Here is a 144,179-nt window from a genome sequence, read left to right on the forward strand (position 1 = left end):
ACCCTAATTTTGATAATCTTTCAGGGTATTGTAGTTTCCCCATTCCAGTTATTACTTTAGTTGCCCTCCTCTGAACCCTCTCCAGCTCTGCTATGTCTGCCTTGTTCACAGGAGCCCAGAACTGTACACAGTACTCCATGTGTGGTCTGACTAGTGATTTGTAAAGTGGTAGCACTATGTTCTCATCACGGGCATTTATGCCACTTTGGATGCAACCCATTATCTTATTGGCCTTGGCAGCAGCTGCCTGACACTGTTTTTTACAGCTTAGTTTGCTGTTCACAAAAATTTCTAGGTCCTTTTCCATGTCAGTGTTACCCAGTGTTTTACCATCTAGTATGTACAGGTGACTTGCATTATTCCTTCCCATGTGCATAACCTTGTCAGTGTTGAACCTCATCTGCCACTTCTCTGCCCACACCTCCGATCTATCCAGATCCATCTGTAGCTGTATAGTGTCCTCTTCCGTGTCAATTACTTTACACAGTTTAGTGTCATCTGCAAAAAAAATTATTTTACTGTGCAAGCCTTCTACAAGATCATTAATAAATATATTGAACAGGATAGGGCCCAGTACTGACCCCTGAGGTACTCCACTAGTTACAGTGACCCACTCTGTGTGTCTACCATTAATAACCACCCTCTGTTTTCTATTACTGAGCCAGTTACTTACCCACAGACATTTTCTCCCAGTCCGAGCATTCTGATTTTATATACTAACCTTTTATGCGGTACAGTGTCAAATGCTATGGAGAAGTCCAGATATACGACATCCATTGATTCGCCGCTGTCAAGTCTAGAACTTACATCCTCATAGAAACTGATTAAATTAGTTTGACATGACCGATCCCTCATAAAGCCATGCTGATATGGAGTTATTTGCTTATTTTCATTGAGGTGCTCCAAGATAGCATCTCTTAGAAAACCTTCAAACAGTTTACCCACGACGGATGTTAAACTTACCGGCATATAGTTTACGGGCTCTGTTTTTGGACCCTTTTTGAATTTTTGCACCACATTTGCTATGTGCCAATCCTGTGGAACACTCCCTTTCAATATAGAGTCCTTAAATATCAGAAATAAGGGTCTGTCTATGACATTACTTAAAGGGGCTCTGCAGTTTGTTTAAACTAATGATCTTTCCTCTGGATAGATCATCAGCATCTGACCCTCCAGGAGCGCAGCGGCCTTCTCACTGTTTACTGCAGGCCCAGTGACGTTACGACTAGTATCAACTGGCCTGGGCGGGGCTAAGCTCTGTTCACTTGAATGGAGCTTAGCTGCGCCCAGGCCAGTTGATACTAGTCGTGACATCACTGGGCCTGCCGGTAAACAGTGAGAACCGCTGCCTTCTCAAACAGCTGATCGGCGGGGGTCCCGGGTGTCGGACCCCCGCAGATCAGATGCTGATGATCTATCTAAAAGATAGATCATCAGTTTAAAGAAACTGCAGAACCCCTTTAATTCTCTTAGGATACGGAGGTGTATGCCATCTGGTCCTGGTGATTTGTCTATTTTAATCTTTTTAAGACGCCGCTGTACTTCTTCCTGGGTTAGACAGGGCACTTTTAATGGGGAATTTACTTTTACAATCTGAATTTCATCTGACAATTTATTTTCTTCTGTGAATACAGTGGAGAAAAAAATATTTAATAGCTTTGCTTTCTCCTCATCGCTCTCTGCAACTCCCCCCTCATCACTCTGAAAGGGCCGACACCTTCAGATTTATACTTTTTACCATTTATATAACTGAAGAACATTTTAGGGTTAGTTTTGCTCTCTTTGGCAATTAATCTCTCGGTCTCTAGTTTGGCTGCTTTTATTTGTTTTTCACATATTCTATTTTTTTCTTTATAGTTTTTCACTGCTTCCTCACTACCCTCCGTTTTTAGTGATTTACATGTTTTCTGTTTGTCATTTATTGCTTTCTTTACAGTTCTATTTATCCATATTGGTTTCTTCTTGTTCCTTAACTTTTTATTCCCATAAGGTATGCACCTCTCACAATTAGATTTTAGGATGCTTTTGAAAATATCCAATTTTGTGGCTGTATTTTTATTCTTGAGGACTTTGTCCCAGTTAGTTAGGCCTATGGCCTCTCTTAGTTGGCTAAATTTTGCGTTTGTGAAGACTGGTATTTTTGTTCCTCCCTGAAAAAACACACTTTTGAATGATAATTGGAAGGTTATTACTTTATGGTAACCATTTCCCAGGTGTCCCCCCAACCTGCACATCTGTTGTTCTGTCAGGTCTATTGGTTAATACTAAGTCCAGTATGGCCGTCCCTCTAGTCGGGTCCTGAACCAGTTGGGAAAGGTAATTGTCTTTGGTTATTGCCAAGAACCTGTTTCCTTGATGAGATGTACAGGTTTTAGTTTCCCAGTCAATATCTGGTGTGGGGTTTCGCTCTGGTAGATAGGTTAAGCGGGCACAGTACAGAGGCAAAATACAAGTTCTTAACTCAAAACGTCAGTGTTCATTCACACTTGAGGCAATTGCACAAAACAGCACATAACTTTGCAGTCTTGGTGTTAATTCACACACAATGGAAAGTTCATATAACACAAGTCACCTTGCTGGCAGTTCTACCTCCAGTCGTCCACAGCAGGCTTTAGGGGGCCTGTTTCCCAAGCATGCGGCAATCGGCCCTCCAGCACGGCACAAAGCCTCAGATCCCAAAAAACAGAAACCTCTCTGCTGAGCCCAGCTGCCTATTTAAGGACAGCCAGGTGCTGCCTAAACCCGGACCGGCACTTAAACTCTGGTCTGGTATTTGACCTCACCTGGCTGGAAACCAGCCCATCCGCACATGCCGGGAGGAAAATACCTGCCTTGCCAGACACAACCTCTTAACTGTGTCACACTGGGTAGTTAAAGTCCCCCATAATAACAACCTCATTATGATTTGCGGCCTTGTCTATCGCGTTTAGTAGTACATTTTCTGTGGACTCTGGTATATTAGGTGGTTTATAATAAACTCCTATTAGAAAATTATTATTGTTTTTGCCTCCATGTATTCTTACCCACAGTGACTCCACGTGTTCATGTCCCTCACTTATATCTTCCTGGACTGTGGGCTTTAGACAGGACTTTACATAAAGGCAGACCCCCCCTCTCCCCTCCGGTTTTGGCGATCCTTTTTTAAACAGACTGTAACCCTGTACATTAACTACCCAGTCAAAGCTGTACAGGCAGGTGGCTGTGGGACACTGGGCTGGGAAAGCCGCTTGTAATTACCGTGTGCAAACAGTGTTTTAAGGAAGGTAGTAAGATACCTTTTTCAGTTAGAGCCCAGCCGGGCAGGTGTTTATTTTGTATGATTTATGTTGGTTTTGCCAAGTTGCCAAATAACAGCTATGTTTGGACCTTAAACTTGGTGTCTGGCGAAGATACTTGTGTGAATGACCCCCGGAGAAGAGCTAACCCCCCCACAATATGTATATACATACTTTATACCAACCAAGTTCCTCCTCCTGGGCTGCTCAGCTTAAAGGTTCTAGCAGAAGAAATACATTCCCATCTTTATGGCATATCAATGTCTGATAGATGTTGGTCCTACATCTGGGACTTGCAGCCATTTTCACAAAAGGATCCCCTGATGCTTATCTCATCAGGTAAGGAATACAGGTGGAGAATAAGCAGAGGGGTGGCTGTAGAGGTCAAGGTGAACAAAGAGAGCTGCCCACATGAACAGCCACGTCTCTTATTTGTTCTCTACCTGGATGTGATGACCAGTGAGACAGGATGGGGGTCAGGAAGTATTCTAGGAGTAAGAAAAAAAAAAAGTGAAAACAGTTTCTTCCTTCTATACTACTAACTTATGATTGTTTCAGCTTACAGGGCTAGACCATGGGAATGATTACATTATTCTGATTTCTGACAACTAGATACTTTGTGTGGGTTTAAATCAATCACATTTATTTGACATTCAAGCCAGTTGGGATGTAGATATTGATGAAGATGATGATCTACACAAAGTCACCACCACAATGCTGCACTTTATGGCATGATATGCAGAAATCTCTGATGGGTGGAGTTCTCATCTCTATGACTTCCATGTATCAGGAGAATTGGGGTTCTATGGCCCTTTTCAGCAATGCAAAGGAGCGACTTAGTATAGTAGATGGACTGAAAATCTGATCACCCAGTTAGTTTACAGACTGAAAGCCAGAGTATGCAATCCTGCCCTTATGATAACATTTGTTGTCTGCGCTTTGGCCTTATTCTGCTTCCTTACAAGACATTTTCTGGCTCACAATCACCGTCCACATTAATGTTCCATCTTAAAGAGGTATTTCAGTTATATTAAATTATTCCATATCCACAGGATAGGGGATAATTATTAGATTGGTAGGAGTCCAAATACTGGAAGCCCCACCGATCATTAGAAAGGGGGTCTGTACCCTGTGGAGCCCCACAAATAGAATGGAGCGGCCACTCCATTCATTTCTATTGGAGTTCCGGATATAGGGGAGTACAATGCTCTGCAGTCTCCGGAACTCTAAAAAGACATGAATGGAGCAGCCACATGCCGGCCGAGCTGGCCGGGGTTGCATACAGCTGCTCCGTTTATTTTGGGGGGGCCCGATGGCCCCTGTTGTCGTGATTGGTGGGGGTCTCAGCAGATAACTATATATTCCATAGTCTTGAACAGGTTTGCCCAAGAGTATAACATGTATAAAACAGTTTTACTAACTTAAATGAACCTATATCTGTGTAGTACCTGAAGTTTACAATGTGAGCAGCAATCCACAGCATATATTAAATGTTTTGCAATGAATTTTTCCAATTAATTGCAATCTTAACATGTTGGTTTGCCATTTATGAGCATGGCCTGAGGGTAAGGGATACATTTGGTATTGTTTATTCACACTTTTTAAAGACATACCAGAGAATAGGAATGTAGGTCTCTATCACTTTTTTGTACAGGCAACTGTAGCTTTCAGACAGTAGCAAGGTCAGAAACCAAGCAGGAGGTGTCAGGCCTAGGGTTAATGCAGGAGCATGGTTATGGGTAAGTCAGAGGTCAGGACTGAGGTACTAGGTTCCGAGTACTAGGTATTAGTACTAAGGTCAGAATCTAGGAAACACAAGTATCTTGCAGATTAGGAAGGCTAGGTAAAGATGAGGTCCAGTAAAGGAACAGAGTCAAGAGACAAAGGGCCAGATTTATCATTAGCTCAGGTCAGAATAATGGAGTGAAAAAGTCCTCCAAAAAGTCCCAAACGCTAAAACTGCGCACAAATTTGCGACTTTTTTCTGCTCTGCACTATGCTCGCCAGTTTTCTGAAAGTGGGCGTGTTTTCTTATGTAAATGAATCTCTAGACAGATTTACTATTGGGACTATTTAAAAAGTCGCCAAAAAGTCGCAATTTCACTCCAGTGAGGACCATGCTTATCTTATGAGACTTTTTAATAGAACATGCGACTTTTTCATAAAAACGTGCGACTTTTTCGTAAAGATGTGCGACTTTTGTAAAGCTGCTTACTGACGGATAAACTGCTACCGTCAAACCACATTTATTACAGTCTTAAAGGGCCGATCATAAATCTGACTTGGCTAAAACTGACTTTAGCCATATGTGAAAGTGGAGTGAGCTGTCAGTCGTGATAAATCTGGCCCAATATCTGTAAAATATATTACACAATGCCAAACTGTCAGGAGCCAGGACAGGTTTGTACCCTGATCTCCAGGGTGTGAATCAGAGTTGGATTTAAAGGGGTTGTCGCACAAACTTCAGATTCAGGTGCTAGTTGGAATACTTTGCCATGTACTTAAAAATGTAGTGAGACATTGTTATTCAATAAAACATATGTCCAGTAGTACCTGCTGTTTGCTCTTTTCCTTATTTCTCAGTCAACCTCTGTAACATCACTGAGGTGGTCACACATGCTCAGTTCCAGTCTTCAACTGCCACCAGCCATACAGTATCTACCGTTAGAACATGTGACCATTACAAGGAGAGAGCTGCAGAAGAAAGGACACACCCCGAGAAAGGAAATGCCCCCTACAAAAAGGACACATCCCATGAGCTGCCACCCTGAAGAGAATCTAGCAGAGTAATTGGAGAAATTATTGTGAAGATTTCAGGATCCAGCCGAGGTACAGGGATGATCCTAGCTTTGTCATGTACTATATGTCTGATCTTCATTTTTTACATCAATCATGGGATATCCCAAGCCTTGATGACATCAGGGAACCTGCCCAGTAAAAGGCATCACAACCCTACTAAGGTAAAATAAGGTGTCTGAACGAGAGATGAATGTAACACATAGCCATATAATAAAATGCACACATAAAATCCACTAATGTGTGATAAATTGAATCCTGCCGTTACCTTACAGGATATTAGAGGAATGAAAACGGCACTAAATTCATCATAACGGTGCATTAAATCCCAAATTGATTAACCCAGATCAAAAATAGTTTTCTATCCAACCAAAACTGGAATTAAGGGTTCATTTCTACTCTGAAATCTACAGCTGTGACCTGTCTTACACATTGACAACTAGAGGGCGCTCATGTACCACGTGGAAAAGCGATGTGAACTGCAAAACCAGAAATCGAAGGATTGTACGATACGGAGGAGAACTTTATATTTAGAATGTATTTCTGGGTGAAAAGTACCCCCTGTTATGGGAACTACATGAAGTAAATCCTGCACAATTTTAGAAGGCTCATTTCTGTGCAAGGTACGGGAAGGCATGATAAAATAGCACTAGTTGACAACGCTATAAATAAAATAGAAATTCTCACATAACTTGGAAGGTGGAGGATCCAGCTAGAGCTATCATGGCCACTTAGAAAGCATGCAGTGAATATGCAATGTTCTTTAGAAACATTTCTAACCATGGTACAAAAGGATCCTTAGAAACTCCTCAAGTATTTTTTTTAAGTGGTTGTATGAGAATAGAGAAAACATAGCGGTTTTGAGAAAGCGAGCCACTTTTGTCCACGTACAGTTTAGTATTGGTAGGGCAATACCAAGTGCAGCTCATGCGCAAGAGTGGCACTGTTTCAGAAAAGCAGCAGCCGTGTTCAGGGTTCACCAGAAGAAATGACCCACCCTCTGTGTATAGGACTATAAGGGCGCGGTTTTACTATGGGTCCATTATTGTCAGAGCTTGGGCCCACCAGAGGATCCTTTGGTAGGCCAGTCTGACCCAAGCCATGTTTGGTTCTCATCCTGTTTTTTTTTTGCATTAAAAGGGTATTACTTGCAAGGACTTTGATATACAGTATGAGCGGTAGGTTATACTGAGGACATTGTGAGTAGCCTAAGGCCATAGACAGCAGGTTTGTCAGGCTTCATTCACATCTCCATTAGGGCTCATTCAGATGGCCATATGCTGTCTGCAAAAATGCGGATGTTTTTTGTGGACAGTTCATCACATCCACAAAAAAACGGATTGTATTTCACATTTTTGCGGATCCATAGACTGACAAGTATAGGACATGTTCCATTTGTTTTGCGGAGCCTTGGAATGGAAGAAAAGGGCCCCATAGAAGTAAATGGGTCAGCATCTAATCCGCAAAAAAAAACGGATATGACCGTCTGAATGAGCCCTTAAGGTAGCCGCTGTAATAGGAACCTGTGGGTTTATGCTGTAAAAATAGTGCTGAATGTTACATTTCTGCAACTGTTCTACTCATTTGAATGGTCTTACAGAAAATGTGCTTGCTGCCAAAACAGATGAACGGAATTTCTGCAACCGGCCCACCAGAAGTCTATATGCCCTTAGGTGTGCCTTGTACATAACTGCATTTCTACACTGGACTCTGTAGGCAGCACATCCTGCACTATATGCATATTTTTAAGACTTACTGATGAAGGGAGAGTTTCCCGAAACGCGTTTAAGGAGCAGAGGATTGTTGGAATACCTACCACTCGTAACGGAGCTAGAGGATTACCCAGAACAAGCCGGGACCATTCAATACAAGCCGCGACCACGTGACAGCCTACGTCACCTTACAGATGCGCAAACCACGCCTCCCGGCGTCCCTAGCAACACGGGCTACACCGCCGACTCCCGGATCCAAGACAGCCGCCCAGGGAGAACAGATCACCGTTAGAGGACCGAAGACAGCAGCGCCGGGTGAAGGGTAAGTGACCTCTGCAGCCAGAGAAAGTGTGGGACGCCGCACCCAGGCACAGAGCACCCCTTCCTCCCACAGTACCCGCATGAGAATCACAACATCATCTTATGATACAATGTACTAATGCACATGTCTGCGGCTCTATGAAACTTAACTGACCTACAACATTTAGTCGCATCACGTACCCTCCATTGAACAGCACGGATCATAAAAGGAGTCCTAAGGCGCAATACCCATTCTCATAATCATTTACCTCCTATCTAGAGAATATTATCATAAAAGAATAAGACTACCTTACATAAGGAGCAATACGTATTATTCTGAGACTATTATTTCATGAATAGACGATTCTACTCATAAGGACATTTATTATTATTTTTTACCCTCTTTGTTTTTCTAGCGCATCATTTTTCTAGCGCACATTTTATATCCATATATTCATATTTTTCCAGCGCATCATCTTTGTAGCGCACATTTTATATCTGTATATACTCATATAGATTTTATTCCCATAACCTCTTCAATACCAGCTAGTGACCCACCCATCTCTACAAAAAGGACAGCTAGCCCAATCCCCCAATACGATATTTTATTGAACATATTTTAATACACCTTACAGTCACTTTACAAATAAATTAATATATTGACCCAAATCAGAGTGTGCCTGCTTACTCTTTTCCTTTCACAGAAAAAAATTAGGCTTATTTTATACGAGTGATATAGAATGAGTCAGGGTCTCTTCAGGGGAAAAAAAACGGATGGTTTCAGTTTTATCCGTGGTTGCGTTCAGCGTTTCAGTTTTTCCCACATAGGTGCAATCAGTTTTTAATGCGTTTTTCATGTGTGTTAAGAAAAACTGAAGAATAACACTCATCATCTCCTAGCAACCTTCAGTGAAAAAGGCATTGTATCCAGATGCCTTCAGGTTTTCACACAAGCCCCATTCATTTCTATGAGGCCTTTGTTTTATTTTTCTCTGTGGGTAGAAATAACTTTGTAATGAAGGAAATTTTAAAAAATCTCATTTTTGCTAAATTGCATATTTTTAGATCATTTCAGTTTTTTCAAAGCACAATGGGGCTTAGACTTAATAATGTGTCTGCGCCAAAGAGCTGTCTAAAAAGTGGAGAAATTTGGTGCAATTTGGCGCATCTAGGGTTTCTACACTTTTCTCAACATGCTTGACAGTGTTGTGGGGCTTACTGGAAAAAGGCATGGTCTAAGATGAGCCATAATTGACATTTTATCATCCAGCCTGAGCCCCTGTGATGAATTCGGTGCAGGTCTAGGCAGCCTGAGCCATCTTTAGGATTAGTAAATCTGGGCCAATATGTCCTATTCTTCACAAATTTCAAAAACTATTATTTTTCAGCCTTCAGATGACTTTTCCTTCTCTACACAATCTAGCCCAGAAGCTCTTTATCTGTTAGGGCTCAAGGACATTAGTCTGTAATTCCACACTCAGACTGAGATGTGCCCATACTGTACCTGTTACATTTTATATATCAAATATGTGGCCACAGGATGAGAAAGGCGCTCATAGGGTAAATAGGTAAAGATGAAACAGCGTTCTTCAATTTAAGATGAGTATGTGCTGCTCACCTGTTTAGGTTGCACCGATTGGGTGCAACCGTGATGAAGGTCCGCTGGATTAGCTAGGTGTCAGGTTGGAGCTGCCGCGTCCAAAGGAACCAAAGGGCGAGGGCCAAGTCGCCACTTCGTTGAATACTAGAAATACTGACAGTGCCTGTCACGACCTATGTGGTCTGGCAAGCTGGTGGACGTAAGGCGCAAATCACAACCGATTTTGACAAGTACGGGTTTATTGAGAGACAACGCGTTTTGGGGTGCGCATGACCCCTTTATCAAGTCTGGTGTGCTGCAGCTGCAGGTGCAGCTGGATGTTTGCTGTTTGTTTAATGCTCCCCGGTCACTTTTCCTGACAATGTACAATGCTTTGCCAGAGATGAAATAGATGTGGCTGAAGCGCTGTGGCTTTTCTGATATACTTGGTTAGGCAATGCTGTTGCGGTGGTGAGGCTGATGTAGCTGGGGTATTGAGACCCGGCTACTGCACGTGGTGCGTGCTGTAAGGACACAGGGAGTTACTGCCTTCGTTGCTCTTAGAGCGTCATTTGCATATATAAAAACATCATTTTTGTCGGCAATGTGGGCACATGAACATGGGACCAACACAGATGTCTTCAGCTGCCAAGCGCACATGGAACAGGTCAGCCAGTTGCTGACAGATGTCGTTAAAGGTATGTATTTGATGTGTGCGAACCCTATACTCGTTTTGTGGTTATACTTACAGATTTTATATATTCCATTAGCTTACAACACATATCAGCTGAGACACACTCCATTTACAGTTTTTAATAGATTTTTTTTTCACACATTAACTTTCAGTTCACGCAAAGAATACAGCGCAGTTTCTTAAATTCTACAAAAAAAATAGTCTTTGATCATTTATCTTACACCTTGACAGGAGCCTTATAATCTATTTAATTATGAAGTCCGTATATTTATATATATATGATATGTAGAACTGTACATTTTGTCGTATGGACACAGTGCAATCCAAACGCATATATTTTTCTTTGAAAAGAATAAGGATTGATCCTTCAATACTATATATATTGATCTATGGTTTGGATGAGGCTTAACGTGCACCAAGCTCCCTTAAAACGGTAGAGGTTGGAGGGGGGGGGGGGGGGGGGCTTATGTATGCATTACTCAGAACTGTGTTCATAGCAGAAACCTTACACTTATATACATTAGTTTAAGCACAGACATTGCAGTGTCATGCTTCCATTTAAAAAAAGCCAATTTTCATTACAAGAGCATGGCATCTACAATGTAAGATATTGCTTTGCAAATGTAGACAAGATCACGGGTTGGCTTTAAAGAGTGTGAGAGTAATGGCGACTTGTTTTGTGAACTCAAAGTGAGAATCAGAGTCATCATAAATATACCAGCCAGTATATGACATTAAAGAACAAAAAGGTGAATGGAAACAGCGCCCTTGAGTAAAGGTCAATCCGTTTGGCCTCAGAGGGAATGACCGGCTTGGAAGGAGGAGGCTTTTTGATATTCTTCGCTTGAGATTTTCCCAGACCGTTGTTGACTTCAATTGGTTTTCCATAACAATCATAATTGGACAATTCAAAATCTCTGGGCAAGCTTCCAACGATGCTGAAGTCATTGGACCTCAGATCGGATTTAGAAGTGCATACTTTTTTGCATCTATTTTCTCCAACCTGGGAATAATAAACAGTAAGCTAAATTATTGATCTAAGAAGCTCTGAAATAAACATCAAATACAGGCGTGCGTATACTGGGGGAAAAAAAAGAATTTTCTAAGATGCCTTTGCACACTGACATCTAGACTGTAGCAGATGGGATCAACAGTAAAAGAAACCTTCCTCATAAAGCTCTATGGAATATACAATATAAAATAAATCTAATAAAAGATCAATCATATACGGGTAAACACCATTTCTGAGGAGTATCCAAGGGTAGGCTACTAAATATACTGTAGGGGTATATGTCTTACATTTCTTATGTGTAAGCAATAAAAAGTTGTGAATATCTGTAAAAAATATATAAATTCCTTTTCCATGCATTAAAGAGTCACTGAACTTTCACACAATTTTATTTAATAGAGAATGGTGTAATTAGCACATTTCTAAATCACTTCATTGTAAAAAAAATATGTCTCTATCCAGCTGAAAAAAAAGCTGTAAAGTGATGGCCACTAGAGTCCCACTGCCACCTGATTTGCAGTCCACTGCCATTTCTAGTAACAGACAGCTCACAGGAAATGGGGACGTGTCAGAGCTAGCTGAGCCAGATAGCAGCCCTGCCTGTACACAGCTTTTGAAGATCAGATAAGCCTCTCTGTGTCTATAAGTCAGATTTTGCCCTCCTTAGCAGCTTTCTGAGCTCTCTAGAAGAACACAAATATATTTGGAAGTAAGGGAAGGGAGATTACTGCAGTACAGTACTGGCAGATTCTGCAGAAGGGAGATGCCCCTTGCTTGTTAGAGAAATGCATCCAGCTGTACAGATGAAAGAGGCAATAATATGGCTGAGAAAGACAAAAAAAAAAAATTCCTTCAGTTATGATTCTACAGTGAAGCACAGCCATTATGCAAACTTTTTTTTTTTTAACTCAGTTATGCGTTAAGGTTTTAACCCTTGTATTAAACACACACACATAACATGAAGTAACATTTCTGAAGCATCTTCCCATGAAATGTATGAATAAATTGACAAGTGGGTGTTTCCTTTCTGTCAAAGGGATGTGAATCTGCAATCCGCCAATGGTGGCACTGACTAGACAGTAGCCGACTGTGTAGGGGCCCGCCTCTAACTGGCAATGCCCAGTTGCAAATTCATTGACAAACTACTAATAGGAATAACTGGGGAATGGTACAATGTGAGGTTATGAGAAAACATGTTCCACATTTGTTACATTAGGGTGAATACAAGCATTTACTAAACCAGACATGTCAGAAGAGGTAACAGGACACTGTAAAATATACCGTATAATCTGGAAGAAATATTGACATCTATCTAAATGGTCATTTCATGCTTTATTTTAAGAAGATACATACTTGCAATGTGCTGATATGAACTGGTGTCCCGGTCCCATTCACTGTATTCTTTTTCGCAGCATTGGGTCCCTTTCCTTCTGCTTGCTCAGCCTTTGCAATTTTGGCTTTCTCAGCTTCAATCCTCTTGGGGCTGTTCAGGAGGACCTGGACTACAGCATACTCAACAAGGGAGGCAAAGCCAAAAAGGAGACAAGTAATAAGCCACACATCAATGGCTTTCACATAGGACACCTTCGGCAGTTCTTGTGCCAGGGTGGTACACTCTGATGCCAAGCTCAGAACGGAAAATATACCTGGAAAGTGAACAAAAAAAAAAAAAGTAGTAGCACAGTTCCAGTTATTTCTATGGTGATGGCATTTTCTGTATCACGGTATGTAAAACCAATGAACTCTTACTGCAGGTCCCTGTATCCTATAGGCATACAGTATATTTTTTGAAGCATCAGAGGAAACCAGGTAACTAGCTAAAATGGACACAGGAACACAGAGAACAGATATACTTCTTGTAGATGTTACACTGCTTGAATCTGGAATTGGGATCCCACTGCTGCAAGCAGCAGCCTGCACTAATCAATTCTACTAGCACTATTCATTTGTAAATGTCTTTTATGACCTCTTTAGAGAGATATATTAAAGGGGTGGTCCCATTGCAAGAATATATCCCCTATCCTCAGGATAGGGCTAAGTGTCTGATCATTGGAGGTTCAACTGCTGGGACAGTGGGCCTGTGTGTCTCTGTTTCATTGGAGAGGAAAACAGACATGCACGCTGCTGCTCCATTCAGCTCTATTGGGCAGCCGGCGACACCAAAGAGCTTGCACTTGGCTGTACTTGCACGGACCCCGTTCTTGTGACCGGTAGGGATGCCAGCAGTCAGACCCAGTTATGGTCTGATGACTGGGTCTTGCCACAAGAAAGTGTAAAACTGCTTCCACCGCTGCCCTATAAAAAGGCTCTAAGAGGCAACTTTTGGGTAGTGTACCTTTTAGTGAGAGATTATTTACTGCTAGACGAGCCTCTATCACGCACTCAAAGACATTTTGCCCAGACTGACAGACCACCATTGCACTAAGAGAAAAGGGATGGTCGTTTTGATGAAGTTCTTGCCATCTAGGCTATAATGACCTAGCTTGTTAGGATGTGTCGGAAGCAGTCTTTATGCAAGGACACAAACATTGCAAACTGGCTCTGGATGGCCCAGACAGTCCAACAGTAGAGAGGATTGTTTGATCTGCCAACAAGCATGAGCAGCTCCCTCGGTTTGGTTATCCACCATTATTGCCAGGAGCTTAGCAGAACAAACTTTGGTGTCATAGTACCCATTATGTGTCCCAACATTGACAGCTAGCCATCATCGCCTTTGTTTGTAGTGATGTCGTGAACGAGAAACCTGGACTGCTACAGACTGGAACTGTATTGTCTTTGGTGATAAATCCAGGTTCTGTTTGGAATCCAGCTATGGCCAGGTTTAAGTATGGAGGCTTCGTGGTGAGCGCTTCAATCCTGCCTTTGCGGTGGAGCGACACACTGCCCCAACTGCAGATAAGATGATATGGAGAGCCACTGCATACGACAGTCAGTCACCATTAGTAGTGATATGAGGGGCACTGACAGCTCAGGCTGCTTTCACACTAGCGTTCGCTGGTCCGCTCGTGAGCTCCGTTTGAAGGAGCTCACGAGCGGACCCGAACGCAGCCGTCCAGCCCTGATGCAGTCTGAATGGAGGCGGATCCGCTCAGACTGCATCAGTCTGGCGGCGTTCAGCCTCCGCTCCGCTCGCCTCCGCACGGACAGGCGGACAGCTGAACGCTGCTTGCAGCGTTCGGGTGTCCGCCTGGCCGTGCGGAGGCGTGCGGATCCGTCCAGACTTTCAATGTAAGTCAATGGGGACGGATCCGTTTGAAGATGCCACAATGTGGCTCAATCTTCAAGCGGATCCGTCCCCCATTGACTTTACATTGAAAGTCTGGACGGATACGTACGAGGCTATTTTCACACTTAGCTGTTCTATGCTAAAAATAATGCAGACGGATCCGTTCTGAACGGAGCCTCCATCTGCATTATTATGAGCGGATCCGTTCAGAACGGATCCGCCCGAACGCTAGTGTGAAAGTAGCCTCAGCTATATGTGCGGGACATCCTGCAGCTACCTAGCAGCAGTGTTCCCTCTAATGGCAGGGCTTGCAACTGTCATTTTTCAGCATAATAATGCTTAACCACACAGAAAAGTTTTTCCAGGAATGTCTCTGCCAGACTGCAACACTTTCTTGGTATGCCTGGTCGCCAGATTTATTGACAATCAAGCATTTATGGAAAAAAAAAAAAAACCTCACAAAAAAATAAAGAGAAATAATATTAATGATAAGTTTTTTTTAAAAAAAGGACATGTGCAGCATTTATATAGTCATAGCAGCCCTATAGATCATGATACAAAACATGAACAAGACAGTACGACTCCACCAATATAAAGGTTAAGCCTGAGAAAGAATACTTCTTTAAAAAAATAAAATGTTCATTTCAAAGGTTATTTTCATACAACTAAGTGGATACATGTCGTACAGATTCAATGACACTTAGAACCTAAGCTAATCAGTGTGAAGGACAGCGCCTGATGAAAGACCATTTAAGCTACCACACGAAGATTGGACACAGTGCACGATACAGACCGTCATAGACTTGTAATTTGGGACTGTAAAAAAGGCATATAAATACATTTTATTAAAAGAGGTTGTGTCATATTGCTAGGACCCGCAACTATCTTTAGAATGGAGCCCGCATGTGTGACCGCCCTCCATTCATCTCTTTGGGACTGACGAAAATAGATAAGCGCCGATTCGGCTATTTACATCAGCCCCATAGAAGTCAATGGAGCAGTGGCCGCTCTTGGGCGGTGTGCTTAACCATTCAATTCTATGGGACTTCTGAAAATAGCTGATTGCTCTGCTTAGCTATTTTCGACTCTCGCACAGAAATGAATGGAGAGCGTCTGCACACGGGCAGTCCGTCCACTTTCCTTCACTTTGTAGGCTCCGATTTAAAGATAGCTTTGGGTCCCAGAGGTGGGCCTAACAGACATTGGTGGCATATCCTAGCGATATGCCACCACTGCTTGAGATGATACAACTTATATAAGTAAAATACTAGCCCAAATATTTTATCTATGGGAAAATTATGATTGCATTATTACATAATATATACAAATGATATGGCTGGGGATGCTATGGAACCCTAATAGCCCATGTCACAAATTTTACTCTCCTGTTGCCTGTGGCTGAACGCTCAAACTTATTAATAGTGTTGAGCGAACTTGTTTTTTAAGTTCGGCGTCTAAATTTCGGCTTCGGGTTATCGAACAATCCAGTTATGGATTCTAAATTCCATTATGGTCCGTGGTAGCGGAATCCATAACGGGATTCTTCGATAACCCGAACTTTAGACACCGAACTTAAAACACACGTTCGCTCAACACTACTTATTAAACAATGGTTACAGTTTTACATATTTATTGTCAAATGATGAGGCTAGAAAAAAAAACAACGACATTCCACAGATACACAATCCATCCATAGAAGAGGTAAGTGAATATACAAATCGTACACTTAGCTGCCACTCCTTAATGATGAGTGATGATCAAGTGATGGATGTCCATGGCACACTGATGTCCCACATGCAAAAAACTTATGGAAGACACACAGATGGGAATGTTTTACGTATGGAATGGTCTGAGAATGAAAAAAAAATTGTCAACATGTTACAGTATATGCATCCATTTATTTACAAAATGCACCACTGTTAAGAGGAATAATAACAGTCAAATCAGGTGTTCTATAAAAATATACAGATCATCGTTAAAATATTGTGAATTTATCAATATTAATTGGATCTTGTAGAACACAGAACAATAGTTTGTTTCATATTCTTTTTTGTTGCCACACCTGGAAAACTGAACCTTGGAATTCTACTATATGTTGCCATAAAGGCAGACACAGCAAGATTTTTACTGAAAAAAAAAAAGACAAAGAATGAGAGAGAATAAGAGATAGAAAGAGAATCTGAGAGGAACTTCTATGCCTTAGGCTACTTTCACACTAGCGTTCGATCGGATCCGTTCTGAACGGATCCGATCATAATAATGCAGACGGAGGCTCCGTTCAGAACGGATCCGTCTGCATTATATTGGCATATAAAAGCTAAGTGTGAAAATAGCCTCGGACGGATCCGTCCAGACTTTCAATGTAAAGTCAATGGGGGACGGATCCGCTTGAAGATTGAGCCATATTGTGGCATCTTCAATCGGATCCGTCCCCATTGACTTACATTGTAAGCCTGGACGGATCCGCACGCCTCCGCACGGCCAGGCGGACACCCGAACGCTGCAAGCAGCGTTCAGCTGTCCGCCTGTCCGTGCGGAGCGGAGGCTGAACGCCGCCAGACTGATGCAGTCTGAGCGGATCCGCATCCATTCAGACTGCATCAGGGCTGGACGGAAGCGTTCGGGTCCGCTCGTGAGCCCCTTCAAACGGAGCTCACGAGCGGACAGCCGAACGCTAGTGTGAAAGTAGCCTTACTGGGTTTCATGGAAGAGAAAAAATAAAATAAAAAAATAATATATATAGGATTATTGTTAGGCAGGCAAAACTGCTCTTGGTTTCTGTGAAAAATATATGCAAATGAGCAAATCTTAATTCTGCTAGAAAGGTAATTTACATATCTTTGGGTTTCTGGGAAAGACATGTAAATTACATTTCCTGACAAAAAAGAAAGGAAAGCTAAACCTCTCTCATGCAACCAGATGTTAGACATGCTACTTTGCACATATTTTCCCCAGAAATTTTGAGAACAGTTGCCTAGCCTACAGTACTCCTGTATACTAGGCGGTCTCCATAATAAATATAATACAAGACCAGAGGCCCCCCCAAGGCTTCTCCGATTGGAATGCCGAATCCGGCATTAATTTATATTGAAGTGTATTAGTGTTGGATCCGGCATTAAGTGTTCCGGCAAAACTGATCCGGCTTTCCGGTCTGCGCAAAATGCAAACATTTTTTATAGCGGACCCGTTTTTCGGATGACACCAGAGACGGATCCGGTATGTCAATGCATTTTTCAGACAGATCCGGATCCGTCTGACAAACCCCATCAGTTTGCGTCCGGATTGCCGGATCCGGCAGGTAGTTCCGGCGACGGAACTGCTTGCCGGAATCCTCTGCCACAAGTGTGAAAATACCCTTAGAAAAAGTTATTTGCAGATGGCTAAGGCTACTTTCACACTGGCGTTTGGTGCGGATCAGTCTTGTATCTGCACAGACGGATCCGCACTGATAATGCAAACACTCTGTTTGCATTATTCATTCAAAAAAGAGTCTAAGTCAAAACGGATCAGTCTTGACTTACATTAAAAGTCAATGGGGGGCGTATCCGTTTTCAACTGCACCATATTGTGTCAGTGAAAAACCGATCAGTCCTCATTGACTTGCATTGTAAGTCAGGACTGATCGGTTTGGCTTCGCTTAGTCAGGCGGACACCACCAAAACGCTGCAAGCTGCGTTTCAGTGACAGTCTAAAAAACGCAACGGAGACCAAACGCAGCAAAATTGATGCATTCTGAACGGATCCTTATCCATTCAGAATGCATTAGGGCTTAACTGATCCGTTTTGGGCTGCTTAGGGTACTTTCACACTAGCGTTTTTCTTTTCCGGCATAGAGTTCCGTCCACAGGGGCTCTATACCGGAAAAGAACTGATCAGTTTTATCCCCATGCATTCTGAATGGAGAGTAATCCGTTCAGTTTGCATCAGGATGTCTTCAGTTCAGTCGTTTTGACTGATCAGGCAAAAGAGAAAACCGTAGCATGCCTGAACGCCGGATCCGGCATTTTTTCCCATAGGAATGTATTAGCGCCGGATCGCATTCAGAATACCGGAATGCCGGATCCGTCGTTCCGGCATGCGCATATCGGTAAAAATGAGAAAAATGTACAAGACGGATCCGTCGGTCCGCATGACAAGCGGAGAGACGGATCCGTCCTCGCAATGCATTTGTGAGACGGATCCGCATCCGGATCCGTCTCACAAATGCTTTCAGTCAGCAGCAGATCGGCAAATCCGGCGGCCAGTTGCGACGACGGAACTGGCCGCCGGATCACACTGCCGCAAGTGTGAAAGTAGCCTTACTAGAGCCCTGAAACGGATCTCACAAGCAGACCCAGAAACAACAGTGGGAAAGTAGCCTTAGACGTTATTCTAGTTATGCTTGAAGGTCTGTTTAAAAGGTTATTTATTGATTTGGTATGGCTAGAGTACATTAGCTAGTGTGAGACACTCATCTTTTTTCCCCCAATTGGAAAGAAGGCTGAATTATGCATTTTTCACACAATAGCCAGCTGTGTCTTCTTTTCCTGCCATATAAAAGTGGACCCTCATGAGTTGGTGTCGGTCTGAAAAGTTGTAATAAAATCACTTGTTTCTAGGCTACAAGCACTGGATGGAATTTGTAATAAAAACAAACAAAAAAAAAAAGTTTTTTTAGCCCAAACTACAATTAATAATAAAAATATTCCAAATGTGTCTATAGTCACAGTCTATGGGAAGTTGCATAATAAACCAAGCATAGTGGCAGGCAGGGACTGCAGAGACTACTGAAAAAGTACCTTCTTTATGGTAAATGCTGCGTTTAGCAGAAAAAGCACTTTGTTACAATATGCTAATGAGCAGTTTGGTACATCAAAGGGGACAGTGTCTGACTTTTGTTCTGCCCCAAAGACAGGAAGCTCCTCCTTTCTTTGGTGATTGACAGGGCCAAGCATCTGAATCCTGCCCTCTCCTGGAACGGTCATCTCACACCTGTGGCTTATTCACAGTACAGCATCTGGTTTCTGCTCCACAGAAAAGTACCATGCTGCATATGCACTGAAATTGTGGCACTTCGCACAGGCATGAGATTATGAAACCAGGTAAAAAAACAGCATAAAACTGTTCAAAAGGATATTGGAGCAAAGTGCTTTTTTCTGTTGACTGCAGCAATGCATTACCATTATAAAATCACTGTTTTAATAGTCTTTGCAAGCCCTAACGGGTACTTTGCGAACACCTGCTGCGAGACTCCCTTTAAATGCTGCACAGCTAGCAGTTGTCGCTATTGAGTAGATATATAGGAAATGTTATTTATAATAACTGCTAACGGTAGCAGACACAGAGGGTTGAAACCGTAAGAGAAATTGATGCAACCAAGTGCAGTTCTGCAACAATATTTGGGACTGTTTAGCTATTTTTGACACTCTTGCCACTTTTCCAAAAAGTGGGTGGGAGGAAGCGGGAGATCCGCAGCCAAAATCATTTAACAACATGTGTGCACATTACTCCAAAAATCTACTCCGGCTCCTTTTAGATTTCTATTCTGCCGCATGTACAGCAGAAGTTGTGACAAACTGATTAAGAGCAGTGCACCTTTCAATAAATTTGTCAGATCTTCAACCAGCTGGGCTTTTACTAAGGCCCCTTTCACACGGCGTTGCAGAAGAGGTCCGGATGAGTTTCGGGTGCATTGAGGGAAACCCACGCGATTTCAGTCAGTTTTGTCTGTGTTTGAAAACGTTTTGCACGCGCGTGATAAAAAAAAACTGAATGTGGTACTCACACCAGAACCCGGACTTCTTCACTGAAGTTCGGATTTGGGTTCCGTGTTCTGTAGATTTTATTATTTTCCATTATAACATGGTTATAATGAAAAATAATAGCATACTTTAAGGCCTCTTTCACACGGGTGTCATGTTTTTTGCCCGGATAAGAGGCGGGTGCATTGCGGGAGAATGCGCAATTTTTCCACGCGAGTGCAAAACATTGTCATGCGTTTTGCACTCGCGTGAGAAAAATCGCGCATGTTTGGTACCCAAACCCGAACTTCTTCACAGAAGTTCGGGCTTGGGATTGATGTTCTGAAGATTGTATTATTTTCCCTTATAACATGGTTATAAGGGAAAATAATAGCATTCTGACTACAGAATGCATAGTATAATAGTGCTGGAAGGGTTAAAAAAATAAAAAAGTTAACTCACCTTATCCTCTTGTTCGCGTAGTTCGTTCCCGGTCTGTTCTTTGCTAGCTGTGGGCTTGGGCTAAAGGACCTGTGGTGATGTCAGATCACATGCTCCATCACCATGGTGATGGACCATGTGATTGGAGCATGTGATCTGACATCACCACAGGTCCTTTAGCCCACAGCTAGCAAAGAACAGACCGGGAACAAACTACGCGAACAAGAGGATAAAGTGAGTTAACTTTTTTATTTTTTTTTAACCCTTCCAGCACTATTATACTATGCATTCTGTAGTCAGAATGCTATTATTTTCCCTTATAACCATGTTATAAGGGAAAATAATACAGTGAATAGACTGTCACCTACAACCCATGCGTGAAAATCGCACCGCATCCGCACTTGCTTGCGGATGCTTGCGATTTTCACGCAAGCCCCATTCACTTCTATGGGGCCTGCGTTGCGTGGATTATCGCACTGCAACGCACAAAGAGGAGCATGCTGCGATTTTCACGCAACGCATAAGTGATGCGTGAAAATCACTGCTCATGTGAACAGCCCCATAGAAATGAATGGGTCAGGATTCAGTGCGGGTGCAATGCGTTCAACTCACGCATCGCACCCGAGCGGAATACTCGCTCGTGTGAAAGGGGCCTAATACAGAATGCAAAGTAAAATGTCCCTTGAAGTAAAAAAATAAAAAAATTACTCACTTCATCCACTTGATTGCGCAGCCGTTATTGTCTTCTTTCTTCTTCTCGGAGGACCTGCTGAATGAAGATAGAAGAACCTTCTATCTTCATTCAGAAGGACCTACACTGACGTCACCGCGCTCACGTCAGCACAGGTCCTTTTGTAGGTCCTACAGAAGAAGAAGAAGAAAGAAGACGATAACGGCTGCGCGATTAAGTGGATGAGGTAATTATTTTTATTTTTTAACTTTAAGGGACATTTTACTTAGCATTCTGTATTCAGTGAATAAAGTGAATGGACCTCATCCCAATTTAACATCATCTCCTTAGCAACCATAAGTGAAAAATCGCATAGCATCTGCACTTGCTTGCGGATGCTTGCGATTTTCACGCGGCCCCATTCACTTCTATGGGGGCCTGCGTTGCGTGAAAAACCCAGAATATAGAACATGCTGCGATTTTCACGCAATGCACAAGTGATGAGTGAAAAACATTGCTCATGTACACTGCCCCATTAAAATGAATGGGTCAGGATTCAGTGCGGGTGCAATGCGTTCACGTCACACATTGAACCCGTGTGGAAAACTTGCCCGTGTGAAAGGGGCCTAAGACAGGTATGTGAAACAACCCTCAATGTCTTCATAAATAAGCTTGCGCTTTTTTCTTTTTATTAAATAGGACCTTTCACCACTCCTGACAGGCCTGTTTTAATAGCCTCATGTATCCCCATATAATAACAGTTCTGGAACATATTTTCTTATGGCCCTATGTTGTGCCATTACTCTATTATTTCTACTAGAAGTTATGAATGAATTGCTAGCAGTCTGCAGTAAGGGTACAGAGGGGTGGTAACCAGTTAGGGGTGTGTGCACAGTCTGAAAATGGCAGCACTGATTGGATGGTCAGTCTGTGCAGGTACACCCCCCCCCCCCCCTTCCCCAACTGGTTACCTTCCCTCTGTACCCTTACTGCAGACTGCTAGCAATTCATTCATAACTTCTAGTAGAAATAATAGAGGAATGGCACAACATACAGGCATAAGAATAGATGCTCCAGAATTGTTATTACATGGGGAATGCATGAAGATATTAAAACAGGCATGTCAGGAGTGGTGAAAGGTCCTCTTTAAATATGTATATGTATTCTCTTGTATGAATGAATGCATAATTTAAAATGTGTCGGATATTAATACATTTTAATGTAGATTACCTAATGGAACTCGGGCAGCACTAGCATCAGGGTTGATCCAGAAAGAAAGCCACGAAAGGACAACTATAAGCAGGGTGGGTGCATAAACACCCATCATATAGAATCCAACCTGCCGCCTCAAGGTGAAGATGACCTCTACACAGGTGTAGTAACCTTGAATAAAAAAATGGAAAAAAAAGATTCAATTTTGTTATCTCCATCATAAAGACTTTACCTATGTTTTTATTACTTCATTAAATCTAAAATAAAAAAAAGAGACATTAAAAATACAGAGGGAGATTTATCAAACGGGTGTAAAGTAGAACTGGCTTAGTTGGTCATAGTAACCAGATTCCACCTTTCATTTTCCAAAGGAGCTGTGAAAAATTAATGGTGGAATCTGATTGGTGGGCAACTAAGCCAGTTCTAGCTTACACCAGTTTGATAAATCTTCCCCACAGTATCTTACCTTGTTTTGCTCTTCAACTTACTCCTGAGAGCAAAATACCTCTCATACGCTTTACTGGTGCACAATAAAAAAAATGTTGGGCCAATCTTAGGCCTTGAAGTTTTTGGTGCAGAAATTGCACTGAAAATCAACAGATTGTATTCCAATGCAATAATATAGGCTTCTACAAAACACCATAGACATGCATCCCAAAAATCCTTGGGGGCTTTAGGATGTGCAGATCTGCAATAATGGGGGGGTGGGGGTGGGGGTGGCAATGCGTCTTATCGTCAAGCGCTAATAATAGTGGTGAGTGAAGTGTTCCGCTAACCGTACTTGCTGCTCACTTTTCTTCTGGGTCTTGCTCTGCACTGTGTCGTTACTGTGCACAGCATCAGGAAGTAGTGCACGTAGGCGCGCCCTATGACCAGACGCTGAGTGATGTCAAGAAGACAAGGGAGCAATGAGTGCAGGAAGAGCATGCGGTCCGGAGCAGGAGAGGCAAATTAATCTATTATTTTTGGCTAAAGCAACTTGGGGGTCTGATCTGAGAAGGAAAGGGGGTCTGATACTGAGGTCTAATCTGATGGGGGTCTGATGGAGCTTGGGGGTCTGATCTGAGGTCTGATGGAGCTTGGAGGTCTAATATGAGGTCTGATGGAGCTTGGGGTCTGATCCTAGGTCTGAGGAGTGAGGGAGTCTGATACAGAGGTCTGAATGGGGTCTGATAAAAAGTATTTTTTCTCATTATCCTCCTCTATAGCCTAAGTGCGTCTTATGGATTGATGCGTCTTATAGTCCTAAAATTACAGTATGTGTTGTGGACTTTTGCCACAGCAATAATAAAATTGAAAATCTGAGCTAAAGTCTACTACATTGGACAGTCATTGATTATAATAGCTTTCTGTGCAGCTGCCCATAAAAATGAGCTAACTAGAGCTGAAAAAGCGGCAAAGTGCTTCCAATAAGGCACTGCCGCCTCATCCTAGTAAGAGGTAGGCGATAAAACAGTAGGAATGCTATAGCTTAAATGCTGGTGGTAGATACAAGCCATATACAGTACCACTGATATATAAAGAGAAAAAAATAACTTAAACGTTAACACTGGCTTCCATATAGTCATTGAACTTTTTCTTTCTTTACTGTACAAAAGAGAACTACACTCAACAAACATTGATTTCTGTGTCAGGCAACTGGACAACTTCATCTGACCTTTGGACAAGGCAGTAGAGCCTAGCACACGCTGGGTGAGATCAATGCTCAAGTTTCTAGAGATCATCATACAGGGAGGTATGACCAACATGATTCTCTGCACTGACTACGTAAAGGTTTTCATCAAGTCTCAATAATTACTCGGCTTTGAGTTGAAATATTCATAAGGAGGTGACTCTAGGTATGCCGGCATCTTAATGTCTGCATATAGACATATTTAACTGCAATAAGTGGTTGCAATAGCGAGTATTCATGAAAATATGTGTGATTAAGGTCCCGCTAATGATATCTGGATACCAATAAATCTGGTTGTAGCTGGGGGAAATCATTACTGTGAATATTTCATGAAGAGAATATTTAATAAGTGCGATTTAGGAGGATGTGAACAGAAGGTGGCCTTGATATCCTGTACATCAATTAGATAGTTTTGGCAATTTGTTAATCTTTTTTAATATAGGATGGGAATGTGAGTTTACACCAGGGATTGACAACCTTCAGCAATGCAGCTGCTGTTGAAAGACAGTACCCAGAATATTTTACTAATTTATCACTGTAAGCAACATCATGTCTCTAGGAGAAGTGAGAGCTTAAGTGCTTACTGGATTCATACAGTTTGACTTTGGTCAGAAAACAGTGACTTCCTGTATTTTTAAAGGGGTTCCAGGGTTAGAAAAACATGGCTGCTTTCATTCAAAAACAGTGCCAACCCGTCTACAGGCTGTGTGTCGTCTGTAGCTCAGTCCCATTTACTTTATTGGAGCTGAGCAGTTTTTGGAAGAAAACTGCAATGTTTTTTTTTTTTTTTAATCCTGGACATCCCCTTTAATAAATTGTTAGGGTTAGCATTATACCATAGAAGGTACCTCCCAACCACAGCAGATGTATGAGCTTCATTGCCGTGTATTATGTTAATTACATTAAATTAGAAATGGCCTAATAGCCATCTGTATATGGCAGGTTTGGAGGCCATTCTTCGGCCACAGCAATCCCTCAGCACCCTGCCATTGTGTCACAAGGGCTAATGGGATAAGAGAGAGGAAGACCTTTCCCTCTCTCCAACCACTTAGATCTGTGGTCAGCACTGACTATAGCATCAAAGGGGTTAAACATCTGGGGACAGCGTTATCTCCATTCCCAGCTATTAGAGTGTGGAGCCAAAAGGTGTAAGTCAAAAAGCATGTGATGGTGAGCACAGCCCTGAGCCTGTACTATAACTGCCGTAATAGTACCTTGGTAAGCATTAACTACTTTCCCATCAGCAGGATGGGAATGGGTTAAAAGGAGTACTCTGGTAATTAAAGATTATCCCCTATGCACTAAATAGGGGATAGCAAAGTGACCGTGGATCCCCCGCGATCCTAAGAACGGGAGCCCCGTATTGCCAACCTGATGCATGCCCTGCTGCTCCATTACTTCTCTATGGGACTCCAGGAAACAGCAAAGTGCTGTACTTGGCTAAATTTTAGTTAATTGAATACCCCTTTAACCACTTCCCGACCGCCATTGATTATAAACGTCCTGGGCGGTCGAGTTCATCTATGATCGGACGTTTTAGAACGTTCTTTCAGAAATGGCAGCTGCACGCTAATCCTGCAGCTGCCCAGAGTGGGAACATTCCTGGGTGTCCCTGCCTTCTAGATCACTGTATACACAGCGTTGAATTAGCGCTAGCAATGTGCCACTTCCTGTCCCGGCAGTCATGTGACTGCCAGGGCCGGGGGAGTGCAGGAGCTGTCGGGGTCTTCCATAGACCACGATCAGCCCTGCACTGAGGCTGTACAGCGCAGTATTATGCTGTACAGCCTCTCTGGGGGGTGTATTTCTCTTGTAACTGGGGCTAATATATCAGCCCCAGTTACAGGAGAAATCAATAGCATAAAAACAAAAAAACAAAAAGGAAGTCAACCTGTTCCGGACATAGGGCGCCCTGATGTCCCGGTACCTAAGGACACAGGGCATACCGGTACGGCCTATGTATTGGAACCCGGTGCCTGCTCAAACCATTGAGCAGGCACCTGGGGACAATGCGCCGGGGGGTCCTGTGGCCCCCCATGTAGGCGATTGCAGAAAACCACAGGTCAATTCAGACCTGCGGTTTGCTGCGTTTCCGGGTTATTCGAGTCTCTGGGGACCCGATAACCCGGAACAGGATGGTGATCGGTGGTGTGATGATACAAATCGGATTCCAAAAAAGTTGGGACACTATACAAATCGTGAATAAAAACTGAATGCAATGATGTGGAGGTGCCAACTTCTAATATTTTATTTAGAATAGAACTTAAATCACGGAACAAAAGTTTAAACTGAGAAAATGTACCATTTTAAGGGAAAAATATGTTGAATCAGAATTTCATGGTGTCCACAAATCCCCAAAAAGTTGGGACAAGGCCATTTTCACCACTGTGTGGCATCTCCCCTTCTTCTTACAACACTCAACAGACGTCTGGGGACCGAGGAGACCAGTTTCTCAAGTTTAGAAATAGGAATGCTCTCCCATTCTTGTCTAATACAGGCCTCTAACTGTTCAATCGTCTCGGGCCTTCTTTGTTGCACCTTCCTCTTTATGATGCGCCAAATGTTCTCTAGGTGAAAGATCTGGACTGCAGACTGGCCATTTCAGTACCCGGATCCTTCTCCTACGCAGCCATGATGTTGTGATTGATGCAGAATGTGGTCTGGCATTATCTTGTTGAAAAATGCAGGGTCTTCCCTGAAAGAGATGACATCTGGATGGGAGCATATGTTGTTCAAGAACCTGAATATATTTTTCTGCATTGATGATGCCTTTCCAGACATGCAAGCTGCCCATGCCACACGCACTCATGCAATCCCATACCATCAGAGATGCAGGCTTCTGAACTGAGCGTTGATAACAACTTGGGTTGTCCTTGTCCTCTTTGGTCCGGATGACATGGCGTCCCAGATTTCCAAAAAGAACTTCGAATCGTGACTCGTCTGACCACAGAACAGTCTTCCATTTTGCCACACTCCATTTTAAATGATCCCTGGCCCAGTGAAAATGCCTGAGCTTGTGGATCTTGCTTAGAAATGGCTTCTTCTTTGCACTGTAGAGTTTCAGCTGGCAACGGCGGATGGCACGGTGGATTCTGTTCACTGACAATGGTTTCTGGAAGTATTCCTGAGCCCATTCTGTGATTTCCTTTACAGTAGCACTCTTGTTTGTGGTGCAGTGTCGTTTAAGGGCTCGGAGATCACGGGCATCCAGTATGGTTTTACGGCCTTTACCCTTACGCACAGAGATCGTTCCAGATTCTCTGAATCTTCGGATGATGTTATGCACAGTCGATGATGATAGATGCAAAGTCTTTGCAATTTTTCGCTGGGTAACACCTTTCTGATATTGTTCCACTATCTTTCTGCGCAACATTGTGGGAATTGGTGATCCTCTACCCATCTTGGCTTCTGAGAGACACTGCCACTCTGAGAAGCTCTTTTTATACCCAATCATGTTGCCAATTGACCTAATTAGTGTTAATTGGTCTTCCAGCTCTTCGTTATGCTCAAATTTACTTTTTTTCAGCCTCTTATTGCTACTTGTCCCAACTTTTTTGGGATTTGTTGACACCGTGAAAATTTGAATCAACGTAATTTTCCTTTAAAATTATACATTTACTCGCATTAAACGTTTGATCTGTCATCTACGTTCTATTACAAATAAAATATTGACATTTGCCATCTCCACATCATTGCATTCAGTTTTTATTCACAATTTGTTTAGTGTCCCAACTTTTTGGGAATCCAGTTTGTACACCACCAAACACCATCCTGCGATCCTGAGAGGTGATGTGACATCACCTCTCAGGATCGCCTCTCATTGGTCGACTGGGAGCCGAGGAGAGAGGAGTGCTTCGTCGGATCTCCAGCCAGCACCCCCCATCTGTAAAAAGCTCAGGATTGTCAGCCAGCACCCCATCTGTGCCCCAGCACCCCAAGGTATTTAGGGAAAGGTTAGGCTAGGCAGGGAGATTTAGGGAAAGTTAGTAGAAGAAAATAAAAATAAAAATGTACTGATTGCATCACCCTAAATTGTGTGTCTGGGGTCCACAGCAGTTTATTATTATTTTTTTGTGCATACGTTGACTGTGGCTGGCACTCTTAGCGTCCGGCCACTGTTAGCGCATCGCACACCCCACCGCTGATCAACTTCGGACGGTTGATCAGCGATCTGTTTTTGTCTGCTAGGTTTAGGGTAAGTTCGCGAACACCCGTGCCCCCACACACACCAAATAAAAGTTCATCACGCACGCACACACACTCCCCTTTGGCCCGAGGAGGCATACGCCCAGCTTGCCACAGAGTCAGAGAGTCCTAGTGAGGACGAGGATGACCCCACTTTCCTTTGGTCATCCGCGTCCTCCTCATCTAGCGATGATGATGAGCCCCCAAGGCGGCGGAGCAAGGCGACCACCATGCTAGGGACCCTGTGGCCCATCCTAGTACGAGCAGCTCTGGGGCTCGTACCAGATTTCCGGCCCACCAGTTAAGTCCACCGGAGCCCCCTGCTGGTGAACTTGTCTGGTATACCCCAGAGCGTTTTGAGCCCGTGATTCCTGATTTTGTAGGCGACCAGGAATCCAGATTTCCACACTGGACTTCACTAAATATGACTATTTTAGTCTTTTTTTCAGTGACCACTTTGTAAATCTAATGGTGGAGCAAACAAACCTGTACGCCCAACAGTTTGTTGCTCAACACCCAGGCTCCTTTTTGGCACTGGACCCCAGTCAGTGCAGTAAAGATGAGGACATTTTGGGGCCTCGTGCTGCACATGGGCCTAGTCAAGAAACCTAGCGTCAGGCATTACTAGAGTGGGGACGTCCTCAACCAGATCCCACTTTACAGTATGGCCATGACAAGCTTCCAGTTTGAGGCCATCCGAAAAATGCCTGCATTATTTAGATAATGGAGCATGTCCCTCCCAAGGTGATCCTGCCTATGACCGCCTGTACAAAATCAGGCCAGTCATCGATCACTTTGGGGCCAAATTTGTAAAGGCCTATGTACCTGAAGGGAGGTCGCAGTTTAGTCTCTCATTGCTTTCAAGGGGAGACTCCTTTTCCACCAGTATGTTCCCTCTAAGCGGGCGAGGTATGGCGTGAAACTGTACAAACTTTGTGAGTACCTCAGGGTACACTTACAAGTTTCGTGTGTACGAGGGGGGAGATTCCCGTATTCAACCCCCAGAATGTACCCCCACTCTGGGTGTTAGCAGGAAACTTATGTGGGACCTTATGCACCCACTGCTAGATAAGGGTTATCACCTGCACGTGGATAACTTTTATACTAGTATCCCCTTGTTCCAGTCCCTCGCCGCCAGATCCACGTCCGCTTATGGGACCGTGCGGAAAAAATCAACCTAGCCCCTCCAGGTAGCCCCTCCCTTACCAGTAGAGACCTGTTGCTGGTCAGATATAAGGACAAGAGGGATGTCCTTGTACTGTCCACAATTCATGGAAACGGCATCACCCCTGTCCCTGTGCGAGGTACCGCGGTAACGGGCCTCAAGCCCGATTGTATCGTCGACTACAATCGGTAAATGGGAGGAGTTGATTTCTCTGATCAAGTCCTCAAGCCATGTAACGCCAGGCGCAAAACCCGGGCATGGTACAAAAAAGTTGTGGTCTACTTGGTACAGGTTGCCTTGTACAACTCTTTTGTGCTGTCCCGGAGCGCTGGCAACACAGGGACATTCCTTCAGTTCTATGAGGCAGTCCTCAAGGCCTCTGCATTATTGGTTGCTTCAGGGAGTACCACACTGCCATGGAGTACTAAATTTATATCCCAATTTAGCAACTGACAATTGGATAAAAGCCTATGGTTCTCAGACTTGAGACACTAAAACTATAAAAAAAATAATTAAAAAATATTTAGTAAAACTAAAATGAATAAAAAAGTAGACATATTAGATATCGCCGCGTCCGTAAGAATCTGCTCTATAAAAATACCCCATGACCTAATCGCTCAGATAAAAAAATAAAAAATGAAAATGGTGCAAACGTTTTTTTTTGGCACCTTACATCTCAAAAATTGTAATAGCAAGCGATCAAAAAGTCACATGCCCCCCAAAATAATGCCAATGAACCGTCCTCTCATCCCGCAAAAAATGAGCCCCTACCTAAGATAATTGGCAAAAAAAAAAAAGACAGACTATGGAGATACTAAAATGTTATTTTTTTGGTTTATAAAAAGATAATATAGTGTAAAACAAATACATTTACAAAAAGTAGACATATTAGGTATCGCCACGTGAGAATCTGCTCTATAAAAATACCCCATGACCTAACCCCTCAGATAAACACGGTAAAAAAATAAAAAATAAAAACAGTGCCAAAACAGCAATTTTTGGCAAATTTTCAATTTTTATCCGTTTTTTTTTCAAATAACAAAACAAGGGTTAACAGCCAAACAAAACTTTATATTTATTACCCTGATTCTGCAGTTTACAGAAACACCACATATGTGATCGTAAACTGCTGTATGACCAAACGGCAGGGCGCAGAAGGAAAGGAATGCCGTATGGTTTCTGAAAGGCTGATTTTGATGGCCTTTTTTATTTTGGCACCATGTCCCATTTGAAGCCCCCCGATGCACCCCTAGAGTAGAAACTCCATAAAGAAACGCCATCTAAGAAACTACACCCCTCAAGGTATTCAAAGCTGATTTTACTAACTTTATTAACCCTTTAGGTGTTCCTCAACAGTTTATGGCAAATGGAGATGAAATTTCAGAATTTCTATTTTTGGTAACCTTGCCTCACAAAAATGTATTAAAGATAAAACAAAAATCATATGTACCCTAAAAATAGTCCCAACAAAACTGCCACCTTATACTGTAGTTTCCAAGATGGGGTCACTTTTATGGAGTTTCTACTCTAGGGGTGCATCAGGGAGTATTCTAAATGGGACATGGTGTAAATAAACCAGGCCAGCAAAATCTGCCTTCCAAAAACCACACGGCGCACCTTTCCCTCTACGTCCTACCATGTGCCCGTACAGTAGTTTACGGCCACATATGCGGTGTTTCTGCAAACTACAGAATCGGGGCAATAAATATAGCATTTTGTTTGGCTGTTAACCCCTGCTTTGTTACTGGAAAAAAATGGATTAAAATGAAATTTAAGAATTTAAATTATTTAGCAAATTTTCCATCTCCATTTGCCAATATCTCTTGTGCAACACCTAAAGGGTTAACAAAGTTTGTAAAATCAGTTTTGAAGACCTTGAAGGGTGTAGTTTCTTAGATGGGGTCACTTTTACGGAGTTTCTACTCTAGGGGGGCATCAGGGGGGCTTTAAATAGGACATGGTGTAAATAAAGCAGTCCAGCAAAATCTGCCTCCCAAAAACCATATGGCGCACCTTTACCTCTACGCCCTATTGTGTGAATATAGCATTTTGTTTGGCTTTTAACTCTTGCTTTGTTACTGGAAAAAATTGATTACAATGGAAAATTTGGCAAAAAAATCTAAATTCTGAAATGTTATCTCTATTTGCCATTAACTCTTGTGGAACACCTAAAGGGTTAACGACGTTTGTAAAATCAGTCTTGAATACCTTGAGGGGTGTAGTTTCTAGAATTGGGTGGTTTATATTAGGCAAGCCTCACAAAGTGACTTCAGACCTGAACTGATCCCTAAAAAATTGGGTTTTAAAAAATTTCTGAAACATTTCAAGATTTGCTTCAAAACTTCTAAACTTTGTAACGCCACCAAAAACTAAAATGTAATTCCCAAAATGATCCAAACAAAGTATACATATGGGGAATGTAAATGAATAACTATTTTTGGAGGTATTACTATGTATTCTAGAAGTAGAGAAATTGAAACTTGGAAATTTGCATTTTTTTCAAAAATTTGGGTAAATTTTTTTTTTTTATATAAATAAAAAATATATATTTTTACTTCATTTTACAAGTGTCACAAAGTACAATATGTGATGAAAAAAAAAAAAAATATCTCAGAATAGCCTGAATAAGTCAAAGTGTTTTAGAGTTATCACCCCGTGTGACACTGGTCAGATTTGCCAAAAATGGCCTGGTCCTTAAGGTGAAATATGGCTGTGTCCTAAAGGGGTTAATTGTCCACCAGAGGTCTTGTATGACCTTATGGTGGGGGGGGGGGGGCACAAAGTCTAAAATACAAAATAAAAAAAAGAAAGTGTTTTATAAAAAAAAACAAAAAAATTCATATGTAGAAAAATAAATAAATCCACAATTAAATTCAAATAAAATAGACATACAGGGAGTGCAGAATTATTAGGCAAGTTGTATTTTTGAGGATTAATTTTATTATTGAACAACAACCATGTTCTCAATGAACCCAAAAAACTCATTAATATCAAAGCTGAATATTTTTGGAAGTAGTTTTTAGTTTTAGCTATTTTAGGGGGATATCTGTGTGTGCAGGTGACTTACTGTACATAATTATTAGGCAACTTAACAAAAAACAAATATATACCCATTTCAATTATTTACTTTTACCAGTGAAACCAATATAACATCTCAACATTCACAAATATACATTTCTGACATTCAAAAACAAAACAAAAACAAATGAGTGACCAATATAGCCACCTTTCTTTGCAAGGACACTCAAAAGCCTGCCATCCATGGATTCTGTCAGTGTTTTGATCTGTTCACCATCAACATTGCGTGCAGCAGCAACCACAGCCTCCCAGACACTGTTCAGAGAGGTGTACTGTTTTCCCTCCTTGTAAATCTCACATTTGATGATGGACCACAGGTTCTCAATGGGGTTCAGATCAGGTGAACAAGGAGGCCATGTCATTAGATTTTCTTCTTTTATACCCTTTCTTGCCAGCCACGTTGTGGAGTACTTGGACGCGTGTGATGGAGCATTGTCCTGCATGAAAATCATGTTTTTCTTACCTTGCAGACTTCTTCCTGTACCACTGCTTGAAGAAGGTGTCTTCCAGAAACTGGCAGTAGGACTGGGAGTTGAGCTTGACTCCATCCTCAACCCAAAAAGGCCCCACAAGCTCATCTTTGATGATACCAGCCCAAACCAGTACTCCACCTCCACCTTGCTGGCGTCTGAGTCGGACTGGAGCTCTCTGCCCTTTACCAATCCAGCCATCTGGCCCATCAAGACTCACTCTCATTTCATCAGTCCATAAAACCTTAGAAAAATCAGTCTTGAGATATTTCTTGGCCCAGTCTTGACGTTTCAGCTTGTGTGTCTTGTTCAGTGGTGGTCGTCTTTCAGCCTTTCTTACCTTGGCCATGTCTCTGAGTATTGCACACCTTGTGCTTTTGGGCACTCCAGTGATGTTGCAGCTCTGAAATATGGCCAAACTGGTGGCAAGTGGCATCTTGGCAGCTGCACGCTTGACTTTTCTCAGTTCATGGGCAGTTATTTTGCGCCTTGGTTCTTCCACACGCTTCTTGCGACCCTGTTGACTATTTTGAATGAAACGCTTGATTGTTCGATGATCACGCTTCAGAAGCTTTGCAATTTTAAGAGTGCTGCATCCCTCTGCAAGATATCTCACTATTTTTGACTTTTCTGAGCCTGTCAAGTCCTTCTTTTGACCCATTTTGCCAAAGGAAAGGAAGTTGCCTAATAATTATGCACACCTGATATAGGGTGTTGATGTCATTAGACCACACCCCTTCTCATTACAGAGATGCACATCACCTAATATGCTTAATTGGTAGTAGGCTTTCGAGCCTATACAGCTTGGAGTAAGACAACATGCATAAAGAGGATGATGTGGTCAAAATACTCATTTGCCTAATAATTCTGCACGTAGTGTATTTGGTATTCAAGCATCAGTGATGGATAGCTCTGTAAAAATATCACTTAATCTACCCCATCAGGTGAACGCCATAAAAAAAAAAAAAATAAACTAGCCAAAACAGCTTTTTTATTTACCTCACCTCCCAAAGAACAATGTTAAGTCGATCAAAAAGTCGTATGTACCCCAAAATGGTAGCAATAAAAACGTCACCTCATCCCACAAAAAATGATCCCACCACACAAAACCATAGCCAGAAAAATTTAATAAATGTGGCTCTAAGAAAATTGCAACACTAAAACATGATTTTTTTGTCTAAAAAAGTTCTTATTGAGTAAAATGTTAAAAAATAAATAAAAAAAAAACCCAACTAGATATATTTGGTATCATTGCATCCGTAACGACCAGATATACAAAAATATAACATGATCTACACGACAGTATTTTTTCACTGTCCGCAAAACGGGGTTCCGTTGGTCCGTGATCCGTGATCCGTGACCGTTTTTTCGTCCGTGGGTCTTCCTTGATTTTTGGAGGATCCACGGACATGAAAAAAAAGCCGTTTTGGTGTCCGTTTGGCCGTGCGGAGCCAAACGGATCCGTCCTGAATTACAATGCAAGTCAATGGGGACGGATCCGTTTGATATTGACACAATATGGTGCAATTTCAAACGGATCCGTCCCCATTGACTTTCAATGTAAAGTCAGGAGTCCCTTTTATACCATCGGATCTGAGTTTTCTCCAATCCGATGGTATATTTTAACTTGAAGCGTCCCCATCACCATGGGAACGCCTCTATGTTAGAATATACTGTCGGATATGAGTTACATCGTGAAAACTCATATCCGACAGTATATTCTAACACAGAGGCGTTCCCATGGTGATGGGGACGCTTCTAGTTAGAATATACTACAAACTGTGTACATGACTGCCCCCTGCTGCCTGGCAGCACCCGATCTCTTACAGGGGGCCGTGATCAGCACAATTAACCCCTCAGGTGCCGCACCTGAAGGGGTTAATTGTGCGTATCATAGCCCCCCTGTAAGAGATCAGGGCTTGTGCAAATTGTAGCCTCTTTTTCCTATTCGTAGTGGAGATTTGTGGTACCCGGTGGAGTCTTCTGCTGTTGTAGCCCACCTTTCTTTCCCATTCTGACATTCAGTTTGGAGTTCAGGAGATTGTCTTGACCAGGACCACAACCCTACATGCATTGAAGCAACTGCCATGTGATTGGTTGACTAGATAATCATATTAATGAGAAATAGAACAGGAGTTCCTAATAATTCTTTAGGTCAGTGCATATATATATATATATATATATATATATGTGACAAACAGCTTTTTTGTGAGTTCCCCTCCCCAAAAATTAGATAAAAAGATACTACCAGAAAGCCAAATGTACCCCAAATTGGTGCCAATAAAAACTACAGCTTGTCCCACAAAAAATAAGCCCTCACGCAGCTCAGTCAACAAAAAAATAAAAAAATTATCACTTTTTAAAACCATGACAGAAAATTCCATGTTAGAAAATCCAGGTGCCGCTCCTTCCCTTCTGACCCCTGGCATATCCCCAGATAACAATTTATGACAACAATTGGGGTGTTACTGTATTCAGAAGAAAATGGGTAGCAAATTGTTATCTTTTGTGGAAAAGAAAGTTTGGGCCTAAAGTACCATTTTCACATTTTCAAAAAATAAAAAATTACATTTTTCTTTTTCACAGCCAAATGGTTATGAATTCTATGAAACACCTGTTGGCTCAAAGTGATCACTACAATCCTTAAAAATTCCTTGGGTAGTGTAGTTTACAAAATGTGGTTACTTTTTGGAGGGTTTCACTGTGTGGGTACCTAAGGGTCTCTTCAAATGCAACATGGCACCCTAACACCATTCCAGCCTTCTGAGCCCTGCTGTGTGCCCATACAGCGGTATACGACCACATATGGTGGGTTTCTGTAAACTGCAGAATGAGGGTAAATATTGCGGTTTTGTTTGGTTGTTACAGGAAAAAATTGATTAAAATGAAAAATCTGCAACAAAAAATTTCACATCAATTTGCTTTAAATTCCTGTGGAATACTTAAAGGGCTAACAACACTTCTAAAACCAGTTTTGAATAGTTAGAGGGGTGTAGTTTTTAAAAGGGAGTATTTATGGGTGGTTTCTATTATGTGAGCTCCTTAAAATGACTTCTGAACTAAACTGATCCTTAAAAAAATTGATTTTGAAAATTTTCTTTAAAATTTCAAAAATTGCTTCTAAAATTTTAAACCTTCCAACGTCCCAAAAATATAAAATTACATTACCAAAATTATGCCAACATAAAGTAGACATATTAATGAGTATTTTATAAAAAGGTATCACTATCGGTATTAAAAGCAGAGAGATTCAAATCTAGAAACAGTGAATCTTGAAAAAATTTCATTAAATTTAGGATTTTTTTTATAAAGTTTAAATATATTGAGTCAAATTTACCATTAACATGATGTACAATGTCTCACGAGAAAATCACTAAATGGCTTGGATAAGTAAAAGCATGACTGGGTAACACAGCCTGTACCCAATAGTGATGGCATGGCTGTTTCTGTGGGAAATAGTGTTTTACACAATGAAAAAAAGTTACGTTTTATTACTTTTGTGGCAAAATGTATTTTGTCCCTTAAAGGGGAGGTCTGATCTAGGATCTGACAATCACATTGGCCCTAACCTGTGTGCATTAAAAAAAGGAAAAAATAAATAAAACAACAAACACTCATCTGCCTGTCTTGCCCACGACGCTGCCCCATTTCCGGCTGCAGAAAGTGGCTTGGTCGCATGACTGCTGTGGCTAATCACAAGCCTTAGCGGTTATATATTGCTGTGATATGCCATTCAAGCAGATGTGACTGTAGAGGCCTGATTGGCCACAGGACCTAGCCACCTGATGCTCCCAGGAAACATCCGGGAACGGGGCAGAGGCACAGGCAAGACAGACAGGTGAGCAGGTTTTTATGTTTGGGACACAGGTTAGAACCATTGTTAGTTTTGTATAATATATACAGTCTAAAAGGTACCCATATACATCAGTCTAAAGTTTAATAAAATTGATGATTTCAACCAAAATGATCATTTACTGGGTGAAATTTAAAACTCATGTTTTCATCAAAGAATCCATTTTAACATACTGTATGTTACTGCTGCTGTAGCATTATGCATAAAGCAATCTTTAGTTTCTTCACATACCACTGTTTTCCATGAGCTTTTCCCTTAGTTACGACTGTTTTGGACCCTACAATATGAGGATCTTCTCAAGATGGCTCCTCTGCCAGTTCTCTGAGACCAAAACTGTCTTCCCTCACTTCCCATACACACTTACTTTACCCAGCAACTTCCTGACAGCTAATCAGATTGGATTACTAAGAGACACGCCTACTCACCCCGAAGCCTAATGCAGGGTCGAGTGTGGAGGACCGCCCCTCTGTTATCTGTTTACACTGAGATGGAGACAGAAAAGCCCTAGCAACAGTCTTTTAAGGGACTAGTGGAAAGGGATAGGGGACATTAATGAAAGCTGTTTTTTATAAAGTAATTACTAATCTTTTGACAATCATTGACAGAATAATTCAAGTATACATACCTAGCTCTAATAAACTAGACATTAAGAAAATGAAAATACTTAAATATTACTTCATTATAACTATATTCCCAAATACCTTACATTAGTTAGAATGGCTTGTTTTGTCTGAGGAGCAATCATTAGGAGAGAAAAAAATGGCCGCCGTCCTATTAGTACACACAAAACCTGTCCTAATCACACAACAGGACAAGTTACAACACTAAGATAAAGAGCTGCGTCATCCTCATCTCTGCTCTACTTGTCAGGGATTAGTATCCTTAATACAGATAAGATCTTTAGCTGAATCTCTGTAGGAATGGAGTTCATGAGCAGACGTGGCTAATGAGCAGAAGCACTTGTATGCAGTCTCCGTTACCACAGTCTGTCCTGTCCATCTTCTCTGTACTTCATGTCTCCTCATGAACTCCATTCCCACAAAGATTCAGCTGAATATCTTCTCATCTGTATTCAGGATCATAATCCCTGACAAGCAGAGAGGAGGACGAGGCAGCTCTTTATCTTAGTGCTCTGAAGTTGTCCTGTCGTGTGATTAGGACAGGTTCTGTGTGCACTAATAGAACAGCGGCCATTTTTTTCCCCTAATCATTGCTCCCTAGAGCAAAATGAGCCATATAACTAATGAAAGGTATTTGGGAATATATTTATAATAAAATAATATTGACGTATTTTCATTTTCTTAATTCCCGGAGAACCCCTTTAACTACGTACGATCGTTTCAGCCTACCGAGGACAGACCAATATCATCAGAAAAGAAGTTTAGTATTTTCATCCAACAGTTGTTCAAAGAAAGATTGTTTTTCCATCGCCCTGCTTAATTGAACATGTATGGCCAGTTTGATCAACTGTAACAGCCAACCTGGGCAAAAAAGTGTGTGTGGTCACCCTGTCTGTGACACCATCGTTCAGATATTTTTGTTTGTTCAACTACTGGCCACCTTCAGTTAGGACATCCATAGTATGTATTTATTGTACTTGTAACATAACAGATAAGGTCCTCTAGAATAAAATGGCTTGACCACTGGCAGAAACGGCAAAATCCCTTTCCTCGTGTTTGAGCCAGATGTCTGCAGCCATTAAACCAACATAAGTGGACGTTAAGAAACATAGAATAAACAGGATAAATCATGGAAAGTAATGAGAAGCAGGACTCAGTCGAGAGGACCCGAACAGAAGGAATATTACTCACCAGTTCCTTTGTAGAACTTTGTACAATTACCATATTCAATATCTTCTGTTTTAATATCGAACTGAGGCAAAGCAATCTTTTCCATTTGTACAGGGTCTCCTGACTGCCAAACAAACCGCAAATCATCCGTCGTATATCCAACTATAGGTCAATAGAAAATATTATTTCAGAGAAATAAACACATTTAGCTTTCTGAAAGCAAAAATTATCTGTCCTGAACGCGTACTTATAACCAAGGCAAATATTAAATTTTTATGTACCATTGCTTATAGAGTACAAACATATTTCAGTCACATCTGTCCCTGGCTCCCTTGGACGTCACTGTTTTAAGGCCTCAATACACATTTGCGTATTTTTGGCTGAACCCGCAGTTTTTTTGGCAGAGCCAGCCAATCTAATGTCTATGGGCAGCTCCTAACTCTCCTGTGGAGACAGATAAGGCGCATTGAATCTTAAGGCCCAATCCTTTTGTTCTCTCACAATCCAGGTTGCTTTCTCCTCTATCTCCACTAAATATACATGCATGCTCAGCTGAACCGAGGAGAGATGACAACAAAGGTATTGAGCACCTTGATAGCCTTACCTCTCACACACAATAGTGACAATATCAACTAATATAGAGTTGAGTCCACCTTTACTTTTTCTAGGATTTAGTTAAGGAATACACCAGCACATAGACATACAGACATGGTACAATATTGAAAAATCACTTCTCAGGACACAACTGAGCCAAAAGCAAAATTAAGGATTCACATGTGTATGTTTCTGGAGGATAGCAGATCCCTGAGAACCATGAAGAAACCTACTCAAAAATAGGGAGAGCCTACATATTGCATGCAAAGATAAGATGTCTAGATATGACAATCAACTGTGTCACGATTTGGATTATTATTAAGCAAAATTAAATTGATATTCTGAAACATAACATACAATATGCATTATACAATATGCATTAAGGAAAAAGAAGAACACTGACACACAAGACTGGTCCTATTATTATGGCTCAAGATCTTTCAAGCTGTTGGGTGGAGTCATGGACCTCTTACTGGCATATTATATGAGATTTTTCTCTATAATGTATATGGTTCTGTGAATTAAACAGAGGAAATACATTTTCTGGTACATACAACTTTCCAGCTGCATCTTGCATCGCTGAGTATCCATTGGAAATAATGTTAAGTCCAGGGGACAGGATAAAGTAATGGACAACCTGAAGAAAAATATAAAAGTATGAATAATAGACAATGATTTCTAGTCCTTAGAGGGGGTTTCAGGTTTTGTAAAACATTATAATAAAAGGTAATCCAGTTTACACTTCCCCTTGTGTACATTTGTCAAAATTTTCAAGATCCCTGCTTGCAGTCATCATATTCAGGCAACTCTGCTTACATCCAAGGGTTTGAAGGCTGGCCTGGTCATGTGCGGCTGACAGTGGTACAAGTAAAACAACTCTGGACTGGCGGGGTCCACTGGAGCAGTGGGGGATTTAACAAGTAAAGGCGGGTTTAGACGCTTTGATGCACAGCCAATTGTTCCTTCAGGAAAGTCGGATGCTCGTTTAGTGAAGAAAACCGTTGCATGGGATCTCCTTCATAGTATGAGGATGAGGGAACAAGTTTTTTGCTCGTTCATCGGCAGCGCGTTTAGACAGCAGCATTTAGACAGCAGACTGTCGGGAACGAGCATTCGCAGGAATATTCGTTCCCAATAATCTACTAGATTATCGGGCAGTGAAAAGCCACCTTACGTTGTGGTATTGTGGTAAAATGATTAATGCCCATGGATCTATACATGACACTGAGTATATTGTATACACAGTATGGTAAATAGAGTATACCGTATTTTTCGCCCCATAAGACGCATTTTTTCCCCACCAAAAGTGGGGGGAAAAAACCCCAGAGTCTTTGGGGCAACTACTAATGAGTGCTTCATTAGTACCGGTGGACCGGGAAGCAGTGCAGTGAAGGGTACTCACCGCTCGCTGGTCCTCGGCTGTCAGCTGTGCTGCGCACAGCGTGAGCGCGCTCTGTAACCTCACACTGTGTGTGCTGGTTCACAGCACAGCAGACAGAAGATTGCGGGCAGTAAGGAGCGGCAGGTCGTGGAGCAGGGAGGCAGATGAGAGGGATGGGGGCTGATATGAGATAATGGGGGCTGATGAGAGGCATGTGGCTCTTACTGAGGTCATTCACATTGGGGTCTGAGCTGAGGTCTGATTGGGGGTCTCATATGAGGTCTTATTTGGGCCTTATTAACATTCGGGGTCTGATTGGGGCTGTCAGCTGAGGTCTAATTAACATTGGGGGTCTGACCTGAGGTCTAATGAAAAATATTTTTTTCTTATTGTCCTCCTCTAAAACCTAGATGCTTATTATAGGGCGAAAAATACAGTACATTTTATTTGAAATAGTCCATTAATCCTCGTTTAGACGCCCATAATATGGGTGCTTTTTAGCATCCATATTACAACTGCAAATCTCTCAACTGTTTTATCATTCTTGCCCAGGATTGGAGAAAAAAATGGTCTGCTTTATTTTTTCCTTCCAGAAACTGCAGCATTCAATAGCTATTGCCCGACGGATCGTTCAGCTGTCAGCTATCTTTCCAGATTTCCTACCAACTCCCCCGTACACATATATATTTGGTTTGGCCAAACATGTATGTGCTGACAATGGGAACAGAGCTTCTGCCAGACACTCCTGAGAACAAAGGGATGGGGTGAAAAAATTCAGTTCTCCTAATCAGTTATCATCTTTTGGGGGAGACTTAGGTGCTCTCCATATACATTCGATTTTCATCCAACCCACTGTCCTTAGCAGGCTAGGCCGACAATACACTAATGCAAGGCTGCTCAACCTACGGCATTCCAGCTGTTGCAAAAATACAACTCCCAGCATGCCCAGAGAGCCTACTGCTGTCAGACTACAGCAGGGCATGGTGGGAGTTGTAGTTTTACAACAGCTGGTGGGCTGCAGGTTGGGCATCTCTGCACTAATGTATATATTGGCCTGTATCCATGGGCTGAGTCTAGTGCTGAAGCTCTGCTTAGTTGAAGTGATGGTGAGCTGCAATACCAGATATAGCTCACATATAAGAGTCATGTGGCTTGAACAAGTCTAGATAGCTTGGATAGCTAAGCAGCAAGATCAGATGATGGACCACACGTGGTGAACTATGGTTCAGTGCCTAAATGGAGACAGGCGCAGTCAAGTGACAGCAGCCAAAGCAGTGTATATAACATGACCGCTGCCATATGACATCATATGGACAGGGATTACATTGTTTACCTGTAATTTATTGCACTTTTAGTGTGTAGTCACATAAAACGCCCATACTCTTTAATTGCTCTACCATACATTTAGACCGCAAATCTGACAGACCAAAATTAGTGCAAGAGTTACGTTGTAGCTAATATTTTACTGCGCAATCTTTCATTACCTTCACAGTGTAGCACTCACTAAGCGCCGAAAACTTTCCACATATAAATATATCTACTATATAAAAAAGACGATTAAAACTTGAAGGAAATTTACCTCATGCTAAGAAGGACATCTCCATCACGAAAAATAAACAAGAGGATGTTTTCTTGGGTGACATCATGAAAATTGGCGTTCTTTTCATTTGCAAAAAATAAATCTGGCTTCCACAGACACTTAAACATTGTTGGGTCTACTGTGAGAGCATCTGAGCCTCTGAAATCACTGGGAAGTTTTAGTCGGGGATCATTCCATCTCTGCCTTAGAAAGATATTGACCCTGTAGTCCTGCGAAAAACAAACAGATTTTGTGGTTGCTGTACAGTATGTGTGGCTCAAAACAGTCTTTAATGGACAGGCAACATCATCTCTTCATCATGAAGTATCCTAGATTTATTAATGTCACCTAACCACACCTGCTCAATGAAATGAGAATTTATTACATGTGGGAAGTAGCTTTTCCATCTAGTGTTTCTATTGAAGTAGACTTGTCTTTTCCATTTACATGTAGAATATCTAGACTAATCCTGCTAGCAGATGACATTTAACAAGTGCTACCTGAGGGAAGTGGTAGGAGGTAGGCACGAACGTGGTGTTCAAACACAGCATCTACTGTTTTCACCCATATTATATCCACTGCTAGTGCAAAATATCGAAAGAACTACCGTAAATACCCCAAAATAAAAATAAAACAAAAACATAATATAAATAAAATAATATTGTAGGCTGTTTACAGGGTGTCCCACTGATGGAGCCCCTGCGATCAGATATAATCCTCCTATGCCACCCCGTGTTGCAAAGTTCAATGTGAAATCAATAGGCCGGGTCCACCAAACACACTATGGCTAATAAAATTATCTAGAAGTGTATTTTAAAAAGGGTTTTCTAAACCAGACAACCCCCTTATCTACACTTATCCAGCAGAAAAGTGGGCATCAGAGGAAAGGATTGAACAGAGGTTAAATTCCCTGTGGTTTCCCAGTGCACCAAAGTAAGCAGAATGCTCTTGCAATGTGCTGACGGCCATCAAAAATGGCAAAATAAAATACATGTGCATTAATACGTACCTTTATACTATTGACAATGCAGGGAACAAAGCTATTTGGCAACAGAGGTAGTCCGAAATACTGTAAGGCTAGTAGCGCACTAGCGTTAAATTCTTCTGGGAGGCTGTTCCAGCTGAGGACCAGCCTGCAGGAGTTCCTTATATCCGGCATAGCTAGAAGGAGGCGGAGCACCACCAGGCCCCATTGACTATAATAGAACCCGGCGGGAATCCGGTCTGTATATGGCATTAGAGCTGGGGTTCGGCCAGACAAAAACAGGTGCTTGCACTAATGACAAAAGCAGGCAGGATTCCCACCAGGTCCCACTGCAGTCAATGGGCTCGGGCAGGGAAAGGCAGTATCTGGCTATGCCAGATATGATGAACTCCGTCAGGCTGTTCCTCTGCCAGAACAGCCTGCCAAAAGATTTTAACCCTAGTGTGAAACTAACCCAACTTGTTAATACCACAATCGATCCACAATTAGTCACATCTATTAGTAACTGTACTACTCTATTTAACTTCAATACACCACAAAAAAAAAAACAGTACTACTCAGGTCCTTAAAAATATTACAGTCTTCATTAGGTATTCTAAAAAAACACATACATTGAAAAATCACTATAGGGAGACTACTGAGTCACGTCATATACTGTACAATCACCTTCAATAACCGTTTTAATATTAAAGAATGTCAGTGTACTTGGCAATAACCATGATAAAAATGTGGGCAGCAGAGTAATATATACTGTGGGGTTTCGCTCTGGCAGACAGGATTAGCGGATGGAGTACAGAGGCAGTATAGAGGCAACAACAAGTTCTTTGGATCAAACAGTTCAATGTTTTATTCACACTTTAGGCAAGTGACAAAACAAGCAGTCATAATCAAGCAAAACGTCACCTTGCGGTGTTGGTGGTAATTCACACCATGCAGCAATTCTGCCTCAAAGAGTCCTTGACCATAGCAGCACCAACCTGTTTTCACGCCAAACAGGTAGCAAGCCTTCATCCAGACACAAGGCTCCCAGATCCCAACACAGAGACACGGCTTCTGAGCCCAGCTGCCTATTTAATGACAGTCAGGTGCTGCCAAAACCTGGACTGGCACTTAAAATCCGGTCTGGTATTTGACATCACCTGGCTGTAAATCAGCCCAGCAGCAAAGGCTGGAAGGAAAATACCCGTTTTCCCAGACAAAACCTCTCACTGTGTCACAATACATCCAAAGGTTAAATGTCTGTGGGGCCAAATTTAAAGGGAACCTGTCACCTGGATTTTGGGTATAAGGCTGAGGACATGAGCTGCTAGATTGCTGCAATATCCAGTCCCCATAGCTCTCTGTGCTTTTATTTATATGATTTTATAGATATTTAAATGAACCTTAGATGAGTCCTGTCTCCTCCATGCTTCTGGGCGTATAAAAGACGACCCCCAACTTTTCCAGTTAAAATATAGGGTTTGGGATATACTCGCCGTATAAGACTACCCCTACAACGCTATTTACTTTGGCATCAAAATCTGCAGGCAATTGTTGTGCAATTTTCATCTTTTGCCTCAGTACCATATTATGCCTTTCCAATAATCTAGTACACCAGGATACAGTGGCCTTAAATCTGTTGCTGTGATCTGGGTTAGATTTGGCCACTGAAGTGCAAACATAATTTATTTTGTGTCACTATATAATGTCTGCTACGTGTTTTTCGAGTTCTGGCCAATGTGGGGTGCCTCTTCTTAATGCACACTTACCCCTTGGCATACTCTTTAATGCTTTTTCATTTGCCTTCCAGTCCCGAACCATCTTTTCTGTTACTCCATATTGTCTTGCAGCAAAGCAGTTATTATGTTCCATGGCAAAGTTTACAACTTTAAGTTTGAAACTGGCTTCATATTTCTTTCTTCTTGCTGGTAGAGTCAGGATGGGGTCTTGACTGTTAGCAATTTGTGTACTGTACTGTATGTACTGGTGCTGTACTGTATGAACCAGTACAGATACTGGTGCTGTAGTATTCACCACCACATGTATATGCTCCCCAGATAGACTCTGTTTTATCACCACAGATAAGATGCACACCAAACTTCATTAGAGATCCGCCGTTCCAACATTAGAATTGGCTAAAGTGCAGATGCTCCTGCTTCCCCCTGCCTTCCCTCAGAATCGCCAATCCAACCCAGTATACAACAACCAGCCAATCACGGCAAGCAATGTACCGGTATTTTCTGTGCACACTGCATACAAAGCCTGCTTGGATTGGGTGGGTCAGCTCTCTTCCAGCCTGCCCAGCCCTCCCTGTCTTCAAGACGATCTGAGTGGTAGTGCGCAATGTGATACTGCCGGCATGAGAAAACTACTGAGAGCAGGGAGAGGGGGCTGCTTCAGGAGCGGCTGGCCGGGATGCAGCGCACGGTGGCTCAGCTAGAGGGCGCCTGTCCCTGAAGCTGGAGAAGGACAGATATATCTGTAAAGAATAAATCAAGGCAACTGGACGTACTGTAGATTTCTTGAAAACGTTTCACTCGTTCTTCCAACGAGCTTTCTCAATTCTGAATGACTGTACAAAAATTCTCTGGGAATAAATATGTAACTGAATCAACATCTGGTAATTATACCCAGCGTGTGGTCAAAGGTGTTGATTCCATTATCCTAATTGGAGTCAGTAGGTGATAATGACCTCCCAGAAAAAGGTGTCAAGACAGCAATGTATGTGGCAGACAATAGATGTCTAACCCCCCCCCCCCCCCCCCCACCTCTATTCAAGCTTGGCTTCTCCATTTTAACGTAGATGGCCTCCTTCACACCTCGTTTGTACCAATCGGCCTCCTTATCCAAAACACGTACTTGACTGTCTTCAAAGGTGTGACCTGTTTCTTTTAGATGTAAGTACACGGCTGAATCTTCTCTAGTCTGGCTAGGAAGCAAGTTTCAGCCCGCCGTATACCGGCATATAAGACTACACCCGTCATATAAGACGACCCCCAACTTTTGAGAATATTTTCATGTGTTAAAATGTAGTCTTATAAGTATGAAAATACAGTATATAAAATTGTTTGACACAATAAAAGCACAGGGAGCTATGGGGACAGGATATTGTGGATGTGCTAGCGGCGATCTAGCAGCCCATGTCCTCAGCTCTATACCCAAAATCCCGGTGACAGGTTCCCTTTAATTCTAGTGCTAACATTCCAATCTCAGTTTATAATTGGCGACAGACAGATCCATAGTACCTAAATATAGTACATTGCACAAACAGAACTTCTATCCTTTCATAACATACCTAAAGTGCACGTGTATATGGCGGACTTCCCCTCTACGTGCGTTTCGCGGTAAAGCTTTTTCGGGAGGAGCTCATAAGAAGAATGTTTTTTGTAATAACATACAAGGGGACAGATAATTAATTCCGTAATATACAAAGGAAGGTCCAGGAAAGCGGCTTTTGTCACTACCACACAATATTGTTTTCTATGTTCCCTTGAAATACTTTGGTTGAAACTCTATGCCCAGCATTTTTTTCTATAATGTTTATCCTCAACGTCAACCTTTCTTCTCTGATACACGAGGCAATAAACAATATTCACTCGTGCAGGAAAGAAGAGAGAAAGAGAATGGAAAACATCAATGTCATGAACCTGCAGGGACTCGTACTATTAAAAAGCAATGTACAAAGTGTTGTGAGCAGAGAAAATCCCACAATTTGGCCGTGTAAGTGGTTAATGATCTGGATTAGCAGCAGGACGGATCATTGCGAGGTCGCATCGAGTAAAACTTCTGGGTATACAACTTCAATTATTTAAATAAGAAAAGAGACAGAATCAGCCTCCGAATGATGTGGTCTTAGACCTTAGTTGCATTAGGAGTTCAATTAGTAATCACTAGGTCTTCTATCCACAAACCAATTTTCAAGTCATGTTCATAGCCAGCCATGAATTACCTCATTAGCGTAGCTAAAATTCACTTTACGACTCGCCACCTCAAGAAAGATAATTACAAGTATAATTTGTGTTATCAGCATCCATATTTTAACAAATGGTAAATGTAATGCCAAGATTAGTATTCTCCAACGTACTGCAATTCCTTCTCAAATCCAGTACTATGCCAGACCAGTTACACTTGTCTTGTTTCCTTGTTCAATTATATTTTCCTTGTTCGAATCGCACAAAGCCCTGCCAGACGGCGGGCCACCAAGCCGTTAACAACTAGATACAGCTATGCAGGCTTACCTTTAGTCAACCAGATGATGAGGACAAATCATTCAGCATCTACAAGTGAAGAGGTCGCTGTGTAGAACAGTTTTACTGGTGGGTTTGGCTTATTTTTCAGAAATCCACCAAAATGTAAGTGGGTCTAATGATTTTGCTTCCTATCTATGACAATTTTGGTGAGTCTACATACTCAACTGTGCACTCTATACCTCCTCCCCATATTTTTCATTCCTCTTCTCCTTACTACCGCTCCTCAATGGATTTTTCTTCCAGTCTTTAAAAGGGTTCTCCGGGAATTAAGAAAATTAAAATACTTAACTATTACTTTATGATAAATATATTCTCAAATATCTTTCATTATTTAGGCTACTTTCACACTAGCGTTCGGGTGTCCGCTTGTGAGCTCCGTTTGAAGGGGCTCACAAGCTGCCCCGAACGCATCCGTACTGCCCTAATGCATTCTGAGTGGACGCGGATCCGCTCAGAATGCATCAGTCTGGCGGCGTTCAGCCTCCGCTCCGCTCGCCTCCGCACGGACAGGCGGACAGCTGAACGCTGCTTGCAGCGTTCGGGTGTCTGCCTGGCCGTGCGGATCCGTCCAGACTTACAATGTAAGTCAATGGGGACGGATCCGTTTGAAGATGACACACTATGGCTCAATCTTCAAACGGATCCGTCCCCCATTGACTTTACATTGAAAGTCTGGACGGATCCGTCTGAGGCTACTTTCACAATTTTTTTAACATTATAATGCAGACGGGTCCGTACTGAACGGAGCCACCATCTGCATTATATGAGCGGATCCGTCTCAGATGGATCCGCTCTGAACGCAAGTGTGAAAGTAGCCTTATAATGGCTCGTTTTGTCTGAGGAGCAATCATCAGGGGAAACAAAATGGCTGCTGTCCCATTAGTTCACAGAAAACCTGTCCTGATCACACATGAGGACAAGTTACTTTACAGCACTGAGGTAAAGGGCTGTCTCATCATCCTCTCTACTTGTCAGGGATTATGATCCTCAATACAAATAAGAACCTTAGCTGAATCTCTGGGGAATTTAGTTCATGAGCAGACATGAAGTACAGAGAGGACGGACAGGACAGACTGGGGTAATGTGTTGCTGTGGTAATGAAGACTACATACAAGTGCTGCTGCACATTAGCCATACCTCACCCTCCTCTCATGTCTCCTCATCATCTCCATTCCCACAGAGACTCACCTGTATTCAGGATCATGATTCGTGACAAGCAGAGCAGAGAGGAGGATGAGGCAGTACTATGGCTCATTGTGGTGAAGTAACTTGTCCTCCTGTGTGATTTGGACGGGTTTTGAGTGTACTGATAGGACGGCGGCCATTTTATTTCTCCTAATGATTGCACCCTAGACAAAACAAGCCATTCTAAGTAATGAAAGGTATTTGTGAATATATTTATTAAAAAATAATACTTAAGCATTTTCATTTTTTTAATTCCTGGAGAACCCCTTTAATCAGCCTCTTTGACACAGTCCAGTAGGTAAAATTTTTGTGTCAGCCCCATAGAAGTAAATGGATATGTTGCAGCACTTGCCATTCATTGCTGTGGGACTTACAAAAAAAGCAGAGTGTGCTTGAGGGTGGCTGCGCCAGCTTGGTCCGCTCTTTCTCACTTTGTGGGCTCAATTCTAGCAATAGGTGCAGGTCCCAGAGGTGGGACCCACACCTATCAGACAATTTGGGCATATCCCATTGTACATACCAGTTTTTGATAGTCCCAAGTAAATTCATGGTAAACTACAACATAAAACACATCTAATAGAATTTTATAATCAGATGGGTGACATAAGGTTTTATAATAATACTTTTTGGTTAATTAGTTGTTATTAGGAAAACCTAATGTACAAAAAGTGCTGTTAGGCCATTATAGCCAAGACTGTTCTCACTATTTCATATGAAGTAATAAAGATCTTTCAACAGGATTACTGTTAATGTGTACCCCAAAGATTCTCTCTATTAAGGGATCCAGTGTGCTGAACTACAATTTAGACTCACCATGTGCCTTCAAATACTCTAGCAGAAGATGACTGGAAACATCCATGAAAGATAGTAGGATCTTGTTAAGCCTATTGAAGCATCACAGAATTCTGCTCTACATACATTAAATGATGCCTTACTAACAATTGCCAGGGGCCACTTCTAACCCTTTTCTCTGATATCGTCTCAAAATATCTCTTGACGATGTGCCTAAAGGAGCCGGCTGTCAGATGGATTTAGCAAAAATGTTTGCCATAGTAGAGCTGCATGCTGCAAAGCGGAAAACCGGATGAGCTTCATGTATTGTTTTTCCCTTCACAATACTATGTACATATTTTTGAAAACTACTTGAGATCCATCTCTTTATCAGACACAAGCAATGGTCTATCCACTTGACCAACCGATGTTAGAGATTATCGTACAGTTTACTATTTAAATTAGATTTCCCAGCTGCATGGGTAATGTTGGTAATATCTTTGTCGTGACTCAGAGCCAGGGATGGACTGGCAACTTAATGTGGCCATCGAAAAACAAAAAAAAGTTGCCCCCACCTTGAAGGTGGGACCAAACTGATCCCACAAGAACACGGGCCAACACAAGTAGGCAAGGACAGTAGAAGTACAGGGAGAGCAATACCATTGTGCAGCATAAAATACCGCCACAGTGCAGCACACAAAATACAGAGGACAGTGAAATTCCAGAGGCCACCTGAGGCTGCCAGCCAGGTATATAAAATATCTAAAGCTCCGGGTATGAATTAATGACGAGAGCATAAGATTGTTATGTACCCAGCCAGCAGGGGTGAGGAGGGCTCAAGGGGGCCTGGCCATTGGGGGTCTATGACCAGTCTGCCCCATTTCAGAGCTTGTAACAAGGTGATAATTTACTTTAAATGCACATTGACAGAACCACAAATGTCCAGTCTTTTATTAGCCAGTACACAGGAGGCAGAATATGGCACCACATGATATCCACATTTTATGTGAATGGTATTTATCATGCTAATCTGCAGCTGGCAAACACTGGCTACGAAAATCAGCAGCCGCGTGTTAAATATAGAAAAGAAGCAGAAATATTACAAATAAATCCGTCAGAGGGCCAAATAGCTGACAGCAAATGGCAAGCTTGTAGGTTTAGTTGAATGCTGAACTTCGTATTCAAGAAAAGGTGGATGGCTCCAGTTAGTGGCTGATTGACGCTTGATGTAGGATTCGCAGCCAAGGAAAAGGAAATATTAAGTATAAAGAATGTGCGGCTGAGAGCACAACCCAATCGGAGACGAGGGGAGTCAAGATCAAAAGCTCTCTCTCTGAGTACTTGCTTTATGCCATCGCCACTGTTTTGATTGGCCAAAAACGTGAACTTGTGCACTGAATTAATATCGTGTTCCAGATACTCTATTAGAGGCCCTCACATTTCTGACATCAATCAAGCACAGTTTTTTCTTATAGTCGCTTGAAGGTAAATTAAAATCAATCACATATTGTTCTAGTTACTTCATACAGGCAGATTAGCCATGAAGCAACTAGAATAAAACATGTATTACCACCTACATTCCTCTGCCTTCATATTTCATCTCTCCATTTAGAAAAACCTGGCCTCTGGCTCCATGCTTACTTCTCATCTGAAGCTACCTCCTTTAAATCCTAAAAATGACCTGAATAATCATCCGCTTTCGTAACGCTTCCATTTGCATTTCTAATTTACTGAAAATCATAAGGCCTCTTACACTTCCTTGGGTTTCAAGTGGTTTTCATAGCTTTTAAAAAAAAATTAAAAATGCTTTTTTTCTTCAATTTCTCACACCCTATAGAGTAGCCTATGGGGTAAAAATCATAAAAAAAAAAAAAAAAAAAACACCATAGTAAGAGCATACTGACTTCTGAAAACAATAAAAAAAAATATAAAAAACACACAAATGCAACAAAAATGCCACAACCAAAACAATATATACGGTATGTAGCTTTATATTTCACTGCAAACTTTAAAGAGGACCTGCCACCTCCCTGACATGTGTGTTTTAGTAACTGCATGCATTCCCCATGTAATACCAATTCTGGAGAATCGCAGTGCTATTCCTCAATCATTCATCCTCGAAGTTTACGATTACCAGTTGGGGGAGTCCCTGCACACTGGCAATTCATTCATAAACTTCTACCAAGAATAATAGAGCAATGGCACAGCACAGAGTCCTAACAGTAGAGGCTCCATAATTCTTAGCACCTGGGGACAGCAAGCAGTTAAACAGGTATGTCAGGAGGGGTGACAGGCGCTCTTTAAAGTACTGTAAGGCTACTTTCATATATGGGCTGATCCAGCACTGGTAAAGCCTGCTGGAGTTCCTTGTAACCTGTAAAGCCGGATAGGGCCAGAGCACCGCCAGACCCCACTGACTATAATGGGAACTGGGTGGAATCCGACCTGTTTCCGACATTAGTGCCGGGGATTCAGCTGGACAAAAAACACTGCTTGCAATAGTTTTGTCCGGCCGAATCCTGACGCTCATGCCGTAAACAGGAGAGATCCCTGCCGGGTCCCGTTATAGTCAAGGGGCTCCGGCAATGAAAGGCAATGTCCGACAGGCAGACAGCTTTAACGAATGTGAAACTAGCTGAGACGGCCAATGGCCGCACAATTTGAAGGTAATGCCTCAGTTTTACCAACAAAATTATGCGGCCAGCCCCAGAGTGTAAACCCAGCCTTAGTTAGAACAATTTCTATGCACAAGGCACTTTGGGGGACATTTCTCTTCGCCTGTACTTCAGAAAACTGGTGTCAAAAAGTTGCAAAATTTGGCACACACCTTTTGGGCACTTTTCCAAAGAGTGGGCAGAGCAGGGCGGGCAGTGTAGGGCTGGCACAGCTCATAGCGTTTTTTTACAGTCTACACCAGGATATATTGTAGGGGAATATTTACAGCTCCCATGCTGGTGTGGATTTCCATTTTGGTGCAAGGACCTGCACAGATGCACCACAATTATTGAGAGGCATGCTCCTTTTAATAATTGTGGCAGATGTACACCAGCAGAGACAGGTTATAATCGGCATGTTATACGCCAGTCTGCGTAAGCGTCCCCAATTTACATATATGAATAGAAAATGAACCAAAAAACGGATTTTACCCCCATACTCACTCATATTTTTTAAAAGTAGATATCTTCAGGAAGCAAAACTTTTCATCCTGCCCTCCACCTTAATAGGACACTAAGGTTATATGCTGTACATGCTCTACAGTAAAAGGGTTAAATTGTTTGCCATTTACACAATGAGCAAGCAGGGGTGTGTGGCAGGTGATAAATTTTTCTTCCTTTTTTTCCCCATTTATTTGAAGCTTTATATTAGGAATGGCAAGGTGGGTTTTACTATATATAGTATAATAAAATTGGGCACTGTGAGGACCAATATACAGTGCATTTGGAAAAAGGCCCTTTCCCTTCTTTCACATTTTGTTATGTTGTGGTATTGGGTGGTAATGAGGCCTTAAAAAGCATAAGCTACAGCAAACATGTAAAGTGATCATAAAGGTTATGACCTAAAAAATAACAAATAATAAGTTATGTCTTCCAAGAACCATTTTTTAAATTTCCACTTTAACCTGCATCCATTAACCCCTTAAGGACCCTTGACGTACTAGTACGTCATGGTGGCAAGCGACTTGCCGACCTTTGACGTATATGATTATCGATCGGGCACAGGACCTGTGCGTGCCTGATCAATGCAGCGGCCTGGCTGTGACTGCCGTATCTGCCAGCATCGCTGTAAATGCCAATGTCGGCGGATTAAACCCTTATATTTCCCCACCAACACTGACTGCGTTTTTTACGAGGATCGCAGAGGGAAGGGGGCTTCCTCTGCCTCTCCATCGGCCCCCTGCGCTGCCATGGAAACCCCCAGGCCTCACAAAAGGCCTCGGGATCTGCCATATACAGACTCCTGTGAGACCCAGGCTGTTAGTGTAGTACAGCATGTATTGTACTACATTGAAACAGGGATCAGACCCTGAAATGTCAAAGACCCTGTACTGGAAAAAAGAAAAAAAAAAAAGTTTTATAGAAAATAAAAAATAAATAAAATTACAGTAAAAAATTGTCCCCTTCGTTTCAGTGATTTTTAATAAAAAATATAAAAATAGACATTAGATATTGCCGCATCCGTAATGAGCGGCTCTACAAAAACATCAAATTACCCACCCCCTCAGGTGAACTCCATAGAAAATTTTTATAAAAACTGTGACAAAAAAGCCATTTTTGGTCACCTTGCTCCAAAAAAGTTTAATATTTAATGATCAAAAAAATCTTATGTAACAAAAAATAGTAACAATAAAAACATTAACTCTTCCAGCAAGAAAAACAAGCCCCTACACAAGACGTTTGGCAAAAAAAATAAAAATAAATACGTCTTTCAGAAAAAGGAGACATAAAAACATGATTTTTAACAAAAATGCTTTTTGTTGTGTAAAACTTGAAATAAATAAAAGACACATATTCGGTATCGCTGCATCCGTAATGACCAGTTGTCACGACCATGTTTATGGCCGTGACTCCTTGGGAGCCGCATACAGTTGCCCGCGGTTTGGGTTGTAGTGTCAACCGCAGCTGGAGGCATAATGTGGTTAGCCTCAAGTGCGGTTGCCGCGGACAACAGCTATGTGTGCGGTTCCCTTGGAGTTGTGTGCGTGTTTGTATACACTTTTGTATGTCTGTGTGCACTCTGTTTATGTTTGGTGCGCACTGACATCTTCCCTTCACTGTGGCTGTCCGTGGCAACGTTTGGTTGTATGGTGTACATGTGGTGGCAGTGTCCTGGCCTTCGGGCTGACTCCCAGGACACGGTTACCACCCATGTGGTTGCCTGCGGCAACAGCCACAGTGTGTTTGTTGTTTGGACACTTCCCCTTTAAGTTGTGTTTTCCCTTCTGTGGTTTTGGAAGGGTTAACTCCCTTTCTGTGTGTGTGAGTCACGGGGTGTGTCTGATTGTTGGGTGTGGCCTCTTGGCCCTATAAAGCCTGAGTTGTAGGCAGTAGTCAGGGAGGGTGCTTCAGTGGGGGCCATCCTTCTGGTCATAGCAAAATAATATCTCGTTTGGTGTCTTGAAGATGTGTTTGGCTTTATGCTCCTTTATTGCACCTATGGTCCTGGGTTCCCATGTGATGTGTGTTGTGTGCTGAGTCCTTTTGTTTGTGGATAGCAGTCCTTCCACATGGGTTCCAGGCTTTGTGTCTATGGCAGGTGAGTGTTGTGTTTGTTGGCAAGTACCTGCCATTGCCATAGGTTGTATTTGTTCTCCTTTCCTTGCAGCTTGGCCAGTGAGACTCCTGTTCCTCCGTATCCAGAAGGAACAGGTTGTCTTACCCTGACTCCTAGTCCAGGGACTGGTCGGAGGTTGAGTTAGGGATCCGAGGTTCCGGAGCATGGGTCCTCCTACCTTAAAGGTCGGCCCATGCAGCTAGGAGTTAGGGTCAGGTTAGGGACGCTTTAGGAGGTGACCTGCTCCCTAATCCTGTTGTCCTGGTCAAGCAGCGACCATCTTCCATCACCGAACGGCTGAGGGTTTCCCCCATCCTCAGCCGTGACACCAGTTCTCTAAAAATATCACAAGATCTTTTGCTTCAGGTGAACACCATAAAAAGAAAAAAAAAAAGTCTAATATTGAATGATCAAAAAATCTTATATACCCAAAAATGGTATCAATAAAAATGTCAACTCTTCCCATAACAAACGAGCCTCTACATAAGACGAGTGGCAGATAAAAAAAATATGGCTTTCAGAAAATGGAGACCCAAAAATATGATTTAAAAAAATAAAATGCTTTATGTAAAACTGAAACAAAAAAATTAAAAATACATATTTGGTATCAGCGTGTCCGTAACAACCTGCTCTTTAAAAATAACACATGATATGTCCTGTCAGTTGAATGTTATAAAAAAACATTAGTGCCAGAACAGCCATTTTTTGTTACCTTGCCTTACAAAAAGTGTAGTATTGAGCAATCAAAAATATGTACACCAAAATAGTGCCAATAAAACTGTCACCTTATTCCATAGTTTCCAAAATGGGAAGACTTTTTTGGAGTTTCTACTGTAGGGGTGCATCAGGGGGTCTTCAAACGCAACTTGGCAACTTAAAATGATCCCAGGGAAATCTGCACTCCAAAAACCATATGTTGCTCCTTCCCTCTTCTGCACCCTGCCATGTGCCCGTACAGCAGTTTAAGACCTAATATGCAGAGTTTCTGTAAACTGCAGAATCAGGGTAATAAATATTGAGTTTGTTTTGATGTTAACCCTTACTGCCTTACAGGAAAAAATTGATTAAAGTGTCCTGAAGGTGTTAATCTATACCAAATATATCATAACAAAAACTGTCTATCTTTTGCATATATGACCTTATTAATCAATTGGCCAGCATATATTACCATTTACATTATATAATAATCATGTACGTGAACAAAAGTGCCGACTGCTGTATAGTCGACCTGTCATGGGCAGTTTATTAGCCTTTGTTAAAGGACCTTTAGTATGAATATATGTATGGACAATCTTCCCAGAGCATTCGGATTAGGAAGAGGAGGCATGCTGTAGTGTGGATCTCGGAATAGGTCATCAATATATAATCATTGGGGAACCAAACCCTTGCATCCCCATGGATCAGTTGTTCCTTTTAACCACCTGCACTGGAACTAGTTACAGAATCGAGCAGGAAGCACAGTTCCGTTCAAAGTGTTATGCCCATGCTAGGTTACTGCAGCTCATCTTATAATAAAGTGAATGGAAGCTGAGCTGCAGTAATCAAATACGGCCACTACACTTTGAATGAAGACGTGCCTTCTGTTCCATTCAGGAGCTAGTTGCTAAACTGCTGACAGCACTAGGTAAGGGCTTGAAGAGCAGGGAAAACATACCTTTTTGTGGAGCTTTGATTAGCAGGAGTAGTATAAATATTAACTTTTATTCTGTCAGGTTCTGCTCTTGCAAGCCCACTAAAGGCAGAGCTTTACCCCTCCTCTGCTCTGACTGATAGCTGTAGCATCCAACCAGGAAACCACTTCAGCTGTCCATCAGAGCAGAGGGGAGGGGCTGTAAAGCAGCTCAATGCAGAATATGGCAGAATTAAGGTTCATATTCTCATTTAGCCTAATAAAAAAGCTCCACAAAAGGTTAAGTTTGTACTGCTCTCCCCAGCCCTACTTAGTGCCAACAGCAGTTTAGCATGGTCAAAACTGCTGACAGACACCCTTTAAATGTAGCCTCCCAATGATAGTCAAGTGCCTAGAGCACACGAATAACAGGAGCAAAGCCAATGTGCGTAGAAACTTGTTGCTTGTGTCCGTTTTTACTATTAAAGGGGTATTCCCACTTCATTAAATCATTGCCCCCCACTGAACATTTCTTATTATACATGTAATAAAAAAAAAAAAAAAAACATACCATTCGGCATAAAAATGCTCCTTTCACTCCCCTGTGTTTATTCTGGTATCCCATGGATACGGCCACATACTTGCGGGGCTTGTATGTGCCGCGCCTGCGCACAATGTCCTACCTTCTCCCCAGCCGGGCGCTCAAGAACGCGCACTCTGGCTGAGGCCGGGCATCCCCAAAGAGATCACAACAGCCGTGTTAGTCCCGGGTCGACTCCTTCTGGGCGCCGGAGCACACGGCGTCCTCGGTTGCTATGACGCCGTGCGCTCCCTCCTGCCGCCGGAATACAGTGATACACTCTTCTAGATCATAGCAGTGTATTACTGTTTTCCAGCAGCAGGAGGGAGCGCATGGCGTCATAGCAACCAAGGACGCCGTGCTCTGGTGCCCAGAAGGAGTCCAGGCGGCAATCCACAGATGCCACCCCACCCCATAAGTGCCATTCACAGCTGCCCCCCCCCCCCATAAGTACCATTCACAGATGCCCCCCACCCCATAAGTGCCATTCACAGATGGCCCCCCCCCATAAGTGCCATCCACATGGGGTGGGGGGGGCATCTGTGAATGGCACTTATGGGGGGGCGGGGCATCTGTGAATGGCACTTATGGGGGGGGCATCTGTGAATGGCACTTATGGGGGGGGGGGCATCTGTGAATGGCACTTATGGGGGGGGGGGCATCTAAGTGTTTCACAGATGCCCCCCCCCAATAAGTGCCATCATAAGCTGGGTAATAAGTCAGTGATAATATCGGAGACTGGGAAAGCTGGGTAATAAGTCTGTAAGAATATTGTAGACCGGGAAAGCTGGGTAATAAGTCTGTAAGAATATTGTACACCGGGAAAGCTGGGTAATAAGTCTGTAATAATATTGTACACCGGGAAAGCTGGGTAATAAGTCTGTAATAATATTGTACACCGGGAAAGCTGGGTAATAAGTCTGTGATTGTATCGGACATCGGGAAAGCTGGGTAATAAGTCAGTGAATATATCTATCTATATCTAGCACAGATCATATGGCTACTAGCTAACATGCATTTGGGCTGTAGTGATTTATTGTTTTTGCTGCACAGAATGGGTTTGTAACACAGGTTTTATGTGTAAAAGTGTATTAGAATGCAGGACAGCCACAAGTTACTACATTAGTTCACTAGAATTGGTCAGTGGTCACTGAGTGATTCCCCAGCAGGGGGATGGGCTTTACATACTCTGCAGGCTGCCAGACTGATGACTCATCCACATGAACCAGCACGCAAGGACTGAGCTCTCAGGGTGAGTCATGAGGCGGCGTGGCCGGCCTTAACTCAACTGCCTGAGCCAAACCAGGAAGTTATCAGCACATCTACTGCTGGTAAGATTGAAAAAGCAAGATGGGAATACCCCTTTAAGGTTTATGCTCTTCATGTAAATATGTGCAATATGATTTACACTTACCATAGTAGTTTCTTGGATAGATCCAAAGCTGTTAATAAATATGTTGACTACCACATCTACTGGAATACCTACAAGTAAAGAAAGCTCTGATTAAATCACACAATAAAGACAATGGGGACACATAATATAAAAGTAGTATACATAACCCAAAGCCAGCCTTTCTACAACAGATTTCAAGCTATTCTCTTTAGTGTCCTCTGTAGTCAGCAATGGAAGTAAGTCAAAACTGGACAACACGTGAATATGAATCCAAAACATACATGTGTGGTGAGCTCACCTACTGTAGGCGAGTCCCTCTCACGCCGATCCCAGGAGACTGCCAGAGCAGCAAGGAAACACGAACAGAGAAAAGACAGGCTCTGATGGATGAATTTAAAACTCTTCATTACTTTATTGATGCATATACACACATGAAAAACACTCCAGTAAAACAGCTGACGCGTTTCAAACAGGCAACATCTTAATCAATGCATATTGACATTTAAATATGCTATGATTAAGACCATACCCGGTCGAAACGCGTGAGCTATTTTACTGGAGTGTTTTTCATGTGTTTACATGCGTCAATAAAGTATTTAAGAGTTTTAAATTCAGCTACAGGAGCTGGATTTTTTTGAAGATGTTCTACAAGATCTTTTAGAGGGATGCCACCACCTTGGCAGCTAAAAAGCACTTTTACTAGGGCAAAAAAACAAGAGGCTTTCTAGTTACTGTATATGGAGATGAATAAGACAAAGGCGGAAAATGGTATGAATTGAGAAAGTGTTCCTTTAACTCTAGTGCAAAAACTGGTTGCCACAGCAACCTAGATCTGTGCTAGAACATTGCCATCAGTGAATTTCAGCCCACGCAGTAACATCAAGTACACTTGCAGAGCAAATATTGCTGTACTGTATAATTTACCTCATACCTGGCCCCTTCATTGCTCTCATAGGTGTATTCACATGATAGGATTGCTGAGAAGGCTTAAACATGGTGGCAAAACTAAAGTCAAGCATCTGCCGTAATTCTCAAGCAATTAACAATAGACAGGATACTTTTCCAACATTATATTTCTATGAGATTACTGGAATGAATTTAAGAGGGTTGTCCCATGAGATAATATTGCCCCCCTTTCTTCCCCCTTTACCAAAGAAGCTCAACAGGGAGGAAGTCAAGCTGTTGGAACCCCTGGTAAACACTCACTGCCAAGGAAGGCTGACAAACCTTTCACTTTTATCATAATTATTGATCTGTAGTATTACATGGAACCCACATCAAATAATTGGTAAAAGCATTATAAGATTAATGCGTACCAGAGTGAAAAAAAAAAAAAAGTTTGCATATTGACTGTGCTTCTTAATTGTACAATCCTAACTATAAAGGGACTGGTGTTTTTTGAGCTTCCTTAAATTTATTTTCCAGCCATATTATTTCCTGTTTCAGCTGCACAGCTAGATTCATTTCACTCAGAAGCAGGGGGCATATCCCTTCTGTGAATTCTGCCGACACTGTACTCCGGTGACGTCCTTTCTCTTAATTCCCACTATGTTGGTTTTGAGCTCTGGAGCTCAGAGAACAGATAAGGAGAGGGAAATTGCACCTAAAGACAGACTTAAAAGCTCCGTAGAAGAAGTTATTTTTATCACGAGTTCAGTTAGCTCTGACACGTACCCATTTCTTGGGAACCGTCTTCTGAGTCTCTGTTACTAGGGATGGATCTTGCCTAAAAACAGGCAGTGGACTGCAAATTGGGTGGAAGTGAGACCCCCTACTGGCCACGACTTTACAGCTTCTTTTCAGGTGGATGCAGGCATAATTTTTTAAATGAAGTGATTTAGAAATTTGCTAGTTACACCATTCTCTATTAAATGAAATTATGTGAAAGTTCAGTGACTCTTTAAGCCCTTCGAAGCGAATACTGCTCTTTGCAGTGGCGTCCCAACTGAGGGACTTTCTCTACATAGTCCGTATGCCGTAATAAATTTACAATATATTTTTTATTGTAAATTTACATAACATATAATAAGCAAAAATTAGCTTGCCTAAATTTAATATTTCTCAATTTTAGGCAAATAAAGCAGATTCATTTTCTATGTAACTTTGTGCATCAATCTTTATGGTCTCCAGAACTGGGACTGGAAGACTGATGCACTGATACATGGTACTTTTAATTTGTGTTCAAGTTATTTTTTGTTTGTTTTTTACCACTGGTTTCGAAGATAAGGATCCCAAAAAGAGTACCAGAGTGGGCTTTTCCATAGAGGGAATGCTAGGAGGTTTTCCCAAGACTGCTCTATCATAAAAAAAGCTCTGTTATATATCTGTAAAAAAATTAGAAGCGTACAGAAGTACGGTATGAGCCCACAGACTTTGGTGCTATCTGGCAAATGGCTTAGTTGGCACCAGTTAGCATTTAATAATCTTCTACCATTGCCAGGTGCCTTCAAAATAATTTTTGATATTAACAGAGTGAATAAATACGAAGCTAAACAACGCTATGCAGCAAATGACAAGCTTTGGTATGGAAACGCAGCAATAAGGTTTTCACCTGCACATAACTGGACACAAGGGCACATATGCACAGTTACAGTACAACTGGCCACCTGCAGCAATATTTCTCATACTTGGAATGCTACACTGGAACGTACAGGCATCACAGATTGTATTTATTGGGTCAGTAACCATTCACCACAGAGCATCTGCCACCTACATCCCACATACAGGGTATGAAGATGCTGCAGTAAATGTCAACACAATCTTTTGGTCACTTTTTTCTATGTTATATATTTGTGCAAGCTAAACAAGACATTTGGATGGATAGATGGATGGAGACAGACAGAGATATGGAAGATCATAGAGAGACTTTATCCACTCTATAGGGAGAGTGCGGGAGCCAATAGAACAATGTCCCCCCTGGTTAATAGAGGAGCAATTCTGTTACACCTTGCTGCACTATTGGGGTGAAAAAGCTGTCTAATGCTACTGCTATTGTTGTGTCCACATTGTTTTATACATACGTCATTTTATAACTCTTCGATTCTCTAATTAAGGTGAAATAGCATTCTAAATATTTTTTCACAAGGTTTTACACCTTGTGTTACAGATAAGGAATTTCATTAGGCCTTGGTTCTGTAATTGGGGTGAAATAGCAGTCCGATACTGCTGCTTTTGGGGTGTTCACATTGTTTTATACATATACACTGCCTGTCCAAAAAAAGAGTCACCACCTGAGTTTAACTAAGCAAATAGTTATGAGCCTCCTATTGGATAATTACTGCATGGGCGATTATCTTTCAGCTGGCAACAAGTTATTTAACCCCAACCGGTGCAATGAGTTGCTTCTCATTTCTTAAACAACCATGTCGAAAGACACATCTCGTGGGTGTGGAAAATATGTTAGTCTGTTTGAGAAGGGTCAAATCATTGCCATGCATCAAGCAGAGAAAACATCTAAGGAGATTGCAGAAACTACTAAAATTGGGTTAAGAACTGTCCAACGCATTATTAAAAACTGGAAGGATAGTGGGGACCCATCGTATTCGAGAAAGAAATGTGGCGGAAAAAAAAATCCTGAATGATCGTGATCGGCGATCACTTAAACGTTTGGTGAAATCAAAATCGAAGAAAAACAACAGTAGAACTCAGGGCTATGTTTAATAGGGAAAGTAGGAGCATTTCCACACGCACAATGCGAAGTGAACTCAAGGGATTGGGACTGAACAGCTGTGTAGCTGTAAGAAAACCACTAATCAGTGAGGCAAACCAGAAAAAAAAGGCTTAAATTTGCTAGGGAGCATAAAGATTGGACTCTGGAGCAATGGAAGAAGGTCATGTGGTCTGATGAGTCCAGATTTACCCTGTTCCAGAGTGATGGGCGCATCAGGGTAAGAAGAGAGGCAGATGAAGTGATGCACCCATCATGTCTAGTGCCTACTGTACAAGCCTGTGGGTGCAGCGCTATGATCTGGGGTTGCTGCAGTTGGTCAGGTCTAGGTTCAGCAACAGTGTGTACTCCATGAATGAGGTCAGATGACTACCTGAACATACTGAATGACCAGGTTATTCCATCAATGGATTTTTTCTTCCCTGATGGCACGGGCATATACCAAGATGACAATGCCAGGATTCATCGGGCTCAAATTGTGAAAGAGTGGTTCAGGGAGCATGAGACATCATTTTCACACATGGATTGGCCATCAAAGAGTCCAGACCTTAACCCCATTGAGAATCTTTGGGATGTGCTGGAGAAGGCTTTGCGCAGCGATCAGACTCTACCATCATCAATGCAAGATCTTGGTGAAAAATTATTGCAACACTGGATGGAAATAAATCTTGTGACATTGCAGAAGCTTATCGAAACAATGCCACAGCGAATGCGTGCCGTAATCAAAGCTAAAGGCTTTTTTTTTTGTGGTGACTTTTTGGACAGACAGTAGATAATTCCATTACACCTTGATTCTGTAATTGGGGTAAAACAGCAGTCTGATACTACTTCTTTTGGGGTGTTCAATAGCAATGTATGAGGAATCAGCTGACGGTGTAAAATGAGAGCTTTCTTTCACTCTATAGAGGAATCTTGGGCCATTTCACGGTTAAGTCCATTATACCTGACACTAACATTGACCTGTAAGGCTGAGTTCACACTTCAGTCATTTGGTCAGTTTTTGACCCATAACTAACCAATTAAGTGAAGTGTGAACTGAGTCGAAGGCTACTTTCACACTTGTGGCAGAGTGATCCGGCAACACGTATGCCAACTGTTGGCATTAGTAAGACTGATCAGGATCCTGATCAGTCTTAAAAATGCCTGATCAGTCAGAAAAATGCACTGAAATGCCAGACCCGTAGTCATCCGGCAAAACGGATACGGCATTTTTTTTTTTCACCTTTTTTCAGTCTGCGCATGCGGATCCGGCATTCTGGTATTTTGAATGCCGGAACCCGCACTAATACATTCCTATTGAAAAAAAAAAATGCTGGATCAGGCTTTTGAGGCAAGTCTTCAGTTTTTTGGGGCAGAGATAAAACCGTAGCATGCTGCGGTTTTATCTTTTGCCTGATCAGTCAAAAAGACTGAACTGAAGACATCCTGAACGGATTACTCTCCATTTAGAATGCATGGGGATATAACTGATCAGTTCTTTTCCGGTATAGAGCCCCTAGGACGGAACTCTATCCCGGAAAAGAAAAAACGCAAGCGTGAAAGTACCCTAAGAGTGACGCCTGTCACCTGCCTGTCATACTGACGCACAGTAACTGTTTCACTACCACAGCGGACTAGCTATGCATGTTTCTGCAATGCGCAGTGATGTACACCAAGATACTCTCCCTGCAGGCCGGGAAATAGCTGATTTATAAAGCGCTTGGTCACAAATTAAATAGAATTTTTGGGAAAAATTTGGTGAAGCGTCTCATCTCTACTCCTAAGCATAGAAAATCTGAAGTTTTAATGAAGAAATTATTTTATATGCGGGCACTGGCCGTGTGCTCCCCGCATCACGGATGCGGATCCATTCACTTGAATGTTCTATTTTTTTACGGTGCGGACGGATCACGGACCCATTCGAGTTGAATGGGGCTCGATCCGTCCCGGGCTGCCGCATGGATGTTTCCCGTGCATTGGGGACTGTAAATTGCGGTCCCCGATGCACGGAACGGCCGCACAATGGCCGTGTGCATGAGGCCTAAGTTCCAGGACTCATAATCAGCCATCTTGAGCAGGTGTGCCGATGAAGCGGAGGACGGTACACCGCACTTCACTGTGCAGGCCCTGCTCACTGGGCGCATAAAGTGCAGTGAAGTGATGGCATGATGCTACTGGAGTCTCAGACTCCTCTTCCAGTGAGTAAGATGTTCATTAATTGTACTTTTCAGAGGCGGATGAGTTTGACATGGACAGGTTTGGGACCCTAAACACACCCCAACCATAGGCATGCTGGTGATTTAATGGCCCCAAACTGACAGGTTCCCTTAAAACCATGACATATTTAGTAAGGCATTTCATACACCAGTGGTAATCCGAAGGGCATTTGCCTAAGATATGCCAAACACACACATACAATATTATACTAAAATATGTAACAAACCTTTGAAGTTTGGTCTTATTCTTGGGTCATAGCTGACCAACAGTCTGTTTAATATGTTGCTAGTGGAGTTTGCTGGAACCCTTGCAAGATCTTCTGCAGATAGCTGACTGTAAAAAAGAAAAAAAAAAATGTTTAAAAAAAAGTGCAATTTATATACTTATGCACAGTGCCTTGCAAATGTATTCACCCCCTTGATGTTTTCGTGTTTTGTTACATTATAACCTGGAATAAAGGAATAGGATTTAATTTAGATTATATATAATGGACCTGACATAACAGTCCAAATTGTTACAGCGGAATGTTTAAAAAGTGAAGTGCATATATATTCACCCCCTTTTGCTACGAACCTCCTAAATGAGGCCTGGTCCATCCAACTAACTTCAGAAGTGACATCATTGGTTGAATAGGTTTTCCCTGTGTTCAATCACAATGTCACATGATCTATCACATGACGAGGTGTATTCATGCTCGCAAGTCTGCAACACCACTAAGCAAGCAATAAGAAGACCAATCAGCTTTCTAGAGAGGTCAGAGACAGCGTTGTGGAGGAGCACTGAACAGAGTTAGGCTACTTTCACACTAGCGTTCGGGTTTCCGTTCGTGAGCTCCGTTTGAAGGAGCTCACGAGCGGACCCGAACGCAGCCGTCCAGCCCTGATGCAGTCTGAATGGAGGCGGATCCGCTCAGACTGCATCAGTCTGGCGGCGTTCCGCCTCCGCTCCGCTCGCCTCCGCACGGACAGGCGGACAGCTGAACGCTGCTTGCAGCGTTCGGGTGTCCGCCTGGCCGTTCGGAGGCGTGCGGATCCGTCCAGACTTTCAATGTAAGTCAATGGGGACGGATCCGTTTGAAGATGCCACAATGTGGCTCAATCTTCAAGCGGATCCGTCCCCCATTGACTTTACATTGAAAGTCTGGACGGATCCGTCCCAGGCTATTTTCACACTTAGCTTTTTTTTGCTAATATAATGCAGACGGATCCGTTCTGAACGGAGCCTCCGTCTGCATTATTATGAGCGGATCCGTTCAGAACGGATCCGCCCGAACGCTAGTGTGAAAGTAGCCTTAGGCTATAAAAAATAGCCCAAAGCTTGAACATCCATTAACTCCACTAGAACAAAATAGAAAAAAATATGGAATAGCTACATTTATACCTGACAATAAAGAAACCAAAACTCGCAGACCTGGCAAGGATGGCATTAACCCTTTCCCTTCCAAGGACATACTTCATACATTCCTGCAGGGTGGCACTTCAGTAGCCAAGGACGTATCTCATATGTCCTTGCTACTGATGGCTGCTTCTCAGGCTGTATAGCAGCTAGGGGTACCAGCCAGGGCTTGTTTTAAAGCTCAGGCTACTTTGACATCTGCACTTTCCCTTTCCGCTATTGAGATCCATCATAGGATCTCAATAGCAGAGGAAAACGCCTCCGTTTTATCCCCATTCAATGTCGATGGGGACAAAACTGAACGAAACCTGCAAGCATTGGTTTCTCAGACACAAAAGAAAACGGATCAGTCCCCCATTGACTTACAATGGTTTTAGAGACGATCCGTCTTGGCTATTTTAGAGATAATACGACCGGATCCGTTAATAACAGATGCAGACAGGTGTATTATCATGACGGAAACGTTTTTGCCAAAACGGATCCAGCAAAATGTCTGCAGAAGCGGATACATCAGGAGTACAGCACTTAGAAATGTGTCCCATAAAGCTTTGACTCCTGACTAGGGATGAGCGAACTTTTGTTTTCACGTTTGGCATACAAGGTTCGGGTTCAGGTTATCTAAGATTTCTGCTATGGATTCCGCTACCACAGACTATAAGTTATGGTCTGTGATAGCAGAATCCATAATGAAATTCTTAGACGACTCGAATCTTGTACACCGAGCTTGAAAACAGAAGTTCGCTGAACACTACTCCTGACCCTATTTCTAATGGCTATATCTCCTGATGTAGAGGATGCATTCTTGGTCTTGTTTTAAATCTTAAACGGTCATCTTTGCAACAGCCCAAGATATGCCCTGAAAAAGTACCCTGGAGTAGTGGATTCGCCTGTCAATATTTGGCAGGCTATTTATTTAAAGTCACACAGCAGTTGATGAATGAGGTGAGGGGTCTTTGTATTGGTTTGGTCTCTGGTGGTTCAATTTCAATTAGACTGCTCTAATTAGTATGCGCATGAAAAAAGGTGCAAATGTGCTGTGAAAAGTCACATTTCTACCTGAAAGTGCAACTTTTAATGCAAAAATAGTTGCACTTTAAAACTGAAAAATAAAAATAAACGAGCCCTGGAGTGGAGTGTTAGACTGTTTTTGGAGCACATTTTAGTCATAAAAAAGGTGCACCATAAATAGATCAATTAGAACAATTAGTCTAAAGCCTCATGCACACGCCCGATGAAAACTGACCGTGCGATACCGGCCTGGATTTCTTCTGAGTGCAGGAGCGCACGGCGTCACTGGTTGCTATGACGCCGTGCGCTTCCTGCTGCCGCCGCAGTACAGTAATGCACTGGTATAGATCATACCAGTGTATTACTGTACTGCGTCATAGCAACCAATGATGCCGTGCACTCCTGCACTCAGAAGAAATCCAGGCCGGTATCACACGGTCCGTTTTCCACGGACATGTGCATGAGGCTTAATACTTTAAAATTGTCCAACAAGGTTCAAATGCCTCTAAGGCTACTTTTACACTTGCGTTTGTAATTCCGGTATTGAGATCCGGCAGAGGCTCTCAATACCGTAATTAAGTGGATACTTTTTGATTTTGCACATTAGGATGCATCCGTTCCGTTAGGATGCGGTTGTGTGAAATCAAAACGGAAAAAACGGATCAGTCACTAAATACATTGAAAGCAAGTGGGTGATGGATCCAGTTTTTTAGAAGCCATTGACTTACAAATGTTTTTAGTGCCGGATAAATTTTTTCCCGTTTTTATGATCCAAAGCAAAACTGTAGCGCGCAGCGGTTTTGTGTCCGGTCACAAAACGCAATGCTGCCGGAACAGAAGACATCCTGATGCAGCCTCAACAAATCTCTTTCCATTCAGAATGCATGAGGACCAAATGGAATAGTTTTCTTCCAGTATTGAGATCTTCTACCGGATCTCAATATCGGAAAACAACGCAAGTGTGAAAGTAGCCTGAAACAGGTGCACTTTCGGTAGGAAATGCACCTAAAAAAAATAGGACTGTCTAAGGGTACTTTCACACTAGTGTTAGAGGATTCCGGCAGGCAGTTTCGTTGCCGGAACTGCCTGCCGGATCCGGAAATCTGACAAATGCATTGAAATACCGGATCTGTCTCTCCGGTGTCATCTGGAAAAACGGATCCGGTATTTATTTATTTTTTGCATTTTTAAAGGTCTGCGCATGCGCAGACAGGGAAACCGGATCCGTATTTCTGGAACAGTTGGTACGAGATCCGGCATTAATACATTTCAATGGAAATTAATGCTGGATGTGGCAAGTGTTCCGGAATTTTGGCCGGAGAAAAAAAACGCAGCATGCTGCGTTATATTCTCAGGCCAAATACCGTAAAAGTGACTGAACTGAAGACATCCTGATGCATGCTGAATGGAATGCATTAGGATAAAACTAAAGCGTTTTTTTCCGGTATTGAGCCCCTAGGACGGAACTCAATACCGGAAAACTTTAACACTAGTGTGAAAGTACCCTAAAACAACAATTTTTGGGGGACCAAATACAGGTGCAAACACTATAATATATCTGCCCCTATATTGAAGGCATTTTACTGTAGGCTCTATATACTGGTGTAACAGGCTCTAGGCACAGGGCTCTGATGAGAGTATGAGCTCTCAAAAAATGAATTTATAGGGCGTCTGTCAGCAGTTCTGACCATGCAAAGCTGCCGACAGTGCTAGCTAATGGCTAGGGAGAACAGTACAAACCTATATAATACCCCAGTGTTGGGGGTATTACTAATTTGTACTTGTTTACTATATTTTACATATTTCTTATGCAATGTGAATGTAATAATATGTTATGCACTTGGTCCACCAGCAGATGGGGTATGGTTGGCAATGTTTGGTAATAAGAATGGAACTTACCATTCCGTTCCTCCCCTCTTGGTAAAAGTGGGCAGGTTCGACTTCCTGCCAAGGGTGAGCCTGAGCTAGAGAGAGTCAGTCTAAAGATGTAGAGTGAGGGGGAAAATGTGATCCATCTTCCGCTCCTCTGGGCTATGAGGCCCCCAGAGGCAGCTCATCTGTGAGGACTACTACTCCAGAGAGCCTATAGGGTCCTAGGCCACAGAAGAATTGCACTCTAAGGCGTATTCGTCAGCAGAGTTATCAAGAATCCGAGCCATCAAGACTCGGCTGCAAAAGTGGTGGGAAACATGTTAAGACACCATCATGAGAGTCAGGACAGGCCTAGCTAGAGGCTGGCATCATACAGAGGGCACCTGCAGTCACAGGTGCCAGAGTAAAGCCATCGGGACGAAATCCAGAGAGAGACAGTGTCAGCTAGTAAGTTTCTGACTGTCATCCATGCAGCATAGCCAGCCACCATACCCCATCATATGGGAGGAGAGAACTTTGCACTAGCTGATGATAAGGCTCCATTCACACGTTTGCAATTTCGTTCCGCATTTTGCGGAACGGAATTGCAGACCCATTCATTCCGATCCCGAAAAAATAAAACATGTCCCATTCTTGTCCGCAATAGGCATTTTCTATTAAGTGCCGGCGATATGCGGTCTGCAAAATGCGGAACGCACACTGCCAGTGGCTGTGTTGAATGGAGCCTAAATGTGCTGCTATCAGTTTTTGAACTCAGTAAAACAAGACTATTTGTTCAATCATCTCTGCCTGGTTCCTTTCGTTATCATCTCTTTCACTGCATTGAACCCCAGGGAGTGACGGCCTGAGGTAGGACAACTACACTACATCAGGGCCACTACCACTCCCATCCTCTACATTGGCTCCCACGGGGGCTCGCTGCACATACCTTTTCATGGAGCTTTTAGTATCAGGACTTGTGTGCATATGCAAGTGCTCTTTGCACTCAGCTGCTTCACAGCCCCTCCCATCTTGTCAGAGTGACAGCTTTAGTGGTCTCCTGTTTGGATGCTACAGCAGAGGGGAGTGGTCATGCAGCTGCTCAGTGATGAGGGCTCTTTCCAGTGAAGCACTGCCTCCTGGGCTCTTGCAGGAGCTGAATCTTGGAGAATAAACTTCATATACACACTGCTCCTAGAAATGAAGACTTAACAAAAAGTATGTTTGCACTGCTCTCCCCTGTCAGAGCCTGCCTAGTGCTGCGAACAGCTTAGCATGGTCAAAAGTGCCGACAAGCTCACTTAAATATGTATATTTTGCCCAAAAATGAAATGTCAATAAGAAAAAGAAAGCTTGCAATGCCCGTTGTGTCTCATAGAATAGGTTTTCTTCTTCGTCTTAATGCGAGTAACCATGAGCTGGAAATACATTCAAGTAGAATTGTCATATTTAAGGAGACAGAGTTCCTAGCCAATTAGTTCTCTGAGCTCTAATTAGATTTGCATGCTTCAGAAACATTGCCAAACCACTGATCCATGGAGGGATAGTCACCTGCAGGTAATTTCTTCATGCACAGCAGGTTTCTTGTATAAAGCAAACATGACTGGTTCTATAGACTTGGCTCGAACACAGGAAAACCACAGAGCTGCATTGTTGCAGGACAAGCCTGAACTGTGCAGCGAGAAAGCGCCATTCCTTAGGAATCAATACGCGCTCGGAGGCTTTGTTCAGCAGAACAGCAGGAAAAATAGTGCTGTGCTGCAAAACGCATAAAAAAAAACATTTTAATTACACCTTTCATGCTTGCCCATTCTGCGCTTGGCACAGTGACAGCACGAAGTGTTGCTTGCGGCAGGGAAGAGTTGGCCCATTTCACTTTTAGATGTAACATTCAAGCAGAGCAACTTCGTAATAACTAAGGCTGGGGCCATACCTAGAAATTTTGTGCACTTTAACCCCTTCAAGACCGGCTGATTTTCCCTTTTTTTTTTTTACTCCCAGCCCTCCCAAAGCCATAACTTTTTATCTTTTTATTCACATAGCCATATGAGGGTTTGTTTTTTGTGGGACAAGATGCATTTCCTAATGGCACTATGTACGGTTGCATGTGGTGGTGTAGTGGGAAAAAATTACAAATGGGATGAAATTGGAAAATAAAATACAAACCAGCAACAGTTTTTTGGGGTTTTGTTTATACGGTAAAACTGACCAGGTCAGGTCAGTAGGAATCCGGCAATACCACATATGTATATTTTTTCTTGCATTTTTAGGCCTCATGCACACAGCAGATGTATCGAGACCTATTCAACTTGAATGGATCCGTGATCTGTCTGCACCGCAAAAAAAATAGAACATGTTCTATTTTTTTGTGGTGCAGAGGCACGGACAGAAACACCACGGAAGCACTCTGTACTGGTTCCGTGCCTTAGTTCCACACCGCAGCTCCGGATTGCGTCCCTATTCAAGTGAATGGGTCCACATCCGTGATGCGGGGAGCACACGTCCGGTGCCCGCGTATTGCAGACCCACTGTTTGCATGGGGCCTTATACTGAAAAAAAAAAAATAATATTAAAAAATATATATTTTTTTTTCTTTTAGTCTCCATATAACTTTTTTTGTAGTTATGTATACGGAGCTGTGAGAGGGCTAATTTTTTGCCATCAGATCTGTACTTTTCAGTGATATAATTTTTAATAACATTTTTTGTAGGAGGGAAAGCGCCCAAAAAACGTTGAGCCACCCATTTAGACTTTTCTTTCATTTTGCAGTTTTCCTTATGCGATAAATATTTTTATATTTTAATAGTACAGGTGTTTTTTCGCATGTCGATACCCATGATGTGTATTTTTATTTTGTAGATTTTTTTAAAAACAGGCATGTCAGGAGTGGTGAAAGGTCCTCTTTAAGATAACCACTAAAACATGTAAAAATCTTATGTCAAAGCATCAAAGGTGTTCATCATTCATTTGATTATTCTTTCAGTTAAAGGCATCCTCAGGTTTCATAATGAGTTTTTAATCTGCCCAGAGAACCCTAAACACTGCTTATGTTTGCCCCAGATATCCGTTTTTTATATCATCACTTTCCTTCACCTTTTCTCAGCTTTCCTTCACTGCATGCTGGCAGTGGCTGAACGCCGATGTTCCCCTACTCACCACCGTGGTACCGGGCTCCATGTTTGGGCGAGCACTGTCCTCCATCATTGTCTGCATCTGGCTGCATTATGTGGCAGGTAGCTGCGGTGATCTGCTGCCGGTGTCTTCCCATTCACTGCCGCCGTCCTGGGCTTTGTCCTTACAAGTGTTGTCCTTTCTGGAATCCACTCCTTCCAGCCTGTTCCCTCTAGCACCTTGTTAAGAGCAGGCGCATGTCACTTCCTGTGATTTAAACATTTTGCACATGTGACCTGTGTGACCAATCCCAGCCATCCTGCACCTATATAAGTGGTCCAGCCCTCTTCCCAGGTGCCTGAGCATCAAAGCTCCTTGTGTTTTGCAAAGGTTGCTGTTGTTAGTGCGTGTGTTTTTGCATTCCTCACCTGTGCTTGGATTCTGGACTTTGCTTCCTGTTTCATCCTTATCTGCACTCTCGGCTCTCCTGTTGCTGACCCAGATTGCTTATCCTGTACCTCAGCCGCCTGCCCTGACCCATTGCTTGTTTGACTTCGTCTCTGCCTCATTCTTCGGTCCTGCACTGTTGCTCCTGGTTATGACTCGGCCTGTTAGCTACGACAGTACCACTAATACCTTGCTCTGGTCCCCCCTGGACCAGCTGCTTTGTGTGCCAACCCACTTCAGGAGGTAGTGGACCTGGTGTTCCCCTCAGGAACGCCTATGCCCACCATCAGGGGTACTGGAAAGAACTAGGCGTTCACTTAGACAAAGCCATTAGAGGAGGTTGGTCATGTGGCACAGTGGGTTCACACCTGCTGGTTTGTGACAGGCAATATGTTTACAAGCAGAACTTCCTGTTTTTTTTTTTGTTTTTTTTTTATCAGCTTCCTGATGGGTTCTCTAACCAAGTCCAGAAGGAATGTGCTGAAAACAGGACATTCTGCATGTCAACATCCTGCCAGAATACAGTAAAGCTGGGAAAGGTGGAAGGAAAGTTCGGACATGAAAAACACGTATATGGGGCAAAAATATGCTGTATCTGGGGTACTCTGAGCAGACAAAAAATTAGGCTACTTTCACACTGGCGTTTTGGCTTTGTTTGTGAGATCCGTTCAGGGCTCTCATAAGCGGTCCAAAACGGATCAGTTTTGTCCTAATGCATTCTGAATGGATAAGGATCCGCTCAGAATGCATCAGTTTGCCTCCATTCCGCTTTGAAGGCGGACACCAAAACGCTGCTTGCAAACGGATCGTTCTGACACAGAATGTCAGTCAATGGGGACGGATCCGTTTTCTATGACACAATAGAAAGCCGTCTTGGCTATGTTAAAGATAATACAAACGGATCCGTGCTGAACAGTTGTATTATCGGTGCGGATCCATCTATGCAGATCTATAACGGATCCGCACCAAACGCGAGTGTGAAAGTAGCCTTAGTTAGTAAAATGAATTCACGGTAAAATAACATAAGATAAAAAAAACTGAATAACGTAGCATTACTTTTACTATTAATATATTAAAGATTTAGCTATAGTACTTAATAATACATGACAATTAATAATACAATATGAAAAGTGACATACGATGGGCAGAGATGCTGCTTCTTTTTTCCCTTTCCTTTCTTTGAGGACTTCTCTTTAGAATGCACTCCATCCAACCATAAGGAAAATATGAGAAAAGCCAAAATCCCCAGTATGAACTTCATCTCGATACATTAACTTCACAGCAACAGACCTGTAAAATAAAACCCTTTTTTCAGCCCATAAAAAGTGAATACATCACTGCTTGCAATAAAGAAACGTAGAGAACAAGATAAGACTGGATTCTTTGAAGACTTTTGTGTTAGGCTACTTTCACACTAGCGTTTTTCTTTTCCGGCATAGAGTTCCGTCCACAGGGGCTCTATACCGGAAAAGAACTGATCAGGTATATCCCCATGCATTGTGAATGGAGAGCAATCCGTTCAGGATGCATCAGGATGTCTTCATTTCAGTCATTTTCACTGATCAGGCAAAAGAGAAAACCGTAGCATGCTACGGTTTTATCTCCGGTGAAAAAAACTGAAGACTTGCCTAAATGCCAGATCCGTTTTGTCGGATGACACCGGAAAGATGGATCCGGCATTTCAATGCATTTTTCAGACTGATCAGGCATTTTTCAGACTGATCAGGCATTTTTAAGACTGATCAGGATCCCGATCAGTCTTACTAATGCCATCAGTTGGCATACGTTTTGCCTGATCCGGCAGGCAGTTCCGGCGATGGAACTGCTTGCCGGATCTCTCTGCCGCGAGTGTGAAAGTAGCCTTACTAAACTTTGACTGGACGATCAAGAAAGTGTATTCTTAAAAAAGAACCTTTATTGGGAATAATGAAATCACAGACTGTATACAAATTGTTAAAATCAAAGATCATATACACTTTGAATGTGAACATGTGTCCAATAATGTCTCAATAACTCATTTGATAATCTGTCCTCTTTGACAAGTCAAACATGGATAATGGGTGTCAACGGTATCATGAGCTGACCGGCTTCATCACGGCTGCTGTTTCTGATGAGCATTCATGTGAATGGAACTGAGCTGCAGTAGCAGGCACCGCAGCTACCAAATGTTTGGAACGGTGCCTAGTAAACAACGAAAGGGGGCACGGGGCTCGTCAGAACACTTTGGCCCCTTCAGTCAGCTGATTGAGGAATTGACCCTCAACAGATCTGAGATTTAGGGCTCATTCACACAACCGTATAAGTTTTTTTCAGACCTCAGATTATAGATACCGGCCGTGTGCCTTCTGCATTTTGTGGATTGGAGCGTCCTTCTCCATGATAGAAATGCCTATACTTGTCTGCAAAAACGGACAAGAATAGACATGTTCTATGTTGTTTGAGGGGCAACGGAACAAACATACAGATGCAGAGAGCACACGGATTGCTGTCTGCATGTTTTGCGGCACCATTGAAAAGAATGGGTCGGCATACAATCCGCAAAAATGCGGAACAGATGCGGACAAAAAAATGCAGTTGTGTGAATGGGCCCTAATGGTCTATCCTAAGACTAGGCCATCAGTATCAAAGCCATGGAAAAAATACTTCCACTGATATTATCTAAAAGCCAAACCACCATAGCAGCAGCATCTAGGCTCTGTTCACACTGGCATCAATTTAACGGCTTTCCATATGGATCCCAACAAATCCTGAAGGCCTCTACTGACTAAATATGAGTCCGTCAGGTCAAATCTTTTTACGTAGGAATAGTGCTGCAAACTACGCTATTCCTGCCCTCACAACGGAACGCGTGCAAGAAATCTTAAGAATATTTAGAAATAATAAAACAATCAACAATATACTAAAAACAAATATGAAATATTATATGTTTGAGAGAGACCAGGAGACGGTTTTGTTAGAACGGAGATCCTAAAAGTTTTAAAAAGTGTAAGATTTTAAGGATATTTAAAATAAATTGTGGAATGTGGCCTGTATGTGAGAGCAATAAGAGACTGAAGAGTCAAAAAATCCAGGGGCACCATGTATGGTACCACCGCATTCTCCCCTAGTTGTAAGGATACCTGAATAATATGGCACACCATATATTGTCTCACGGATTCCAGATTAATCTATAGGAGAAACCTCTATGGGAATACAGAGACTCATTGGCTCATAGACTAATATGACATGTTAAGGAGCTCTACACTTATGGAGCCACATTCCCATGTATCGCTTCATTTAGCCCAAGGTGGACAACTTGGTGCAGACATGACACAGAGCAGCATTAGAAAAACATGACTGCTTTCTTCTAAAACAGTACCACATCTGTCCACAAGTTGTGTCGGGTTTTGCAGCCCATTAAAGGGGTTGTGCAGCCAGTACATATGGATGACCCGTCCTCAGGATAGTAGAAATAGCAGTTGTAGAGCAGAACCCACGGACACAGATGACCACATCGGAATGCAACAGCTGAACCGCGACCGCAGATCCTCAGCAGTCCACCGAACAGTAAACGAAAAAAGGTAACGGCAGCATCTCCAGTGAATTCTTCATTGGACGGACTTCACAGAAGGTGTACCATAAAAACAGACAGCACCGTTTTGGCTACATCATAGCCAGGCTTGACAAAGGCTATGATATAGCCAAAATGGTGCTGTCTGTTTTTATGGTACACCTTCTGTGAAGTCCGTCCAATGAAGAATTCACTGGAGATGCTGCCGTTACCTTTTTTCGTTTACCATCCTCAGGATGGGTCTTCAATATCTGATGGTGGGTGTCCAACTCCTGGCACCCCGCTGATCAGCTGTTTGAAGACGACCTGAGCTGAGATGGCAAAGACACTCCTCCTGCACAAAGAACGGTGTAGTTGCCAGGTTAGGAAGGTGCAGCTGCCAGGACCTCACAGGTCCTTCAACCCTTGACTACATGGAGAACTGCAAAAACAGCTCCCTATTGCAGGGCTGGCCAACCTGCGGCTCTCCAGCTGTTGTAAAACTACAATTCCAACCATGCCCTGCTGTAGACTGATAGCTGTAAGCAGTCAAGGCATGCTGGGAGTTGTAGTTTTGCAACAGCTGGAGAGCCACAGGTTGGCCAGCCCTGCCCTATCGAGTCTTGAATGGAGCGTGTAAAAAGAGGTCCTCCCTGTTTCTCTCCATTCTTTTATTATTATTTTTTTACTCAGAACTAATACCTCATGCCTCATTGATTGTAATACCTCAGAAATGCCACATTATAACTGAGAAGTAGCTTATTTATGGTACTGCAGTACCTCATGTACTTTACACAGTGACCATAATTTATATATCCCATATGTCTGTACACACTGCATCTTTTATGCCTTGTACCGCTCATATCAGTACACTGATGGGTATATACACTGCATATATTATACAGTATTACTGTATATGTGGCAGCCACATTTCTGCCGTGGTAAGTACAAGGTGGATGTGGTCGTGTGAACATACCCTGACCCTTTAAGGAGCCAGTTAGACCATTCCAGGAACCTGCCTGAATTAACTAGTTGTAGGATCAAACAAATTCCCAAAGATAATAAAACAGAAAAAGGTAGATGTGTAGATGCTTTGATTACCTGGCTCTTGGGAATTTTTTTTTATTTTTTATTTTCTGTGGATCGCACATGGACCAATCAATTCTATGGGTCCACAAAAAAAAAAAAAAAAAAGAAGGACAGCACACCGTGTACTGTCCACATCTGTATGACCGTTCCGGTCATGACAGGTCCTATTCTTGTCCGTTTTGGACAAGAATAGGCATTATTACAATGGGCGAGCAAAATAAAAAATAAAAAAACAGATGCAACACAGATGTCATCTGTATTTTTTGTGGATTCATGTTTAGCAGACCGGAAAATACATAGAGTCATGTAAAAGCACCCTAACACAGATTTTCAGTCTCTGAGCAGTAAGCAGCGACCAGGGGATGTTTATAGGGGTTGTCCCACAAAAATTATTCTACAATTTTCAAACCAGCACCTGGATCTGAATACTTTTGTAATTGCATGTAATTAAAAAATTAGCATAGCCACGAGTTGTTCAATAAAATGTATCTGTATAGCGCCACCTGCTGTTTGCTCTTTTTCTTATTTCTTTGACCTGCTCACTGAGAAGGCCGCACATGCTCAGTTTCATCCTTCAACTGCCTCCTGAGCTCTGAAAGGAAGAGCATGGACACGCCCCCTGAGCTGCAGCAGAAATACACTCCCCTATAGATGTCAGCTTGATATAAATTTTGCAGAGCAATGAATGGCAAGATCTGGAGATCTCTGGATCCATGTGAGGTACAGGGCTGGTTCTAACTTTGTTAGAAATAGATTGTCATGTACTGTATGATGTCAGAATTTTTTATTTTATTTTTTACATAAGTCATGGGATAACCCCTTTAACTGGTTAACTAAGTTAACTGTCGTTTTAAACCAGTGTAATGCTGGGTAACATTTTTATTGTGGTCGTATTGAGTAGAAATTAAAGAACCATAAAGTTTGGGATTGAAATTCTTATTCTTTATGTTTCAAATGCTTTATTGAAAATTTACAGCATTAGAAAAAGAAATTCTTATTCTTTAAACCATATCCACAGCAACGAGGGCACACTGCACAGCAGTTACTCCGATCCTTCAGGCAAAGAAGACAGAGGTAATCATGAGAGTCATAATGTCTCTGTAACCTTCAGAATGGTGCCTATTCCAGGATTATATTAAAGAGGACCTTTCACTACAATAAAAATGATAAACTAAGCATACAGACATGGAGAGCGGCGCCCAGGGATCCCCCTGCACTTACTGTTATCCCTGGGCGCCGCTCCGTTCTCCCGGTATAGCCTCCAGTATCTTCATATGTTTGGCTCAACTGGGTGGAGCCTGCTGGCGTCTCCTTCTCCCAGGCTGGAGCACTGGCCAATCGCAGCGCTCAGCTCATAGCCTGAAAGTTGTTTTTTTTCTCTCAGGCTATGAGCTGAGCTCTGCGATTGGCCAGCACTGTAGCCTGGGAGAAGGAGACGCAGACAGGCTCCTCCCAGTTGAGCCGAAAATCTGAAGTTACCGGAGCCTATACCGGGAGAACAGAGCGGCACCCAGGGAGTGCAGGGAGATCCCTGGGCGCCGCTTTCCATGTCTGTATGCTTAGTTTAGATTTTTTATTGTAGTGAAAGGTCCTCTTTAAAATGTCCACATACCAAAGCGACTGTTTTTCCAACTGTTGGGCTACTTGTGTAGCTATCATTATTCAGATTTTATGGGATCACTGAAAGGATGGCCAGAAACAAAAAAATATATATGTTTCTATGAGCGCTATGGTCACATTTTGATGTTTGGAAAAATTCTGTAAGGCCTAATTCCCATCAGTGACAGTCAGCCAAACCCAGGAGTGAAGGCTACACAGAGATGAGGTATAATGGAATCATTTGTACCTGTTCTGTGTTTTTGACCCGAACCTGGTTTTGGTCCACAAGCACTGGTGGAAGTCATGGACCAAAAACACTGATGTGTGAACTAGGCCAAAGGCCGCTCTCACACGAGCATATGCAAATCCATGCGTACTCCGCCTCCGGAATATACACGGATTCCGGATGAAATACAATCCAGACTGCCATCAATATTGAATCAGTAATTCAGCTGGATTCCTCCCTTTCTACATATTTTATGCTCTCCCATAGACTATAATGTGCGTATTCACTTACAAAGTAAAATTTAGCATATGCTGCGGGTTTCAGATACTGACACAAATTATACACCCTCTTGAATAGCCCTTGCAAATACACTCCTGTCAATGTGGCCTAAGTTAGCGCTGTGAAGCCGCACATTTGTAAGCTCCAGTCCACAGCTGACCCCAATATGCATTCACCACTCCCTGGACCCACGCACCCCTGTAACTTCTGGCAGCAGAAGAGAAGTAATATGTGGCACTTGCCCCGGCTCACAATTGTTCAGCCAGCACTCATGGCCATTTCTGTAACTCATCGACTACAATGTGCGTGACTAGCCGTTCTGCGGCCATACTAATAAAGGAGCTGTCACCTCTGCTGACATACTTGTTTTAATAGCTACTTGCATTCCCCATGTAATACCAGTTACTTATGGTTCTATGTTGTGCCATTCCTTCATTATTTCTACTAGAAGGGGTGGTGACCAGTTGGAGGTGTGTACCTGCACAGTCTCACTCTATCCAATCAGTGCTGCCATTTTCAGACTGTGGAGGTACACACCCCAACTGGTCACCACCCCTTTGTACCCTTACTGCAGACTGCTAGCAATTCATTCATAACTTCTAGTAGAAATAATAAAGGAATGGCACAACATAGAGCCATACGAAAAGATGCTCCAGAACTGTTATTACATGGGGAATGCATGAAGCTATTAAAACAGGCATGTCAGGAGTGGTGAAAGGCCCTCTTTATGTCAAAGGACGCCAAATGCATCACATCATGTTAGTAAATCACTAAATGGCTTTATTGTTTCATGCCACTAAATAATGGGCAAATCCACTAGACTAAGGATGCAACGATAACTCAATTCAATCACGTAACTCGACACAAAAAAAGTGTTTGTGTTATGTGACCACGGAGCGCGAGTGAAGCGCTTGCTATTACTCACCATCTGTGGTCCCCCGCCGGCCCGCACCACGCTGCACTGGATCCTTACACAGCTCCTTCATCTTCTTCTCCGCGCGCTGCACTGTCTTTCTGACGTCACACAGCGTCAGGAGGAAAGTGCAGCGCGGTGCGGGCCGGCAGGTGACCACGGAGCATTGAGTAATAGCAAGCGCTCTACTCCTGCTCCTTGGTCACATGACACAAACGAATCCTCGAAGCAAAACATTTGCATTGAGGATTTTTTTTGTCGAATTACTCGATTCAATTGAGTAATCGTTTCAGCCCTAGTCTCATTATTAAAAAAATGTATAAAAAAAAGTTATGCTGTGCTTTCCTATAAAGTTTCAGGAAAAAAAAAAAAAAGTAGCCAAGGAGCAAAGAATTTGTAGAAATCATCAGTCGGCACTCTGGAAGAAGGTGGTGGTGCTCGTATCCTGGGTTGCAGGCACATACATCCAAGTAGAAAAGTGGAGCAGCACTCGCCCTTCAATGCTAATAAATCTGCACTTTATTGCCATAAACAGAATACAGACAAATGTTTATGGCAATAAAGTGAAGATTTATTAGCATCTAAGGGCGAGTGCTGATCCACTTCTTGTAACAGGAGCCAAGGACAGTCTTTTGGCCTCCGGCGTGAATGGGGAGTTTTTCCTGGCATACACGGTAACTGTAGGGCTGTGCCGCAGTGTCCACAGAGCCTTAGTCGGTCCTTTCCGACTATTATACACAGAAATATACAATTCCGCAGACATCGGCGCTTGTAAAGTTAATATTATTTTGCCAAATGTAAAGGCAGTTTCCAAGAATATTATGCTGCTGGGCAAGTGGACATAAGGCGCCACATGTTCTAAACTGGTACGAGCAGTGGACATGATCACGGCATAATAGAGCTGTATAGCAAATACAGCAGGCAGAATGGCATGTAATATGTAAACTGTCCTGTACGAGGGCTTAGTGTTAAAAGAACCCCTTGGCATCATCCTGTTAGAAGTACTGTGTCCTCAGCAGATCATTCCCCAGAGATGTCAGCTAGCCAATATATATCACCAGAGAGTCAAAGGCTCAATCAATAGGAGGAACGCAGAGAGTGACAGCTCTACTCTTCTAGTAATTGTCTGAGGGCACGGACACATTACAGAGATAGGACTGTCACTTGTGCTAGGAAACTCCATTCTTATTACATATCCCCTGCCCTTGACCATCTTGAAGCATGCTGGTTAATGAAGATGGCTCACAGAGCAGGGGGTGGGGGGACCCTGCACTTAAGCTGATTAGTAATTACACAGTGAATTATATAAAGTGTCATAGGGACCAATTCCTTGAAAACATGATGCAGTGTACATTATTAGAGCATTACAGCAGCCGCCTCGACTCACTGGTCTCAGGTTTGTGTCCTGGTGGCAAGGACCTGCCACCTGCTCTCCCTGTCCCAATCGGCCCAGCTGCTGGGGTTGCTCTGTCCCTTTCCAGCAAAGCCTCTCACTCCATCTAACAAAGGGCTGCAGGCTATAGCTGGCTAACTCAGGGTACTTAAGGCACCTTCTCCTGTAGCAGGGTACCTGAGCAACAGGTTCTATAGCATGCTAGTATCCTGCAAAGGAGTGTTGTTCTCTTGTCTGCCTTTGTTCCGACTCTCTGCCATTTTCCTGGATCATGACCCTCTGCTGCCTGACCTGACCTGTGCCTGAACTCTATATCAACCCTCTACTGCCTCCCCTGGCCTTGGACCTTTTACCATATAGAGCACACTCTGCCTACTATGACCTCTGGTTGTCCCTGACTATAATTTTGCCTGACTCTTCATTGCCTTTTACCTATGTCTCTGAGCCCAGTGGGTCTTCTCTCAATCATACAGAAACTACACCAGAAGGTAGAGACCTGGTGGTTCCCTGCAGTGAAGTTCAGATCCCTGTACAAGGGTTAAAGGGTGAATACGAGGGGACAACCAGGATAAAGCCCACAGGAGAAGTCTAAAGTCAAATCTGTTGGTTCGTGACCACAAGCAACACATCGCCGCTGAAGCCAGTTATTGGCTGTAGAGGGGCATGTTACTATGCTCATGCAGCACTATAACATGGACATGAGGGATCTAAGGTAGATGACCTAATCGGCAGGAAGCAGGTAAGTATGCATTTTCTATTTACAGAGGTAGGCTGCGGGCATTAGATAAATGTAATTATTCCTGGAGCACCTCTATAAAAAGGTATTGCCCAAGTTGAAAACATGTTGTCAAAGGCAGGGACTATAATAACATAAAAAAAAATAAAAAAATCACCTGTTTGAACTACCCCCTCCCCAATCCATGCCACTGTTCTATGCCTCACTCCAATCTTTATTTACTTGCCTATAGTGATGATGTGCTCATATAAACGTGACTGCTGCAGCCAACCACTGACCTCAGAGCTCTCATGCTGTATACCATTAAGGCCAATGATTGGCCACGGCCTTTAACAAAGGCCAATTAGAACAGCAATGATGCCTAACCGGTATGCATTCTGCCCCTGATGTGTAGCTCTTGGGTTCCCAGTTGAAGGCAGATTCATGCCATCCTCAGGATAATGATCAGGTGTGACAACTTAGCCCAATGATAAAGAAGAGAAGAGGGGCACTGCAGGACCTTTCCAAGTTTCAAAATTGTTTATGCATATACTTACATACCTGTAAATATGCTGAAAACAAGTTCAGATCTCAAAAGATCTGTGTTGGGATGTTTATTTCCCCTATTTGTTCTGGTTTTTAATTATATAAAATATATGGGGAAAAAAGGCCAAAAATAAAACCATGTAAAAAAAAAAGTCATATGAGCGAGTGTCTGTGTGTCCTTTGATCCATCCCTGGGTAAAAGCAATAACCATGTGAAGAGCCACACTACAGGCTCTCACAATATGCCAGGATGACCACCACTTCTATGGACTTCCGGTCTGTGTACATAATTGAATATGCATTCATACACAATGGCACACAGTCATTAAAAAAATGCATAATGTGTAAGTTCAAACTCAATTAATTTACTAACATATGCTGTGACTATTTGGTAAAATCGGTCACCACAAACATTTGTCAGCCGTTTTGACCACGCTAATCTTCTCATAGCATTAGCAGGGGCAAGCCACTCAAACATATCTTTTGCTGAGATTTTATTGTCAGGAGTAGTGTGAACAAGAACTTTTATTCTGCCAAGAACTGCTCCGGAGGCAGAGTTTTACTGTGAAGTGCTGTCTGCACTGAGCTGCTTTACAGCCCTGCCCCTCCCCTCAAAACTGAACTGAAGAGAGTGGAGTGCACCAGAATGCATTCCGTTCTGTTTGATTGCGTTCCCATGAACAAAAGCGCTGCTAGTGTGTCCTGGGATGCGGAGCAAGATGGATCCGTCATGACTCACAATGTAAGTCAATGGTGACGGATCCATTTTCTCTGACACAAAAGAAAACTGATCCGTCCCCCATTGACTTACAGTGGTTTTAGAGACGGATGCGTCATGGCTATTTTAAAGAGAATACAAACGGATCCGTTCATAACTGATGCAGACGGTTGGATTATGGTGACAGAAACGTTTTTGCTGATCCATGACGGATCCAGCAAAAACACAGATTGCCGGTGTCAGTGTTTTGCTGATCCGCAAAACACATACGGACGTGTGAATGGACCCCAAGTCATATTTTCTAAATCAGGGTCTTTGTGGACCTGAGATGCAGTTGTTTTTCAACACTGTTTTTTGCTACATTTTTTGTGACTTCTCAAAAAAAATATTTCAAAAACATTTCTAAATCCTGGGCAAATAGAAAGCCACACCGAATTTTCACTTCACCTTAAGATACTAATGTGCAAGGTGCAAATGGCCCTATATTCTTAATACATCACATAACAAATAGCACACCGTTTTGCATAAAATGCACAAAAAAAGCAAACACACTGATAGATGTAGGCAGCTACTGTATGTATAATTAGGCCATGTGGAATATGCACAGAAAATTCAGCTGTAGATTTTAAATGTTGTATAATGTTGCTACAAATGCCGCAATATGCAGAGGTAGCACTACGTTTTTTAAAAATACTCCTCTGACCATTTTTGAGGAGTATCTTTACCCGAGTAGAAATATGAAAGTTGCAGTAATCCAAATACATAATACAAAGGCCTATATTTGCCCACATCTGCGTTGGAGGATGCGTTTGAAGCCTCTTGGGCAGATTCTGTTGAAAAACCAGACAAAAAAGCCCTATATGCAGGTTTTTTGGTCTGGTAAAAATACAGATCCCGAACGGAAACTGAACGGATCCCATCATAGTCGACGGAGTGACAGTAGGGGTGACAGTAGGGGGGGGGGGAGCAGGGTCACTAGTGGGGAGACAGGAGGAGCAGGGTCAGTAGTGGGGTGACAGGAGGAGGGGGAGCAAGGTCACTAGTGGGGAGACAGGAGGATGGGGGAGCAGGGTCACTAGTGGGGTGAAAGGAAGGGGGGAGCAGGGTCACTAGTGGAGTGACAGGAGGAGGGGAGAGCAGGGTCACTAGTGGAGTGACAGGAGGAGGGGGGAGCAGGGTCACTAGTGGAGTGACAGGAGGAGGAGGGAGCAGGGTCACTAGTGGGGTGACAGGAGGAGCAGAATTACTTGTGGGGTGAAAGAAGGAGGGGAGAGCAGGGTCACTAGTGGGGTGACAGTGTCACCGCCAGCTCTCTGAGAAGGTCTGGCAGACGTTCTTCTGTACCTCTTGCATGATGTTCTTTATTTTGGTTTCACTTTGTCATCTCCTTTCCTTCTCCCAGCTGTCACCTATTCACACTAATTGCCTTCCTTTATATTCCCTCCCATACTGCCTCACTTTGCGGTTTATACTACTTCCTGGATTGAAGTGATCACTGCTGGAGACTTCGGTTACTGCTTGTTCAGATAAGTCCTTTCTTGTATTGTGTTTCGTTGTTGGCTTGATTCTAGGTGACCCTGACTCTCTCCGTATTAAGTACAGGGAGCTGGTGGTCGTGTCCCCTCACTATTATAGGGTTTTCAGGTGTCACACAGTCTAGGTACGAGGGCATGCAATCGTCTACCTCTGAGACCCTTGTATGTGCTTAGCAGCCAGGGTGAGCTCTTAGGGTTTTACAGGGGTCACCTTTATGCTCCTTAATTTGGGATCAAGCCAGTTGGATGTTTATCTATAACTTACAGCTATCTGCAATATCATCCGTGACAGACAGGAGGAAGGGGAGCAGGGTCACTAGTGGGGTGACAGGAGGAAAAGGGAGCAGGGTCACTAGTGGGGTGACCGGAGGAGGAGGGAGCAGGGTCACTAGTGGGGTGACAGGAGGAGGAGGGAGCAGGGTCACTAGTGGGGTGACAGGAGGAGGAGGGAGCAGGGTCACTAGTGGGGTGACAGGAGGAGGAGGGAGCAGGGTCACTAGTGGGGTGACAGGCGGAGGAGGGAGCAGGGTCACTAGTGGGGTGACAGGCGGAGGAGGGAGCAGGGTCACTAGTGGGGGGATCCTATAAGATTTTGTGTCTCACCTTCTTGTATTTCTGTAGGTCATGTCCTCATGATAACTATTCTGCACTCACTTAGAGACTACGCTTCTCATTATCTTGCAACTGGAGGAGGGTGCTAGAAGAACCAGGAGGAAGCAGAGGGGGTGCAGAAAACTAGGAGACTGGATAGAACCATGATTGGGGGAGGGGGGGAAAAATCACTCACTTAAAGACTGACAGGCCGAGCTTTTCACCGCCACAACTCTCCCGCCACCCAGCCCGCTCCTGGGGGGGGGGGGGGACATGCCTTGGGGCAGCTCTTCTCTCAGGCCGGGGACCAGTCACACAAGTCTGCGGCTTCTTAGTGTTTCCCGCGGTCCTTGGGTAGTGCGCCCTGCTCACCTTACTACAGCCACTCCAGGAGCTGGCCCCTTATCCTTCCAGCTCCTACCGGCTTCCCCTGCTGCAGGACCCGTATCGCTCCAGCGCGTGCCCAAACCAACCAGTAACAAAGCTCTTTGCTGTAAGGAGCTTTGCTATTGGTTATTTCAGGCACAGGCAGCATTGCTGCGCTGCCTGTGCCGTTCACAGTGCTCATTGCGCTGATGAATGTGGGCTAATAGTCTAAGGCGTATTGGTACGCCTTTAGACTTTTTCAAGGGAATAAAATGGCCTGAATAAGCGTCTATGACACTTGTACAGGCGTTATTGCGACCTCTGTACCTATGTCAACCGTTCATAATAAAAGGAGTACACTTCCATTTAAATAAGAGAGAAGACAACAGGCTGACATGGTCATATAGGCCTTGGATTGCTACTTGGCTGATGAACCACTTGTCTAGCTGATATTAACAACAGGAGGTCAGTGTCAATAATTAAAGGGGTTCTCCGGGAATTAAGAAAATGAAAATACTTAAATATTACTTTATTATAAATATATTCCCAAATAGGGTTGTTTCGATTACAAAATTTTGATTCGGTTTCGATACCATAAAAAAAGCATTGCGATACTTGATACCACGCGAAAAAATAAAACGCCAAAAATAGCCGCGTGCATTCCGCATTTTATGGAACATCCGGCCCATAATCGAACAGTCCTATCCTATTTTTGGGGGGGACAAGGTGAAAAAAAAATATATGGCGAATTGCACAGTTTTTATATATTTTTTTTCTTTTAGAGTTCACCACATAGGAGGAGATTTTTTTTTATATTTTAATTGTTTGGACGTGGCTATATGTAATATTTTATTTATTTCTTGTTTACATATTTTATATGTAAAATTGAGAAAGGGGGTGATTTATACTTGATATTTTGGTGGGTTTTTTACAGTTTATTTAATAACTTTCAAGTAGGCCTTTGATGTATTAGTTTCCCTGCTAAGTAGTAGGGTCTTGACTACCTTCTCAGATAAGCCTAATCTGAGTAGGATGGATTCTTCAGAACCTAGGGTGGGCCAGAAGGGTGAAAGGGGAGGGGTTTCGTATGAAAAGCGATGAGCGCCCTGGGCAAAGGCCGCATGAACGCCGCCCCGGTATCGGTACCGGGATTTGCCTTTTATCGATACTAGGCTGGCTGCCGCACCTGAGTGGTTAACTGCCGCGGATCTCAGCGTCCTGTCGTAGAGGTCGGGTGCCGGCTATGCGATTTTGCCGCCGCACCCGCCTCCTCTGTATTAGACGTTAAATATAATTGGTGGCGCAGTGTGCCCCCCCCCCCCCCCCCCCAGTATTAAAGGGCTTCTGTCACCCCACTAAAGTCATTTTTTTTTTTTGGGCTAGTTACATTCTTTATAGTGCGATATCTGAAAATATAATTGTGTTACTTACTTTCATTCAGCCGTTTCTTATAAAAACGAAGTTTTATAATATGTAAATCAGGTCTCTACCAGCAAGTAGGGCGTCTACTTGCTGGTAGCCGCCGCAAAAAAAAAAACGCCCCCTCGTCGTGTTGATTGACAGCATTTAAAAAATCGCGCGCCTCTGTTCATTCGACGCAGGTGCTCTGAGATGAGGAGGCTCGTCTCCTCAGAACTCCCTCAGTGCGCCTGCGCCGATGACATCACCGAAAGAGAAGACGTCATCGGCGCAGGCGCACTGAGGGACTTCTGAGGAGACGAGCCTCCTCATCTCAGAGCGCCTGCGCCGAATAAACAGAGGCGCACGATTTTTAAAATGCTGACAGGGCCGGCCGGAGGAGGAGATCGCGGCTGGCCCTGTCAATCAACACGACGAGGGGGCGTTTTTTTGCGGCGGCTACCAGCAAGTAGACGCCCTACTTGCTGGTAGAGACCTGATTTACATATTATAAAACTTCGTTTTTATAAGAAACGGCTGAATGAAAGTAAGTAACACAATTATATTTTCAGATATCGCACTATAAAAAATTACTTTAGTGGGGTGACAGAAGCCCTTTAAAAACATTGGTGGCGCAGTGCACCCTTAAACTCCCCCCAGTAATTAATGCACCGGCTAACGGCACGAAGCCGGCGCATGCGCATTAATTACTGTGATGCCGTACAAGGAAGGGGCATCGCAGTGCGCATGCGCCGGCCGACGGACTGAGTGTACAGGCGCGGGATCTCGGCGAAACAAGAAGTAAGTAGATGGGCGGTCATAGGGAAAGAATGGGCGGGGGGAAGCAACAGTAAGGCTGAGCTAGCTGGGCACCTACAAGGGTAACGCCGCCCCTGGGCACTTGCGAGCCCTCATTTGCATATGCTACTAAGTTGTTTTTTGCCGGTTTTATAAGTCCAGGATTGCTCATAAAAGTAACGTTTTTATTAACTGTAAGGCTGCTAGAAAGCTATGGGAAGGGTTAAAAAGGTGAAAGTTTGATGACAGACTCCCTTTAAAGAGGAAACTTCACCCCCCCCCCCCCTCCCTTTGCATAGCTCCACCTCCCTGCCTTTCCTTTCCCTTGTTTTTCATCACGATGGTATTGTTTGCCACGAAAAAAATTGGGTCTTGGAGCGCGACATGTCCTCCGGAAACCTCTTTTTTCTATCAGTGGCATTCTGCAAGATCTTGTCAAGGTCCGGACCGAACACATATTGACCGTGGAAGGGTAGGAAAATTAGCGTATTTTTAGCCGCCATGTCCCCCAACCAGGCTTTTAACCAAAGTACTCTGCGTATGGTGTTGCAGTTCGGGCAGAACAGACTCAGCTGAGGCATCTGCTAAAAAACTGGTCGCCATCTTTATTAGTGGCAGGCTACCTAATATTTGGTCCCTCTGGGTCTTATTCACTAAATGAATCTCCAACTGTTCTAGCCAGACATTTAGAGTGCGGGCTACAGAAGTTGCAGCTACCCCCAGTTTCAGTAAAGCTGCTGGGGCTCCCAGGTTCTTTTTAGACGGCTCTCCGCTTTTCTATCCATGGAGTCTTTTAGCTGGGCTGCATCTTCAAAGGGAAGCACTGTGCACTTAGCAACTTTCGCCACAGGAGAGTCCACCCTAGGGATAGTTTCCCAATCAGTGCAATCCTCCTCCTCAAATGGGTAGCATCTATTAATCCCCCGGGGGATAAAGGAACCCTTTTCTGGTTTCTGCCATTCTGCTTTTATTAATTTTTGCACATTATCAGGCACTGGAAATACTGATCTGGGTCTCTCCCCCAGCCCCCCAAAAATGTCTTCCTGTACGGATTTAGGTTTCCTAGGAATTTCCATTTGCCTAATTGCTCCGATTGCTTTAATACATTCCTCAATATCATCCGGATTAAATAAGAACCTTTTAATACTCATTATCTTCATCCGAATCAAACAGTTTTGAACTAATCTCAGGATCGGACAGATCCAGGTACACAGAATCAGGAGGGGGCCTGTGGGAGGCTGAAGATAGACTTCCGGTAAAAGAAGGCGTGCAGTCTGCTCTAATATCCTCCAAGAAACTAGAAGAAGATTCCCCTTTAATTACTTTAGCTGTACATTCTTTACAAAGGGGCTTAAACCCAGATGAAGGTAAACGTTTGGAGCATAACGCAAATTTTCTGGATTTTAATTTAGCAGAGGAGGATGACTCCTTTTCTCCCTGAAAAATGCAAGGGAAAGAGTCAGGCTACTGTAATGACCGGTGTCACGCACAGGGAGGAAAACAGGGAAAGCTCTGCCTAAGGGAGAGGGAAAGGTGGTGACCCCTAACTCACCTTGCGGCTGGCACCTGACTGCCCTGACGTCCCTAGACGGGTTCCTCACCCGTGCGGCGATCACGTGCCTAAACCCTGGCTTTCCCTGAAATGAGCCCTAGATAGTGAACGGGCCGGTGGGATCGCTAGTCCTCACCACTGCACTAAGAGGGAAACACCAGGGAGAGGACAGACAAACACAGACAAACACAAACACCCAGGTGGACGACAACAACTGTCCACAAAGGTCCAACAGGGATCCGGAGGGTAGCGTTCTGAATCAACAGTCAGAGAACGCAGCAACACAGCTCCAGTGGGTCAGGATAGATGTCCAGGCAGGAAGCTCTATCTCTGGCAACCAGAGAAGTGTGAGAGAGGAATATAAGGAGGTTTGGGAGTGCTGGACAAGGAACAGCTGAGGAGAAGGAACTACGGATCCCTGAGTGAGCCAAAAGGGTTTGCAAAGCAAACCCAGAAAGCTACCATAAGGAAAACAGCCCTATCTTAAATAGAGCGTGCAGCCAACCGCTGTGACTTCCTGACCCCGGGTATAACGGAGTCAGGCGTGGTTCTCGATACCCTCGTGACAGCTACTCACTGTCCTGTCCTGAGCCCAGACAGAGTGGTAGGGGTGCTCATTGCGGTAGTCCCGTCCACGCTGTTTCTGCTGCCGCTGTTTCACTCTCAGTAGAGGCTCTATGGTGCCGGACACCATGTTTCCCCAGGCCCTGTGCCAGGACCTGGGACGCCGGATGTGACAACAGTACGCTCGGCCACACCCCGCGTCTGACGTCACCACCCAGCAGCCAGAGGGAATTACGTCATAGCGTCGCTCCGGCCGCCCATGCCTTGGTGCACATAAGCCGCCTGGGCCGCCGCAATCGGGAACTTTACCGGGGATCCCACAGTTCGATCCCGGGCATAGGCCTTGATGGAGGGAGAGCCAGACCCTGGATCCGAGCCTCGGCCTGATAGAAGTAAATATGTTCTGCCAGAAAACCCAGAGAGTCTCCCAGTACCTCTCTGGAACTTGAAACTCTTCTTCCCTGGCAGGACAGGAAAAATACTGGTGGTGGAGGGAAGGGGAAATTAAACCTCTCTGTGTTTTTCCTGTCTTATCAGAGGAAACATAGAATGTGTCGGCAGATAAGAACCATTACTATGAATAGCCCCTTGTCCCTATCTTATATGAAGGATGGCCTTATGCCTATCCCATGCATGCTTAAAGGATAACTGTCACACTTAGACCCCAATTTCAATTTTCATATATGTAGCTACTAATAACATGATAATCCAGAATCAGTTACTATTAGACTGACTTACCCCATATTTAATAAGATTCAGCCCTTAGCAACCAGTCTGCATAAAACTGCAATTTCACTATTCAGTTAAGATGGCCGCCACTGCCCTCACCCTGAGGCTAATCCTGCCTGCCCTCACTAGCCAGTAACAATAGCCCCCCAAAAGTGTCAGCAACCAAAGCCCTCCCCGTAAAGGGTTAATCTCCTGCAGCACAAAGGGGTCCTCTTACCACATGTTGCTTTCATTTATACACTGAGCAGATGTCACATCTCCCTTCCCTGGTCTGCGCTGCTTCCACTCTGCGTTCTCCTGCTCTGCTGAGTGAGGGAGCGTCTGCCAAGCGCAGGGACAGGGAGAAGTGCACACAGCCCAGGCACTGCTATCAGCTGCTGGGGAGGACCTGGCTTTAATCATTTACTTACAGTCCCTGGCTGTCAGTAATGTGACCTTGGACGCAGCCTGCTTCTGCGTCCTCCGTCCTTCAACACATAGACGGACCATGCCTAGCAACCTGATTTTAAGCACAGGTAAAAGTAGGCAGTACAGGGAACAAAACTGTGGAATTAAGGGGTAATTGAATACACAGTGAAAAGTTGACATAGGGTCACCAAGGAGATATTAATCACCACAATCCAATACTATAATGACAGTTATAATTTAAACTCCTCCACTGTATTTGCAGCTACCACTTCTGCAGGAAGGCTATTCCATGCATCCACTACTCTCTCAGTAAAGTAATACTTCCTGATATTACTTTTAAACCTTTGCCCCTCTAATTTAAAACTATGTCCTCTTGTAGCAGTTTTTCTTCTTTTAAATATCCTCTCCTCTTTTACCTTGTTGATTCCCTTTATGTATTTGAAAGTTTCTATCATATTCCCTCTGTCTCGTCTTTCTTCCAAGCTATACATGTTAAGGTCCTTTAACCTTTCCTGGTAAGTTTTATCCTGCAATCCATGTACCAGTTTAGTAGCTCTTCTCTGAACTCTCTCCAAAGTATCACTATCCTTCTGGAGATATGGTCTCCAGTACTGCGCACAATACTCCAAATGAGGTCTCACTAGTGCTCTGTAGAGCGGCATGAGCACCTCCCTCTTTCTACTGGTAATTCCTCTCCATATACACCCAAGCATTCTGCTAGCATTTCCTGCTGCTCTATGACATTGTCTGCCTACCTTTAAGTCTTCTGAAATAATGATCCCTAAATCCCTTTCCTCAGATACTGAGGTTAGGACTGTATCACCGATTGTATATTCTGCTCTTGGGTTTTTACGTCCCAGGTGCATTATCTTGCACTTATCAACATTACATTTTAGTTGCCAGATTTTTTAGCATTCCGCTAGTTTTCCTAAGTCCTTTTCCATTTGGTGTATCCCTCCAGGAACATCAACCCTGTTACAAATCTTTGTGCCATCAGAAAAAAGACTCACCTTACCATCGAGGCCTTCTGCAATTTCGCTGATAAAGATATTAAACAATATGGGTCCCAGAACAGATCCCTGAGGTACCCCACTGGTAACAAGACCTTGGTCTGAATATACTCCATTGACTACAACCCTCTGTTGCCTGTCTCTCAGCCACTGCCTAATCCATTCAACAATATGGGAGTCCAAGCACAAAGACTGTAATTTATTGATAAGCCTTCTATGTGGGACAGTATCAAAAGCCTTACTAAAGTCTAGATAAGCGATGTCTACTGCACCTCCTCCATCTATTATTTTAGTCACCCAATAAAAAAAATCTATAAGATTAGTTTGACATGATCTCCCTGAAGTAAACCCATGCTGTTTTTCATCTTTCAATCCATGGGATTTTAGATGTTCCACAATCCTCTCCTTAAGGCCCCTTTCACACGGGCAAGATTTCCGCGCGGATGAAATGTGTGAGTTGAACGCATTGCACCCGCACTGAATCAGGACCCAATCATTTCTATGGGGCTGTTCACACTTGTGCGTTGCGTGAAAATCGCAACAAGCTCTTTTTTGTGCGTTTTTCACGAGGCCCCATAGAAGTGAATGGGGCTGCGTGAAAATCGCAAGCATCCACAAGCAAGTGCAGATGCGGTGCGATTTTCACCCACGGTTGCTAAGAGACGATCGGGATGGGATCCCGATCTTTATTATTTTCCCTTATAACAAGGGAAAATAATAGCATTCTGAATACAGAATGCATAGTACAATAGCGCTGGAGGGGTTAAAAAATAAATAAAAATAAATTTAACTCCCCTTAATCCACTTGCTTGCGCAGCCCAGCTTCTCTTCTGTGCTGTGTACAGGAAAAGGACCTGTGGTGATGTCACTCCGGTCATCACATGATCTTTTACCATGGTGATGGATCATGTGATGGACCATGTGATGACCGGAGTGACATCACCATAGGTCCTTTTCCTGTACACAGCACAGAAGAGAAGACGGGCTGCGCGATCAAGTGGATTAAGGTGAGTTAAATTTTTTTTTATTTTTTTTAACCCCTCCAGCGCTATTGTACTATGCATTCTGTATACAGAATGCTATTATTTTCCCTTATAACCATGTTATAAGGGAAAATAATACAATGTACAGAACACCAATTCTAAGCCCGAACTTCTGTGAAGAAGTTCGGGTTTGGGTACCAAACATGCAGATTTTTCTCACACACGTGCAAAACGCATTACAATGTTTTGCACTCGCGCGGGAAAAATTGCGCATGTTCCCGCAATGCATCTGCACCTTTTCCCGCAACGCCCATGTGAAAGGGGCCTAAGTATGGTTTCCCTAAATGTCCCCACTATTGATGTGAGGCTTACTGGCCTATAGTTGCCCGATTCCTCCCTACTACCTTTATTGTGAATGGGCACAACATTTGCTCATTTCCAATCTTTTGGGATGACTCCTGTTACCAGTGATTGGTTAAATAAATCTGTTAATAGTTTTGCTAGTACACCGCTAAGCAGGCTCATGCCCCTGTGACTTATTTGTAATAATTTTAGACAGCTGACTTAGAACCTCTTCCTCTGTAAAGACATATGCATCAAAAGATTCATTAGTCTTTCTACCTAACTGAGGTCCTTTTCCTTTGTAAAAACTGAACAGAAGTATTCATTGAGGCAGTCAGCTAGTTCTTTATCTTCTTCCATATCCCTTCTTTCTTTTGTTTTTAATTTGGTAATTCCTTGCTTTAATTTCCTTTTTTCATTTAGGTCTTATCACCTTTTATTCACTGACTGAGCTAATTTCTCTTCTGTAATTGATAGATAGCGGCTCACCCCACTTGACTTATGGATCTAGGTGCTCATGTACCAGAAATACCCCACAGTCCTTACAGGAGTATGGAAATGAATAGGTTTGTGGTGGAACAGGCACTCTATTACACAGAACTGTTAGTAGAAAGTTATTGTTTATCAATTGACAATTAATAAACAATAACTTTCCACTAACAGTTCTGGGTGATAGAGTGCCTGTTCCACCACAAACTTATTGATTTCACTTCTGCCTGTGCTTTAGAAGCTCTTATAACTTGCTTGGCCTCTCTCTGCCTAATCTTATAAATTCCCCTGTCATCCTCGTTTTTTTTTGTTTTTTTCTTTATAATTACTAAATGCTATATTTTTGTTTTTAATGATTTTGGCCACTTCTGCCACAGTGGTCTCTTCCTTTTTTTGCTTTTACTGACAAGCCTAATGCAATTTTCTGTTGCCTTCAATAGTGCCTCTTTTAGGTAGTCCCATTTCTAATGGACTCCATTGAAACTGTTCCAATCTGATAGGGACTCGTATACCACTAATCTAATTTTCAAAAAGTCAGTTTTTCTAAAATCTAAAACTTTTGTTTTTGTGTGGTGTGACTCAGTCACTGTACTTCTAGTAAACCACACTGACTGGTAATCACTAGATCCCAAGCTTTCCCCTACAGTAATATCAGATACCAAATTCCCATTTGTGAATACTAAATCTAAAATGGCCTCCTTCCGGGTTGGCTCCTCAACTATATGCTGTAGAGATAATCCCAGTAGGGAATTTAGAATATCTGTACTCCTGGCAGAACTAGCTATTTTGGTTTTCCAGTTTACATAAGGAAGATTAAAGTCTCCCATAATGACATCTTCCACTTTCAATGTAATTTTAGCTATTTTCTCAACTAGTAGATTATCTAATTCTTTAACTTGGCCAGGTGGTCTATATATCACACCTACACGAGTTACCTTATGATTATCAAGCTGCAACATAACCCAAACTGACTCTAAATTGGTATCGCTAACTTGTATTAAATTAGATTTTATGCTATCTTTCACATACGGCCACCTCTCCCCCTTTCTTGCCTTGTCTGTCTTTCCTATATAGAGAGAACCCTGGTATTGTTATATCCCAGTCATTACTCGTCTCTCATTGAACCATTTTCTCAGTAACAGCCACTAAAGCTATATTCTCAGATGCTAAAAATTATAATAAGTCAGTCTTAGACAGGATGTGCTGTCATGAAGACGACTGGGGAAATATATATATATATATATATATATATATATAGCAGGAAAAAATTCCACTGCACCTCCAAGGCGTAAAATAAATTCAGGCTTTATTCACCAGACACGCAACGTTTTGATCCGCTCTTGAGAAAGATCCCAGGGAGCGGATCGAAACGTCTCGTGTCTGGTAAATAAAGCCTGAATTTATTTTACGCCTTGGAGGTGCCGTGGAATTTTTTCCTGCTTATTATCTGAAGGGGGATCGCCTTCTCAGCCACTGGCACTCCGTCTACACTTGATATACAGCGGTGCTGCCCCAATCTTTTTATTTTTTGCTAAATATATATTACACACACACACACACAAAAGATAACGTATAGAGTAAGGCCTCGTCCACACTTCCGTGTCAGTATGACATACGTGAATTAAAACGTCCTTACATAATCCGTGAAGATGTCCGTGAAGGATCCGTGGTCGGTCCATCTGTCAGCTTTTACTCTCCGTGTGTCATTCATAAACCACGGACATTGCACAGATAAAAATTAATTTCATGAGAATTTTCTATCTGGCTTCCGTGAAAAACAGACGCACCATGGATGCTTTCCGTATTGTCTCCGTGATTTTAATGAACCCATAGACTTCAGAGGACGTGTGCAGTCCGGGGCATGGATGAAAGTAGTGCATGCATCTGTGGATTTTTTTGCAGACACACGGACCACAGAAAATCACAAAAATGTGGACAAACATTAAAAATAAATGGATCAGTATGCGGTCCGTAAAAGAAAGCAGACAGCATGTGTCCGTGAAAAATGGAAGTTTGGGCAAGGCCTAAAGTTGGTAACAGTCAACGAAGTCATGAACAAATGAGCAAGCTCCCCATCGACCAGTGCCCGACATGGCACCTGGAAGATTCCCAGATGGTAGCAAGACACATCTTAGGCTGGGTTCACATCACCATTTAGCTTTCCGTTCTTCTGACCCATCAGAAGAACAGAAAAATTAAAATGATTTAGGCTATTTTCACATATGCGTTTTTGCTGTCCGATTTTGAGATCCGGCAGGAGATCTTAAAACCACAGCAAAACGTATCTGTTTGAATAATACAACTAAAACCATTTTCAGACACGAAAAAAAAAAACTGATCCGGCAACATTGACTTACATGTGTTTTGGTGCCAGACCCAGCATGTTCAGTTTCCCATGCCGCACACAAAAACACTTTTTTTCTGTTTTGTGTCTGGAATGGGAACGCAACAAACCAGAACGGATATGCACATGGGGAGAATATATGAAGACCTGCACTTCAGAGTTCTGGCTAGAAAAAGTAGCAAAATTGGAATGTGTGACTTTTTGGGCTTATTTGCACATAATGGAAGTGAATAAGGTCACAACACAACTCGCAAGTTGTCACATCTTCACACTGCAGCTTGTTGTGGCCAAAAGTGCTCTGCAGCTGACGGAGCTGCTTGTGCCAGATTTCATCCACTGGCAGGACCACGGACTGACGAGTGGACCAACGTTAAGACCGTAGGGTTTGTCGGCTCCAAGGCAAGACAACCTCTTGAATGTCCAACTTTTAACCCTGCAGTGAAGCGAGAAGATCTGCGCTGTGAGTCGGCAGAGGAATTCAAGTAGTGTCAGGACCAGAGGGAGTTTAAACAATTATAGCACAGTTTCTCTAAATCCAATAAACTTCATTTCACTTCTCAAATATCACTGTGTGTGTCTCCTATATGATATATTTACCTGACATTTTTTATCGTAACAACCAACGATTTATATACAGGAAAATCATGACGATTAACAAGGTTGCCCAAACTTTCGCATCCCACTGTATATATCTCATCATCAGTATAAAACACTTGGAAAACCCCTTTAAACCACATCCCCAAACGCACACCCTTCTGTACCCATGTAAATTTGATCAGTATTTTGGTGGCAACCCTATACAGCCCCCAAACGCATATGTGTATGCCGACATGCACATGGGGAGAATATGTCAAGAACTACACTTCAGAATTCTGTCTGAAAAAAAGTCACAAAATTGGACTGCGCAACTTTTTGGGCTTAAATTGCACATACATTTTACATTTTTACACCACTCAGCACAGTTTTGAAAAGTGGGTGGGAAGTGGGCCTGGAAAGCCTGTCCAGCTGATTCAGGCTGGGGCTACACAGCACGTTTGGCCACAACAAATGTCATGTGACCAAAGATCAATGTGTAGCAGTGCAACCCCACAGCATAATGGAAGTGAAAGAGGTCGCAACGCAACTCGCAAGTTGTCACATCTTCACACTGCAGCTTGTTGTGGCCAAAAGTGCTCTGCAGCTGACGGAGCTGCTTGTGCCAGAATTCATCCACTAGCAGAACCACGGACTGACGAGTGGACCAACGTTAAGACCGTAGGGTTTGTCGGCTCCAAGGCCAGACAACCCCTTGAACGTCCAACTTTCAACCCTGCAGTGAAGCGAGAAGATCTGCAATGTGCGTCGGCAGAGCAATTCAAGTAGTGTCAGGACCAGAGGGAGGCCAGGGGACGATTCAGCGCTGAGGGGACGAGTGCAGCTTTTCATGGAAAACAGCAATAAGTGGAATCTGCACGGCCACCGCTAGGGTTTTAGTGCTGATTCTTCACCTAAATTTCTGCATCAAAAGACTGTGTGCTTAGGCTGAAAGATGCACCAAATTTCTGAAACGCCATGCAACATTTTGTTGCAACTTACAGCAATGCAGACACCTGTAAACCTGGCCTGAGAACATGGCCTCTTTCACACAAGCGAGATTGTCATCCGGACATGATGTGTGAAGCAGACACACACATTTTTCACGCATCATCGCTGCGTTCAGGAAAACATTCCATATTCTGCATTTTTCACTCAGCTCTGGCTCCATAGGAGTGAATGGGGCCTGTGTGAAAAACGGAAGGCATCCGGATGAAATGCCTTTTTCACTGATGGTTGCTAGGAGGGGTAGGTCGTAATTCTTCAGATATTTTTTTCACGCGCGTGAAAAATGCATCAAAAGCTACCCCCGCGTGAAAAAAACAACACTGAAAGCAATCGCAGACAAAACTGACTTAAATTGCATGAAAAAACACCATTTTTTTCCTAAACAGACTCTGAGAGAATCCGTATTGTTCGTTTGAAAGAGGCCTTTATTGATTCCGGTATTGAGTTCCGTCACATGCAATGCATTCTGAATGGAGAGCAATCCGTTCAGGATGTATCAGTTCAGTCCCTCTTACGTTTTTTGGCCGGAGAAAAAAAAACACAGCATGCTGCAGTTTTCTTTCCGGCCAAAAATCCTGAACACTTGCCGGATCCGGCATTATTTTCCATTGAAATGCATTAACGCCCAACCCGGCGCCAAGTGTTCTGGAACGCAGACCTTTAAAAATGTAAAAAAGATAAATATCGGATCCGTTTTTCCGGATGACAATTGGAAAGACGGATCCGGTATTGCAATGCATTTGTCAGACGGATCCGCATCCGGATCTGGTTGACAAATGCATCCGTTTGCGTCCGGATAGCCGGAACTGCCTGGCGGAATCCTCTGCCGCCAGTGTGAAAGTACCCTTAGGATTACTCTATCCATATTATACACGGTTGTGTTTTCTATTGCGTCCCCTGCACAGACGTGAATATGGAGAGGTACAGTAAATACACATTGCACTTCTTCAGACCCCAATGACTTCTGAGTAAAAAAAAAATGAATAAAAAGTGACATTTCAAGCTGTATATTGGAAGTATAATGGGATAAGAACTTAACTACGTTGACCAATAGCTGAGTATTTAGGACCTTCCAAACAGACACAAAATCCACTTCTGTGAACGAGGCCTAAAAACGAGCGAGTACCACACATGGACACACAAGATGAATCTCTGGGCAGTGCCAATGGGTCTGCGCTCTACGGACCGCTCATTTCATCAGACCACACGTATCTGTGACATATCGGACAATCGCTTTGACAGGATGTCTGGAGAGAGCTGCATATATGGCAATTCCCTAAGACACATCCAGCTGACTACTGTATACACACAAGACAACTATGTTGTCCATATTTCCCTGTATGTCTATTATTACTATTATTATGGGATTGCTCCATTCCCAATCAATAGTGATTCAGTGATACAAAGGCTGTGCAGTACTCAGCAGAATACAGGCCGCTGTCTAATGCAGCCTGCATTCCGCCTAGAGGCTCATGCACACAAACTTATATTTTTCTGTGTCCGTTCCGTTTTTTTTTTGCCGTTCACTTCAATGGGGCCGCAAAAAAAAACAAAAATAAAACTGAATTGACTCCATGTGCATTTCGTGTCCACATGGCCGTTCCGCAAAGAAACAGAACATGTCCTATTCTTGTCCGCATTACGGACAAGGATAGGACGGTTCTATTAGGGGCCAGCTGTTCCGTTCTGCTAAATACAGAATGAACACAGCCGGTATCCATGTCTTGTGGACCGCAAAACATCCAACGTTCATGTGCATGAGCCATATATCACAGCAGATACAGACTGCGGTAAAACTGCTTTATTTTTTAAATTACTCCAATTCCAGCGACAGAGGTAAATCTAGGAATTGCTGCTTAAGCAATTCCCTAATATATAGGCTCCGGAAAAACTATGTGGGTTTATCTCAGCCATTAAAATAACTATTTCATTCTCCACGGAAATGTCCGTAAATCGCATTGATTTCCAGTCATTCTGAATTATTTACAGCATTTCTGCAGCAATAAATTCTAGAGAAACCTCACTTAAGGTCACGTGTAATAAAAAAACAGCGCTCTTAATATACAGTCCAACTATAGGGCCCACCGGCAGACATGGTGCTACAGTATATAGGGCCCACCGGCAGACATGGTGCTACAGTACAGGTCCTTCTCAAAAAATTAGCATATTGTGATAAAGTTCATTATTTTCTGTAATGTACTGATAAACATTAGACTTTCATATATTTTAGATTCATTACACACCAACTGAAGTAGTTCAAGCCTTTTATTGTTTTAATATTGATGATTTTGGCATACAGCTCATGAAAACCCAAAATTCCTATCTCAAAAAATTAGCATATCATGAAAAGGTTCTCTAAACGAGCTATTAACCTAATCATCTGAATCAACTAATTAACTCTAAACACCTGCAAAAGATTCCTGAGGCTTTTAAAAACTCCCAGCCTGGTTCATTACTCAAAACCGCAATCATGGGTAAGACTGCCGACCTGACTGCTGTTCAGAAGGCCATCATTGACACCCTCAAGCAAGAGGGTAAGACACAGAAAGAAATTTCTGAACGAATAGGCTGTTCCCAGAGTGCTGTATCAAGGCACCTCAGTGCGAAGTCTGTGGGAAGGAAAAAGTGTGGCAGAAAACGCTGCACAACGAGAAAAAGGTGACCGGACCCTGAGGAAGATTGTGGAGAAGGACCGATTCCAGACCTTAGGGGACCTGCGGAAGGAGTGGACTGAGTCTGGAGTAGAAACATCCAGAGCCACCGTGTACAGGCGTGTGCAGGAAATGGGCTACCAGTGCCGCATTCCCTAGGTCAAGCCACTTTTGAACCAGAAACAGCGGCAGAAGCGTTTGACCTGGGCTACAGAGAAGCAGCACTGGACTGTTGCATGTCATTCGGAAATCAAGGTGCCAGAGTCTGGAGGAAGACTGGGGAGAGGGAAATGCCAAAATGCCTGAAGTCCAGTGTCAAGTACCCACAGTCAGTGATGGTCTGGGGTGCCATGTCAGCTGATGGTGTTGGTCCACTGTGTTTTTATCAAGGGCAGGATCAATGCAGCTAGCTATCAGGAGATTTTGGAGCACTTCATGCTTCCATCTGCTGAAAAGCTTTATGGAGATGAAGATTTCATTTTTCAGCACGACCTGGCACCTGCTCACAGTGCCAAAACCACTGGTAAATGGTTTACTGACCATGGTATTACTGTGCTCAATTGGCCTGCCAACTCTCCTGACCTGAACCCCATAGAGAATCTGTGGGATATTGGGAAGAGAAAGTTGAGAGACGCAAGACCCAACACTCTGGATGAGCTTAAGGCCGCTATCGAAGCATCCTGGGCCTCCATAACACCTCAGCAGTGCCACAGGCTGATTGCCTCCATGCCACGCCGCATTGAAGCAGTCATTTCTGCAAAAGGATTCCCGACCAAGTATTGAGTGCATAACTGAACATAATTATTTGAAGGTTGACTTTTTTTGTATTAAAAACACTTTTCTTTTATTGGTCGGATGAAATATGCTAATTTTTTGAGATAGGAAATTTGGGTTTTCATGAGCTGTATGCCAAAATCATCAATATTAAAACAATAAAAGGCTTGAACTACTTCAGTTGGTGTGTAATGAATCTAAAATATATGAAAGTCTAATGTTTATCAGTACATTACAGAAAATAATAAACTTTATCACAATATGCTAATTTTTTGAGAAGGACCTGTATATAGGGCCCACCGGCAGACATGGTGCTACAGTATATAGGGCCCACCAGCAGACATGGTGCTACAGTATATAGGGCCCACCGGCAGACATGGTGCTACAGTATATAGGGCCCACCGGCAGATATGGTGCTACAGTATATAGGGCCCACCGGCAGACATGGTGCTACAGTATATAGGGCCTATCGGCAGACATGGTGCTGAGGTATAGGGCCCACCTGCAGACATGGTGGTACAGTATATAGGGCCCATCCGCAGACATGGTGCTGAGGCATAGGACCCACCTGCAGACATGGTGGTACAGTATATAGGGCCCACCGGCAGACATGGTGCTACAGTATATAGGGCCCATCGGTAGACATGGTGCTGAGGTATAGGGCCCACCTGCAGACATGGTGGTACAGTATATAGGGCCCATCCGCAGACATGGTGCTGAGGCATAGGACCCACCTGCAGACATGGTGGTACAGTATATAGGGCCCATCCGCAGACAGGGTGCTGAAATATACAGGCCCATCCGCAGACAGGGTGCTGAAATATACAGGCCCATCCGCAGACAGGGTGCTGAAATATACAGGCCCATCCGCAGACAGGGTGCTGAAATATACAGGCCCATCCGCAGACAGGGTGCCGAGGTATAGGGCCCATCCGCCGACAGGGTGCCGAGGTATAGGGCCCATCCGCCGACAGGGTGCAGAGGTATAGGGCCCATCCGCCGACAGGGTGCCGAGGAATAGGGCCCATCCGCAGACAGGGTGCTGAGGAATAGGGCCCATCCGCAGACAGGGTGTCCAGGTATAGGGCCCATCTGGAGACATAATGGTGAGGTATAGGGCCCATCTGGAGACATAACGGTGAGGTATTTAGTGCCCATCTGGAGACATAATGGTACAGTATATAGAGCCCATCTCTGGACATGAAAATACAGTACAATTACAGGGCCCCGTGTGGACATGATAATACAACATCGGGCCCATCCACAGACATGACGGTACAGTACAGAGTCCTTATGCCCACATGACGGTACAGTACACAGTCCTTATGCCCACATGACGGTACAGTACACAGTCATTATGCCCACATGATGGTACAGTACACAGTCCTTATGCAGACATGACGGTACAGTACACAGTCCTTATCCCCACATGACGGTACAGTACACAGTCATTATGCCCACATGATGGTACAGTACACAGTCCTTATGCCCACATGACGGTACAGTACACAGTCATTATGCCCACATGATGGTACAGTACACAGTCCTTATGCAGACATGACGGTACAGTACACAGTCCTTATGCCCACATGACGGTACAGTACACAGTCCTTATGCCCACATGACGGGACAGTACACAGTCCTTATGCCCACATAATGGTACAGTACACAGTCCTTATGCTCACATGATGGTACAGTACACAGTCCTTATGCCCACATGACGGTACAGTACACAGTCCTTATGCCCACATGACGGGACAGTACACAGTCCTTATGCCCACATAATGGTACAGTACACAGTCCTTATGCTCACATGATGGTACAGTACACAGTCCTTATGCAGACATGATGGCATGCTGTAATGGCTGTTCACATCCTCACTGGTAAGGCTGATATCTGCAGCTCATACACTGCACACATTTCATATCCAAGCTTTTGGCCGAGAGTGTTTGACCCTGAGCATACATAATAATAACAGCCTACAAGACAAGCAACCCAAGCAATATAAAAAACGGACTACAATTCCCAGCACTCCTTGCGGCACATTTTCAAATCCGGAAAACTTTATGGCGTCCTCTGCCCATGACAACAGCCCCCGGGCTACCTCCCTCTCCGCTGCGTCTTGCAGCTATTTGCCCGGCCAGACTAATTAGCCAGGACCAGATACCGCACTCCAAATCAGAGGCGTCACCGCAGCGTCAGTGCCGAGCAATGCACTTACCCCGAGGCTCACACACCGGATCTCTTCAGATGCGAGCAGCAGCCGAGTCAACATCCATTTTCTACGGTGCAGAACGTCAAGGTCCCCTCAGACGTGCATGATGGAGGCGGGCTCGCCGGTGACGACTGGCTGATGCTGTGCCCTCTGTAGGTATTCCTCCCAGCAGTGCGGGGCAGAAGATGGAGGAGCGGTGAGCACCTGCGGCATGCGCAGTACAGGCCAGAGCGGCGCAATCAATCAGCGCCTGTCACCACTGGGAGCACGCCATGGATGCTGGCGGAGGGGTGGGAGAGAGGATGCAGTGTGTGACGTGGCCTGTGGGCACTGCTGTGTCGGGCTCTGGTCACACTGTGCCCCTAACTGGAAATCATCTAATGATGCCCTTAGAAGTCTGTGTTCACATCTCTGTCCCAGTTGCAGGACTTTTTTTTTGTCTGGTAATAAAGCAGCGTCCATTATAATCAATAGGGTCAATTCGGCTCCGTTCAGTTATGTGCCGAGGCCGGCACATTCGTTATTTTCCTTGTTCTGCTCCCATAACAAGTGCAAACACAGAACAGGTGCATATCTTTCCCTAAGGCCGAATGCACGCGGCCGTTGTTCACGGCTGTGAGCGGTCCATGGAACCGCGGCCTGGATTCCTGCTGAGTGCAGGAGCGCACGGCGTCATTGGTTGCTATGACGCCGTGCGCTCCCTGCTGCCGCCACAGTACAGTAATACACTGCTATAGATCATACCAGTGTATTACTGTATTGCGGCGGCAGCAGGGAGCGCACTGCGTCATAGCAACCAATGACGCCGTGCGCTCCTGCACTCAGCAGGAATCCAGCCCGCGGTTCCACGGACCGCTCACGGCCGTGTACATTCGGCCTTATACCTGATGTCTGTGGAGGCTCCATCCCTGGTTTTGGCTCACAATCACTGATGGAAATCACTGACCAAAGAACCGAAGTGTGAATGAGGCTTAATGCATTGTTAAAGGGACCAGACACCCAACAGTTGAAATCCCCTCGTGGGACAAAAATAAAAAGTTAATAAAGTGTTTGATAAAACTGAGCAAAAATGGACATATTTGATATCCCATTGTCCATAACAGCCTGCTCTATAAAATATCACATGATCTACCCCAGGTGAACGCTATAAAAATATACCATAGTTTTCGTTCTATAAGACGCACCTGGTTTTTAGAGGAGGGGAAAAAAAATCTATATTTTTCATAAGACCTCAGATCAGACAAAAAATAAATAAAACAAACTTACCTCTCCTGCTTTGGGCAGCGCTTCCGCTCGGGAGATCGGGCACGCTCGTCCTGCACCGCTGCACCTGACCTCGCACTATGCACTGGCAGAAGACCAGGGAGCGGTGAGTCATATGTGCTGTACCCCAAAATGGTACAATGAAAACGTCTCCTCAGCCTGGAAAAAATTACAGGACAGGACTTGCAAAATGGAAACCAGACATATCCATTATTCTTGCCCATAAACTTCTATTATGATGGATCAAAACGGAATGCCTCTTAAATGTTTTCCGTCTTACGAATCCCGTTATATTTCCTTATAACTCTGTTATAACAGAACCTATAACGAAATACCCTAATGCCTTTGCAAACCCACCCTTCATGAGATGGGCTGACCTGTCCATCCCCGCCCACGCCATGCCCACTTTTTTAGACCTAGCTTGAGCGTGGAAAAGTCACAGATTGCAGTGCAAAGGACCTTTGCCCTGCAATCTGCACCAGAAATACGCATATTTCTGGTTAGTAAATGACCCCCATAGTATTCAGAAAATGCCTGTACTGGAACCTCCGCTGTTAGGCTACTTTCACACTTGCGTTCGGTGCGGATCCGTCTGCATTATATTTCAGAAAAAAGTCTAAGTCCAATTTGTAGTCAGACGGATCCGTCAAGACTTTACATTGAAAGTCAATGGGGGACGGATCCGTTTGCAATTGCACTATATTGTGTCAACGTCAAACGGATCCGTCCCCATTGACTTACATTGTAAGTCTGGACGGATCCGTTTGGCTCCGCACGGCCAGGCGGACACGAAAACGCTACAAGCAGCGTTTGGGTGTCCGCCTCCTGAGCGGAATGGAGGTGGAACGGAGCCAGACTGATGCATTCTGAGCGGATCCTTATCCACTCAGAATGCATTGGGGATGTACGGATGCGTTCGGGACCGCTTGTGAGAGCCTTCAAACGTAACTCACAAGCGGAACCCCGAACGCAAGTGTGAAAGTAGCCTTGGAAAGCAGCATGGTGCCGTAAAACAGTCCATCAAAATCTCCAAAATGTGATTTTTCACGTCTAAATCCTGCAGTGTACCCAAATAGCAGTTTACGTCCACATTTATAGCATTTCAGTACCCAGTAGGACCCACCTAGCAATTTAAAAGGTCTGATGTGTCTCAGATGGCAAAGCTGGGCACTGAAATGCCATATATAAAAAAAAAATTGCAATTTTCATTTTCGCACAGTCCCTTGCTCATTTATTTTTGCAAAACACCTGGGGTATCAAAATACTCACTCCACCCCTTAAAGAGGACCTTTCACTAGAATAAAACATCTAAACTAACTATACAGACATGGAGAGCGGCGCCCAGGGATCTCCCTGCACTTACTATTATCCCTGGGCGCTGCTCCGTTCTCCCGGTATAGGCTCCGGTATCTTCATAGTTAGGCTCCACCCAGTGGAACCTGCCGGAGTCTCATTCTCCCAGGCTGTAGTGCTGGCCAATCGTAGCACTCAGCTCATAGCCTTAGTTTTGCTTTTCTCTCAGGCTATGAGCTGAGCGCTGCGATTGCCCAGTGCTACAGCATGGAAGAAGGAGACGCCAGCAGGTTCAACTGGGTGGAGGCTAACTATGAAGATACCGGAGGCTATACCGGGAGAACGGAGCGGCGCCCAGGTATAACAGTAAGTGCAGGGAGATCCCTGGGCGCCGCTCTCCATGTCTGTATAGTTAGTTTAGATGTTTTATTCTAGTGAAAGGTCCTCTTTAAGAAATTACTTGAGAGGTGTAGTTTCCAAAATGGGGTCACTTATAGGGAGTTTTCACTGTATGGGTGCCTTAGGGTCTCTGCAATTGTGATGTAGCACCCAAAAACCATTCCAGAAAAATCCACTCCAAAAGCCAAATATCACTCCTTCCTTTCTTAGCCATGTGCCTATACCACAGCTTCCATCCACATTTATGGCTATTCCATACCCAGTAGAACCCGCCTATCAATTCAGGTAGTGTCTCAGATGGCACCAGCCTGGCACAACATATTGTGCACTGAAATTCTATAACTGGAAGAATTGCAATTTTCACTTTGCACAGTCTGCTGAACATTCATTTCTGGAAAACACCTGTGGTGTCAAAATGCTCACTCCCCACCTCAATTAATACCTTGAGGGTGTAATTTCCAAAATGGGGTCACTTTTCAGGGGTTCCATTTATTATTTCACCCACAGTTGTCAGTACAAAATGCATAAATCACTACATTGGGCCTCAAATGTACATGGTGCTCTTTTACTCCTGAGCCTTGTTGTATGTCCAGGCAAAGGATTAGGGTCACATGTAGAGTGTTTATAAAACCAGAAAGCAAAGCATAATAATAAAAAAAGTTGACTTTTCACATTGGCGCACACTGGACAGAATGTATTGGTCACTGAAATGGCATATCTGTGTAAAAATTGCACTTTTTATTGTGCACCATCCAATGTGAATACATTTTTGCAAAACACCTGTTGGGTCAAAATACTTACTACACCCCTTGCTAAATGATTGAAGTGGTTTCTAAAATGGGGTCACTTCTTGGGTGTTTCTTATTTTTTTGAGTTCAGAGCCTCTGCAGTTGTCGGACTGTTCTGTATAAATCACCAAACTAGGTCTCAAATGCATCCTTCTCTTCTGAATACATGTATATGTGGCTATACAGACACAGGACAAAATCCAACGACTACATAGACTTTGTCAATAGATAATTGCAGATAATCCCAAACACTCCCAGGCTACCTGCAAGAGAGAATCTCACTATACAGGTATATAAAGTGCACAGTGCATAAGGGAGAGAGTAACCAAGGGACAATCAACTGCCATTTGTAAACAGACCAATGTAGTCCAGGCCCTGACGGGCGTTTCACTGTTGCTTCGCAGCAGCCTACCGTGCCCGGGAAGTAGCGGTGCAGGGAGGGGTTCACAGAGGCAGCGGCGGTATTAGTCAGTGCGGACTGTTGGGGGGGGGAATCGCCTATTCGGCGGTGTGGCAGTTTTTTTTTATTAAGCTGCCAGAAGTTAACGTGGCCACATATAGAATATGTGGGCAGAAGATGGAGCGTGGCCAGGGTGCCAATGTTAGCACAGCGGCCTTGCGTCAATATATGCAGTGTCGCCATACAGTAGCCTGGGAGAACCGTGGCTCCGATGTGGTGGTCCAGCCTGCCGCAGCATCACCCACTGGCACGCACCCGGTTTCAGCCAGGCAAGGCATCACCACCTCAGCCGAAGGGAGCTGTCTGTCATTCCTGTCTTCTGCTGGTCCAGATGCTCCTACTCCTCGTCAGTCATTCCGTCAGCAATCGATCACCAAAGCGATTGCCAAGAGACGGCAGTATGTGTGCACGCATCCAATGGCGCAGAAGCTGAACTTGCTCCTGTCCAAGTTGCTGGTGCTGCAGTCCCTCCCTTTCCAAGTGGTGGACTCTACACCTTTCAGAGATCTGATGGCTTGAGCCGAGGTGGAGAGTCCCAAGCCGTCATTTCTTTGCCAAAAAGGCAGTACCAGCCCTGCACAAATATGTAGCACAGAAGGTGCGCCAGTCCTTGAGCTTGTCGGTGTCTGCCAAAGTGCTGACGTGTGGAGTTGTAACTACGGTCAGGGACAGTGCATGTCCTTTACGGCCCACTTGGTGAATGTGGTTCCTGTACAGCCACACTAGCAACTTGGCCAGGTGACGCCGCTTCCACCTCCACGTTGTCATGCCGTTGGTCCTCCACCATGTCCTGAGCCTCCACTGCAGGGACAATTCACAGTGCCCCTCCAGCATACCATTGTCACGGAAGGTGTACAGAAAACTAGAAGACACAAAATGAAGACTGACTGGATCCAAAACTAAGGAACCAAAGGGAATGCCCTGCAACAGACCTGGCTCTCTCCCTAACTGCTCAGCCTATGCAAAAATCTCAATGGTAGATGATCGCATATCCTCGTTCCTCGACTGTATAACACCTGAACACCCTATAATAGTGATGGGACACGACCACCGGCTCCCTACACTTGATACTGAGGGAGTCAGGGTCACCTGGGATCCAGCAAACAGGAAAACACAAATGAATGAACAAAACTTATCTGTAGAACACACAGTAGTAGCATCCAGCATGCACACACTCCAGGAAGTTGTATAAACCGCAAAGTGATGCAGTGTGGGAAGGGATTTAAAGGGATGCAATCAGTGCAACTACATGACAGCTGAGAGAGGCTAACGAGATGAGAAAACGAAAGCAAAACAAAAGGAACCTCAAGCAGGAGGTTTTGACGAACGTCTGACAGAGCTTCTCAGATGTCTGGTGGTGACAGTACCCCTCCTTCTACGAGTGGACTCCGGACACTCAGAGCCCACCTTCTCAGGATGGGACCTATGGAAAGGACTTATGAAAAACATTATGGATCTTCCAAGTCTGAGGAAGATCAAGACGGTAGGCAACAGAATTGATGACGGACAAGATTTTGTAAGGCCCAATAAACTTAGGACCCAACTTCCAGGAGGGAACCTTCAATTTGATATTCTTAGTAGACAACCACACCAGATCACCAACATTCAGGTCCGGACCAGGCACACGTCTCTTATCTGCCACACGCTTATATCTCTCACTCATGCTCTTTAGATTATCCTGAAACTTTTTCCAAATAGATGACAAAGACGAGGAGAATCTGTCCTCATCAGGTAAACCAGAAGACCCCTCTCCAGAGAATGTCCCAAACTGCGGATGAAACCCATATGCACCAAAAAATGGTGACTTATCAGAGGACTCCTGACGACGGTTATTTAAAGCAAACTCGGCAAGGGACAAAAAAGAACACTGATTCTCCGCCACAAAACAGCGCAGATATGTCTCCAGATTCTGATTGACGCACTCTGTCTGGCCATTCGACTGCGGGTGGAAAGCAGAAGAGAATGACAACCGAACCCCCAAGCGAGAACAGAAAGCCTTCCAGAATCTGGAAACAAACAGCGTGCCCCTATCAGAGACTATGTCTGAAGGAATACCATGCAATTTGACAATGTGATCAATAAATGCCTGCGCCAGCGTCTTAGCATTGGGCAAGCCAGGAAAAGGAATGAAATGCACCATTTTGCTAAAACGGTCCACCACCACCAGAATCACAGTCTTCCCCGAGGAACGAGGCAGGTCCGTAATGAAGTCCATGGACAGATGTGTCCAAGGACGGGAAGGAATGGGTAACGGAAGGAGAGGACCTGATGGCCGTAAATGAGGGACCTTGGCATGAGCGCAGGTCTCGCAGGCTGACACAAAACCCTGAACTGACTTACGAAGCGCCGGCCACCAGAATCTCCGAGCGATGAGATCCACTGTGGCTCTTGCCCCCGGGTGCCCAGCAAGGACAGTATCGTGGTGCTCCTTAAAAATCTTGTGTCTTAAAGCGAGAGGCACAAACAACCTCCCAGGAGGACAAAGATCAGGAGCCTCTGACTGGGCTACCTGAACCTCTGCCTTCAATTCAGGATTAAGAGCAGAGACCACCACCCCTTCAGCCAAAATGGGACCCGGGTCTTCAAAGTTCCCACCTCCCAGAAAACAACGTGACAGGGCATCCGCCTTTATATTCTTAACCCCAGGGCGGAACGTAACAACAAAATTAAACCTTGAAAAGAACAAAGACCATCTGACCTGTCTCGGGTTCAGACGCTTGGCTGACTCCAAGTAGGCCAGATTCTTATGGTCAGTAAACACGGTAATACGGTGTCTGGCTCCCTCTAGCCAATGGCGCCATTCCTCAAAAGCTAACTTGATGGCCAACAACTCCCTATCTCCCACTTCGTAATTTCTCTCTGCGGAGGAGAGTTTCTTCGAGAAAAAGGCACACGGTCGCCATTTGGCAGGAGAGGGACCCTGAGACAAGACCGCACCCACACCCACCTCAGAAGCATCCACCTCAACTATGAAGGGCAGAGAGATATCAGGTTGTACCAAGATGGGAGCAGAAGCAAAACGCTCCTTGATACTAGAAAAGGCCTTACGCGCCTCTACCGACCAGGAGGAAAAATCTACCCCCTTTCTAGTCATATCAGTGAGAGGTTTAACAACAAAGGAATAATTCAAAATAAACTTACTGTAATAATTGGCAAAACCCAAAAAACGCATCAGCGCCTTCTGATTCTCAGGAAGCTCCCACTCAAGCACAGCGCGGACCTTCTCGGGGTCCATGCGAAAACCAGAAGCGGAGAGAAGAAACCCCAGAAATTGAATTTCTGGAACCGCAAACACACATTTTTTTTGCGTACAATCTATTCTCCCGTAGGATGAGCAAGACCTGACGTAAATGTTCCTTATGAGTTTTGAAATCAGGAGAAAAAATCTAAATGTCATCTAGATACACTAATACAAATTTCCCCATTAAATGATAAAAAATGCTGTTCACAAAATGCTGAAAGAAGGCTGGAGCATTCATCAAACCAAAAGGCATAACCAAATTCTCAAAATGGCCCTCAGGGGTATTGAAGGCCGTCTTCCATTCGTCTCCTTCTCTGACCCTGACCAGGTTGTATGCCCCTCTTAGATCCAACTTGGAAAAAACTTTAGCCCCAACAATCTGGTTAAACAGGTCCGGGACCAGACGAAGCGGATAAGGGTCACGAATTGTGATACTGTTCAGCTCCCTGAAATCCAGACATGGTCTTAAAGAACCATCTTTTTTCTTAACAAAGAAAAAAACAGCGGCAACAGGTGACTTTGAGGGTCGTATGTGTCCCTTTCTCAGACTCTCAGAGATATAAGCACGCATAGCGACCCTTTCAGGTTGGGAGAGATTGTATAAACGAGATTTAGGCATCTTGGCACCTGGGGTGAGATTAATAGGGCAATTGTACTCCCTGTGAAGGGGCAATTCCTGAACACCACTCTCAGAAAACACATCCAAAAATTCAGAGAGAAAAGATGGTACAGTCTTAGTAGAAACCTCAGAAACAGATGTCATGAGGCAATTCTCTCTGCAAAAGTCACTCCAACCATTTATTTGCCTCGCTTGCCAATCAATGGTGGGGTTATGTTTAGTGAGCCAGGGTAGCCCCAACACTAGAGGAGTAGGCAACCCGCTTAGGATGAAACATGACACATCCTCAACATGAGTATCACTCACAATCAAACGGATATTGTGAACTATGCCCTTTAACGATTTCTGAGAAAGTGGAACGGAATCAATAGCAAAAACAGGTATATCCTTTCCCAAAATGCATACCTGGAAACCATGAGTTATAGCAAATTGATTATCAATGAGATTGACAGCTGCTCCACTATCTACAAAAATCTCACAAAAAATGTTCTTGCTCTCTAGCGCCACCCTGGCAGGTAGGACAAAACGGGAACTACAAGCAAACGGAAAACCTTCAATTTCCGCATCAACCTTGCCAATAGTAACAGATGGAACGTTTTTAGAGGATTTTTTTCTTTTTGTTTCTTTATTACTCTCAAAAAACTGCCTGAATCTCCTAGAGGGACAAACATTTGCCAAATGATTTATACCTCCACAACAGAAACAAACCTTCCTATGAGAGCTGAATCTTCTATTGTCAGAGGCAAGCAAACCCAACTGAATGGGCCCCTGCTCAGAAGGGATTGAGAGCGACTTAGACCCCTGTGCACTGAATGAGACCGCCGCACTGTCCTTGGACTGAGTATGACAGGAAGGAGTGATCTCTCCTCTCTCTCTAAGATGCCTGTCAATACGAACGGCCCGAGACATGGCAGTGTCCAAGGAGGTAGGTCTCTCATGAAAGGCAAATGCATCTTTCAATCCCTCTGAAAGACCATGGCAAAATTGACTTTGGAGTGCAGCATCATTCCAACCAGTATCAGCTGCCCATCTCCGGAATTCTGAACAGTATATCTCTGCAGACTGTTTACCCTGGCATAAAAGACGTAGTCTAGACTCAGCCAGAGCAATACGATCCGGATCATCATATATCTGACCCAGGGCTAAAAAAAATTCAACCACTGAACAGAGGGGCCCTGCCCCCACCGGCAGCGAAAAGGCCCAGGACTGAGCGTTATCCCTGAGCAGCGAGATGATGATCCCCACCCTCTGCTCCTCATCACCAGAGGAATGGGGAAGTTGGCGAAAATGGAGTTTGCAAGCCTCTCTAAAACTAACAAAATTCTCACTACCCCGGAGAACGTATCCGGAAGCGAGATTTTAGGCTCAGAACAAATTCCATAAACGCAAGCAGAAACGGTCACCTGAAACTGAGAGACAGTTTTCCGGAGATCTGCTACCTCCAGTGAAAGACCCTGCATGCGGTCAATCAAGGTTAAAACCGGATTCATGCATAAGACGGTTTTGGGCGGTTTATAATGTCACGTAAGGTGTACAGAAAACTAGAAGACACAAAATGAAGATCCGACTGACTGGATCCAAAACTAAGGAACCAAAGGGAAAGCCCTGCAACAGACCTGGCTCTCTCCCTAACTGCTCACCCTATGCAAAAATCTCAACGGTAGATGATCGCATATCCTCGTTCCTCGACTGTATAACACCTGAACACCCTATAATAGTGAGGGGACACGACCACCGGCTCCCTACACTTGATACGGAGGGAGTCAGGGTCACCTGGGATCCAGCAAACAGGAAAACACAAATGAATGAACAAAACTTATCTGTAGAAGACACAGTAGTAGCATCCAGCATGCACACACTCCAGGAAGTTGTATAAACCGCAAAGTGATGCAGTATGGGAAGGGATTTAAAGGGATGCAATCAGTGCAACTACATGACAGCTGAGAGAGGCTAACGGTATGAGAAAACGAAAGCAAAATAAAAGGAACATCAAGCAGGAGCTTCTGACGAACGTCTGACAGAGCTTCTCAGATGTCTGGTGGTGGCAACCATATGTGCAGGGCATGGCGGTGTCACTTTGTTCTGCACCTCGTTTCCCTGGGCGAACTGAGTCATACCGGGGAGGAACTACTCTGTGTCCTTAGTCATTAAATTGAATCCTGGCTTCCTCCCTGACAACTCAAAATTGGAACCATGTTGACCGACAACGGGAAGAACATTGTGTCGGCGCTGCGTCAAGGAGGTCGCAGCCATGCTGTCACAACCAGACAGCTGAGAAGCTCTGACAGAAGCCTTTCAGAACCTCCTCCTTGAGTTTCTTTGTTGTGATGTTCAGTTCCTCATCTCGTTAGCCTCTCTCAGCTGTCATGTGGTTGGACTGATTGCATCCCTTTAAATTCCGCCCCATAATGCATTACTGGGCGGCTTATACTACTTCCTGGAGTGTGTGTGCATGCTGATCTTGTTTTCCAGTCTGCTACTAAGTTAAGTGCTGAACATTTATCTGTTATTTTCTGTTTGCTGGATCCCAGGTGACCCTGACTCCCTCCGTGTCTGGTGTAGGGAGCCGGTGGTCATGTCCCCTCACTATTGTAGGGTGTTCAGGGGTTATATAGTCGAGGTATGTGGATATGCAACCATCCACCTCTGGGATCGTTGCATAGGCTGAGCAGCCAGGGAAAGTCTCAGGTCTTGTGCAGGGGTCTCCCTTATGGTTCCTTTGCTTTGGATCCAGTGAGTCATATATGCATGTTGCTTTGTCTTGTTTCCTGTACACCGTCCGTGACACATGCACCCTGCATGGCACACGTGTTAAATCTGGTTGTCAAGGGGTTCCTGAAGTCTTCCACCCATCTGCAAGACATCCTATAAATGGGCAGGAAACTTTGCATGCACTTCAGCCACTCGTACATCGCAAAGCACACCCTCCTTGAGCTGCAGCGGCAGAACGGCATCCCCCAACATAGGCTGATATGCTACATTTCCACCCGTTGGAATTCCACTCTCCATATGTTGGACCGACTAAACAAACAGAGAAAGGTCATCAATGAATTCTTGATGATGCAAGCGGATAGGAGTACTTAACTGTGTAACTTCGATGTTAGCCAGTGGGAGCTCATGCATGACACCTGCCGTTTGCTCCGGCCTTTTAAGGACTCCACGCCAGGACTATGGGATGAATGACTTCATTCCACTGCTTCGTGTCCTGGAACAGATGGTGGTAACAAAGGCTGGTCAGGGGACTGGAGACTTGGCGCCTAGATCTTACGGCCACATGAGTCCTGTGGGTGCTGAACTGGAGGAGGAATATGGAGCACAGGCAATGTGTTGCAAAATGGGTGGTTTTTCTACTCAGGTGACAGGAGAGGAGGAGCAGCCAGAGGAGCTACAGGGTGATGAGGAAGACGAGACAGATAAGACGAGACAGATAATTGTCAGCATTTGGCCGAAGGATGACTTCTGGCTCTCTACCTTGCTGAACCCTCTCTACCGGTCCAGAATGGGGGCCTTTTTTACACCCTCTGAGACTGAGGACAAACTGAACTAGTACAGAGACATTCTATGTAGTCAGTTGGCCGCTCCCTATCTGCGCCATAATCCTTCTGGGGGGGTGTGCCCTCTGCGCTCACGTTCCACTGCCTGGCTGCTGGGGAGGGGTGCGATGACGGGAGCAGTACCAGCTCCATCAGCAGCAGCCTGAGTCTACAGTCACTGATGAGTGGCTTTCTTCACCCGCATAATGAAGAAACTATTCACCAGCAGCAGCATCTAGACCTGGAGCAGGACCTAAACCAGCAGGTGGTGGCATACTTGGACAGCACCCTGCCAACCCACATTGAAGATCCGCTGGACTACTGGCCAGCCAAACTAGATTTGTGGACGCAACTAGCAGAGTTTGCCCTGGAAAAGCTATCCTGCCCGGCCAGTAGTGTGGTATCAGAGCGGGTCTTTAGTGAAGCAGGGGCCATAGCTACCCCAAGAAGAACTCGCCTGTCCACCCAAAATGTGGAGAGACTGACCTTTGTCAAGATGAATCAGGCGTGGATCAGCCAGGATTTCCAACCACCAATTCCTAATGCATCAGACTAGATCATCCATGGTGCCACACAAACACTTTGATAAAAAGAGACCGTTTTCTTATTGCTACCTGCCTCAGCTACTACTCTGATGCTAAGTGCTCCTTCTTTCACCCACCTTCGTCAGCGGGTACTGCTATTGCCACCCACCACCCCACTCTGTCACCAGGTCCTTTGTGGTCTCCTCATGCAGCTGGTGCTGCCATTTCCACACTATCTCACCTTGCCACTCTGTGGTACCCTAATGCTGCTGCTACCATCTCCACACTGTCACCTTGCTACTCTGTGGTCGCCTGATGCTGCTGCCATCTCCACACTAGGTCCCTTTGCCACTCTATGGTATCCTCCTGCTGCTGTCATTTCCACACCGTCACCTTGCCGCTCAGTGGTCTTCTGATGCTGCAGCTAACATCTCTACGCTATGTCACCTTGCTACTCTATGGTCTCCTGATGCTGCTGCCATCTCTACACTATGTCACCTTGCCACTCTGTGGTATCCTGATGCTGCTACTGTCATCTCCACACTGTCACCTTGCTACTCTGTGGTTTCCCGCTGCTTCCATCTCCACACTATGTCACCCTACCACTCTTAATGATATCCTCCTCCTGCTGCCTTATCCACACTATGTCACCTTGCCATTCTGTAGTCTCCTGCTGCTGCCATCTCCACACTTGTCACCTTGCCACTCTGTGGTATCCTGATGCTGCTGCTGTCATATTCAGTCTATGTAACCTTGCCACTCTGTGGTATCCTGATGCTGCTACTGCCATCTCCACACTATATTACCTTGCCACTCTGTGGTATCCTGATTCTGCTGCCATATCCACACTATGTAACCTTGCCACTCTGTGGTACCCTGATGCTGCTGCAATCTTCACACTATCTCACCTTGCCCCTCGGTGTTCTTCTACGGCTGTTGCCATCTCCACACTATGTCACCTTGCCACTCTATGGTCACCTGATGCTGCCATCTCCACACTATGTTACCTTGCCACTGTGTGGTATCCTGATGCTGCTACTGTCATCTCCACACTGTCACCTTGCTACTCTGTGGTTTCCTGCTGCTTCCATCTCCACACTATTTCACCCTACCACTCTTAATGATATCCTCCTCCTGCTGCCTTATCCACACTATGTCACCTTGCCATTCTGTAGTCTCCTGCTGCTGCCATCTCCACACTTGTCACCTTGCCACTCTGTGGTATCCTGATGCTGCTGCTGTCATATCCAGTCTATGTAACCTTGCCACTCTGTGGTATCCTGATGCTGCTACTGCCATCTCCACACTGTCACCTTGCCACTCTGTGGTCTCCTGATGCTGCTGCCATCTCAACACTGTCACCTTGCCACTGTGTGGTATCCAGATGCTGCTACTGCCATTTCCACACTATGTCACCTTGCCACTCTGTGATATCCTCCTGATACTGCTGCTGTCGCCACCTCCAGACTCTGTCATTGGGCCACTCTGTGGTCTCCTCATGCTGCCCCCACCTCCAGACTCAGTCATTGTGCCACTTGGTGGCCCCCTCATACTGCTGCCACCTCCAGACTCTGTCATTGTGCCACTCTGTGGCCTCCTCCTGATGCTGCCGCCACCACCTCCACACTCTGTCATTGAGCCACTCTCATGCTGCTGCCAACTCCACACTCTGTGGCCTCCTCCTGATGCTGCTAACTCCAGACTTGGTCATTGTGCTACTCGGTGGCCTCCTCATACTGCTGCAAACTCCAGACTTGGTCATTGTGCACTCGGCCTCCTCATTATGCTGCCAACTCCAGACTCTGTCATTGTGCCACTCGGTGGCCTCTTCATTCTGCTGCCAACTCCAGACTCTGTCATTGTGCCACTCGGTGGCCTCCTCATACTGCTGCCAACTCCAGACTCGGTCATTGTGCCACTCCTTATGCTGCTGCCACCTCCACAATCTCTCGTCATCGTGCTACTCTGGCCTCCTCATGCTATTGACACCTCCACAATCTCTCGTCGTCGTGCCACTCTGTGGCCTCATGCTGCTGCCACCTCTAGAATCTGTCATTGTCATTGTGGTCTCCTCATTCTGCTTCCACCTCACCACTATGTCATAGGTCCACTCTGTGGACTTCTCATGCTGTTCCCACCCTCCCCACTTCATGACTGGGCCACTATTTTGCCTTTTGGCCTGGCTGACATCATCATTTATTTGACCTTTCTTCTGATCTGTCAGAAGGAAAGAAAAATGAGACACAATGGATCCTGTCTGTGTAGCAGCTGTAAGGCCTGTATGGACCCATCAGAATTGGCTTATGTTTAGTAGCCAAAAGCAGGAATCGGTACAAAACACAGAAGACATGCACTAAAGTGCAATTTGGTTTGGTCTTGAAAGTATGTGTATAATATATATATTCACTGCCCGTCCCAAAAAAAAATAAGTCACCACCAAAAATATTTCATTGGACTACCTTTAGCTTTGATTACAGCATGCATTCGATGTGGCATTGTTTCGATAAGATGTCACAAGATTTATTTCCATCCAGTGTTGCATTACTTTTTCACCAAGATCTTGCATTGATGATGGTAAAGTCTGACTGCTGCGCAAAGCCTTCTCCAGCACATCCCAAAGATTCTCAATGGGGTTAAGGTCTGGACACTGTGGTGGCCAATCCATGCTCCCTGAACCACTCTTTCACAATTTGAGCCCGATGAATCCTGGCATTGTCATCTTGGAATATGCCCATGCCATCAGGGAAGAAAAAATCCATTGATGGAATAACCTAGTCATTCAGTATGTTCAGGTAGTCAGCTGACCTCATTCTTGAAGCACATACTGTTGCTGAACCTAGACCTGACCAACTGCAGCAACCCCAGATCATAGCACTGCACCCACAGGCTTGTACAGTAGGCACTAGGCATGATGGGTGCATCACTTCATCTGCCTCTCTTCTTACCCTGATGCGCCCTTTACTCTGGAACAGGGTAAATCTGGACTCATCAGACCACATGACCCTCTTCCATTGCTCCAGAGTCCAATCTTTAGGCTCCCTAGCAAATTAAAGCCTTTTTTTCTGGTTTGCCTCACTGATTAGTGGTTTTCTTACAGCTACACAGCTGTTCAGTCCCAATCCCTTAAAATTCCCTTTGCATTGTGTGTGTGTGTGTGTGTGTGTGTGTGTAAATGATCTTACTTTCACTATTAAACATAGCCCTGAGTTCTACTGTTGTTTTTCTTCGATTTGATTTCACCAAAAGTTTAAGTGATCGCCCATCACGATCATACAGGATTTTTTTCCCGCCACATTTCTTCCTCGAATGCGATTGGTCTCCACTATTCATCCAGTTTTCAATAATGCGTTGGACAGTTCTTAACCAAATTTTAGTAGTTTCTGCAATATCCTTAGATGTTTTCTCTGCTTGATGCATGCCAATAATTTGACCCTTCTCAAACAGACTAACATCTTTTCCACGACCACGAGATGTGTCTTTCAACATGGTTGTTTAAGAAATGAGAAGCAACTCATTGCACCAGTTGGAGTTAAATAACTTGTTGCCAGCTGAAAGATAATCGCCCATGCAGTAATTATCCAATAGAAGGCTCATAACTATTTGCTTAGTTAAATCCAGGTAGCGACTTTTTTTTTGGGATAGGCAGTGTATATATACCCCCTTTTTCCATTTATCATAAAAAATAAACATACACTACTTGATATAGCCACATCAGAAATTGACCAATATATTAAAATATGTTATACAGGGAGTGCAGAATTATTAGGCAAGTTGTATTTTTGAGGATTAATTTTATTATTGAACAACAACCATGTTCTCAATGAACCCAAAAAACTCATTAATATCAAAGCTGAATATTTTTGGAAGTAGTTTTTAGTTTGTTTTTAGTTTTAGCTATTTTAGGGGGATATCTGTGTGTGCAGGTGACTATTACTGTACATAATTATTAGGCAACTTAACAAAAAACAAATATATACCCATTTCAATTATTTATTTTTACCAGTGAAACCAATATAACATCTTAACATTCACAAATATACATTTCTGACATTCAAATACAAAACAAAAACAAATCAGTGACCAATATAGCCACCTTTCTTTGCAAGGACACTCAAAAGCCTGCCATCCATGGATTCTGTCAGTGTTTTGATCTGTTCACCATCAACATTGCGTGCAGCGGCAACCACAGCCTCCCAGACACTGTTCAGAGAGGTGTACTGTTTTCCCTCCTTGTAAATCTCACATTTGATGATGGACCACAGGTTCTCAATGGGGTTCAGATCAGGTGAACAAGGAGGCCATGTCATTAGATTTTCTTCTTTTATACCCTTTCTTGCCAGCCATGTTGTGGAGTACTTGGACGCGTGTGATGGAGCATTGTCCTGCATGAAAATCATGTTTTTCTTACCTTGCAGACTTCTTCCTGTACCACTGCTTGAAGAAGGTGTCTTCCAGAAACTGGCAGTAGGACTGGGAGTTGAGCTTGACTCCATCCTCAACCCAAAAAGGCCCCACAAGCTCATCTTTGATAATACCAGCCCAAACCAGTACTCCACCTCCACCTTGCTGGCGTCTGAGTCGGACTGGAGCTCTCTGCCCTTTACCAATCCAGCCATCTGGCCCATCAAGACTCACTCTCATTTCATCAGTCCATAAAACCTTAGAAAAATCAGTCTTGAGATATTTCTTGGCCCAGTCTTGACGTTTCAGCTTGTGTGTCTTGTTCAGTGGTGGTCGTCTTTCAGCCTTTCTTACCTTTGCCATGTCTCTGAGTATTGCACACCTTGTGCTTTTGGGCACTCCATTGATGTTGCAGCTCTGAAATATGGCCAAACTGTTGGCAAGTGGCATCTTGGCAGCTGCACGCTTGACTTTTCTCAGTTCATGGACAGTTATTTTGCGCCTTGGTTTTTCCACACGCTTCTTGCGACCCTGTTGACTATTTTGAATGAAACGCTTGATTGTTCGCTGATCACGCTTCAGAAAGTTTGCAATTTTAAGAGTGCTGCATCCCTCTGCAAGATAACTCACTATTTTTGACTTTTCTGAGCCTGTCAAGTCCTTCTTTTGACCCATTTTGCCAAAGGAAAGTAAGTTGCCTAATAATTATGCACACCTGATATAGGGTGTTGATGTCATTAGACCACACCCCTTCTCATTACAGAGATGCATATCACCTAATATGCTTAATTGGTAGTAGGCTTTCGAGCCTATACAGCTTGGAGTAAGACAACATGCATAAAGAGGATGATGTGGTCAAAATACTCATTTGCCTAATAATTCTGCACGTAGTGTATATTACATGCTTTAATGCAGTGTCGGACTGGAGTGTCTAGGACCCAGCACAAAAATTTATTTTGGGGGCCCACCGTATGGATATATTCAAATATTACCTGCTCACACAGACGCAAGATGCTACCAGATGATTGAATATGGGGGTTCCTGCAGAAACTTTGAGAAGGTAGGTCCTGGGGAACAGAGGATACTGGCAGCTTTCCTCTATACCTAGAAGTCATCTCAACTCTGATCGTGTCTATAATAATAAACTGGGGAGTTTCTTTAATAATCTATCAAGTTTTTTATATGAACATAGGCTGGTTGAGGTGCTGTACATTGAACATATGTATGTAGTGCGGGAAGTCTGTGTTATGTGCCACTTGTGCAGGGGGTGGGAGACTTTTACTAAGCTGAAATACGCCTAAATTAGGCGCATTTCAGGCGCAGATGGCGGAGTAATAGTTATCTGCGACTTGGCCCCGCTCACAACAAGTCTAAAATTGTGGGTGGGAAATGGTCTAAATGTAAGACAGCTAGGATATAGTGATGGCCTTGCGGTTTGCCTGCATTTTTTTGCATTGCGCTGAACTTTGACCCATGACACGTCTATTAAGTGGAACAGGACAGCCAATTGAGACGTTTCAACACATGGACACCCCCACCCCTATAACAGAATCCAATCTGGCAGTCATTTTACATTATGACAGTGTAGGGAGAGGTTGCATTTTGGAGCAGGGACAGGCTGTTAGGAACTTAGGGCCACCAAACGCTAGCTAATAGGGCAACAAAAGTCCTCTTAAGGATTAGTAACGTTGTGCTGTCGATAGGTGTGATACACAGAGGGGTGTGATATACTTATAATATACTTTCTAACATAGAAAGTATATTATAGTGCATTTGTAAGCTTCCAGAAAATACTGATTGAGGGCTGTGATCTATCAGCTTCCACAAAATAGTGATTGAGGTTTTCCATATACCTGCCTCCACAAAATTACTGCTTGAGGGTGATATACTAGCTTCAACTAACAACTGATTGAGGCCTGCCATATATCAGCTTACACAAAATAGTGATAAAGGTTTTCCATATACCTGCCTCCACAAAATTACTGCTTGAGGGTGATATACCAGCTTCAACTAACAACTGTTTGAGGCCTGCCATATATCAGCTTCCACAAAATAGTGATAGAGGTTTTCCATATACCTGCGTCCACAGAATTGCTGCTTGAGGGTGATATACCAGCTTCAACTAACAACTGATTGAGGCCTGCCATATATCAGCTTCCACAAAATAGTGATAGAGGTTTTCCATATACCTGCGTCCACAAAATGACTGCTTGAGGGTGATATACCTGCTTTAACTAACAACTGATTGAGGCCTGCCATATATCAGCTTCCAGAAAATAGTGATAGACGTTTTCCATATACCTGCGTCCACAAAATACAGATTGCGGGTTTTGATATACCTGCTTCAACTAACAACTGATTGAGGACTGCCATATATCAGCTTCCACAAAATAGTGATAGAGGTTTTCCATATACCTGCCTCCACAAAATTACTGCTTGAGGGTGATATACCAGCTTCAACTAACAACTGACTGAGGCCTGCCACATATCAACTTCCAGAAAATAGTGATAGAGGTTTTCCATAAACCTGCATCCACAAAATTACTGCTTGAGGGTAATCTACCAGCTTCAACTATCAACTGATTGAGGCCTGTCATATATCAGCTTCCACAAAATAGTTATGGAGGTTTTCCATAAACCTGCATCCACAAAATTACTGCTTGAGGGTAATCTACCAGCTTCAACTATCAACTGTTTGAGGCCTGCCATATATCAGCTTCCACAAAATAGTGATGGAGGTTTTCCATAAACCTGCATCCACAAAATTACTGCTTGAGGGTAATCTACCAGCTTCAACTAACAACTGATTGAGGCCTGCCATATATCAGCTACCACAAATACTGCTCTTTCCTAGGGATTTTGGCACAGGGTCATTTTGAAAATGACAGGCAGATGAAGAGGCAGGCCGTTCCGTAGAGGTGGTAGGTGTCGGGCAGGTGCACCAGGCCGGAGCCTAAGTGGGAAGTTGGAGAAGGTGCGTGCGATTATGTCAAAGGACGCACCAGAGTGGGTTGAGTGGCTCACTCAGCCTTCCGCTTCTGCACCCTCCTCATCCTCTGTATCTGCATCCTCCTCACTCTCTGCTGTGTGCACCCCCAAAGACACCACAGCCACCATAGCCCCTCCACTCGAGTCAGAGGAATTATTTTCCCATCCATTCCCAGACCTTACTGATGCGCAGCCATTCTTGCCATCGGATGAGGAAGAGGAGGTAGCAATGGCCGCCACCCAGCGGTCTGATGACAGTACCCAGATCAGCCCAAAGAGGGTGGTCCCCGCTGTTGCTGCCTACTCCGAGATCTCTAATGTCAGTTGTGGTGAAGGTGACGATGATGACGTTTTGATGGACGTCACGTGGCTGCCCACAAGAGAGGAAGAGGAGGGGAGTTCAGAGGTAGAGATGGTGCAGCAGATAGGTAGGAGAAGCAGGCAGAACGTGCAGTGCACAGAAGGCAAAAAGACTGCAAATGTATCTGGAGCAAGCCATCCACCATGCATGGTCACATTTTGCGCTCCCAGGACCACGGCACATGGCTCCACAGTGTGAGCTTTTTTTTTAACGTGTCAGCTGCTGACAATAGTGTTGCCATCTGCAGCCTGTGCTGTCAACTCATAAGTCACGGTAAGCCCAACACTCACCTAGGGACAACCGACTTAAGAAGGCCCCGGCCTCCCATCACCGAGCCCAGTGAGAGCAATGCCGTCAGAACCAACAGCTGACCGCTGGCTTGTCTGAACTGCTAGCCCGCCAACTACTGCCATATAAATTGGTGGACTCGGAGGCCTTTAGAAAATTTGTGGCCATTGGCACACCGCAATGGAAGGTCCCCAGAAGGAAATATTTCTCCCAGAAGGGCATCCCTGAACTACATTGCCACGTTCAGCCGCAAGTTAATATATCTCTGGCACACAGTGTCTGTGCCAAGATACATCTGACCACAGACACATGGTCTAGCAAACACGGGCAGGGAAGGTACATAACTTTTACTGCCCACTGGGTGAACCTTCTGATGGCCATCAAGCATGTAACCGTGTGGATTTGGTGTTACCGCCACCTATTGCATGCAGGCTAGTCTCTTCTTCTCCTACTCCATCCTCCGTCTCCTCCTCGGCTAACTACTCCTTTTTCACTGCTACCGCCTCTTCTGCTGCACCCCCCAAGCTCCCCAGAACCTATTCGACATGCCAGGTGAGATGTTTCCATGCTTTGCTGTGGCTGTTGTGCCTGAGAAGCCAAGAGCACTGCTGCACTGCTTTCAGCTCTGCGGTCACAGGCCGATCAGTGGCTAATCCCGCTCAATTTGACAGTTGGTAAAGTGGTGTGCGACAACTGTGCCAATATGATGAGCATGCTGAAACAGGGCAAAATGATACGTGCCATGCATAGCACATGTCCTGAACTTAGTCGTGCAGCGATTCGTTGCCAAATATCCCGGTGTCCAGGACATCTTGCGGCAGGCCAGGAAAATCTCTGGCCATTTTAGAAGATCTTACACGGACATGGCTAGCCTTAAAGACGTTCAGTGGCGACACCACTTGCCCGTCAGACGTCTGATTTGTGACTGCCCGACGCGCTGGAACTCCACCTTGTATATGCTTGATAGGCTGCTCCAGCAGAAACGTGCCGTTAACGACTACCTGTACGAACTCTGCGGCAGGACATGTTCTGGCGAGCGTGCTTTCTTTTCACCGCGCCAGTGGCTGCTCATGAACGACGCATGCAGACTTCTGCGGCCATTTGATGAGATCACCAAACTGGTCAGTCGCAGCCAGGGTACAATCAGTGATATCGTACCTTACGCCTTCTTTCTGGAGCGTGCATTGCGTCGTGTTGTTGATCAAGCCGTTGAGGAGCAGGAGCTGGAAGATGAGGAAGTCTCAATGCTGAATAAATTCCCTGGGGGGCTACTCCATCTGAGACAACTCATCAGGAGTCTGAAGAGGAGTCAGAGAAGGATGGTGGCTGGGGGGAGGAGGAGGAGCAAGAAGAGCAGGCTTTAAACTTTTCGGAGATCCCTGGTGTTGTCCGTGGCTTCCAATTTAGTGCAAATGGGGGCCTTCATGCTCCAGTGTTTGAAGAGGGACCCCCCGTATAAAATACATAAAGGTCAAGGACCTGTACTTGGTGTCAACGTCCTTACACCCCCAGTACAAACACAAAATGGCGGACATGTTACCAGCATCACAGAGGGCTGTCAGAATGCAGCATTTCCATGCCTTGCTACGAGAGATGCTACATTCTGCTGTTGCGGGCGCTGGCAGAGGATTTTCCACCCACAGCGAAACAGGTGCCAATCCTACCGCGCCTGCAAAAAGAGGACGGTTTGAAGATCTGTTGGTCACTTCGGATATGAGATAATTCTTTCAACCAACCCATCGACAGCCGCCCTCCGGATCTAGCCTCAGGGAACTCCTAGACCGACAGGTGTCCAACTACATCGGGTTAACGGCCGATGTGGACGCTCTGAGAAGCGAGGAACCCCTTGATTACTGGGTATGCAGGCTTGACCTGTGGCCAGAGTTGGCACAATTTGCCATGGAACTCTTGGCTTGCCCGTGTCAAGTGTCCTATCCAAAAGGACGTTCAGCGCCACAGGGGAAATCATGACCGATAAGCGCACTCGCCTAGCTCACGACAGTGTGGACTACCTCACATTTTTAAAAATGAATGAGGCATGGATTTCGGAGGAATTCAACACCTGTGATGACCATGTGTAATTGAATTTCCTCATGCCAGCCCACACATATCCGCACTACCCAGAACAAAGAATGGTCCTTGCCTTATGTATATACAGTGGCATAAAAGGCCTTTTATGTCAGGTGAATGCCTAATTTTTGGGGCCTGTACTGGCCGACAGTTACGTATTTACCTGTGACCGCCTAATGTACCTCCAGCCACAGAATCCAAAGTTTTTTTCTGTCAGGTGAATGCCTATTGCCTCATTTTTGGGGCATGTACTGGCCGACAGTTAAATTTTTATCCTATGACTGCCTAATGTATCTCCAGCCACAAAATCCAAAGTTCTTTGCTGTCAGGTGAATGCTATTGCCTAATTTTTGGGGCCTGTACTGGCCGACAGTTATATTTTTTTTTATCTCTAGCCACATAATCACACCCTTGTCTCACTCCTCTGCCTATCATTATCGTGGTGTATTAACCGCATTTACCATAAGGACCTTCTAATGTCACAGGGTCATGTGACTGTGCCTCCCACCCCGTACTATGCCTCTCACCCTGTACTGTGCCCCCTTATACCCTGCAGTGTGCCCTCTTACCACACTCTGTGCAGTGCCCCTAGTCATTCCCTGTACTGTGCCCTCCTATACACTTATCCCGTCACGGTATGGCGGTGTTATCCGGTCACTGTATAAGAAATGGAAGTGGGGCACACTCTTAAAGTAAAGGGATCTTTATTGTAACACACTAATTAAAATAAACACAGTAAATATCAGCTAGTAAAACAGTAACAATATATTATCGACTAGTAAAACAATCGCAGTATAATATCAGCAATAAAAGAGCAGATAGGTTAATTGGGCGGTATAGGTGGTGACAATAATATTTAAAATGGTATAATGGTAGAGTAATACAATAAACAGGATAAAAATATAAATAAAATATATTAAATTCAAGAATATCAGTATAAATAAGATCCCAATAAATGTATGGGTTTCCTTGAAACAGGTTGGTGATTAATGTTATTCCTCCATACACTAATACTCACTCCGGTAGCAGTCCTTATAGTAGATGTTTGAGAGGATTAAAGATCCAAGCGTATACAGCAGTACAAGTTTGTTTGAACAGTAAATCAGCTGTTTATACGCACAGCGGCGTCCCGCTGTATTGGTAGAAGGCGATCGCTTTCAGTGGGCTATGCAAGATCTTACCCGAGGATCCTTGCTGCTGGATGATGACCCCTCGACTCGGCGTATTCTTTATGCCTTCGGTCTCAAGGGGTGATGTTCAGATTTGAATTTGGCGCCAGTAGAATTGTTTGCTCCACGTGGTTAGGTTCGTCTCACGTGTGGTAGCGTTTATGGATACCGGCAATTCACTGGCACTTAGTCTCCAGGCTTCCTCGGACTTGCAGACCCTCTCCTTTTGATAAGGGGGATACCAGACGCGTTTCGGGGATTTGCGAAAAAGACCCCTTCTTCAGTGGTTACTATCCCCCTGTTTCTGTTCCACTTTTATAGTGGGTTGGGAATAAGGTAAGGACTGGTTCGGGATTCGAATCTTGCAAGGATTGGGATCTATAGATGTAATAGCTGACTTTAAAACATGTATAAGACGGATTTCTGTTTTCACATACATCGGCCGTCTCATCCTTAAAATATAGGATCATATATAGAGAAATATGAGACTAAAAACATAAGGGTAGATATAAAAATACATATGCAAATGAGTAGTAATTCAGTCTCCACCTGCACACCTTCATTGGGTTGTACGGCATTTCCTCTAAAAACACATCACATAGAAAGCGCATCGATATCTCAAATATATTAGTGTGGCTCCGATGCGTCTTAATAGTTTATTCAATGTGTCATTCACTGTCCACGGCACATTGTCTGCTGATGTGTTTGCAGAGAGAATCGATATTTGTACTAGAACATCTTATATAGTACATCTACATCATAGGAGGTTTTAATGATAAAAAAAGGGTCCATATTAAACCAACCATATATAGGCCAACATTCACATATAGAGAAACAACAATTTAATAATAGCAGATTTCTATATATATAAAATTTGTTATTCAGAAAACCAATGTCTTCTATGGGGTCCCATCAACTAGAAGACGCATCAACTAGAAGGGGTCCCATTATCTGGTCACTGTACAGAGGTGTTATCCGGTCAATGTATGGTGGTGGTATCCAATAACTGGATGGCCATAACTGTATCCCTTTCCCTGCCCACTCCATACTTTTTTAGGCCTGGCATGAGCGGGAAAAATATGCAGATTGCGGTGCTAAGGACCTTTGCGCCGCAATCTGTGTCAGAAATACGCTTAACAGACGTATTTCTATATAATAAATGATCACCTAATTGTATTTTTATTTGGGGGTAGGGCTAATATCTTTATATTATATAGATTCTAGTGTATTATACTGTGCCCTGTATTTCCCAGTAGAAAATGATCCTTGGGAAACACAGTCCTCATCCCTGACCACCAGGACCAGGTAGAGCTCTGTCAGTACATGGTGGCCTCCCCTCTCCGCCACGCTGCTCTGCTGTGTACTGGTGCTTATTCTGACACTACGGCTGGGTTCACATCCTATTTTTTCCATCCATTTAATTCATGCCAAAAATGTATGTGTTAACAGATGCCTCAGACTGATGCCGTACAGTGGTGTCTATTCACCATACAGTTCCATGGTAGAAAAAAAATTTACGTTAATGTATGCATTTTTTTAATGGAAAACGTGGAGTGCTGCACATTTGTGTACATAGGAAATAAAAAATTTCTAGGCTCCAGCAGGGCACATTTTAGAGATGCATAAAAATGGCCCCTGATAAAAAAAACTTTTGGGGGGAATTTTTGCCAATGATTCCCCTCTGGTATATCACTGTCCATGTTGTGGGACTATTTGTGTACTTCTAGTAAGTATTTGCTGGCTGCAAATATGACCTGAAGGTTTTTCAGGTTCGCCTGCTATTAAAATGATTGGGACCCGCCACGAACGTGCGGTTCGCGAACATTGGATTGCAAATGCGCGTTCGCGAATCGTCCGGGCAGATGTTCGTCCATCACTATCTAGGAAGCTGTCTTACATTTAGAACTGGCTCTGGATGCTCCAAAGTTATGGAGTGGCCTTTGCCTCGTTATAACTTCGGCAGAACCACCGCTAACTAAGGGCCTTTTATTTGGACCAGCGTCTAAAACGTCAGTCTTAATAATTGTGCCCCTTTGTTTATACATTGTTCCCTATGCGGTAAAACTGACCCATGCTTTTTATTCTCCGGGTTAGTACTATTCTTTTTCTTGTGTTTTTAATACTGAAAAATGTTTTGGGGAAAAAACTATTCGGGCATGGAGATGCCCCTGTAGGAGGCTACTATTTGCAGTAGTTAGATTTCTTTTAGATTATACTGTACTTAGACTCAGCACATTATAATGAAGGAATGGCTTCCCTGATCGTCACACGTGGGAGCCAGTCTTAACCCAAAAGCACGTGCTTCCGGGTTTTTCATCATTTAGATGCCGTGGTCATGCTTGACCATGGCATCTAAAGGGTTGAATGCCTGTGATCGGCATTATTGGCAGTCGCCGACATTTGCCATGGGCCTCTGCTGTTTTCTGGCTATGGCGTCCGCTGCACTCACGGGCCATATTCAAAGACTAAGGGTTAAAACAAGCCTAAAATTGTGGCTGTAGCCTAATGACAATCTAAGAAATAGCCCTCAGAAACACCCCCTCTCACCACACTTTAGCCCCTGATAGTGTTAATTCAAAACAGTGTTGTCCTTTGTGTCTGCATAACAACTGTTCAGGATGAACAATGTGTGTGGGGGGTTAAATAAGTTATACATTGATGACCTATCCTCAGGATAGTGATGGTCTGACACCCCCACCAATTAGCTGTTTGCAGATGATCTAGTGATCTTAGGCTAAGTTAACATGTCAGTAACAGATTAGTAACTGAAAACAGGTTGTTTTTGGTGGCAGAGTTCAAATTCGGTGGAGGTTTTAGAGAAGTTTTTACATGGGAGGGTCATTAAATATGGCGCAAGTTCGCAGACGCATAGCCGGGGGATTTTTCTTATATAATGCACATCTTCCTCAAGGTTTTTTTCACTTTGGACTCTCCTGACCCATTTTCACCATGTAAACAAATCACTCTGGTTTGTTACATCCTGTATGTAGCACTTCCTGTTGTTGTATCCAAACAAACCCATGATGCACTTCTCCTTTCTCTGGCACAGCTCCAGCTCCGCCCCAACAATGCTCAGCTAGTTTATTGCTCCTCCCCCTAACGATGCCCAGGTAGTTTATAGCTCCTCCCCCTAACAATGGCAGCTAGTTTTGTAGCTCCTCCCACCGTGCTAATTACATAGACACTCCCCTATCACCGTCCCTGTTGCTGATTTGCCACACCCATGGACAAAACATCACAGGAAATGAGAAAGAGCTGCATGGACATGGTCATGTGACCATAGAACGGAAGATAGGTGCAATAAAGGTAAAAGAAATACATTACAGAATTACTGCTACCTTTTATAAATGATTATTTTAAAGGATGGTGATGCAAACAAAAAAATAAAACTTTAAGTATAGAAATTGCAGAGATATAAATGTATAAATTAGATTTACTGAATTTTTGTGGACAACTATACATCGGTCTGCTCAGCTCCTCCTGCTCTATAACATGCTACCTACAGATTTCACTACATTTTGTGGTGGCAGGTGGCACTGCCCAGAAAACAATCACATATAATGCTGTAGAGCCTTGAAGGGGTATTGTAGCATACTGAATGAATATGCCAATACATTATGATTGGGGAAGGGTCTAGCTATGGGGTGTCTATAAACTGCTTAAACCAAGGCAGGTGCTTTGGGCATTAGTGTTGAGCGCGAATATTCGAATAGTGAATTTTAATCACGAATATCGGCGCTTCGACAATTTGCGAATATTTAGAATATAGCGCTATATATTCATAAAATTGAATATTTTATTTAATTTTTTTTAACACATCAGTTGATCATCCCTCCCTTTTTCTAGCTTGTGGGCCAATGAGAAGGCTTTGTCACAGCTTAGCAACATCCCTAGCAACCAATAGAAAAGTTGCCTGCCCCTTACTATTGCCAAAAATTCGCAATCTCAAATATATTGGGGCACTCTATCTGCATATAAAGCTATTCTAATGTTCTGCCGTTCCAACCATTTTATCCAGTCTCAGGAAACTTATACCAGCTTGAAAGATTTGTCATAAGTGACCCACGCCTGTATTTTGCACGCATTACGCGAATATTACATTGCCGATTTTCGCAATCAAGAATATAATCTCGAATTCGCGAATATATGACAAATATTCTACAAAATATTAGCAAATTCAAATATTGCCCCTGCCTATCATCACTATGGAATGGGCATTTCTCATGTATTGTAGTTCCTTGCACAGCGCTGCTCTTGTCCAGACATGTAAAGGAGCATCTGAGGAAGTATTTGTATATCTTGGAGATATGCCTTCACTGGGATAAACCCATTACACTGCACAGATATAGAAATGGAATAAGTGGCAAGATTAGCCTCAGTTTCCTTATTAAAATGACACGTGTAAAAAAGACGCATCTTCGTTCGGATGAAAGCTGGATTTTCACTTTAATTTGAACATTCATCTTGACCATTTATCTGCATTATTTCCATTGAACATGAAAACGTATTTGCCAGAAACCTCTTGTGTTGCTTACCTTGGAGGGAACTAGTAGGATTCCGCCGTGAGCGGTCCGTGGAACTGCGGCCTGGATTCCTACTGAGTGCAGGAGCGCACGGCGTCATGGGTTGCTGCAGCCGCAGTACAGTAATACACTGGTATAGATCATACCAGTGTATTACTGTACTGTGGCGGCAGCAGGGAGCGCACGGCGTCATAGCAACCCATGACGCCGTGCGCTCCTGCTCTCAGCAGGAATCCAGGCTGCGGTTCCACGGACCGCTCACGGCCGTGAACAACGGCCGTGTGCATTCGGCCTAAGGCCTCTTGCACATGGCTATTGCATATGGTGGGCACACAATACATGGGGGACCGGCAGTGTGTACCCCGCATCATGGATGCGGACCCATTCACTTGAATAGGTTTGCAAAACCGGAGATGCGGTGCAGAACCACGGATCGGAACCCCACGGAAGCACTACGGAGTGCTTCCATGGTGTTTATGGCCGTGCCTCCACACCACAAAAAGTAGTGCATGCACTACCGTACTATTTTGCGGTGCGGACCGTCGGATGCGGATTGTGGACCCTATTCAAGTGAATGGGTCCAAGATCTCCATGCGGCTGCCCCACGGTCAGTGCCCATGCTAATTGCAGTCCACAGCACAGGCCTGGCCAGCACACGGTTGTGTACATGAGCCCTTACAGTGGAATCCAGACATTTTCTGGAGTTTACTCTGAGGGCCTGTATGTGTGAAGGCACACATCCGCAATATCTGTCTCGGACTTTATCCAGACTTTTTCTCCAAGTGAGCGCATATGTGAAAAGTGAAAACAGCAGTAAATGTTTCAGAAAATCACAGGGTGCCATGTCTAAAGTTTCCGGCTCATGCCTAGGCACCCTGAAACATCTCCGGGATGATAGCTACATGTGTGAAAGGCCAACTCTGGTAAATCTCTGGACCTGATAAACCGGAAATATTCCAGAGTTTAGGTTATTTCCCTGATGACAGCCCTGTAGCAGCTGCTAGGTCACATAAACGTTAGCTTGTAGGCAATAATGTCCATGCCATCTCCATCGGTGCCTCTTCTGGCCATGTAGTTACATTACACCTGCACGGATTAGTGGAATTCTCTATATTGGCCAGGTTTCCTAATTGGGTGCAGCTGCTGTATTAAAATCCTGTAGCTAGAGGTAGTTAAAGGGGTTGTGCAGGCGGTATATATTGATGACCCATCGGCAGATTCCGACACCTGGCACCTTCACCGATCAGCTCTGAAGCTGGTGCTTCATGCGAGTGCTGCTTCCTCTTCATTACACTATGCGTCGTCTCTCATGCAGTGATGTAGCAGCCACGTAGTGCACTTACAAGTACTTTCTCCATTCAAGTGAATAGAGCAAGTACTTGTGATTACTCTGCACTTCTGAGACGTGACCAGTGTAATGAAGAGGAAGTAGCACTCGCATGGAGCACTGCCTCCTCTCTAAACAGCTGATTGGTGGGGGTGCCGGGTGTCAGACCCGCCGATCTCTCTCTATCCCTGCCCCCTTTGCACATACTGGGACTACATAACATTAATGTCTATTCTCTCCTTGCTGTTTTCTCTGACAGTTGAGCCTTTACCTAGTCTTATGTGTGCTTCATAAAGTTATGCCCAATCAATGTAAAGATCTCTGTGGACTTTGTCTCTTCCCTGGCTTAGTTTTATTCTCCCCTGGACCCTACTGCTTACCCTCCTGCTTGATTTACTGTCCACTTATGTATTGCAATTGCCTCCAAATACTTGGATACCGCAGTGTCAGCTGACCTCTCTAAACTTGATCCAGGCTGCCCTTTTCCTTCTTTCACCTAGATTTATTGGGCTGAATTAACTTCTTTAAAATGATCCAACTTCCTAAGTGCTGCCAAGCTTCTTCCAGTACCCTCAAGTTGCTTCCCGCTTTGGAACTCTGTGTTCCTGTCTGGGAAGCTTGCCATCTGTATGCCTGTTATTATCAGACCAGGACTTGGCATTCAAGTACGTACTTTGACTAATGGCAGTTTCACAAGTTCGGGTCATTAGACCTGCAGTAAGTCTGGGACTTGTGGCTGCAATACGGGTGCACAAATACTTCCTTATGCTTGTGTGAAACTGGCCTAAGAGTCTAAAGAGAGTGTTAGGGCAGCAATGATGCCTCTCACCCTGTGTACCTATGAAACTGGCTGACCTCTTGCATGTATACTTGGCAGCTGAAGGCATCATTGTGTTGGTCCCATGTTCATATGTGTCCGTGTTGCTGGGAAAAATTATGGGGCACATTTATTACGACCGGCATCTTAATAAGGCCCTGCGCTGGTGGTGGATCCGCCGGAGTTATAAAGAGGCACCTGCCTCTTCATAACTTTCGTGGATCCACCAGTGTTATGCAAGGGGGTGTGGACCCTCTGCGCCACAGACTGGGTATACTCTGGAGGGGTGTAACTAAGCCACTACCTGGTCTTCACTAGAGCCTCTGATAGTGAGGATACTCTTGGGCCATTAGGGTAGTTGCCAGGGGCTACTCCAGAGCAGTCCCTGAGTCAGTGGCAGCTGACCAGGGGGTCATAGTACTCGGTGCAAGCACCGTGGAGACTTGCGTGTACCAGAGGTTCCGGGTGTGGACAGGCGGCAATCAAAGTCAGTAAGCGAAATCCGAGGTCAGAGGCAGGCGGTAAACAGACAAAGTTCATAAACGAAGTCCGAGGTCAGAGGCGGGCAAACAGGCAAAGTCCAGGAGTTCAATAAGCAAGGTCTGGTACACAGCGTAGCAGACAAGAGAGACACCTTAGCACTTAGAGATAAACAAGCTAAAACTATGAGGTTGCTCAGGCATCTTCCTGTAGTAGGAAGCGCCTATAAATACCTGCTGCAATCCAGCCATAGGCTGGTGAGACAGAGGGCGTGTATGTGTTGCCTCATAGGTGAAGAGAGACACACCCACGCAAGCTCAAACACCAGTGCAAGTCTCCAGAAGGAAGGAAACTCTGACATGGAGCAAAGATAGCATAGTTAAGCTACCTGCTGCCCGTGTTTGTCAGCATGGCGGCAGGAGGAAAAAGAGGGAGCCCGGCACCCGTGCCCGCAGTTAGGGGCAGCGGCGCCAGCATGGACTGGTCTTGGACAATAATTTTTTCAGAAGAAGAGGGGCATTGATGTTCTCTCTGGGTTCCCAAAATCTCTTCTCAGGGCCAAACCCCTTCTAATCCACCATAAACAGGGTTTTCCCTCTACTCTTTTTCATCCCCAGAATGGCCTTTACCTCATAGATGTTCTCATCACTGACCGCAACAGGAGCAGAGACAGGTTTCTTGAAAAAATGATTTAGGATGACTGGCTTCAGCAGGGAGACATGGAAGGAATTCCAAGAATTTCAAATGGATCGATGAATTTGTAGCAGGGCATTTTGAGCCAGATGTATTTGGAAACGAGCCAGACTTTATCACCAGGACGGAATTAAGGAGAATCTCTAAGTTTTTTATCTGCGGACTCCTTCATGCGCACAGAAGCCTCTTTTAGAGCTCCCCTGGTCTCCTCCCAGATTTTAGAGAACTCTCTTGAGGTGGCATCTGCAGCAGGGATTTAATAGCTTGCAGAGAGCTCTCCAGAATTTTGACATGAACTGTATGCCTCTATCAGACACAATACGGAGTGGAAAGCCATGGAGACAAAAAATGTGCTTGATAAATTTATTTGCCAGTTGGGGAGCAGAAGGAAGTCCAGGCAGAGGAACGAAATGTGCCATTTTAGAGAAGCGGTCAACCACTACCTAAATTAAAGAACAACCGGAGGAAATGGGTAGATCCGTGATAAAGTCCATGACTATTTGTTCCCAGGGAACCTCAGGAACAGGAAGAGGAAGAGACCCGCTGGACTTTGCTTGGAGGTTTTATACTGCGCACATGACTGACAGGCAGCGAAAAACTCTTGGATGGCCACCAGTACCGTTGAGCAATGAATTTGAAAGTCTTTCATTGTCCGGCATGACCTGCAATTTTTGAGGAATGACCCCAGACTAGAACTTGCTTCCTGAGGTTCGGTGCAACAAAAATCTTTCTGGGCGGAATCTCAGACAACTTGACAGGACAAACAGCAATTTTTGCGGGATCAATGATGTTTTGTGGCTCCTCCTCCCGATCAGTAGCATCAAAGGTCCTCGAGAGAGCATCTGGTTTGATATTCTTCTCTGCGGCATGAAAATGAAGAATGAAATCAAAACGGGTAAAAAATAAGGACCATCTGGCTTGACGAAGATTTAGTCTTTGTGCAGACTGCAAATAGGTCAGATTTTTGTGGTTGGTGTAGATCACCACATGATGAGATACTCCCTCTAGAAGATAACGCCATTCCTCCAGTGCCATTTTGATGGCCAATAACTCCCTGACCCCAGTCGAATAGTTGCGCTCAGGAGCAGAGAAGGCCCTGGAGAATTTTCTGCTTGTGCTGCCTATATACATTAAGTCACATGTAGTACACTGTATTATTTAGATTACTCCCACTGTATTGCAATTGATGTAATTTATGATAGGAAAATTTCAGTATGTACTGCATTATGGAAAGTTTTAGTAGGTAGCAGTACTCTGCATGTTTTGCAAGGGTGGCTACCACATCTCGTGAACCCTGAATATTTAAGCCATGTTTCCGGTGTCAATGGTTTCTGGCATACATACATAGATGGATACAAAGTTTTATCAAGTGTACTTGGACGTGTTGAGACTACTCTACAGCCATTTTTTTTATGTCTTGTAGAGTATATCATCTTCAAATAATATCGGAAGACATCTTCTGACTGCTTTTTGGATTATGGGAACTGTCGGCTGTATGTTAAGACTAAGGTAAGTTTAGACATATTATTAATTCCATTTAATTTGTTTTTATCTTTTTTATATGTTGCATTATGGAAAGAAGATCCCTTCGTGATTTGTTTTGCACTATTTTTAAACCCCTGGATATCATCCAAGCAGCATATTCCCTCGACTGTAGGCGTTTCCAAATAACTGATGTTTCCCTTTTAAATGAAGAATCTGGGCTGCAATTCCTTCTGCCCCGTAAAAACTACTGGTATAGCCTTAATCGTATGGGCAGGATGATGACTATTTGCTTTAGTATTGTATTGCCTGAAATCTTTTTGCTGTATGTTTCAGTAAATATTATTTGATTGGGAACTCCTATTAATCTAGAAAAAAAATAGAATGGGAATCCTGGTCCCATAAAAATTTAAGGTTATATGGATTGTCATTAACATATTTCACAAAGTCTGGTATGGCAGATACATCGCCGCTCCAAATGAGGAGTAAATCGTCAAAGTATCTGCCATACCACACCAACGAATGCGAAAAAAGGGAAATCTTCCGAAAAAAGGAATCTCTCCTCCCAATAGGAGGAGAGATTCGCTAGGGAGTATGGTTCGCTAGGGAGTTCGCTAGGGAGTATGGTTCGCTAGGGAGTGAGAAAATTTTGCCCCCATTGAGATGCCTTTTGTCTGAACAAAAAACTGGCTATCAAAACAAAAATAGTTGTGTGTCAGCAGAAAGGATGTAATTTCCATAGGGATGTAATTTCCACAATGAAATCGATAAATTCAACTGTATGTGCACTGTATCTATGTAAATGGTACTCCAATGCCAATAATGCAATCCTGTGTGGAATAGAAGGATAAAAAGATATAACATCCAATGTCACCCACGTGAAGTCTGTCTGCCATTGTCTGTCATACATACTTCTCTAAACATCATTTGAATCTTTAATATATCCTGGTGTTCTTCTGACAAGTGGTTGTAAGAGGGAGTTTTTTGTGTACTTTGGGCAAGGCATGAATAATCAGAGTTAATGGGGTCTCCACATTGAGAAAATCATATTCTTTTTGGTTAACAAAACCTCTTCCCCTCCCTTTATTGAGCATCAACACAAAATATTTTTAATACTCAACCAGGGGGTTAGATTTTAATTTCTCATATGTGGAGACATTATCCAGCAACTCGAACATTTGTTGAAGGTTAAACTCCCTGTTCAATACCACTACAGAACCTCCTTTGTCTGCTATTTTAAATATTAGATCAGTTCTATTCTCTGTTTTTGAGTTTTTGGGTGAAAAATTGTCATTAACTCCTTCTCCATGACCTCTTGGAATATGTCCATGCCTGGGGGACGCGATTTTACTAGGTAATATTTTTTATTTTTTACCCTAAAATCTTGTGTTCCTATTATCTCCTGGAAATTATCACTTTCCATTTAGGGATCGGTGAGGCAGAACAGAGACTGTTGTTCCCTGAACTCCAGGTTGGTATATATATTGGTAACAGTGTCTGTATCTGCATCCCGGGCTCCACCATGTTCTAGTTCATCGTAAAAAAATCTTCTTAATGTTAAATCTCTAACAAATGTATTAATTTCAAGTATTGTTGAAAATAAATCAAAATCCACATTTGGAACAAATTTTAAACCCAAAGATACCACTTCAATTTGATTCTCCGTAAGGTTAATAACATCAAGAACTGGATGTTTATCGGCATAGTCTCCTATTTCTTTTTTAAACGGGTCGCCATGGCATGTGGTCTTTTTATTATTATGTTTGTGCCCTGCTCTCTTTGATCGTTTTTTGACGGTTCACCTTGATAACCTTGTTTCTGGGATTTTTTATAATAGAAAGGTTTCTTCTGTGTCAAAGTGGAATCCAGTGTTTCCCGGGAACAGTCCTCTGCTGATTCAGGTGAGTCACTTGATATTTCTGATGTTTCAATTTCTGAGTTACTAAAACTCACTTTGCAGTTTATTTCTGATTTGATCTTAGTATTTTTATTTTTGTTCTTATTCCTGTTGTTGCAACTGCTACCGCTGTTTCATGCATTCCTGTTTTTTAAGATAGATTTAGGGGTGCGGGAAGGATTGTCACGTCTCCCCCATTCGTATATCTGATCATTGTTATAGTCATAGAGTTCTCTTTGGAATTTATTGTGTTTGGTTTCCATTATATTATCCTCCAATTGTTTTACTGTCGCCATAGTATCATGTTCTTTTGAGGCAAAATCAGGTGAGGTGTCATATTGTTTTAAATTATTTTTGCAAGTTTCTATTTCTCCTTGGATATTGGAGAGTTTCTCCTTTTCTTGGTCAATAATCAATGTCATTAATTGTAAGGAGCAATCTGTTAATAGTTGATTCCATTGCAACACAAAAGAGTCAGAGAAAAGGGTTGTCTGGTTTTTTTTTAATCCGCAATCCACGTGGGAGTCGAGTCTCTTGTATTAAAAGCCTTCCCAGTTCCTGCATTTAGCATTTCATGTCATGTTCACCACTTATGTGCGCCTTTTGCACGGAAAAGACTTGGTCGGCTTTAAAACGCCGGTCTGAACATGTAGCAAAAGCCATTCTCAAAGGTTGTTGAGTAGGGTGTGTTCACTGTATTAGGAATTCTTCAACCAAAATATAGCAACTTTATAATATATATCCGGGGTAAAGGTGGGACACGGAGCCTTAAGTTCAATGGTACAATAGAAAAGTAAATCCAGCTCAACTTTTGTTCCTACCCCTTGGTGCATGGAGAGGCACAGGTCTGCCTCAGTTTTCAACATAAAAAGAAGGGATCCAGCACGTAGTAATTCTTTTAAGTCGCTTTGGTCTTTATTTTCAACCAATAAAATACATCCAGTGAACACCAACTTCCCTCTCACCCTCATTGATGCGTTTCGAATAATATAGTTCTTATTCGTAACAAACTATGGTGTATCACCTCCAGATTAAAGTAGTCCTAGTCTCCTCCCCCGGGGGCGATCCACCATTTATTTAAACATATGTGAGCCCGTGCTCAAATTAACAAAAAATATTGTTTACTGTGTGTCTTACCTACATAGAAAGCTTCTACCAATAAATATATGTTATTTCTTTGTAAATCTATCCCGGTCCACAGCATACAGTACAGACCAAAAGTTTGGACACTTCTCATTCAAAGAGTTTTCTTTATTTTCATGACTATGAAAATTGTAGATTCACACTGAAGGCATCAAAACTATGAATTAACACATGTGGAATTATAAACATAACAAAAAAGTGTGAAACAACTGAAAATATGTCATATTCTAGGTTCTTCAAAGTAGCCACCTTTTGCTTTGATTACTGCTTTGCACACTCTTGGCATTCTCTTGTTGAGCTTCAAGAGGTAGTCACCTGAAATGGTCTTCCAACAGTCTTGAAGGAGTTCCCAGAGATGCTTAGCACTTGTTGGCCCTTTTGCCTTCACTCTGCGGTCCAGCTCACCCCAAACCATCTCGATTTGGTTCAGGTCCGGTGACTGTGGAGGCCAGGTCATCTGGCGCAGCACCCCATCACTCTCCTTTATGGTCAAATAGCCCTTACACAGCCTGGAGGTGTGTTTGGGGTCATTGTCCTGTTGAAAAATAAATGATGGTCCAACTAAATGCAAACCGGATGGAATAGCATGCCGCTGCAAGATGCTGTGGTAGCCATGCTGGTTCAGTATGCCTTCAATTTTGAATAAATCCCCAACAGTGTCACCAGCAAAGCACCCCCACACCATCACTCCTCCTCCTCCTCCTCCATGGTGGGAACCAGGCATGTAGAGTCCATCCGTTCACCGTTCACCTTTTCTGCGTCGCACAAAGACACAGTGGTTGGAACAAAAGATCTCAAATTTGGACTCATCAGACCAAAGCACAGATTTCCACTGGTCTAATGTCCATTCCTTGTGTTCTTTAGCCCAAACAAGTCTCTTCTGCTTGTTGCCTGTCCTTAGCAGTGGTTTCCTAGCAGATATTCTACCATGAAGACCTTATTCACACAGTCTCCTCTTAACAGTTGTTCTAGAGATATGTCTGCTGCTAGAACTCTGTGTGGCATTGACCTGGTCTCTAATCTGAGCTGCTGTTAACCTGCAATTTCTAAAGCTGGTGACTTGGATGAACTTATCCTCCGCAGCAGAGGTGACTCTTGGTCTTCCTTTCCTGGGGCGGTCCGCATGTGAGCCAGTTTCTTTGTAGCGCTTGATGGTTTTTGTGACTGCACTTGGGGACACTTTCAAAGTTTTCCCAATTTTTCGGACTGACTGACCTTCATTTCTTAAAGTAATGATGGCCACTCGTTTTTCTTTACTTAGCTGCTTTTTTCTTGCCATAATACAAATTCTAACAGTCTATTCAGTAGGACTATCAGCTGTGTATCCACCTGACTTCTCCACAACGCAACTGATGGTCCCAACCCCATTTATAAGGCAAGAAATCCCACTTATTAAACCTGACAGGGAACACCTTTGAAGTGAAAACCATTTCAGGTGACTACCTCTTGAAGCTCATCAAGAGACTGCCAAGAGTGTGCAAAGCAGTAATCAAAGCAAAAGGTGGCTACTTTGAAGAACCTATAATATGACATATTTTCAGTTGTTTCACACTTTTTTGTTATGTGTATATAATTCCACATGTGTTAATTCATAGTTTTGATGCCTTCAGTGTGAATCTACAATTTTCATAGTCATGAAAATAAAGAAAACTCTTTGAATGAGAAGGTGTGTCCAAACTTTTGGTCTGTACTGTACATCCCCATAGAAAATACATGCCTGATCCAGAACAAATCACATGGTGTGAACATGGCATAGAAAATTATACTCCTACACTCATAAAGCCTATGCTCTAAGGGAAAGGGCTGCCAAAAATTACAAGGAATCGGCACTCCAATGCACCCTTTATTACACATAAAGGAGGGCATCATACACATCCTTGAAAAATTATGATTGATGGCCTGTTGGTGACCCTCAAAAACATTAGGAGCAAGGGCCTGCTGGTGACCCTCTAAAATATTAGGGGCGAGGACCTGCTGCTGATCTGACCATCTAAAACATTAGGGGTGAGGGTCTGCTGCTGAACTGACCCTCTAAAACATTAGGGGCGAGGGCCTGCTGCTGATCTGACCATCTAAAACATTAGGGGCGAGGGCCTGCTGCTGATTTGACCATCTAAAACATTAGGGGTGAGGGTCTGCTGCTGAGCTGACCCTCTAAAACATTAGGAGAGAAGGGAGCCTAATAAGCATGTTAATATGATGGAGGATGAGAAAAGGAAAATTGAACCATATACTCTTTTTTTGTGGTGTAAGGGGTGCATGGGAATACAGTGTATTGAATACACCATGAAAGCCACATTTAAAGTGCCTTTATGTTTAGCCGCTTTCCTCTGGTGGAGTAGAGAAGTCAGCGGCAATCCAGGCCTTGTTCATTTTGATAAGAGTCAACCTGTCAGCATTTTCAATTGTCAGTTATTATGCCCCGAGCAGCACTAAATACCCGCTCAGACAAAACGCTAGCGGCAGGGCAGGCCAGCACTAGCTGTTGAGCGTGAATATTTGAATAGCGAATTTTAATCGTGAATATCGGCACTTCGAGAATTCACGAATATTTAGAATATAGCGCTATATATTCTTAAAATCAAATATTTTATTTTTTTAACACAGTACACATCAGGTGATCATCCCTCCCTTCTTCTAGCTTGTGGGCCAATGAGAAGGCTTTGTCACAGCTTAGCAACATCCCTATCAACCAATAGAAAAGTTGCCTATCCCTTACTATATAAGAACGTCCCCAGCAGCTATTTTCTAAAGTTTATTGCAGTTATGAAAGAGACAGCAGTGTCATTGCTGTGCTCTGTGATTTGTGTTATTACATTAGATAGTTAACTTATATATGTAATTCAGATAGTTATGGGGAGATAGTCAGTGTAGGTTAGATTGATCTATAGTGTAGCTGGTTCCAGTGCAGGGTGTTAGGCAGTGTGATAGGTTCTGCTGCCCATACATACATGCTAATGACATAGTGCTGTGATGTCACAAGTTGCACGTATTGCGAAATAATATGCACATCATTAATTGCCGAAAATTTGCAAGCGCAAATATATTAGAGCACTCTATCTGCATATAAAGCTATTCTAATGTTCTGCCGTGCCAACCATTTTCTCCTGTACTTCGCGTGCATTATGCGAATAACTCGAATATTACATTGGCAATTTTGCAATCAAGAATATATTCTCAAATTCGCAAATATATGACGAATATTGTACAAAATATTTGCAAAATATTGCAAATTCGAATATTGCCCCTGCCTTTCATCACTAGCCAGCACCTCCAAGACATAGAGCGCCAGTTCGTGCCACGTGTCCAGCTTGGACACCCAATTGGGATCACTGAGGACACTGACACGGTCTGCTACGTACTCCTTCACCTTTTGCAAAAACTTTTCCCTCCTTGTGACACTAGGCCACGCATCAGGGTGAGGGTGCTGGCCGGGTGTCATAAAACTGTCCCAGGCCTTGGAGAGTGTTGTCCTTCCTCTGTTGGAAATGCTGTGTGTTTCCCTCGTCTCCCCTCCTCGGTTGCCCAAGGAACTACGTACTCTGCCGCCAGCGTTGTCAAATTTTCCACAAGGACCATCTGGTATTGCACCATTTTGCTAGTCCTCACCACCACAGGAATGAGAGATGAGAAGTTCTCTTTGTAGCGGGGGTCGAGAAGGGTAAACAACCAGTAATCAGTGTTGGCCAAAATGCGTACAACGCGAGGCTCACGGGAAAGGCAGCCTTCTCCCTTTTGCCACCCCACTGCCTCTTCCAGCCTGTTGTGGTGCTGTGGATCCCTCCCCCTCTGTTCTGCTGTCCACGCTCTGCTTGCCACCTTCCCAGGTTGGGTCAGTGATTTAATTGTCCAGCACCTCCTCTTCCACTTCCTCACTCTGGTCATCCTCCTGACTTGTTGACTTAACAAGAACCTCACTTATTGACAACTGTGTCTCATCCTCATCATCAAGCTCTTGAGACACTAATTGCCGTTGACTTATGGGCAACTGTGTCTCATCATCATCATCCACCTTGTGAAACACTAATTGCCATTCCCCACCATCATCTTCTTCTGACTGTGGATGCTCAAGAGTTTGGGAATCAGTGCACAAGATCTCCTCATGTCCCTCTTTGGGCGAGAGAGGCCCAAATCAAGGAATGGCACTGAAAAGAGCTTCTCAGAAGATCCTAGTGTGGGATCACTTGCTTTTCAAGACTCTCCATGGTGGGAAGAAGGAGGGTTAGGGTGAGGATTATGTTGACCATACTCTTGGCTACTGAAACTGGTCTTTGTGGAAGACAGGGTGGTGTTTAACCGACTGGAAGCATTATCTGCTGCAATCCAACCAACTACCTGGTCGCACTGGTGTGACTTCGAGAGTGATGTCCTGCGCCACCCTGAAAACTGGTACATGAAGCTAGGTATTGTGGATGAGTGTGTTTCTTGTGCTCTGGCAGCTTGCACAGTTTTACCATGCCCAGGGCCACGTCCTCTGCGTGCACCATCAGCAGCACAGCCACTTCCCCGTTCCTTACTACTCGTCTTGAGCATATTAAATGGTATATATGCTTGCAAGTATGTCACACATACAGTGGCGCAGGTTTTGTAAGTGTATGCTTAAATAAATTGCACAGAATGTCACAGATATTTAGGATGCGCAAACGTTATACAGGAGATGTAGCGCAGGTAATGTAGCAGTCACCAGCGGCTAAGAAACAATTATACTGAATGTCACAGATATTTAGGATGTGCAAATGTAACACAACAGATGTAGCAGAGGTTGTGTCACTGTCAGCAGCGGTCAAACAATTGCATGCAATTTAGCGCAGGTTGCGCTAATAATATATGTTTCAGCCAGATAAAACAACAGTCCTTAAATAGACTTTTGGGTCTTGAACACCTTTAAACAGTAAACCCTGCCTGAAAAAAACTAACAATTTCCCTGACTAAGACTATATAGCACTCGATGACGCGTTCCGGCCAGCCAATCACTGTAATGCCA

At 43.7% G+C, this 144,179-nt stretch overlaps 1 protein-coding gene across 3 annotated transcripts; it reads right to left on the reverse strand.

The window, feature by feature from the left end:
* Window positions 1-10,460: 10,460 nt before the first annotated feature.
* GLRB (glycine receptor beta) lies at window positions 10,461-103,887 on the reverse strand. Of its 3 annotated transcripts, none has more exons than XM_044298644.1 (10): window positions 103,443-103,887; window positions 73,239-73,389; window positions 64,514-64,620; window positions 58,446-58,513; window positions 42,402-42,631; window positions 39,996-40,078; window positions 38,869-39,009; window positions 22,653-22,805; window positions 12,719-13,011; window positions 10,461-11,359 (listed from the first exon to the last, which is right to left on the reverse strand). In XM_044298644.1, the coding sequence occupies exons 2-10, from the start codon at window positions 73,358-73,360 to the stop codon at window positions 11,063-11,065; spliced, it is 1,494 nt and encodes a 497-aa protein (XP_044154579.1). In that variant the 5' UTR covers window positions 73,361-73,389; window positions 103,443-103,887; the 3' UTR covers window positions 10,461-11,062. The 3 variants fall into 3 exon arrangements, 2 of the variants coding, with proteins under 2 accessions (XP_044154579.1, XP_044154448.1); XR_006390442.1 differs by lacking the exon at window positions 10,461-11,359 and adding an exon at window positions 16,316-16,440 and having other exon boundaries at window positions 12,873-13,011; XM_044298513.1 differs by lacking the exons at window positions 10,461-11,359; window positions 12,719-13,011 and adding an exon at window positions 14,814-16,440.
* Window positions 103,888-144,179: the final 40,292 nt, after the last annotated feature.

Source organism: Bufo gargarizans, chromosome 1 (genome assembly GCF_014858855.1).
Source record: "Bufo gargarizans isolate SCDJY-AF-19 chromosome 1, ASM1485885v1, whole genome shotgun sequence".
NCBI lineage: Eukaryota > Metazoa > Chordata > Amphibia > Anura > Bufonidae > Bufo > Bufo gargarizans.

What these genes read in the sequence shown, in the direction of transcription:
- GLRB (XM_044298644.1), bottom strand. Translation starts at nt 73,360, where the DNA reads ATGAAGTTCATACTGGGGATTTTGGCTTTTCTCATATTTTCCTTATGG. An exon ending in TGCTGCCCGAGTTCCATTAG is followed by an intron (nt 13,012 to 22,652) that starts GTAATCTACATT and finishes TTCACTTTCCAG; the next exon opens with GTATATTTTCCGTTCTGAGC. An exon ending in TTCATATCAGCACATTGCAA is followed by an intron (nt 11,360 to 12,718) that starts GTATGTATCTTC and finishes TATTATTCCCAG; the next exon opens with GTTGGAGAAAATAGATGCAA.